Source organism: Salvelinus namaycush, chromosome 15 (assembly GCF_016432855.1).
Source record: "Salvelinus namaycush isolate Seneca chromosome 15, SaNama_1.0, whole genome shotgun sequence".
In the NCBI taxonomy this organism is placed as follows: domain Eukaryota; kingdom Metazoa; phylum Chordata; class Actinopteri; order Salmoniformes; family Salmonidae; genus Salvelinus; species Salvelinus namaycush.
Genome location: NC_052321.1, coordinates 27,961,723 through 28,105,901, shown reverse-complemented (window position 1 = coordinate 28,105,901; position 144,179 = coordinate 27,961,723). Strand labels below are relative to the sequence as shown.

The following is a 144,179-nucleotide window of genomic DNA, read 5'->3' as shown; positions in this document are numbered from 1 at the left end:
GCCTGCCATCCCTCCATCCATCCCTGCCTGCCATACCTCTATCCCTGCCTGCCATCCCTCCATCCCTGCCTGCTTGCCATCCATCCCTGCCTGCCATCCCTCCATCCCTGCCTGCCATCCCTCCATCCCTGCCTGCCACACCTCTATCCCTGCCTGCCATCCCTCCATCCTTGCCTGCCATACCTCTATCCCTGCCTGCCATCCCTCCATCCCTGCCTGCTTGCCATCCATCCCTGCCTGCCATCCCTCCATCCCTGCCTGCCATCCCTCCATCCCTGCCTGCCATACCTCTATCCCTGCCTGCCATACCTCTATCCCTGCCTGCCATACCTCTATCCCTGCCTGCCATCCCTCCATCCCTGCCTGCCATCCCTCCATCCCTGCCTGCCATACCTCCATCCCTGCCTGCCATACCTCTATCCCTGCCTGCCATCCCTCCATCCCTGCCTGCCATACCTCTATCCCTGCCTGCCATCCCTCCATCCCTGCCTGCCATCCCTCCATCCCTGCCTGCCATACCTCTATCCCTGCCTGCCATCCCTCCATCCCTGCCTGCCATACCTCTATCCCTGCCTGCCATCCCTCCATCCCTGCCTGCCACCCATCCATCCCTGCCTGCCTGCCATCCATCCATCCCTCCATCCCTCCATGTGTGAGAAGAGAAAACAGTGTTATCAGGCCTGGCTCTGATAATCTCAATTGGCTTTACTCAAACTGATAAAAGGCGCTCTGGGGTCATAGAGGGGGCCTTGGTTGGTCAGCAACCCCCCTCCCTCCGCAACCTCGCCAATCGCGTTACTGTGGCAACTTGTTCAGAGAATAAAAACAGAGCCTGTTGTCATGTGTATGGTGGTTGGGTTGTGTGTGTGTGTGTGTGTGGCCGCCAATGGGTACAGTGTTGACTAGAAGGGAGTCAATCTCGGCAGCAACCGTGAGGGAAAATATTTGAATATCCATATATGTTTGTGTATGCTGCTGTAAAGAGCTGTTTTTCCTACTCAAATGACCATGTCAGAACAGCATGACATTTGAGTGTGGACAGCAAACCAACCCTGATATGAAAATATTTTCAGGTAAACTTACACAATAAATGTCCTAAGTAGTAGATACTGAGCAGCAGTTGAGTTGAATAAGATCAAAACAGGTTCTAACTAAATAGATCAATACTACAAACACACTGTTTCGTGTGCACTTTGTTATTCCTGGGGCTCTCTCTTCCCATCACTGGTCGGGTATTGGAATATTTATCACCTGCAAGGAACATTCCTGATTTGATGTGTTTATGGTTATGTCCCAGAATAGGTAAGAATCCACATGGTTATAATTTCCAATCCTTTGTGCCGTCTTGGGAGAAAAAAGAAAAAGCAGGGTGTATATTTCTGGCAGGCCTTGCTCTGTGAGCCTGCCCAGAGAGGGAGCACGATAGTGGGACATTCTGCTGTGTTTACTTGCTCAGCTGGTTTTGATGCTGGAAGCCTGTCTCTCTCCTAAGCACTGCAGGCGTAGTGACGTAGTGAAGGTAGACAATAAACGATAGACAGCTAAAGATGCTCTTTTATATCCCTCTTACTCATAATGCGTGAGAGCCACAAACAGTTTAAAACAGTTTAAACCAGTATTTATGATATAGGCCAAACAAAACCACGACCTTCAATAGATCACAAATCACAGCCCCAAATCAACATTGATACAGTGTACCTACCCTTTACCCTGTCCTTTCCCATGTACATGTTAGTGTGTCTGCCTGTCCTCTCTCTGGGGCCAGCGGTGTACCCTATACCCTACCTGTACTCTGGGTGCACCCTATACCCTACCTGTACTCTGGGTGAACCCTCGCAAATGAGCACAGCTCCATCTCTTTTCCCAACCGTGCATTTTGTCCATTTAACTATGGCACTTTGAGCGGGCAGATTACAGGCGTTTACGTTAACAGGAGACGGTAAGGGCAGGTATCAGGGGTTCACGGGGGATTAGGAACTGAAATTAGTTCCAGAACCTTCCCTTTTTCCATCTAATGACCAGTCCTGTAGCGTTGCCCTCTCCACGTTCCCAGAAACGTTTCTCAAGAGGGCTCCATGCTGGAATACCCCACGATGATTTGAAACATCTCTCTAATATCAACCACATGTGGGTACCTGTAGTGCTAGCGATCTCACTCCTCTCTGACTTCTTAGAGAGAGAGAGGTACTAGATGGAGATGGAAAGATGCTCAGTCTGTAAAGGTAAAGCCGGTCCGGGGCAGTGTAGGCGGCTTGTCTTTGACACGGCCCTGGGTCCCTGCGTCCCATTTGAGACTTTAAGAGGTTGCCCCTGGCTGGCAGTCACCTCCAGATGACCCCTCTGTCTTTACAGTGGAAAGCGGTGGGAGCAGAGGGGAGAGTCGGGGAGGGAAGGCTTTGTGGAACTGCACTTATTCGCCGCTGTGGCGGTGATAAAACTTCACACAGCCTAATTGATGGGCTTGGTGACATAACAATACCTTGTGAAAGCACCGAGTGGCCATGCCTGGTCCTCATTTATAGACAGCTGGACGGGGAGCAGAACCCCCTGCAATGAAGGGCCAGAGTGAGAGTGAGTGAGAGAGAGAGAGAGAGAGAGAGAGAGAGAGAGAGAGAGAGAGAGAGAGAGAGAGAGAGAGAGAGAGAGAGAGAGAGAGAGAGAGAGAGAGAGAGAGAGAGAGAGAGAGAGAGAGAGAGAGAGAGAGAGAGAGAGAGAGAGAGAGAGAGAGAGAGAGAGAGAGAGAGAGAGAGAGAGAGAGAGAGAGAGAGGGGGTGGGTGGGTGGGTGGGTGGACAAATGAAAGGAACCGATTGTATGTTGCCCCTTGCGAACTTGCACATTATTTTGAATTTCTAATGAGCAATAACACGCTAGGAATAACATGTTTATAGGGTCTATGTGAGTGTGTGCGCGCGTGTGTGTGTATGAGAGAGAGATGTGACACACTGAGCGGTCTAGCTCCTCAGTTGCACCGCCGCCTCACCACAGCACACACACTTAATGCCTGTGGAATGGCTCCTCGGTCTCCATAGCAACCAAATGTAATCAAAAGCTTTATTAAACAAGGGGAATAGATCATAAGGACATTAAAAGAAAACCTTGTCGGGTTCCCAAGTCTGCTCACAATTGCCCTTTTGTTACTGCCGTGTCTCTGTTGTGATTAGCCAGTGGCTAATGTTGTTACTAAGTCATACAAAACAGTGTTGGTTTGGTTGCGTTTAAAAAAGAAATGAATACTGCTACTTGTATCGTGTGAATGCTGTGTGATTTAAAGTGTGTTTCTCTCTCCTCTCCTCTCTCCCAGGTTCATTAACGCCAGGAGAAGAATAGTACAGCCCATGATTGACCAGTCAAATCGAGCAGGTAAAGAAACGACTATATATCTACATATCTCTTCCCCTCTTCCCGGAAACACCCACTCCTTACAAATCCACTCCCTTATTACCACACACACACACACACACACACACACACACACACACACACACACACACACACACACACACACACACACACACACACACACACACACGAGTCGTTAGGTGATTAACTGTAATTGGCGATATCCCAATCTAACCCTGAGAGGTGCTTTAGCTACACGTTCCCTTTCTGTGAGTTACTAATTGGGCACAAGAGAAGCTCCAGGAAGGCTTGGAGCATTTTCATTTATATCTTTTTTTTAAGGCTGTTGTGTATTTTTTTCAGTCTTTTTTTTTCTTCTATCCTTCACAGCTTTTGGGGGGATAGGTAGGGGAAAAGAAGAGAGGAGGGTTTCAATTGGTATCTACTTTGTGTTTTTTAATTCACTCAATTCCCTCCAGTGTCAGTCCTCTGGATGTTGCTCTGTATTCACTTAGCCCAGATTTGAAATATCAAGGGTCCTATATATGCGATTGTATTGAACTTCATCATTTCAATTGAGTAATTATGGGCGATTAATTCATTCCGGTCATGAAAAACAACCTAACGGATGAGAATGAGTTTTATATGATCCATTGATCTCTGATTTCTGGCTGGCCGCCCTACGTAGGGAGAGACGTCCATTCCTCTGAAAAGGATTAAGGATGGGTTCATATTGTAAATTGATCAGGCATTGATTTTCCATATCTACCATGGTCAGACGACAAAAACGACTGAAAGATTGAGTCATAAACATGCCACTGAAACTGAGCAAATAATCTGTACAGGAATTTATGTAGCCACCCTATGCCGCATCGACTGTGACATTACTATGCAAAAACGGCAAGTAATATGTCTCTGAGGGGGAAAGCTTTTTGTTGATTAGCTAGCTCCGAGTCTAGAGAGAGCCCCACAAATTGGGGAGGAGATTTGTGCAAATTAAGTTAAGCAATTATTGAAATGAGTCGTGCCTTTCCAAATCGCACTGACTCCCAGTACAATTACTGCGGTTTGTTGGGAATATTTGAAAGAGAGGAGAGAGATAGACAGAGAAGGGAGAGCGTGTGTTTAGGGTGTGTCAATCAGCAATCTCTCCAAAAACAGCATGATTTACAGCTTCCCCTAATCTTCAGGGTTTACAGATTACTCCGGATTAGGCTGTTTAGTCCGGGAATATGCTGTTCGCTAGACTCCACAATACTCTTACTCAATAGGTCTAATAATAGGACAGTATGGTGTAATTTGATTTCTACTGTACACAGTATTATAATGTTATAATAATATTATGATATGAATCTAATTTGTAAATAATCATCATAATCAGTCCTTTCACCTTCTGTAATTTGGATATTTTAAGTCATTTAAATTTGCAGGGATAAATAATGACAGTTGCAGGTGGATAAATAGTGATATTTGTGCAAATTGTGTCCCATATTGTGTACCTGTCCAATGATGTCCCATATTGTGTCCCTGTCCAATGATGTCCCATATTATGTTCCTGTCCAATGATGTCCCATATTATGTTCCTGTCCAATGATGTCCCATATTGTGTCCCTGTCCAATGATGTCCCATATTGTGTCCCTGTCCAATGATGTCCCATATTGTGTCCCTGTCCAGTGATGTTCCATATTGTGTCCCTGTCCAGTGATGTCCCATATTGTGTCCCTGTCCAGTGATGTTCTATATTGTGTCCCTGTCCAGTGATGTTCCATATTGTGTCCCTGTCCAGTGATGTTCCATATTGTGTCCCTGTCCAATGATGTCCCATATTGTGTCCCTGTCCAATGATGTCCCATATTGTGTCCCTGTCCAGTGATGTTCCATATTGTGTCCCTGTCCAGTGATGTCCCATATTGTGTCCCTGTCCAGTGATGTTCTATATTGTGTCCCTGTCTAGTGATGTTCCATATTGTGTCCCTGTCCAGTGATGTTCCATATTGTGTCCCTGTCCAGTGATGTCCCATATTGTGTCCCTGTCCAGTGATGTTCTATATTGTGTCCCTGTCCAGTGATGTTCCATATTGTGTCCCTGTCCAGTGATGTTCCATATTGTGTCCCTGTCCAGTGATGTTCCATATTGTGTCCCTGTCCAATGATGTCCCATATTGTGTCCCTGTCCAGTGATGTTCCATATTGTGTCCCTGTCCAGTGATGTTCCATATTGTGTCCCTGTCCAGTGATGTTCCATATTGTGTCCCTGTCCAGTGATGTCCCATATTGTGTCCCTGTCCAATGATGTTCCATATTGTGTCCCTGTCCAATGATGTCCCATATTGTGTCCCTGTCCAGTGATGTTCCATATTGTGTCCCTGTCCAGTGATGTTCCATATTGTGTCCCTGTCCAGTGATGTCCCATATTGTGTCCCTGTCCAGTGATGTTCCATATTGTGTCCCTGTCCAGTGATGTTCCATATTGTGTCCCTGTCCAGTGATGTTCCATATTGTGTCCCTGTCTAGTGATGTTCCATATTGTGTCCCTGTCTAGTGATGTTCTATATTGTGTCCCTGTCCAGTGATGTTCCATATTGTGTCCCTGTCTAGTGATGTTCTATATTGTGTCCCTGTCCAGTGATGTCCCATATTGTGTCCCTGTCCAGTGATGTTCCATATTGTGTCCCTGTCCAGTGATGTTCCATATTGTGTCCCTGTCCAGTGATGTTCCATATTGTGTCCCTGTCTAGTGATGTTCTATATTGTGTCCCTGTCCAGTGATGTCCCATATTGTGTCCCTGTCCAGTGATGTTCCATATTGTGTCCCTGTCCAGTGATGTTCCATATTGTGTCCCTGTCCAGTGATGTCCCATATTGTGTCCCTGTCCAGTGATGTCCCATATTGTGTCCCTGTCCAGTGATGTCCCATATTGTGTCCCTGTCTAGTGATGTTCTATATTGTGTCCCTGTCCAGTGATGTCCCATATTGTGTCCCTGTCCAGTGATGTTCCATATTGTGTCCCTGTCCAGTGATGTTCCATATTGTGTCCCTGTCCAGTGATGTTCCATATTGTGTCCCTGTCTAGTGATGTTCTATATTGTGTCCCTGTCCAGTGATGTCCCATATTGTGTCCCTGTCCAGTGATGTTCCATATTGTGTCCCTGTCCAGTGATGTTCCATATTGTGTCCCTGTCCAGTGATGTCCCATATTGTGTCCCTGTCCAGTGATGTCCCATATTGTGTCCCTGTCCAGTGATGTCCCATATTGTGTCCCTGTCCATAACATCCCTGTTGCTTGGGGAATGGCTGGTGATGGTCTTGACAGAACGCTCTGATCTCGTCAAACTGCATGCTTTCTTTTCTCTGTTAGAGAACAATGCTTCATCTCTTCTGTTCTCTAGTGCTAAAGTGTGTGTGTGTCTCTGGTGTGTGTGTGTGTACTCACACTGTATGTGTTTGCATGTCATGCATCAGTCATCGGGGACACAATGTGTTGCAGTATGTTTGGGCCAGAGCTGGGACAATAAGCTGATTGTGTGGTGTGTCTTCTCTTTCTTTCCCTTCCTTTGTGTCCACGTTTTGACTACAATCAGGTTTTCTTCTTGATCCTTCAGTGAGTCAAGGAGCAGCGTACAGTCCGGAGGGCCAGCCCATGGGCAGCTTCGTGCTGGATGGCCAACAGCACATGGGGATCCGGCCAGCTGGTAAGCCCTCCTCCTCCTATCCTGCAAACTGTATACCAGTCACTGGACTGTGTATGTGTACAGGCACCAATGCAACCCATTTTACTTTGTGACTACTGTAGACTGACAGGGACACCCACCAACAACTCTAGCCATGGAAATATCACCCCAGCACTGACTATTGTACTGTACATGACAGCCTCATCAACCCAAAACTAACCAATGTCACAACACTACTGATGATATCACTGCACCCTAGTAAAGTCATTCCACTCCACCCTCCAACTCCCCTGGGTATCACCCTTTGCCTGCTGCCTGCCTTGCTTGCTTGTCTCTCTTTTCACCCATCTGACTTTGTAACAAATGGAGAGATTTGTGGGGACTTAAACTATCTAACGGTTTTAGACTCTTTACTACGGAACCTTCTCTTCCTCCATTCTCTCCGCTGTTTTCTCTCCAGACTTAACCAATCATTACTTCTACCAGGGTGTCTGTCTGCTCTGACCCATCTGTGATTCGACCTTTGACCTTCTGCTGATCTTTTCTCTGGCGTGTTTCCCCTCTTCTAGGGCCTATGAGTGGAATGGGGATGAATATGGGCATGGATGGGCAATGGCACTACATGTAACCTCCATCTTGTAAAGTAAAACGCAAAGAAAAAGGGGGAAGTAAGTACAACTGGGCTCTTTTTTCCTTGGATGTATTTTTCAAACCTCTGGGCTTATGGTTTGTACCCACAATCCCCCTTACTCCACCACAATCCCTCTCCCATCCGCACCCTAATTTTACAACAACCTCCCCCACAGCAACCCCCACGACAACCAGTGAGTGTGATTGGTGTAGCATGGTGCTTTAAGGGGAGAAAGGGGGGTAAGCAAGGGGGGTTAGCTAGCTACTGAAGGATGAATGGAAGGACTGGGAATAGTCGCCATGTCGTGAGGCTTTCTCCTGTCGGTCCTTGGGAGAAAGGGGGGGACTTGTGGCGCCAGCCAAGACAACAGGAAAACATTCACCCCCAACAACAACCCTGGCCTAGCATGGCATGTACCGATGCCACACATTTATTTATCACAACAGGGCCATCGCTCTCCCCATCTCTGACAGCCAATGCAAATGTTGGACATTTAAGGAAAAAATAACATCTCCAGAGGCAGGGTCTGGCGGGGAGAAATTAAGCAGGCTCCAGTGAAGCAATAAAGAAGGAGACGTGAAACTGTCCTCCGAGTGACATAAATCTGTCTGGGGAACGATTGATGCCCAAATTATCTTATATGCAAAGACGGAGCGCAGCAGTACATTACGGTCCCCGGGTGAGATATACGGGCCGTGGGTGACATGGCCTATCCTTCAATGTGGGGTGGGGGTGGCGAGTAGGGGGGTGATGGGGGGGAGGGCGTGTGTTTGGATGTTTTCTACTCGAGGGGGCATTGACTAGCCCCGACATGAGACACACACAGATCCATTTAAAGGACCAGAGACATTAAAGAATGGCTGTGTTATAAAGGAAGGAATCTCTCGCTCACTCGCTCACACACACACACACACACACACACACACACACACACACACACACACACACACACACACACACACACACACACACACACACACACACACACACACACACACACACACACACAGACTCTAAATGGCTGCCGTCTGATTAAGCCTGGCCATTCTGCCTCCCGCTAGCACCACATCGCTGACATTTGAGATATCAAGACATATCACATCCCAAAGGCAGCGGTGCAGAAGAGATTTTATTGAACACCCAAACTCCTTTGCCCAATGAGGCACAATATAATAACACTTACCTTGATTAAAAGAACCCTTTATATGTAAATTGGGCCTGGATTTTCCATAGGGTCACCATAGCCAATTCTATCGACAGAGCCCATTTCACCCCTCTTTTTTTCCTCCCTCTCTCATCTCCTCTTCTCCTGTCTTTGTTAATGGCATCAGGGATAAAAACCCTTCAGGAAGCAATGTTCCCTAAAACAGGCAGATAGAGACAACATTTGCTCAGCTTGGCTAATTCTTAATATAGGCTATATAATTTTTGGACTATTTAATTACATAACATATTTTATGCTTCATGACCAATAACATTAATAGCTTAATACAGAGGAATATTATCCTCTCTTGATATGATTAAGCTGCCACACAATATGGTATATTTGGTACTTAATTATCGCAAGCCATTGAGCAGGCCTGCTCTGCCAGAACAGGACAGAACAGAACAGGTAGAGAGAGAGAAAGAGGGAGAAAGAGGGAGAGAGGGAGAGAGACTGGTCACCATTATTGTCTTCAGATGGTTGTACCACTCCTGTTAATAAAGGGGGGCCCACAGATCTACTTAACAGAATGACTGCAGCTTACAAGACTGGAGATTACCAGCTTACAGTGTCAAAAACATCTGTTGGGCCTTTTAACAGGAGCCGCTCCAGGTTATATAGAGGTGAGAGCACCCCTCACATACCCCTCGCCTCACACCCCAGCCCGGCCCAGCCCAGCCCAACACAGCATGCCCAGATTGATTGACCTATTTTATGACCCCGATAGTGAGGTTTTAAGAGAGCGTTCTGACAAACATGTGCATTTCCAATGAACTGATGTGGATAGCGAGTATTAGAAAATGGCTGCCCGGCTTTCAGCCAATGAGATTGGTCATTAATCTCTGCCTCTGCTGTCCTTTTTCCTCTCCCTTCCCTCCCCACCTTCTCCCCCTCCCCTCACCAGGCCCTCTTGTGTAATTTCTTAATTGCGGTGTATTAAGGTGGAGGAATGTGGAGAGTGAGCATGCCTGGTGACCTTGCTGCTACCCCTCCCCCACCCCTTCTCCTCAGCAGGGTTAATTCCCCAGGGGTTCACATTACAAAGCAGGCCGGGTTGGTCCAGGACCCACTGGCTCGAGCTCCAGAAGTACCCAACCTCAGGCCCAGGCCTGCGCTTCCCTGTCTGTTCCCTCCCGAGCGTCCAGGCCTCTGGACCAGGCCTGTTCCCATACTCCAGTCCCAGGCCCCAGGGCCCCCCTCCACCTCCTCCACCACCACTACTTCCCCTCTGGTCTGTTGACAACAAACCCCCCCTGAATACCCAAACAGAGGTAACACTGAGCAGGTTCTGTCTCCACCACCCAGGCACAGTGTGAGGGAATGCCAACAGGCTGGGGTCTCCACACACATCAACACAGGGTCCTACTCTCCATACCAAGGGGTATCGCATCAGCATATTCCTTCCTCCCTCCCTCTTTCCTCCTCCTCCTCCCTCCCTCTGTCTTTCGCTCTACATTTCTCTCTCTCCCTCCTTTTATCTCTCTGTGCCTCCATCTCTTGCTGTCTCTGTGCTTTAGCAGTTGTTGTCATTATACTCCTAAACCCACACTCCCTCTATTTCAAGAGCAGCACTTTGTTTTGTTTAAAAGTGCCTCTTATTGGAGGGGAAAACGCAAAGCCTTGAACGCTATTCTTAGACTGGCATGTTGTGATAGTTAACTGAGCTCTAAATTATTTAATAACTTCTTTAAGGGGTTTTAAATCAAATATGTTCCCAGTAGCGCGTCCCCCTGAGAAAATGCCTCTTATTCGATTTGTCACTACATTCAGCGGGGGAATTGACTGTTCTGCCTGTAAAAGTATTAGTGCTGGTAACATCAATACGGCTGCTAGCTTCTCCATACGTAATCCAAAACGACAGTGTCTGGATGGTTGGAGATCACTTTCCAACCTGCGAACTGACCATGATTCTATTGACATTGTGAAGGACTCTGCATCACCTAAAATAGAGTGATACAATCGCTTGTTTAGCTCCTTGAATCCAAATCTCTGAAGTAGCTTTTGGGATACGTGTAATCCTAAATGTAGCTAGTATGGTTTTTAAAACTTTATTTCTACACCGCAAGATGAGCTCACTTTACACAAAGTATAAATGAATGTATTGTTTTATGTCAAAGTCACGCTAATGGAATTTAGTATTAAGAAATGGTGAGTGCTTGTTTCTAAACCTCTCACTCTCTCTCAGGTCTGCAAGGCATGCCAGGGGAGTACGTACCTCAGACTGGCCCTATGGGCATGAGCATGGCCCCACCAAGTTACAACCCTACTCATCAGATGACCCCTCACCCCTCCCAGCTTCGACATGGACACCCCCTCCATCCCTACCTGCCCGGCCCCCACCACCCTCATCACCCCGCCATGCTGATGCACGGAGGACCCCCCTCTCACCCAGGAATCACCATGTCTGCAGAGAGTCCCCCCCCCTGCTGACCCCCATTGACCCCAGCGCTGGAGGACAAGGCTTGGACATCCATGCCCAATAGTATAAGCAAACTTTACTACCACAACATCAACAACAACAGTAGCTTCTAAGAGAAGAAAACAAACATCAACAACCCTAAAACAAAGATATCTTCAGACAATTTTTCTGAATAAAGCAGAACCCTTTTGACCATTATTAGACAGTAAAAACAGAATTCCAGATGAGCTGTGATGATTCTTCTTCTTTTCTTTTTTTAAACTTTTCAATCTTGTTACTTTCATCCAAATGGAGGACCAAGCTGACAAGAACACTTTGTAAAGTCTTGGGCTTTTGTTAAAGATCAACAGAAGATGTTTTGAGGACAGACACGTACGTGCGCAAACACGGACACACGCACACACTTAAGACACACGCATTCGCACACACACAGTGCACACTCTCTCCAGTGACACGTTCAACTCATTTTTCTAAACGGAATCACTCTGGAAGATTGAGAGAAAAAAGAAAAAGACAAAAAGACTCCAAGAGTTATAACTACTGTAGTATAAAAAGTATAGCAACTAAGTTAAAATGTTTGCATTTTTTGTTGATCACTCAATTTCCTGAGCTAGTTCTAGAATAAAAGGTGAACCCTTTCTCTCACACTGTGTGTGCTCCTTCCTGGAGGAGAAACTGTCTCGGCGGCGCAGCAGCCCTATTAAAAAGAAAAGATGGAACATCTCAACAACGGACGCCCACTTGCTCCCAACCACAGCGACAGGCAGAATAGGCCCTGTCCCCCATAAAGAACAGGGCATGATGGGAAAAGGTTGCTAAATGACACCTGATCTCTCCAGAAGATTCAGTTTGAACATGTTTAATGCCCCTCTTTTTTTGGTTCATGAATGAATGTTACCCTGTAGGTATATACAAAAAAAGTTCTTAGTTTGAATTGCCCAAGCACTGGATTGTGTTGGTTTTATACATTTTTATTTGACTATTATTTTATGTTTTTGTATCCTGGACTCTCATTGACAGAGCCTATTGAAGGAAACGTAATAGTGGAAAAGCAGCATCCTACTCTGCTTCTTTGCCTCTGGATCAACATACTTGCCATATGGACAATACTGACACAATGGTGAATTCTTTGGCACTGGGAGAAGCAATTGATGGTAGATGCACCCAAAAACCTAAAACTTCAAAAAAGAAGAAAAAAAAGAACTTAAATTATGAACTCAAAGCTTTGGGAAAAAGCTAAGAGAATATTGTAACAAACTTCGTACAGAGTTCAGTCTATTAATTGTTTCATGTTAGATATTCTATGTGTTTACCTCAATTGAAAAAGAATGTTTTTGCTAGTTTCAGATCTGCTGTGGCATTGATATTGTATGTCCATGAATTCCTTCCTTTTTCAGCACGTGTTCCTCACTAGATGATAAAATGCCGTCTCCCTTAAGCTTTGTCAAAAATACCTTAAATACTTGTATGAGGACTGTGACGTAATGTTTAAAAGGTGTTCAGTCACAAATGCTGTAATAAATATTTCATTTTTGATTTTTGTTAGATTTTTGTGTGCTGTGTGTTAAACATAACTTTAAGAGTAGGCTAATAGTAATTACGTAGTAGTGGGTTTACTTTTTATTATAGGTTGTATATTATTATTATTATTATTGCAAAGTTGTCATGGTGCTGACAGAAAATGTTTAACAATGTTTGGCTAAATAGCTAGGCAATATTAAGGTAATCCTACTAAGCTCAATTGTGCATTCAAAGACAGAGCATTTCCGCACCCTTTGGTTTCCTAACCTGTCAAGGCTTATAGTTGCAAAACCCCCAAGGGAGTTGCGCCACTTTAGTCGAATGAAGCATAATGTCATTTTATGATTTTCACAATGCAACCTGTTGCAACCAAACAAATTAATAAGTTAATATTCATTTTAAATGTGTGTTTAAATTATATTTGCAATGGTTTGTTTTCTTTTCCCTTTTTTCAGTGGAAATTAGGAGGCGCAAAGACTTGTGGAGATGATTTGCATGCCTTTATGGTAGAGTTTTAAACAGATCATCGATTTAGATCAAGTTTAACATAGGCCTATTTACAGTCACCTGAGTGTTATCACAGACAAATAATTGCATTAGCTCCAAACAATAGAACATTCATTTGTCCCTTCCCTTGTGCTGCAGCCGTTTCCAACTGAGAACAGATCCTCAGTAAACTATATGTGCTGCAAGTGGATATTTCCGCCGCTTTACAGCGACCCCTGGCGGCATAATCCGATTTGCTCACGGGTTCACTCACATTCTTTTGAGATCTCTTTGCCAGTGTTTGCCCGCGGCCATAGAAGTCATAGCCTTAAACTAGAAATGACAATCTCCCTGTCTCGCAGGAAGAAATCTTTCTGCACTTCAGATAGCGGCTTTAACTCCAACAGTGTTGTAATGGACTGGGCTTATTTTTACACTCCTGTCCATTATGCTATTGTAAAACATAGTGGATTGTGTTATTATTTTCCACACAGCGAAAGCAGTTGATAATAGGCATATAATACAAAATAATAATACATATGTTTTTAATTACAGGAAATATATTTAATACTTTCTGTCATATTTGAATGTCCCACTGTCACTACACCATACACGTGGTGTTACAGTAGGAGAGAACCGTTAGGGCTACAGGGCTTCCCTTTTATTTACCGCTCACCCGTTATTGTAGCCTAGGTGACTTCAAGACTATATAGGATATTGGGTTGTTGCGCCAGAACAAGCACAGGGCTGGTGGAAAAGGGAAATATTGCTGTTAATTATGTTCACTTCCATTGCAACTTACAAACTTCGAAATGCCTTATGATCTTAAACATTAAGCAAAAACACAAATTAGTTCATGTGATTATCGATATTTTGTATCAGTTTTCCAATCCGCTGAATAATCATCGCTTGATAGTAATGTATTTCATTTCTAATCATTCAACATCCTCGGGAAAAAAAATAATAATAATCAAAAATGATTTTGATAAGGTATATTATTATTTTGTTTTCAAATTGTTTGGTCAATCTATTTTATTCCACCAATTGTGCAGCATCCAAGAGTTTCAGTTGAAAACGTGAAAATAAAAAAGCATTTACAAATGTAAGATTGCATTGGTAATAGAATACAAATAATTTCATGAGTATTTCAATATTACAGGAATAAAATATGCAGGCCTATATATTGAAACATAAACCAAATAAAATAATGAAGTAAACATGCAAAAATATTCTACACATCAATGTTTAAAAACTGCGTAAAATTAAGATACAAAACACTTTTCTGGGCCTTCCTTCGACAGGTTGGGAAAACTGTTTATTTTTCATCCACGTTCACAACGCATTTGATGATGTATCATTTGAATTGTTTAAAAGCTTATAGGATGTTTTATCATCCTCTATGTGGATAAAACGGAAGAAGCCCCCCGTTTTGTGTGGAGATGATCTGATATAAAAGAGAGAAAACGCCTGGATTATTGTGGATGGTGGTAGTGGCTGTGGCGGTGGCGTGGGGTGGAGGAGGGATTTTAATATTAATAGTTTTTTTCTCCCTTTTTCCCTTTCTCCCTTTTCGAGGAGACAGAAGGTAGATTGCCTCTGCTGCTTCCCTTTGCCGATTCGGTGTGACAGGAATGATGGATGATCCAGCCGAGCTAAACAACTCCGCCCCTTCATCTCCTCCCTGTCAAAACTAGTTCGGGTACTGCTGCAGGAATAAAATAAGGAATAGTCCCGCTGCACTGCTTTCTCTGCACAACACACCACCACCCGGCCTCCATTGCACCTTCCATCTCCTCTCCCATTCTCAGACGATGATATTAAATGTCCACAATACCCTGCAGAACACGACGCCGTGGCTGGGTGCAGCCTATGTGTACATACGCAACATGATAATAAAGCCCTAACCTTATGATAATATGGGCTCTTCTTCACCTGGAAAAGCACAGTAGGTTATTCGATCTGCAACACTGGCTCAGACTTTGGGGGGGTGGGGGGGGGGGGGGGGGGGGGGGGCAGAGTTTGAGGCGCTTTGGAGTGAGTCAAGAAAAAGACAAATAATGAGGTATTTTAGAATCACAGTTGTGTGTCAAGTTAAACCCTCATTGCTCGAAGTTTGTAGCTTTCTTCTTTCGAAATGCTGCATTTGAAGTGGTGGGGCTTCGCGCGTCCTTCACTTTGCATCTGGCCTCCCAAAAATGCCTTGCTTTGGGAACAGTTTTTATTTAGGGCGGGTTTCTATCGCTCTGTTTTCGTTTTTTTGTTGCCCTCCTTTTTGGACATTTCAGCAGTTTTCTCTATTTTTGCCATAAGGTGTTTCTATGACTACGTTGTGTATGTGAGCGGGCCAGAGGCGGGGGTCCCCGGGAGAAAAGGCCGCATTTCGGTGATCATTTATCAATGTCAACCGCATAATGATTCTCCCTGCAGTCCCCTATTGATGAGGATAATTACATTAGCTCGGACTGACTGATCAATAAAGCACGGGGAAAATGGTTTATTATAGCACACCAAAAAGGATTGTGGAGGCTAGGGGAGGTTTGTTGTTTTGTTTGATAAAACTGGGTTAGAGGGGAATAGGGAAGGATCTCGAGTTGGAGGAGGATTGGAAACAAACTTCACTTTGACAGAGGGAGCGTTTGAGATGTAGAGACGATATTGTTTGATTGCTTTGCTGTTCCTTGACTAGACTATGTGGAGATATTTTAATCGGCTCTGCTATTGGTTTGTTCCATGAGGATGGAAAAATGTCGATTTATCAATAATTGTCTCTAAAAATGAGATGCATACATTTTCAGTGGGTCTATTTCTCATACTAAACATTTCCCAACTGAATATAACATAGCACACATAGGTCTATCATTTTATTTGGATGACAAACAGAAGCCTTCAGTGGCCTCAGAAATGCAGTTTTACAGCGTAGTGCAGGTTAGTGTATGTTAACTTTAATATGGACCAACCCATATTTCACACAGTGTTAGGATATGAAGGAAGAAAGGGATGTGTTTAAATACACGTGTGTTTATCAGCATACATACAATGCATCTCTCTACTCTCTCTCTCTCTCTCTCTCTGTGTGTGTGTGTGTGTGTGTGTGTGTGTGTGTGTGTGTGTGTGTGTGTGTGTGTGTGTGTGTGTGTGTGTGTGTGTGTGTGTGTGTGTGTGTGTTATAAAATTGTCAACAACTTATCCCCTGCAGGAATGTTGCTGACTCTTTCTCCTAATTCTCCGTAGTGCTCTGCCAACTTCCATTTACCCTTGATGAACGCGTCTACTGAAGACAGCTCCATAGGCTACAACCTATTTATCATTAATTATATTTTCACACAACTACTGTATCCGAATAGAAGCGTTTCTTTTTATTCAAACATTGCCTGCAGCAACCAAAAGAAAACTGCCCGCACATTTACTGGCCATTTTTACTTGAAAGAAATAGAGCTATAGCCCAAAGCTCAAATACAGCAATGTAGGCCAAACAATAATAACACTAACCTATAATACAATTGAAATAAAACATTTATTAAAACGTTGATCATAATACCTCATGATAATGATATGGCTAATAATAGGCCTACTAGTTTTGTTAATAATAGGCCTTTCTTTAGAAATGTGCTTAAAACCATTAAATTACTCTACAATAAATAAATAAAAGTCACAAATCGTGCATTGAAATTCAGAAGCATGATTGTGATTGACCAGATGGACTAGTGAGATGCGTCAGACAGTCAAGTCTTCACCACTGCCACAATATCGCAACCTGCATCCCACTGCACGCAGCCTAAATAGTAAATACTTACATATAAGGCCATTAATAATCTATGGGCGAGTGGAAACATGCATTCAAATTATGTTGTGGGAAAGGAGAGAAAACGAACGATGGGAATTCTGTTTCAGGGGGAAATCACATGAATAACTAGCAGGCTAATGTTGAGGACTTTTTGCGGTTGGTCGCTTTTTTGAATTAGAGACGATTTTTTTACACTCCAGTGGTACTTGTCTATTTAAAAATGAATGACATATTTTGCTCTCCCCCTCTTCCTCCTCTCCCCTAAAACTCAATGATGTAAAATGTATAATTAGTTAAATCACATAGCTAAAGGGGGAAGAATTGGCAATCGGAACTGCAGTGCAATGGTCAGTCGGTGCGTTGGGAAAATAGAAGGGACTTGCACGTGTGAGTGGAGAATAAATAAAGCGCAATAAAATGAAATAGCTGGGAGTTTCAAGCCGCTAGGTGCAGCTCGAGCCTTTATATTTGAATGAGTTAAGATTTAATTAAGGCAGCCTCGGGCAGGACGATCTGATATTTCCTCATTAGGTTGCCTTCCGTAATGCTGAGTGTTACATGGGCTTAAAGGTTTTCAACATTTGAACAGTTTTCCACTGAAATAATCGTGGTTCATAGCTCGAGGACTTCAAGATTCTGCAAATAAATCTTGCCTCATTCGGCGGAACTAACAGGCGGAAAAATATTGATAATTCGTCGTTGTGTACCTAACATGGATTTATGTATAATTATTACACCTATTTGAACAAAAACAAGGTTAAAAATATATTGCGGGGAGTTTAGGGCAGCAAAGTGAGACATTTCACGACAACTGTAAACAACAGAAGGGCTCTGGCAATGGAATGGCGCTTGTAGAGGAAGGAGAGACGGAGATACGGGGAGAGAGGGAGTGAGAGCAGAGACAAGCAGCAAGAGAGAGAAAGAGAGAGATTCTTTCCCCCATCTTTACCGAGTACAAGCGGACCCCTGGGCACTGTGCAACATCATGGCGACCCCTTCTGGAAGAGAGAATAATGTGTTCATACTGCACTGAGCTGCGTTTCTCCTTCCTCCCCATACACGCATGTTATTATAATGTTTCCAATTAGGTTATCTTGATTCATTTAAATATTGTGTATCGAAAATTTGACAACATTTTGGAAAGTTATTTCCTCCAATGCTTGTGTATAGCTTATAAGCCTATTGAGAGTGCATACTTTGCTATAGCCTAGTATATTTTTGAAATCAGGTGCTTGCTTTCATATTTAGCATTTACTAGGAAAGTCAAATACCGTAGCCTACATATCAATCACATACCTCCCCGTGATTGATGATTGATCATTAATTTGCAAAGCATTTCGATGCATTTTTGTTGCACAATCCTTACCACATAGTATTTCTTGGTGGCCATGACGTTTTATGAAAACGTAAACAAAATTGTCCAAAACAATGGTCAATAGGCCTATAGGTTTATCTGAAGTCTCAGCGTCCACAGCCACGATGATCCTGTTTATATAGATGACCCCTAAAGACTCTTAACATCTATTTACTCACAGGTATAGACCTCCTTATGCGAGGCTTCTCATTCCGGTGTGTAGTAGGCCAACCCTTTCCTTCGTGTATTCTAGTGAGGTTTCAAACACCATAACCAAACCAGGCAAGGAGCCATCTCTACTCAGGACTGTCAGGCTCAAGAGTAAACAGCATGGCTAAAGTCACACAGCAGTGAACCAGAAGCACCCTGCGCCGAGTAGCTAACGCGACGACCATTAATCTTAGCCCACTTTAAGATTATGACTGAAAGAATGGAATCAGTAACCATTATCTTCTCGGATGGCAGTACAAACCGCTCCTTATTTTCCAAAACATAGTAATGATGTACCCGAACAAGGCGAAAGATAAAGGGGGAGAGAGAAACCAGATAGGAAGAGGTAGAGTCGATGCCACTTGAACGTGGACATGCCCAATCTGATTTATACATTTCCTCTCCCCTTGAGGAACATGTTGAAGAGGGAAATGTTAAAGGATATAGAGGGAATATATTGATTTCATTACTTTGTTAAATACACAATATTCCAAGGGAAATAATAACACGTTTTTTTATTATTATTAACCATATTATTATTCGTTATTATTATTTTCAAATATAGCAACATTTTAGGGTAAAGATGAATGAATACGGTTATTGTGCACTTGGCTACTGAATGAATTTATTAAAGCCACTGAAATTTGTTTGAAAATAAAAACAATTCTAAAGATAAACAGTGTAAACGCATATTACAATATTATTTTGGGGCTACTTTCATATCCAACATTTCTGCCTGCTCACTCGGAGGAAAAAAACGGTTATACTCAGAAAATGTAAAATCAGCGGTGAACTCCATAACGAGATTAAGCACACATTTTCGAGACAAATCTGGTCAAATTAGGAATGGCCATTTAGTTAACGACCGCACACAACCCCGGAAAATATTTAAGAAGATAATGCTTAAATAATCGAATGTCCAGTAAAAGGAATGCATATTTAAAAAACACTGAGCAGAAAATGTAAGATAGGCCAAAATTAGAAAGAAATTAAGATAACATTAAAATAGATGCATATAACACACTATATAAATTAGCCTCAATGTCTTAGAACTTCTTGCAGCCAAGCAATCTTAATGAGATTTGATTTAATATGTTTTATCATTTCGTTAAAATAAATGCTATGTCAATCAATTTATTTCTTGACATTTCCCACCCTAAATCAAAATGTCGACGCTGTCATTCGACTTGGGTGAGCTGGTCGCTAATTTAGGACATCCACGTTCGTGCGTGTGAGACATGTCCACTCAAAACAATCCGTGATTGAATCGAAAATGCATTATGCCAGGGCAAGCATCCCCCCAGCCTGCCGGACTTTCTAATCTCAACGGAAATACTGTTACTTTGGGAGGTGGAAGAAGATACCAGCAGTAACCAGCAAAACCTCGGTGTATTTAAAAAAAATCCTGGCCTGCCCATTTTCATTAATTGAATCGACTTCTTTATAAATGTGCCATTATACTTCAGTCATTAATGATGAGTAGTTTATTTAGGCCAAATCCATTCAGCAGCAGGTTCTCTCAACTCAGTAGCCTACAAAGCACCTGAATAAAAAAATCAGATAGTGCATTTTTCCTGTTATGACTAGTACTGTTAGGTCTAATTACATCCTGTATGTATCTAGTCACTGAAACACTGTTGTAGAGGTGTGTTATCCTGCATGGCTAATGCTGCATAGACAGAAGAAGAAAAACTAAATCTGCAACATCCATCCTGTGTGTGTGTGTGTGTGTGTGCGTGCGTGCGTGCGTGGACCCGAGTAGAGTGGGGTCCGAGGGAGGCAGGGAGGCCGAGGGCACAGATAGCAGGAGCCTGTTAGCAGTCGGAAGCTCCAGCGCTGAAAAGCAATGGCTGGTGTCAATAACTTTTTTTTAGCCCATCACCACAGCTGGTGGCAATAAATAGCAACGGGGGATGTCCAAACTATGACTTAAGGCTATTTGGGTCTCCAGCCACTCCACAGGGGCGCAGCGGTTTGAACACACAGTCTTCCACAATGATAAAAAGCTGGATGAATGGCAAACAAGTCCGGCTTGTTTCTCAACAAGAGTATCAACTGCTGTCAATATCCAGATAGCCTTTCTTTGCCAATAATATGAGCTATCTTATCTGTGTCTAGGTAGAGCAATACCCGGGGGACTGGGCCATTGTGATAAAGAGTGGCTGGGCCAATAGAAAGCCTGTTGTCTGACTGTGGGGGAGGAAACGGAGGATGCCACTGGAGACAGGAAGTCTTCAGAAAGTGAAAAGCACTTTATTGCAGCACACCTGAATGGCCCGGCTAGGGTTTCTCTCTAACCCACTGGGAACAGACCATTACAACTCCTTTACAACAGGGCCATGGGGTTTAAGTGAGCTGTGACATCTGAATAAGATGCATCACATCTCATTATTCGTCCATTGTTTACGTTATCTGCATATGCAAACAAAACAAGATGTAGACAACAGTAATGGTGATTATTTTTAAGCGCAGCAACAAGTCTTTTTAGGCCCATAAACCTCCAACGCAATGTGACATCATTGCATCTCTAAAAATGAATGGCACAATTGATCCCTGTGCAAGGTGACCTCCCATAAGTCAACTGTAGTAGATACAGGATGTGTTGGTGTGGTGTTTTTTTACCTGTCACGGGGAACTCAAGGATATGGTGGCGAGGTTGGATCCAGCCCCAGAGTGGTGGTGGAGTGTTTTGGGTGAAAATGAGTTGTAAAAGTGACAAACTGCCCCCATTTCTCAGACGGAGAGCACAGGAGCCGACACGACGCTCGCAGCCAAACAGTTAATTGTTCGCTACAGCCAGACCCAACAAAATGCTCATAAAACATCACAAAAAGACAAGTCCAACCCCTCACCCCTCCCTCCATGTCTCCACTCCTCCGGCTAGCCTCCTGTCTAGCTCCATCGCTCCTCCATCCCTCCACCCTTGCCCTTCCACAATTTTCCAGCACAAAAATATTATGTTGCCACTGGCAACAATTTAATAAAATAACCAATCACATCTGCCTTTTCAAACAGTTCCAAAACGAAGCAGGGGCAGTACATAATGTCTCATCTCAGTGTTAGGATCTCAGGCCAGGATTTATCACACACTGATAAATGATCACTGGGCTGGTTTTGACAAAAGCTAGGCTATGTATTTATGAATGAGGGTGAGTGGGGTGAGTGGGGTGGTGCAGTACGCAGAGAGGCAGGCCCTGCTATCAACAGTATTAGCGGGTTCTGATTGGGCTCTGTCTCGGGTCCGAGGCTCGGCTCCCTGCTATCGTCACTAATCACAGCCTGTGGTTGAGACAGCCCATAATACTACTACCCACCCCCCCCCCCCCCCCCATCTCCATGGCCACCATCGGCGTCAGCATCACTCCCCCACCCCTCCGCCAGCTCCTAAGTATATTTATTTCATAATAACAAGCCAGTGACAGCTCTCATCAGGCTCTGGCGCTCACAATCGGAGGGCTAGTGGGAGGGTCTGCCCGCGTTTGTTTTTCCTGTATCAGATTCCACCGTCACCTCTTCACCCCCCTCCCTCCACCTCCCAGAATCCCATTTTCCTACCTCAATTTTTTTTACTTTTAAAATGTCAGAAAGACCTATAGCCCCCCACCCCCTAGTCGTCTTCCCTTCCCCCATGCATTGGTGTGGGCCGGTAGATGTCACCGGGTCTGGGCTGGACCCACACTGGGAAGGAGAGATGACACACTATCTGGGTCACCTCTGTCAGAGTCCAAATGCCACTCAGGGGGTCTGACCTTTCAGATGGGCAATGCTACTGCTGCAGCCTCCATGCAGGCTTTCTCTCTCTACCCCCCTTACCCTCTTTTCTCCACCACCACAGTAAACCAACCCTCACTCCTTCCACCTCTCCAATCAAAGGTCTCTTTCTCTCCTTCTCCTCCTCTTTATTCCTCCACGTCAATACAATTTACAGCAAAAGGAACAAATCAAAGCCGACAAACAAATACAGCCACTGTAAATATGGCGATGTACGGCTTATCAGCTTCAGCCTGAAAGAAACATCATGGCCCTTAACGATGCATACAGACACACAGTGTATGACACCGCACAAGGAGGAACTCCAAATATGTGCCTTGGATTTATTTGAAGTCATGGCTACACCTCAAGCTCACTGTTTTTACAAATGGTCACTCGAGTTAAAACTCAATACCTCACTTAGCAAGAAGCCCCAGTCAACACCTTTCAACGTTCTAACATAGTATCCCTATCCCAGATATTTGGGTTTCCACTAACTGGCAGTCACTTTTAACAGGAAGTGACTTGTGTTACCAGAAGGGCTTAAACCGATACTCCATGCTGCTCATTTAAGGCCATCACAGAAATGGGGATATTTTAGTGGCCAAGCGTTGGCTAGTGTTGAGGTGCATGTGATCTCCTATCACGTCTGGTCTCTCCCAAAGCTGAGGACTGTGTCCCTACTTGTCCCACATTGTCAGTGAGTCATTCTACCCCCTTTCATCCACTTGACCTGGATGTGTAACAGTTGTCCAGCTTCCCTTCGAACACACATGGAACCCCCTACCCTGTCAATAAGGCCTCCGCCAAACTGTCAATCAAACTGTCAATCTTGAAATCTCACTTTTCCCATGAGTCATTCTTGTTCTATGAATAATAAACTTTGATTAGTGGCACTGTTAACAAACAAAAATGTGAAATTTAAAAAATATTCCACTGGAGGCCTGTATAGAGAGTACCGATTCCCCTTGATGTTACTTGACTCATCTCCAAAACGTGCTTTTATTCTGGACCTGGCTTGGGCCAATCTGAAAGCTTATTTATTTCCAGCAGTGGATCTCTTCCTGGTGGGGAGAGGCTGAGCAGGCAGGGAAACTCCAATGGAAGAGCATCTCGAAGCCTGGGGCAGATAGAGGCCAGAGCTCCTTCACCATAAATAACCAAGGACCGCTGAGGACGTCTGTTTGGTGGTCCGAATGTCTGCTCTGCTGGAAGGATGGAACATAGGACTCTCTCTCTCTTTTTTGCCTGCTCCCTCTTTCTGTCTCAGCAGTCTATCTGGCAGCTTGGTTGGAGAGAGATAAAACAGCGGGAACGGCGGGGAGATTGGGCCAAGACGAGACGCAGCTCAGAGCGGATTGTAGACTTCCTTTGGCCTGCGGGCCCAAACTAAACAGACTGGGCAGCGGTGAGGGAAACCACACTGATCTGACACATGGGATTCTCAGTACAGGTTAATAAGGCTTGGAATTTGTGTTTTAATATCCAATAAAAAGTAAGCTTTTCACTATATACAGTAATGCAGAGCTAATGCAGAATTGGATATAATGTAAGGATCACTGCAGCCACCAAGTTGAAACCTTTTACAAAAAAGTCCCTGAACCTCGACTCTTTAGTTTTATAGATCACCAGTGTCAATGGATTGTATTTATAAACTGGATTGTATTGACATAGAGGCTTGTAATTACTTGTTTCAAAGTTCTTTACATTGTAAGAGGGGGGAACTCATCTCATCCACCAACAATACTACTTACCAAGAGACTTTATCTATATTTTTTGGTAGCTGTTTAGTCACAACCACAAACCAATGCTGGCACTAAGAACGCACTCAACGAGCTGTGTAAGTCCATAAACAAACAAGAAAATTCTCACCCAGCAGGGCGCTCCTAGTGGCCAGGGATTTTAATACAGGGAAATTGAAATCCGTATTATCTCATTTCTACCAGCATGTCACCAGTGCAACTAGAGGCTAAAAAAACTACATCACCTTTACTCCACACACAGAAACACATACAAAGCTCTACCTCACCCTCAATTTGACAAATCTGATCATAACTCTATCCTTCTGATTCCTGCTTACAAGAAAAAACTAAAACAGGAAGTACCAGTGATGCGCCCAAAACAGAAGTGGTCCAATGAAGTGGATGCTAAGCTACAGGACTGTTTCGCACAGATTGTAATATGTTCCAGGATTCCTCTGATGGCATTGAGGAGTTGACCACATGCATCGACGACGTCGTCCTCACAGTGACTGTACATACAGTTGAAGTCGGAAGTTTACGTACACCTAAGCCAAATACATTTAAACTCAGTTTTTCACAATTCCTGACATTTAATCCCAGTAACAAATCCCTGTTTTAGGTCAGTTAGGATCACCACTTGATTTTAAGAATGTGAAATGTCAAAATAATAGTAGAGAGAATGATTTATTTCAGCTTTTATTTATTTCATCACATTCCCAGTGGGTGAGAAGTTTACATACACTCAATTAGTATTTGGTAGCATTGCCTTTAAATTGTTTAACTTGGGTCAAACATTTCGGGTAGCCTTCCACAAGCTTTCCACAGTAAGTTGGGTGAATTTTGTCCCATTCCTCCTGACAGAGCTGGTGTAATTGATTCAGGTTTGTAGGCCTCCTTGCTCGCACACACTTTTTCAGTTCTGCCCACAAATGTTCTATAGGATTGAGGTCAGGGCTTTGTGACGGCCACTCCAATACCTTGACTTTGTTGTCCTTAAGCCATTTTGCCACAACTTTGGAAGTATGCTTGGGGTCATTGTCCATTTGGAAGACCCATTTCCGACAAAGCTTTAACTTCCTGACTGATGTCTTGAGATGTTGCTTCAATATATCCACATAATTTTTCCATCCTCATGATACCATCTATTTTGTGAAGAGCACCAGTCCCTCCTGCAGCAAAGCACCCCCACAACATGATGCTGCTACTCCCGTGCTTCATGGTTGGGATGGTGTTCTTTGGCTTGCAAGCCTCCCCTTTCTTCCTCCAAACATAACAATGGTCATTATGGCCAAATAGTTCTATTTTTGTTTCATCAGACCAGAGGACATTTATCCAAAAAGTACGATCTTTGTCCCCATGTGCAGCTGCAAACCGTAGGTTTTGGAGCAGTGGCTTCTTCCTTGCTGAGCAGCTTTTCAGGTTATGTTGATTTAGGACTCGTTTTACTGTGGATATAGATACTTTTGTACCTGTTTCCTCCAGCATCTTCACAAGGTCCTTTGCTGTTGTTCTGCACTTTTCACACCAAAGTACGTTCATCTCTAGGAGACAGAACGCGTCTCCTTCCTGAGCGGCACGACAGCTGCGTGGTCGCATGGTGTTTATACTTGCATACTATTGTTTGTACAGATGAACGTGGTACCTTCAGGCGTTTACAATTCGTTTTCTGAGGTCTTGGCTGATTTCTTTTGATTTTCCCATGATGTCAAGCAAAGAGGCACTGAGTTTGAAGGTAGGCCTTGAAATACATCCACAGGTACACCTCCAATTGACTCAAATTATGTCAATTAGCCTATCAGAAGCTTCTAAAGCCATGATATCATTTTCTGGAATTTTCCAAGCTGTTTAAAGGCACAGTCAACTTAGTGTACATAAACTTCTGACCCACTGGAATTGTGATAGAGTGAATTATAAGTGAAATAATCTGTCTGTAAACAATTGTTGGAAAAATTACTTGTGTCATGCACACAGTAGATGTCCTAACCAACTTGCCAAAACTATTGTTTGTTAACAAGACATTTGTGGGGTGGTTGAAAAACAAGTTTTAATGACTCCAACCTTAGTGTATGTAAACTTCCGACTTCAATTGTACATATCCCAACCAGAAGCCATGGATTACAGGAAACATCCGCACCGAGCTAAAGGCTAGAGCTGCCGCTTTCAAGGAGTGGGACACTAATCCGTCCTCTTATAAGAAATCCTGCTGCGACCTCCGACAAGCCATCAATCAGGCAAAGCGTCAATACAGGACGAAGATCGAATTCTACTACACCAACTCTGACACTCGTCGGATGTGGCAGGGCTTGTAAACAATCGCGGATTACAAAAGGAAACCCAAAGGGAACCATGAATGAGAGCACCAGCTGTTCCGGACGACTGTGTACCCACGCTTTCCATAGCCGATGTGAGTAAGACCTTTAAACAAGTTAACATTCACAAGGCCGCAGGTCCAGACGGATTACCAGGATGCATACACAGAGCATGCGCTGACCAGGTGGGAAGTGTCTTCTCTCACATTTTCAACCTCTCCCTGACCCAGTCTGTAATTCCTATATGTTTCAAGCTCACAGAACGGGACCACCGAGTGCTGAAGTGCATAAAAATCATCTGCCCTTGTTTGCAACACTCACTACCGAGTTCCAAACTGCCTCTGGAAGCAACATCAGCACAAGAACTGTTCATTGGGAGCTTCATGAAATGGGTTTCCATGGCCGAGCAGCCGCACACAAGACCTAAGATCAACATGCCCAATGCCAAGCGTCGGCTGGAGGGTTGTAAAGCTCGCCGTCATTTGAGTCTGGAGCAGTGGAAACGCGTTCTCTGGAGTGATGAATCACGCATCACCATCTGGAAGCCCGACTGAAAAATCTGGGTTTGGTGTTTGACAGGAGAATACTACCTGCCCGAATGCATAGTGCCAACTGTAAAGTTTGGTGGAGGAGGAATAATGGTCTGGGGCTGTTTTTCATGGTTTGGGCTAGGCCCCTGACATCAACCACATCAAATACCTTTGGGATGAATTGGAACGCCGACTGCGAGCCAGGCCTAATCGCCAAACATCAGTGCCCGATCTCACTAATGCTCTTGTGGCTGAATGGAAGTAAGCCCTCCAAGCTCATCACTAGGCTAAGGACCCTGGCACTGAGCACTTCCCTCTGAAACTGAATCCTGGACTTCCTGATGGGCTGCCCCTAGGTGGTGTGGGTAGGCAACAATACATCCGCCACCCTGACCCTCAACAAGGGGGCCCCTCAGGGCTGCGTGCTTAGTCCCCTCCTGTACTCCCTGTTTACCCACAACTGCGTGGCCACACACGACTCAAACACCATTATTACGTTTGCTTATGACACAGCTGTGGTAGGCCTGATCACTGACAATGATGAGGCAGCCTATAGAACCCCACAGCGGAGGTTCCATAATACCCATGAAACCTAGCGGTCAAACGGGGAAATGGTTCCAATAATTTTTCCCATAGGTGATTTTGTAAACGCTTAAAATAAGGACTGTATTTCATGTAGGCTTACCCTGGCGTGATGTTCTGATAACCAAGTGAATCTCTCTCGGACAAGGTGACTTTTATCAATATCGCCCGGGCTGTAGTGGAGCGGGTTGAGAGCTTCAAGTTTCTCGGTGTCCACTTCATTAAGGATCTATCATGGTCCACACACAACAAAGCCTCTTCCCCCTCAGGAGGCTGAAAAGATTTGGCATGGGCCCTCAGATCCTCAAAAATTTCTACTGCTGCACCATTGAGAGCATCTTGACTGGCTGCATCACCGCTTGGTATGGCAACTGCTTGGAATCTGACCTCAAGGAGCTACAGAGGGTAGTGCATATGGCCCAGTACATCACTGGGGCCGAGCTCCCTGTGTAACAGTATAACTTTAAACCGTCCCCTCGCCCCGACCTCGGCGCGAACCAGGGACCTTCTGCACACATCAACAACGGTCGCCCACGAAGCATCGTTACCCATCGCTCCACAAAGGCCACGGCCCTTGCAGAGTAAGGGGCAACACTACTAATAGGTTTCAGAGTAAGTGACGTAACTGATTGAAACGCTACTAGCGCGTACCCGCTAACTAGCTAGCCATTTCACATCCGTTACACTCACCCCCCTTTCAACCTCCTCCTTTTCCGCAGCAACCAGTGATCCGGGTCAACAGCATCAATGTAACAGTATAACTTTAAACCGTCCCCTCGCCCCGACCTCGGGCGCGAACCAGGGACCCTCTGCACACATCAACAACAGTCACCCACGAAGCATCGTTACCCATCGCTCCACAAAGGCCACGGCCCTTGCAGAGCAAGGGGCAACACTACTAATAGGTTTCAGAGTAAGTGACGTAACTGATTGAAACGCTACTGGCGCGTACCCGCTAACTAGCTAGCCATTTCACATCCGTTACACCTGCCATCCAGGACCTCTATACCAGGCGGTGCCCTAAAAATTACCAAAGACTCCAGCCACCCAAGTCATAGACTGTTCTCTCTGCTACCGCACGGAAAGAGGTACCGATGCACCAAGTATGGAAACAACAGGAGCCTGAACAGCTTCTACCCCCAAGCCATAAGACTGCTAAATAGTTAGTTAAATAGTTAACCAAATAGCTACCCGGACTATCTGCATTGACCCTTTTTGCACAAATATTTTTTGACTCATCACATATGCTGCTGCTACTGTTTCTTATCTATCTTGTTGCCTAGTCACTTTATTCCTAGTTATAATAGATATGTAGATGTGTAAATAGTATTTACTGTACATATCTACAGTGCCTTCAGAAAGTATTCACACCCCCTGACTTTTTCCACATGAGTAAATTGAGATTGTGTGTCACTGGCTTACACACAGTACCCCATAATGTCAAAGTGGAATTGTTTTAGGAAATTTTTTGAAATTTATGAAAAGCTGAAATGTTTTCAGTCAATAAGTATTCAACTCCTTTGTTATGGCAAGCCTAAATAAGTTCAGGAGTATACATTTGCTTAACAAGTAAAATAATAAGTTGCATGGACTCGCTCTGTGTTCATTAATAGAGTTTAACATGATTTTTGAATGACTACCTAATCTATGTACCCCACACATACAGATAATTCTAAGGTCCCTCAGTCGAGCAGTGAATTTTAAACACAGATTCAACCACAAAGACCAGGAAGGCTTTTCAATGTCTCGCAAAGGGCACCTATTGTTAGATGAGTAAAACACTTTAAAAGCAGACATTGAATATCCCTTTGAGCATGGTGAAGTTACTAATTACACTGGATGATGTATCAATACACCCAGTCACTACAAAGATACAGACGTCCTTCCTAACTCAGTCGCCGGACAGGAAGGAAACCGCACAGGGATTTAATCGAGGCCAATGGCGACTTTAAAACAGTTACATAGTTTAATGGTTGTGATAGGAGAAAACTGAGGATGAATCAACAACATTGTAGTTACTCCACAATACTAACCTAAATGACAGAGTGAAAAGGAAGCCTGTACAGAATAAAAATATTCCAAAACATTCCTCCTGTTTGCAACAAGGCACTTAAGTAATACTGCAAATAATGTGGCAAAGAAACAAACTTTTTGTCCTGAAAACAAAACTTTATTTTTGGGGCAAATCCAACACAACACATCACTGAGTACCACTGTTCATATTTTCAAGCATGGTGGTTGCTGCATCATGTTATGGGTATACTTGTCATCGGCAAGTACTAAGGTTTTTTAAGATAAAAAGAAACGGAATACAGCTAAGTACAGGCAAAATTGTAGAGGAAAACCATGTTCAGTCTGCTTTCCAACAGATACTGGGAGACAAATTGACCTTTCACTAGGACAATAATCTAAAACACAAGGCCAAATATTGCTTACCAAGACGACGTTGAAGGTTCCTGAATGGCCTAGTTGCAGTTTTGACTTAAATCAGCTTGAACATCTATGCAATGACCAATAAATAACTTGACAAGAATAAAAAATAATATGCAAATATTGTACAATCCAGGTGTACAAAGCTCTTAGAGACTTACCCAGAAAAACTCACAGCTATAATCGCTGCCAAAGGTGATTCTAACATGTATTGACTCAGGGGGTTGAATACTTATGTAATGAAGATGTATTAGTGCTTTATTTTCAGGATTTTTTTTTTTATTTTTTTTTTTACAAATGTTAGAATTCTTCTTCCACTTTGACATTAGAGTACTTTTTGTAGATCATTGACAAAAAATGACAATTAAATCCATTTTAATCCCACCTTGTAACAACTAAAAGTGGAAAAAGTCAAGGGTGTGAATACTTTCTGAAGACACTGTCCTCAGTTACCTCGTACTCCTGTACATGAACTCGGTACTGGTACCCTGCGTACATAGCCAAGTTATCCTTACTCGTGTATTTATTATTATGTGTTATTACTTTTCTATCATTTCTCCATTTTCTTTCTCTCTGCATTGTTGGGAAAGGCTCGTAAGTAAGCATTTCACTGTTAGTCTACACATGTTTACAAAGCATGTGACAAATAAAATTTGATTTGAACAAGACAGTTCTCGCTCCTCCATCCAGGCTTATAGAATGGAGCCAGGTGGTGTGATTCTGTTTCTCCAGGTTATCTGAGAGCCAGGATCACATTACCAACAGAGCAGAGCACAGGGAGTCCTGGTCCCCCTTGGCCCCAGGAAGCCCTCCACTCCAGACCATCCATATTTGGGGAGGTTTCACTGTCCCATTGTTGTGACAAGAACAATGAATCTAAAAAGAGACAGCAGTCAAGGAAAACACAAAATAAAGAATTGAACTTTCACAAAATCACCTGATGGAACCTTTTTCTAAATTTGCACTCACATCATGGAAATCTCTCTGGGTCGACCCAGAGCCTTAGAAGCAGGTTTAAAAAAAGCCCTATTTGGTTTAGCATTGTGTGCAAAAACAAATTTATTGGGGTTGACCCCGGCTCCCCTTTTGTGTGACAGCCATCTTGGAAAACAATGGCAGGAAGGCTTGAAACCTGAGAGGAACTGAATCTGCCATTTAAAAAATATATATATAAATATATTACTATTCTTTGCTCGCTGAAATGTTCCCTCCTCTGTTTATAAAAACCTTGTTTTTGTGTCCGAGAGAAGCCGTAAAGTGATGTCTAAGCATTCCACGGCCCCGGCAATAAGGCTGTGTTTAACTGGACACTTGGGGACAGTTGTTTTGTACCGGGGCTGGAGCAGGGGGCTTGCTGCTGGGGGCCTGACTGAGGAAGCCATGGCCGCCCAGCAAAACAGCCACGAACCTCCCGGCCTCCTCATGGCGGGACCTAGCCCTAAATGGAAGCCGGCTAAAGGTTAGAGGTTTAAGGCTAACAAATCATGCAACACTTTACTGTTATTTAAGCCCCCCCCCCTCCCCTTTTGCCTCCACACACATAGATGGATACACAGACATACACTATACTACCATGCTGTAGCCCCTGCAAGGCTATGTACGAGCATGCACACATACACACACAAGTATAGGAGTACAGGAGTGGGTGACTGCCCCACTGCTATACTGGGTGTGTGTATGTGTGCATAGTATAGTATATGTGCATGGTGCTTCTACATCTGCATTGCTTGCTGTTTGGGGTTTTAGGCTGGGTTTCTATATAGCACTTTGTGTCATCGGCTGATGTAAAAAGGGCTTTATAAATACATTGGATTGAAATTTGATTGATATCTGTGTCGAGGATGTCCCCTAGTACTCTTCCCGAGTGGTTTGTGGTGTTTGATTTTAACTCTGTGTTTGGTATTAAAATCTCCCATGATGATGGTATGGCCGTTGTCTGTCAGAGCAGTGACCAATTTTTCAGAGGGTGTTGTTGAGGGTGGACAGTATATAGTGGGTATCAGGTCAGGACTGGTCTGGGGGTGATTAGAAGGGGAGAAGAGAAAGAGAGCTTGATCTCAAGCTTACCCTGCTCCTCTGGGGCCTCATCTATAACCATTGTGTAGATTTTACACCAAATATCTGCTTGTGCCATTTCTGAAAAGACTGTGCACACACAAAAATAGAGATTTATAAACTTGGCGCACACCATACATACGCATATTTCCAGCTATAAATCAGACCTGTCGTAAAACTGTGCGTGCGTGAACAAGCAACCGCCTGAAAAACATCCACCATTAATGGTGACAGTAACACCCTTATTTGCTGTATACTATGGAAGTATTGGAATTAGGCCAAGACAGTAGGCTATCTAAAGGAAATAGCATTGGCGAACTTGATCAAATATCTTTGGAGGTGTTGGCAGAATGTTTTCTTTTGCAGTGACATTTGCTGTACTCTATCTGACCGTTTCTGAAAGACAAAAACAATAGCAAGTTGTTGTGGACCTGCACTGTAAACAGATTGAATTCATTTTGCATTTACTTTTTTCCTAACCTAAATATCCTGCACCGCCTGCGAATTCTACTCTGATTTTTTTTTTTTTACTACAGTAGGCTATACTTACAGTGGTAGCTTACACACATCCATGTAAAATATCTACTGTCTGTTCACCTGTTAAATTCTACTGTATGTTAGAAACCGCGTTTCCTTTCAGAGAGCGAAAGTTTGAAATTATAATAGCATATCTAATAGGCCCAATTAATGAGAGATGAGCATGGTAATTTCTTGTATGGCTACTTAGGGAATATTTTCTCATCATGGCCATAAAAAGTGAAGAATTTATGATATATGTATTATGTTTCTAAATGAAATAGTCTTCTTGAGAAATTTGACATTGACAATATACAGATGTAGCCTACAAACGTCAATGGAAAAGGTGAACCGTCTGTTCTACCTTTAAACTACGCTTCGGACCGGATAGGGCAAAATACTTGAAATAGCTTATCCATTTACTAGGCTGCTGTGAATTGGGTCCAGTTAAATGAGCGATGGGACAAATGGTAGCCTATCCTAACAGTGTCACCGCCTAAGGAGCTTCTACAAAGTATTGACTCAGGGGTGTGAATACTTACGTAAATGAGATATTTATTTGATTTTTAATACATTTGCAAAAAAAAATTTAAAACCTTTTCACTTTGCCATTTATGAGTATTTTGTGTAGATGGGTGGGAAAAAAACATTTAATACATTTTTCATTCAGGCTGTAACAACAAAATGTGGAATAAGTCAAGGGGTATAAATGCTTTCTGAAAGCACTGTATATGCCTTTAAAAACATCATTCAACTTCACGCTGCTCATGCCACTGCTCCAGGCTCAGCTGTGTTTCTTCCATTAAGAGCTGCTCATAAAAGGATCTATCTAAGGATGGAAAGATGAGCAACAGACGACTGCTGGGGAGACCACATGGACATCAGGTATGTACATAGAAGTCTACACTACGCTGCTGTGGCTCTAAGACCATCTGTGAACTTGTACTTGTGTCTCGCACAGGACATATCGTACTGTGCTTTGTGCGAGTGCCTGTTCGTAAACTTGGATAATAACATTTCATAATTCATCTTAAATAATTACAGTGATGAGTGCATTCCATATGGTTGCAATTACAAACAGGACTGAACCTAAAGTCCATAAGTCAATAGCTAAATATTTAAGACAGATAGACATAAAAGACACAGATACAAATGTTTAGATTTATAAACCTGTTTGACCAGGACAATGTTTTCCTATTAACGTGACATATCATAACAAAGACAACATCCTCAATACCAGAGGGCATGAGGTCAGAGAAAAGTCCCAAGCCAATCAGAAGGGATCTGTTTGCCCCCTACAGAGTGACAGAGGGCAGTGAGTGATGTAGAAGGTAGATAGACATCCTCCCTCACCCCCATTTCCACCAAACCCCACCTCCCTTATCTGCCTATGGAGAGCAGAGGAACGAGTGACGAGGGCCAGGGCCCACTGTGTGATAAGGGCATGTCCTGTTCTCATGTCCTGTTCTGTTCTTCCAGGGGCCTCCGGGGCCACGGTGGGGGCCACAGGCTGACCAGCACCAGGACAAACCAGCCTTGTTTTCGCACCAAGGTATGAGCCTGACCCTGGCTGGCTGGCTGACAAAGAGAGAGAATGGGAGAGGAGGGGATGGAGGGAGGTTCATCTAGAGTTCAGAGCAGATATTTGCCAGTAGTCTCGCGCCGCAGGAAAGCTAAATTGCTTCCGGATCCACGTATCCACCTCTGCGATACCCTTCCTTAACCCCACCACTCCCCCTGCCCTCTCCTCTCCCTCCCCTTGCTCAGGCCAGTGTCAGCCAGTCAGTGAGTCAGTCGTGGCGGGGCTGGTCCCGTGGCAGAGGGTCACAATGTCAGACGGGAAGCAGTCTTTGAGCAGTATGCCTCTGTCTCTCTGGCTGTCCAGCTCACCAATGAAACCATGCCAGTAGATGACCAGTCCTGGACCAAACCTATGCAGTGGGAGAAGACAGAAAGACATTAACGTTGATGTCATCAAACTGTCGAGCAAGGCATTCATCAACAGAACAGAGACAACATAGTGAGATACTGAAGAAGCTTCCAGATAGTTTCCCACATGCTTATGGCTGTTTACTTTGGATTTTGGGAGGATGACAGTGACAGTGAATTAGAGAGTGAGCGAGAGAGAAGGAGAGAAAGAAAGATTGATTGAGATATACAGAGATAAGCTCTTTGAGGTGCACTCCTTTGATCCCTGTCCAGGAAACTTGTGCTGAATCAAACAAAAAGCTGCCGGTGCGATAAGATCCCACTGACACAGTGATATACACACCGGATCACCTTACAATGGCACTGAAATAACAATAATCATAGTAGCAACAAAGCCCCAGCCAGCCCTAGAAACCTCTCTGTCATCAGAAGGCTCCTATACGGTGCACAGTGCCCAGAGAGAGTTCAACTAAGAGGCTAAGTGAACTGCCCCACTAAAACAGTGCATCGGTCTGTGATAGCTAGGCTAACTGGCTAAGCTAGTCCAGCAGCGTCCAGCTGTTTCATTCACATGCTTCACTTTCCAGGCCGACAGACAGACAGCCACTTTGCCTAGGCTCACAGTGCTGTTCCAAAGCACAACGAATAATGACTCGCCAAGCAGCCGAGGAAAAGTCAAGTTCAGACAATATTCAAATGTACATTCCCCCCAACCCACCTCTTTCTGTCTAGCTCTCGTCGCAGCTTTGTGTTTTATTGGCCCCATCACATATCCTGAGCCCCATTGAAAAGGCTCGGAAGCAATTAAAATGGCAGTGTGGCTGGAGAAGCATTGCACTATTTCACTGCTTCTCCCTGACATGTGATAAATCATCTTCCAAGCTATTTATTACACCCCAAAGATCTGCCAGTGGCCTCCTATGTGTAGTGCAGATCATACCTATTCTTTGAACTCTAGCTGCCATGCATAAAGTCATGTCACAGTTGAACTTTCAGGTTCGGGAGAGCAGCCCCCTTTGCGCACTTAAACAGATTGGGAGCGAACAGTGAAGTAAGGCAATCTGGTTCCTGACACTCTATCCTCAGACAGTAAAGGGTGTTTTGGGGTCTCTGAAGACGTCTCTGAAGAGCCAGACAGGAAGCTGCCCAAAGGGGCTGCAGAGAGTGAAGCGGGAAGTTCAGCCCAAAGGCAGAGTTCATAAAACCTTCATAACCTTGGAAGGTTCCACGATCAATCATCAAATCACAGCCTATTAAAAGTAACAACCCCAACCAACACCACAGAAGGATAGGAACACTAATGCTCAGAATAGTAGCGACTAAGTTATGTGCTTGGTGATACTGCATAGGTGTGATTATAAATAATCGTCTCGTTGACCTCTGACCTGTGTGTGACAAGACATCGTCGCGATGTAAATAACCACAACAGAGCTCTCCAGTGTGAACATTTTACACGCACATGTGCCTAAATATTTTTGCCGTGCGACCTGGACTTCACATTTTCATTGTGGTCCTAAATTTCTTTACGTGCTCCTACATTTTTCAACTTAGGCTCCTTGTAAAAAAGGTCAGCGTAAAGCCCTGCACAACCTGCAGAGGTAGTCAGGTGTCATGACATCAGCCTTTACATCACACTATAGTTACATTTACACTTTCAAGGAATGCATGTAAGATGTATTCCTGGTCAACCAACTGACACACATAAAGCATGTACACACATGTACATAGACACATACATGTACACACATGTAGGCCTACACACCCCCTCTTCCTGTACCAGACCCTAAAAGCAGTACACTCCTGCACCCCCGTCCTGCATTCCCTGTTTTACAGTGTGTGATTTACGGCCCTGTATCTGTGAGCAAACCAACGGGCCAAAGCTAACAGCCCCAGAGAAAGCCCACAGATGTAAACGGCAAGTTCACCGCAAAGTCACACACATAGCTCAGCCTATTCACTCTACACTCTGTCTGCACAGGGCAGGCTCAGACCTCCTTTCCCCCTCATATTCCAACCAGCCACGGCACGGGCAGCACCACAACTCTCTTTATTGAATTGTTATGGAATCAAAACCTAAACATTTACATTAGATTACTCTGAAGAAGGGGTTACGCTCCTCTTTCCTGTACTGTATGTACTCATCACTTGGGGAGGGGGCCAGGGAGAAGAGGAGAGGGGGGAACGGTTCATAGAGAGGGGAGAGGCAACCTTCTGAAAAGGTTAAAACTGTACGTCAACAGATAACGCGTACAGCGGTTATCTGATATATCACAGCCATGGTTTGTCAGGGGAGGCCAGGCACAAATTGAAACAAGTTCAATTATAAGCACAGGGGAACAAAATGGGTTTTTGACTCCTACTCGGAATTAATAAGAGTCAATACTAGTGGAGGACGTTAAAGTAAAATCCCAGAGCAAGGCCTAGCTCTAGAACAATAATACTGGTGCTGACGGAGGATAGGTGGTGAGGTAAGCAAAGGGTCAAGGGTCGTAACATGGGGTCGAGGTTAAGCAAGTAAGGTTGGAGACCACAAACGATGGGGCCCAGGTATTTTCAATGGACAAAGTAAAAAGAAACAGAAACTCTTATAAAACTCAACGTATAAACTTCCTCTAAAAGGAGCATGGTAATGAATTATAAACCTCCTCTAAAGGAGCATGGTAATGAATTATAAACCTCCTCTAAAGGAGCATGGTAATGAATTATAAACCTCTAAAGGAGCATGGTAATGAATTATAAGCCTCCTCTAAAGGAGCATGGTAATGAATTATAAACCTCCTCTAAAGGAGTATGGTAATGAATTATAAGCCTCCTCTAAAGGAGTATGGTAATGAATTATAAGCCTCCTCTAAAGGAGCATGGTAATGAATTATAAACCTCCTCTAAAGGAGTATGGTAATGAATTATAAACCTCCTCTAAAGGAGTATGGTAATGAATTATAAACCTCTAAAGGAGCATGGTAATGATTTATAAACCTCCTCTAAAGGAGTATGGTAATGAATTATAAACCTCCTCTAAAGGAGCATGGTAATGAATTATAAGCCTCCTCTAAAGGAGCATGGTAATGAATTATAAACCTCCTCTAAAGGAGTATGGTAATGAATTATAAGCCTCCTCTAAAGGAGTATGGTAATGAATTATAAGCCTCCTCTAAAGGAGCATGGTAATGAATTATAAACCTCCTCTAAAGGAGTATGGTAATGAATTATAAACCTCCTCTAAAGGAGTATGGTAATGAATTATAAACCTCTAAAGGAGCATGGTAATGATTTATAAACCTCCTCTAAAGGAGCATGGTAATGATTTATAAACCTCCTCTAAAGGAGCATGGTAATGAATTATAAACCTCCTCTAAAGGAGCATGGTGATGAATTATAAACCTCCTCTAAAGGAGCATGGTAATGAATTATAAACCTCCTCTAAAGGAGCATGGTAATGAATTATAAACCTCCTCTAAAGGAGCATGGTAATGAATTATAAGCCTCCTCTAAAGGAGCATGGTAATGAATTATAAACCTCCTCTAAAGGAGCATGGTAATGATTTATAAACCTCCTCTAAAGGAGCATGGTAATGAATTATAAACCTCCTCTAAAGGAGCATGGTAATGAATTATAAACCTCCTCTAAAGGAGCATGGTAATGATTTATAAACCTCCTCTAAAAGAGTATGGTAATGAATTATAAACCTCTAAAGGAGCATGGTAATGATTTATAAACCTCCTCTAAAGGAGCATGGTAATGAATTATAAACCTCCTCTAAAGGAGCATGGTAATGAATTATAAACCGATTCGAGGCTCCAGTTTCTGTAATTGTGGCTTATTATGGGGGCTGCCTCTCTCCTTAACCTAGCGGGTGCGTATTATCCGCCGCTCAGGGGAAAGTCGGCGATCTACCAATAAACACCTAACTGCATAACGAGTTTGTGAAATTGTTTGTGAAATGTAGCTAATTTCAGCGAGTGGGGACACTTGGCTTGACAAGTCAGGATGGGCGGAGATTGGGACTGCCAGGCGCACTGTCTGTCGTTAGCGCTAACGAGCGGGTGGTGTTGGTTCTCTCTGAAAGCAGGTGCCATGCTGCTTAGAACGGCAGCTTAATGAGAGCACAGCACTTAGGAACAAAAAAGATGCAAATAGAGGTGTACAGAGAGTAGTATTAGTGCTGCTGCTGCCACACACACACACACACACACACACACACACACACACTAGCATGTGCGCATATACAATTGTAGCGTAATTAATTGACTAATTGCAGTCCTCCACATGTCAGTTTCAACCTCTCCACAGTAGTTCTATTGGAAAGTTATAAAAAATGTTTTATTTTATTTCTTAGTAGCACCACAGTACACTCTGTGAATGTCCCTGGATGTCAGAGAGCAAGGCCTATATTTCAGCCTTTAACATTCCAAAAAGAAACAAAGATCAAGGTTCATTTGACGTGTCAAGAATAGTGAGGCGGTTCTCTGATAAATCTGCACAAGAAAACACGTTTATTCGACACTATTTGGCTTATAAATTACCACCGCAATGTAACTGAAGACAAAATTACCCCCGACTTTACCATACTTTCCCCTCATTCTACATTACCAACCAAACCGTTTCAACAAATGGCCCTGAAATGATTCAGATAGCATAAGTCCCTACATGACGGTGAACCTTACAGGTTTGAGGTCTCCACACAAAGACGTCTTTGTTGGCCGGTCCATACATCAGGTCGCAAGGTAAACTGGTAAAGTCCCAGCCAAACATGAGCTAAGTCAGGGGATTCTTCTCTTTTTCTCTCTCCCTTGAAATACAGGTCTGGAACCTGCTCAACCCCTTTAGGGAAGAAGTTGGAGAGTGACTAAGTAAAAGACAGAGAGAATGGGATGAATAGAGGTAGAGAAAGAGGGGGGGGGAAAGAGAAGGGATGGGAGACAGACCGAGAGAGAGAGAGAGACGGAGAGAGTGTATGTGTGAGAGATGACCAAACTAGCTTTTACAGCCATGGTCAGTTGTTGCTGTGGGTGGCTGATTAATAGGTGTTTATTTATAGGGCTTGAATTGGGCGGTGGTGGTGGAGGGGGAACTCTAGGTCTGTAACCCAGCCGATATGGCCTCATTGAGAACCCTGCATTTGTCTGTACATACTGCCTGCACATTTCAATACCCCAGTCTGGAGGCCTGCCTGTGTCAGTCAGCCCAATGATAACAGCACAGCGCTGATAATAAAGGCTCTTTCGCCAGCCTATCCACAAACAGGATATTTAAATGGCTGATTCGGCCCAAAGAGGTGGCCTCCAACGAAGCAGCCAGTAAATAAGCAACCCCCCCATGTGTTGCTGCCCGACTGTTCATAAATAACACAAGGTGAACAGAACAGTCAGCCAACCAACAGAACCCACATCACCACCTCTTCTCTCCTCCTCCTCCCTCCTTCATGGTTCTGGAAACATTCAATTCTGCTCAGGTATGTCAAATAAAAATATCAGAGGGCCAGAGCCAACGATCAGCCTCCAAATCTCCGTAATTAAGGTGGAATAGAGGGCAATACACAGTTTTTATGCCTTTCTCCCCTCCTGTCGATGGGGTTTGGACATGGGACGTGACGTCAGGGATTTTTGTTGTTGTTGGGATGCTTAAGTACAAACTGTAAAAAATGAATACAAAAAAACTCATAAAGTATGTGAAATGCTAATGGACCTATATCTTTATTTATAATATTATCTTGATAACTAACAATCACCAAAATAAAAGCTAGACAGTCAGTGGAATTGAAAACAATCAATTTAATATGATTTATTTTGTTATTAAGTTTGAGCAAAAGAACACAGCATTAGAATTGCATAGAATTGCAGGAAATTATCTTTAAAACAGCAACAGTTTCTCTCAGCTCCATGGCTAAATGTATAGAATTGCAGTACATTTACTTTAAAACTGCAAAAATGTATAATCTCGGCTCCATGGAGAACATCTGAGAATTGCAAAAAATTGGCCTGAAAATGCTCAAATTATTATATATAAAAAAAATGCAAACACACCAAGACTGGGGCGCCACACCCACCACCTAAGCCTCTTTTTGGTTCTTATTCCTCTATAACTGTTCGTGGTGGAGAGGGGGATGGAGGGAAGGGGAGTTTATGCCCACCGGCGTAGGATGCCAATAGGAGCGAGGGAGATTAGAGGCGATTATGGAGTTTTATCAGGAAACCTCTGTGACCCTGAGAGTAGGACTTGCCCTGGGCCCTCTGACCTTGCCGGTCATTGGTCAAGGCTCTGCTCATGTTGTATAGCCTGAAACACAAGAAACTGGCCAAGAAACAGTCGACCCAACCCCATAAGCAACCATGTACTGTTAAGCATGCTAATCATATGACCTTAGAACCCCAAATCCCTTCCCATAATCCCATGCTCCGACAGCAAGGATCCCACTTCTGACAGCAAAAACAGTCATGACCTTATATTGCCCTACACAAATCTAGACCCACTATCTGCTTCAACTTTAGAACCCTTCTTTATCCTCTCACACCTCTACCACACTATCACCCTTCACAACCCTAACGCCTTCCAAAAACTACCACTTACAGCCCCCATATCACCCCTCACAACCCTAACGCCTTCCTAAAAGGATCCCACTTCTGACACCAACTAGCGTCTTTTAATCTTATCACCCTCTACAACCCTATAAAGCCTATCAAGCAGCTGTACTGATAACCTGGTTAATACATGGAGGGTAGCGAGGCTCGTCTCCAGCCGAATCTGGATGTTATAATTGTATCAAACTACTAAAGCTCATTACCCTGCTCTGGTGTACTAATCACTTGGCCTCTATGGGTGAGAGTGGGACTGAGACATGTAATAAGCAGCAGGCCTGGCCTGTCTGTGATAACTGAGATGGAGGGCCAGATTTAGACTCATCTAATAAGGCTGACACGGTGCTAGCTGGGGAGAAGTGGACGATCATAATGATGATGATTCTATCAGGTTCATTAATGGATACAACAGGATATACGTCTGCCTGTGGATGAGAGCTTGAATGAACACTGTATGAAATATGGGCAAAACGAACACATATACAGTTGAAGTCGGAAGCTTACATACACTTAGGTCGGAGTCATTAAAACTCATTTTCAACCACTCCACAAATGTCTTGTTAACAAACAATAGTTTTGGCAAGTCGGTTAGGACATCTACTGTGTACATAACACAAGTAATTTTTCCAACAATTGTTTACAGACTGATTATTTCACTGTATCACAATTCCTGTGGGTCAGAAGTTTACGTACACTAAGTTGACTGTGCCTTTAAACAGCTTGGAAAATTCCAGAAAATTATGTCATGGCTTTAGAAGCTTCGTAAAGTCTAATTTACATAATTTGAGTCAATTGGAGGTGTACCTGTGGATGTATTTCAAGGCCTACCTCCAAACTCAGTGCCTCTTTGCTTGACATCACAGGAAAATCAAAAGAAATCAGCCAAGACCTCAGAAAAGAAATTGTAGACCTCCACAAGTCTGGTTCATCCTTGGGAGCAATTTCCAAACGCCTGAAGGTACCACGTTCATCTGTACAAACAATAGTACGCAAGTATAAACACCATGTGACCACGTAGCCGTCATACCGCTCAGGAAGGAGATGCGTTCTGTCTCCTAGAGATGAACGTACTTTGGTGCGTTAAGTGCAAATCAATCCCAGAACAACAGCAAAGGACCTTGTGAAGATGCTGGAGGAAACAGGTACAAATGTATCTATATCCACAGTAAAACGAGTCCTATATCAACATAACCTGAAAGGCCGCTCAGCAAGGACGAAGCCACTGCTCCAAAACCACCATAAAAAAGGCACACTACGGTTTGCAACTGCACATGGGGACAAAGATCCTACTTTTTGGAGAAATGTCCTCTGGTCTGATGAAACAAAAAGATAACTGTTTTGTCATAATGACCATCGTTATGTTTGCAGGAAAAAGGGGGAGGCTTGCAAGCCAAAGAACACCATCCCAACCGTGAAGCACGAGGGTGGCAGCATCATGTTGTGGGGGTGCTTTGTTGCAGGAGGGACTGGTGCACTTCACAAAATAGATGGCATCATGAGGATGGAAAAATATGTGGATATATTGAAGCAACTCCAGACATCAGTCAGGAAGTTAACCTCTTTAAGCTATGGGGCACTATTTTTATGTTTAGAAAAATAACGTTCCCAAGGTAAACGGACTATTTCTCAGGCCCAGATGCTAGAATATGCATATAATTGACAGATTAGGATAGAAAACACTCTAAAGTTTCCAAAACTGTCAAAATATTGTCTGTGAGTATAACAGAACTGATTTTGCAGGCGAAAACCTGAGGAAATCCAACCCGGAAGTGCCTTTTATTTGGAAAAATCCCTGTTCCATTGCCTGCCCATCCTCCATTTAAAGGGGTATCAACCAGATTCCTTTTTCAATGGCTTCCTCAGGATATGACCAGGCTTTAGACATAGTTTCAAGCTTTTATTTTGAAAAATTAGCGAGATTTATCAAAACGCGTCAGGTGTCCTTTGATTAGTTCATACGCACGAGAGTTGTAGCTCGACATTTTCTTTCTCTGTAGTATTGAATAGTTTACCGTCCGGTTGAAATATTATCGATTATGTATGTTAAAAACAACCTGAGGATTGAGTATAAAAAACGTTTGACATGTTTCTACGAACATTACGGATACTTTTTGGAATTTTCGTCTGCCCTTCAGGACCGGCACGAGCCTGTGGTTTTCTGAACATAACGCGCAAACCAAATGGAGGTTTTTGGTTATAAAAATAATCTTTATCGAACAAAAAGAACATTTCTTGTGTAACTGGGAGTCTCGTGAGTGCAAACATCCGAAGATCATCAAAGGTAAGCGATTAATTTTATTGCTTTTCTGACTTTCGTGACCAAGCTAATTTGCGGCTAGCTGTTCTTACTGTTTTGTCTAGTGATTGATAAACTCACAAACGCTTGGATTGCTTTCGCTGTAAAGCATATTTTCAAAATCTGACACGATAGGTAGATTAACAACAAGCTAAGCTGTGTTTTGGTATATTTCACTTGTGATTTCATGAAAATAAATATTTTTCGTTTTTTATTTTTATTTGGCGCTCTGCAATTCAGCGGATGTTTACGAAAATGATCGCGTAAAAGGGATCCGTGCACCAAGAGGTTAAAGCTTGGTTGCAAATGGGTCTTCCAAATGGACAATGACCCCAAGCATACTTCCAAAGTTGTTGCAAAATGGCTTAAGGACAACAAAGTCAAGGTATTGGAGTGGTCATCACAAAGCCCTGACCTCAATCGCATAGAAAATTTGTGGGCAGAACTGAAAAAGCATGTGCGAGCAAGGAGGCCTACAAACCTGAAATCAATTACACCAGCTCTGTCAGGAGGAATGGGACAAAATTCACCCAACTTATTGTGGGAAGCTTGTGGAACGCTACCCGAAACATTTGACCCAAGTTAAACAATTTAAAGGCAATGACACCAAATACTATTTTGAGTGTATGTGACAAAAGAAATAAAAGCTGAAATAAATCACTCTACTATTATTCTGACATTTCACATTCTTAAAATAAAGTGGTGATCCTAACTAACCTAAGACAGGGAATTTTTACTAGGATTAAATATCAGGAATTGTGAAAAACTGAGTTTAAATGTATTTGGCTAAGGTGTATGTAAACTTACGACTTCAACTGTACCTACAGACACATATTCCGCAGTGGAAAATCAAGCTACACTGTAGCTTCACTTTCCTGCCATTTGGTCTTTGTTAGGCACCAAACACAGTCAACCCTTTGAAGAAGAAGTCTCAATGCATTGTTAATGCTTAGTGAGACCACTAACTCATCTTGTACCCAAGCAGAATCGCATATCAGGGTGACCTGTGTGTGTGCGCGTGTGTCGGGTTCCTTTCAGATCTGCTGCGTTATGGTCTGACGTGCTCTGACACACACTCCCCTGTTTTGGCTGCGGAGAAAAACCAAACAACCGGCGGTCTGGCCTTGGTCCTGTCTGCTTTGTGTTCGGAGCAGAGGGGCCGGCACTAAAAACACTGTCATACAACAAGCTAACCTACCATGATGTCCTCATCAGAACATACCTGAGAGCGCACAGTACACAAGCTGGTGGTCTATGGCTACAGCACAGATCTTCATCCATCCACTGCGGACGCATTGAACTCTTCTTCCTCTTTCCATCTCTCTCTATTTCTCTCTCTCACCCTCCATCTTTCAAGCTCCTCTTTCTCTCTGTCCCTCTCTTGCCCTTTCCAACTCTCTCACTTTTTATCTCGCTCTCTCCCCCTCTACCTCACTGGATCAAGTGTCATGTTATGGGGAGTTCACCTGATCTTTCCCAGAGATGTGTTCCCCGTCACCCCGGAATGGCACTCTACATCACCAGAATGGACCAACCCCTTCCATTATGATATGCTGAGTAGGAATGTATGAGGAGATGATGCCTTTAGATTGCATTTTGTCTCTCATGTAACAAAGGAATAAAGAGTAGCACTTCCAACAACCAGGGATAGTTTTATCTTGTAACTCTGAGTCGTGTCGGAGTTGTTTTACTGAACACACACTTAAATCTTGTGTTGAGTGAAAGATCAGTATTTTACTAATTCACTAATTCTTCAAATCAAAGTTTATTGGTCGCGTACACAGTTTAGCAGATGTAGGGGGGTGCAGCAAAATGCTTACGTTACTAGCACCTAACAACGCAGTAAAATGTCAAATAGGAAATATAGTCAAGATGTTGACAAGGATATAAATACTGGTTTTTAATTGAAATAATAATTGTGTCTTTCAAACTTTGCTTTCGTCAAATAATCCTCCATTTGCAGCAATTACAGCCTTGCAGAACTTTGACATTCTAGTTGTCAATTTGTTGAGGTAATCTGAAGAGATTTCACCCCATGCTTCCTGAAGCACCTCCCACAAGTTAGAATGGCTTGATGGGCCCTTCTTACGTACCATACGGTCAAGCTGCTCCCACAACACCTCAATAGGGTTGAGATCCGGTGACTATAATGGAGTGGCCAGCACAGACAGAATTCCAGCTGACTGCTTCTTCCCTAAACAGTTATTGCATAGTTTGGAGCTGTGCTTTGGGTCATTGTCCTGTTGTAGGAGGAAATTGGCTCCAATTAAGCACCATCCACAGGGTATGGCATGGCGTTGCAAAATGGAGTGACAGCCTTCCTTCTTCAAGATCCCTTTTACCCTGTACAAATCTCCCACTTTACCACCACCAAAGCACCCACAGACCATCCCATTGCCTCCACCATGCTTGACAGATGGCATCAAGCACTCCTCCAGCATCTTTTCATTTTTTCTGCCTCTCACAAATGTTCTTCTTTGTGATCCGAACACCTCAAACTTAGATTTGTCTGTTCATAACACTTTTTCCAATCTTCCTCTGTCCAGTGTCGGGGTTATTTTGCCCATCTTAATTTTTCTTTTTATTGGCCAGTCTGAGATATGGCTTTTTTTTGCAACTCTGCCTAGAAGGCCACCATCCCAGAGTCACCTCTTCACTGTTGACGTTGAGACTGGTGTTTTGCGGGTACTATTTAATGAAGCTGCCAGTTGAGGACTTGTGAGGCATCTGTTTCTCAAACTAGACACAAATATACTTGTCCTCTTGCTCAGTTGTGCACCGGGGCCTCCCACTCCTCTTTCTTTTCTGGTTAGAGCCAGTTTGCGCTGTTCTGTGAAGGGCGTAGTACACAGCGTTGTACGAGATCGTCAATTTCTCGCATGGAATAGCCTTCACTTCTCAGAACAAGAATAGACAGACGAGTTTCAGAAGAAAGTTATTTGTTTCTGGACATTTTGAGCCTGTAAATCAAGCCCACAAATGCTGAAGCTCAACTAGTCTAAAGAAGTCCAGTTTTATTGCTTCTTTAAGCAGGACAACAGTTTTCAGCTGTGCTAACATAATTGCAAAAGTGCATTCTAATGATCAATCAGCCTTTTAAATTATAAACTTGGATTAGCTAACACAACGTGCCATTGGAACACAGGAGTGATGATTGCTGATAAATGGGCCTATGTACGCCTATGTAGATATTCCATTAAAATCAGACGTTTCCAGCTACAATAGTCATTTACAACATTAACAATGTCTACCCTGTATTTCTGATCAATTTGATGTTATGTTAATAGACAGAAAATTTGCTTAACTTTCACAAACAAGGACATTTCTAAGTGACCACAAACTTTTTTACGGTAGTGTGTGTGTATAATATATATATATATATATATATATATATATATATATATATATATATATATATATATATATATACACATATACACAGTGGGGCAAAAAAGTATTTAGTCAGCCACCAATTGTGCAAGTTCTCCCACTTAAAAAAGATGAGAGAGGCCTGTAATTTTCATCATAGGTACACTTCAACTATGACAGACAAAATGAGAAAAAAAATCCAGAAAATCACATTGTAGGATTTTTAATGAATTTATTTGCAAATTATGGTGGAAAATAAGTATAAAATAAGTAATAAGTAGTTCAAGTAACAGAAATCTCAACATCAACAGTTCAGAGGAGACTTCGTGAATCAGGTCTTCATGGTCGAATTGATGCAAAGAAACCACTACTAAAATGACGCCGAAGAAGATGGCAGACGTTTTACGTGCCCCCAGCCGATTGCGTTTTTTAAAAAACGTATTTTGTACATAATGTTGCCGCTACCGTCTCACGTCCGAAAATAACTTATAGAAATCAGGACTGCAATTACTCACCACGGACTAGCAGAATCCTCTTCTTCCTTTCACGACTCTGACGAGCCCAATGCAAAGGATACGCTGCTTCCTCGGGAACAGGCCCCGATCCCCGTGATCTGCATGAAGAGGAGGCGGAGAAAGAGGGGCCGAAGGTCCGGATGCCTTCTGAGAATTCGCAGGCGATCAAATAAACCCCTACTTCCCTCCATTCTGCTAGCAAACGTACCATCTTTGGACAATAAAATCGACAAGTTACGCAGAAGATTAAAAACTACCAACGGGACATTAAAAACTTTTACATCTTATGCTTCACGGAGTCATGGCTGAACGACGACAACATCAACATACAGCTGGCTGGTTAGACGATGTACCGGCAGGATAGAACAGTGGTGTCTGGTAAGACAAGGGGCGGTGGTCTATATATTTTTGTAAACAACAGCTGGTGCATGCTGTTCTATGCATGATATCTAAGGAAGTCTCGAGCTATTGCTCGCCTGAGGTAGAGTTTCTCATGATATGCTGTAGACCACACTACCTACCAAGAGAGTTTATCATCTGTATTCTTTGTAGCTGTTTACATACCACCACAGTCAGAGGCTGGCATTAAGACAGCATTGAATGAGCTCTATTCCTTGATAATCAAACAAGAAAACGCTCACCCAGAGGCAGTGCTCATAGTAGCTGGGGACTTTAATGCAGGGAAACTTAAATCCGTTTTACTAAATTTCTATCAGTATGTTAAATGTGCAACCAGAGGAAAAATAACTCTGGACCACCTATACTCCACACACAGAGACGCATACAAAGCTCTCCCTCGCCCTCCATTTGGCAGATCTGACCATAATTCTATCCTTCTGATTCCTGCTTACAAGTAAATATTAAAGCAGGAAGCACCAGTGACTAGATCAATAAAAAAAGTGGTCAGATGAAGCAGATGCTAAACTACAGGACTGTAGTCAGACAGACTGGAATATATTCCGGGATTCCTCAGATGGCATTGAGGACTACACCACATCAGTCATCGGCTTCATCATTAAGTGCATAGATGACATTGTCCCCACAGTGACCATATGTACATACCCCAACCAGAAGCCATGGATTACAGGCAGCATCCGCACTGAGCTAAAGCTGCCGCTTTCAAGGAGCGGGAACCCGGAAGCATATAAGAAATCCCGCTATGCCCTCCGACGAACCATCAAAACAGGCAAAGCGTCAATACAGGACTAAGATCGAATCGTACTACACCGGCTCTGACGCTCGTCGGATGTGGCAGGGCTTGCAAACCATTACAGACTACAAAGGGAAGCACAGCCGAGAGCTGCCCGGTGACACGAGCCTACCAGACAAGCTAAACTATGTTCGCGTCGAGGCAAATAACACTGAAACATGCATGAGAGCACTAGCTGTTCCGTAAGACTGTGTGATCACACTCTCCATAGCTGATGTGAGTAAGACCTTTAAACATGTCAACACTCAAGGCCGCAGGGCCAGACAGATTACCAGGATGTGTACTGCGAGCATGCGCAGACCAACTGGCAAGTGTCTTCACTGACATTTTCAACCTCTCCCTGTCCGAGTCTGTAATACCAACATATTTTAAGCAGACCACCATAGTCCCTGTGTCCAAGAACACTAAGGTAACCTGCCTAAATGACTACCGACCCGTAGCACTCACGTCTGTAGTCATGAAGTGCCTTGAAAGGCGGTCATGGCTCACATCAACACCATCATCCCAGAAACCCTAGACCCACTCCAATTTGCATATCGCCCCAACAGATCCACAGAAGATACAATCTCCATTGCACTCCACACTGCCCTTTCCCACCTGGACAAAACGAACACCTACGTGAGAATGCTATTCATTGACTACAGCTCAGCGTTCAACACCATAGTGCCCTCAAAGCTCATCAATAGGCTAAGGACCCTGGGACTAAACACCTCACTCTGCAACTGGATCCTGGACTTCCAGACGGGCCACCCCCCAGGTGGTAAGGGTAGGTAACAACACATCCGCCACGCTAATCCTCAACACAGGGGCCCCTCAGGGGTGCGTGCTCAGTCCCCTCTACTCCCTGTTCACTCATGACTGCACGGCCAGGCACGACTCCAACACCATCATTACATTTTCTGATGACACAACATTGACACAACAGCCTGATCACCGACAATTACGAAACAGCCTATAGGGAGGTCAGAGACCTGGCCGTGTGGTGCCAGGACAACAACCTCCCCCTCAACGTGATCAAGACAAAGGAGATGATTGTGGACTACAGGAAAAAGAGGGCCGAGCACGCCCTCATTCTCATCGACGGGGCTGCAGTGGAGCAGGTTGAGAGCTTCAAGTTCCTTGGTGTCCACATCACCAACAAACTAACATGGTCCAAGCACACAAAGACAGTCGTGAAGAGGGCACAACAAAACCCATTCCTCCTCGGGAGACTGACAAGATTTGGCATGGGTCCCGAGATCCTCAAAAGGTTCTACAGCTGCACCATCGAGAGCATCCTGACTGGTTGCATCACTGGCTGGTATGGCAACTGCTCGGCCTCCGACCGCAAGGCATTACATAGGGTAGTGCGTACGGCCCAGTACATCACTGGGGCCAGGCTTTCTGCCATCCAGGACCTCTATACCAGATGGTGTCAGAGGAAGGTCCTAAAAATTGTCAAAGACTCCAGCCACCGTAGTCATAGACTGTTCTCTCTGCTACCACACGGCAAGCGGTACCGGAGCCCCAAGTCTAGGTCCAAGAGGCTTCTAAACAGCTTCTACCCCCAAGCCATAAGACTCCTGAACATCTAGTCAAATGGCTACCCAGACTATTTGCAGTGCCCCCCCCCTCTTTACGCCACTGCTACTCTCAGTTGTCATCTATGCATAATAACTTTAATAACTCTACCTACATGTACATACTACCTCATATAACCGGTGCCCCCGCACATTGACTATGTATCGGTACCCCCCTGTATATAGTCTCGCTATTGTTATTTCACTGCTGCTCTTTAATTAATTGTTACTTTTATCTCTTATTCTTATCTGTATTTTTTTTAAACTGGATTGTTGGTTAGTGGCTCGTAAGTAAGCATTTCACTGTAAGGTCTACAACTGTTGTATTCGGCGCATGTGACTAATAAAATTTGATTTGATTTGATTTAAAGGACACCAATAATAAGAAGAGACTTTCTTGGGCCAAGATACACGAGCAATGGACATTAGACCGGTGGAAATCTGTCCTTTGGTCTGATGAGTCCAAATTTTAGATTTTTGGTTCCAACCGCCGTGTCTTTGTGAGACGCAGAGTAGGTGAACAGATGATCTCTGCATGTGTGGTTCCCACTGTGAAGCATTGAGGAGGTGGTGTGATGGTGTGGTGGTGCTTTGCTGGTGACACCGTCTGTGATTTATTTAGAATTCAAGGCACACTTAACCAGCATGGCTTCCACAGCATTCTGCAGCAATACGTCATCCCATCTGGTTTGCGCTTAGTGGGACTATCATTTGTTTTTCAACAGGACAATAACCCAATACACCTTCAGGCTGTGTAAGGGCTATTTGACCAAGAAGGAGAGTGATGGAAGGCAGCATCAGATGATCTGGCCTCCACAATCACCCGACCTCAACCTAATTGAGATGGTTTGGGATGAGTTGGCTGCTTTTCCTTCACTCTGCGGTCCAACAACTGTTCAGCATGTGGGAACTCCTTCAAGACTGTTGGAAAAGCATTCCAGGTGAAGCTGGTTGAGAGAATGCCAAGAGTTTACAAAGCTGTCATCAAGGCAAAGGGTGGCTACTTTGAAGAATCTCAAATATAAAATATGTTTTGATTTGTTTAACACTTTTTTGGTTTCTACATGATTCCATGTGTTAATTCATAGTTTTGATGTCTTCATTATTATTCTACAATGTAGAAAATAGTAAAAATACTGAAAAACCCTTGAAATGAGTAGGTGTGTCCAAACGTTTGACTGGTACTGTATATATATATACACACATCAAGAAATGTCAGAATGAATCCAATTAAAAAGAAAAAAAATGTTTTCATTGTGTTCATACAAGGCCTATTAAGCGCCAAAACCAAACACTGGCCCTTGTGCTAATTGTGAGATGTATACAGTCCCCCCTCGGCTCTTTAATGAATCCCCATGTCTCTAAATCCTGCTCAGAGACAGGAATTGTCCCGTGGTGCTGGGGGGGGGGCGGGGTGCAGACGACAGTGTCAGGGGGATACACGTTCCTTTAACCAGTTATTGTGAACTCCCAGAAGCCCCGGCTAATAATTACCACCAGTCTCTGGGGAAACCCAGTCAAAGAGCGTCCATTTTGTGTCCGCACTGCTCCGGCACGGCACCAGGCCCAGGCCCTAATCCTGCCCTTAACCCTGCCTGCTAATGTGTTTTCAATTTGGGATGAGCCCCCTCTACAGCCACGGCCCTAATCAACAACAGTTTGGACTGTAACCCAATCTGGCCCTGCTGGGGCAGCCAGGCCATGCTGTGTGGGGTGCAAGGAGTATATACAAGTGTGTTTCAGAGGGTGTACAGGTCGTGTGTGTCTGAGGTCATATGACTGTGTGCGAACTTGCATGTGTGTGTGTCCTCTACCTCCCACTAATCTGCAGAGATAAACATCCAGCACACACACATAGCCTCCATGGTCTAGCCCTGGTCTGGTCTCAGAAGGCCTGACCTGACCTTATGTTGCTGATAGGCTTGTAGCACACTTTAGGAACTCAAAGACAAATCACACACATGGAATGGATCTATCCGACTCAGCCTCACCACGCCACTCACTCAGCTTACTCAGTTTGCTTTGGACGTTTGCATTTCCTGCCGGTGAAACAATATGCACAATACACAGAGCTTAAGCCCTCTGTCAGAGCAGGATCAAGGTAAGCGTGACACATATTCAATCCCCCTCTACTGCTTTAATGAAGGCTGAATCAATAGCAGGGCATACAGGGAGGTGTGAATGTTTGTTGTCTGGAGGCCCCGAGGCCTTTCCATCTCAGAGAAGGCCAACCCAAATTTAGAGTGCAGCCCTCCTAGATTCTCCCTGGGAGAAACCAGGCCTGGCTTTTTTCCAAGTCAGCACCTTTGGAAGTGCACAGTCGCGTTACCACTACTAAATCAACATGTCAGCACTCAGCCATCTGAACTTCTCCTTCCAGCCCCTATTGCTTCCAGCTACACACACACCTAATGAGCTGGTGCTGCGAGCAAGCCCCTTTCTACGACAAAAAAGAGAAGATAGAGAGAAAATAAAAAGTTGACTTTCTCTTCGACTGTTTCTTCGACAGATGTAGACTAGAGTGGTATCATCCCTCCACTGCTTGACAGTAAGCTTTGGAACGTGGTCTAGTCTGGAGTTAGCGGTTAGTATGACGGCTCTGTGCAGAATCTGGGACAAGCTCGGGTTGGGGTGCCTGGGTATTTAGAGCGGACGATGCAGGGCGAAATGTCCACAGAAAGTGGTCTGCTTACTCAGCACTTTGTTTACATTCCTGTAAGGTACTTGTAGCCCCAGGGAGAGGAGGCCAAGAAGTCTACACGTCGCTGGGTCTCTCCAGCGGCAGCACCTGGACATGTGGTTGGCGCACGCACACACACACACACACAACACAAAAAGTACTCCGATATCAGTGGCTTAGCTAAATCAACTATTTACCTTGAATGATAACATGATCCATATTATCTACAGTAACAAAAGTTGAAATATTACAAAGACGACATACTCCTAGAGTACATAACTTAATTACACTGAAGAAGAAAAGTAATAACGCAACATGTAAAGTGTTGGTCCGAAGTTTCATGAGCTGAGATAAAAGATCCCAGAAAATTTCCATACACACAAAAATATTATTTCTCTAAACTTTTGTGCACACATTTGTTTACATTTTTGTTAGTGAGCATTTCTACTTTTCCAAGATAATCCATCCACCTGACAGGTGTGGCATATCAATAAACTGATTAAACAGCATGATCATTACAATCAAAAGGCCTAAAATGTGCAGTTTTGTTACACAACACAATGCCACAGATGTCTCAAGTTTTGAGGGAGCTTGCAATTGGCATGCTGACTGCAGGAATGTACACCAGAGCTGTTGCCAGAAAAGTGGTTGTTCATTTCTCTATCATAAGCCGCCTCCAACGTCATTTTAGAAAATTTAGCAGTACCTCCAACCGGCCTCACAACCACAGACTACATGTACGGCATCGTATGGGCGAGCGGCTTGCTGATGTCAACATTGTAAACAGAGTGCCCCATGGTGGTGGTGGGGTTATGGTATGGGCAGGCATAACCTACAGACAACAAACACAATTGCATTTTATCAATGGCAATTTGAATGCACAGAGATACTGTGACAACACCCTGAGGCCCATTTATTTTAAGGTATCTGTGACCAACAGATGCATATCTGTATTCCCAGTCATGTGAAATCCATAGATTAGGACCTGAATGTATGTATTCTAATTGAATGATTTCCTTACACGTATGAACTGTAACTTAGTTAAATCTTTCATGTTGCATGTTGCGTTTATAGTTTTGTTCAGTATAAATACATATATGTTCATGTCCACTTTGTAACCGGATGGTGGTCACTCCATGTGGGTTAACTTTGAGCCAGTTGGATTTGAGGTCATCAGTAGAGCAAGGAACTGCCAGGGACCTCACTATATGATATTATCACGATACTTAGGTACCAATACGATATGTATTGCATTTCTCACGATTCTATATGTATTAAGATATGATACTGTGATTTTACTACGATTTCATGTTCTAAACATGTTGCTCACCATATGTCTTCTGCAGAGGGACAAGAGAGAGACATGAGAAAACACGCTTTGAACGGTCATTTTAACAAGTCTCGAAAACAAATTTGCTCCCCATTTAAAAAGCAGATGGAGAACAAGCTATGAAGGAAAAATACTGCCGTTTTGGTGCAGGTACAGCAAACTAGCACAAAAATAATATTGCGATATTGTCAAAACACTACATCATCAAAAATAATATCTCGATAAGATTGACTTTACCCCATCACTTGTCATCAGTAGTGGTCATCAGTAGGCCTCCCAAAATGCAACACTATCCCAGAAGAGAGAGCAGGCCTGGGACTAGTCCAAGCACAACTTTCCATTAGCGATGGGCTACATGGGATACCGCCAGTGTTTTCTCTGATGATCTGGGGTGCAAATCAAATTTCATTGTAGTTTTAAACAATTTGCTAAGAAAACAAAACAAAGATCCCTGCTCAAGCTACTCCTGGGGTTTCTGTCTGTGCATCAGTGAGTGTGTGTGCGTCTGTCAGTGTGTGTGTGTGTGGGGATTTGCCCTTTTTATTATTCCCAGGCCTGTGTCCCTTCAAAGCGCCACAGAGAGAGACAGAGAGAGAGAGAGAGAGAGAGACAGAGAGAGAGAGAGAGAGAGGAAAGGAGAGAAAGAAACTCCTCGACCTGGACCCAGCGAAACTAATTAGGCGAGGGATCAGGCTGGAAGTTAAACACACCACTATATGTAATGAAAGAACTGGAGAGAGAAAGAGGGGGGACATCCAGGGGTCAGGCAGACGCCAAAACAGTGGTCCTCGGGCAATCTGGTATTGATTTTCACTGGTTTGGGGATGAAGGGGGACAGGTGGAGGGAGGGACAGAGGAGGGCAGTGGAGAGTATAGCGAGTTGTCAACCTGACAGTTTAACCCCTTTTGGAAAGAAGGAAAAACAAACAGGGGGATCTCCGGGGATGAGAGCGTTGATCTGTCGTAGCGATGACACCGCAAAGCAAATCCCCCCCACACACACATATAATGCTCACAGAGGGGGGCTAGTAGAGATATAGAGCAGCACATTCCCTGACAGGAAGAATAGAAAGCTCTCCGGCTAAGACCTGGCAACCCAAGCCTGCTGACAGTGGTGCATGTGTGGAAAGTCCCCCATTTCTATGTCAAAAAGACTAACATACCAATGCAGACCAACAAGCAGTGGTATGGGCCAAAGTTGTCATCTTGAGGAAGTATCTACAGATATAGAGCTAAATACAGGCCTTGCATTGGAGCAGTGTTTAGACATTGACATATGTTGACGATAACTTACTAGCTGCAGCAAATGACAATTGTCAGTCCTGAGACAAAGATATTGCATCCTACATACTGCTCGGTGGTCACTGTATGCTATCACACACAGACCCACACCCATCTCCCTCCTCCGTCTGTCTCTCACCCTGTTAAGGCCACTGCCCCCGAATGGCTTCTCTCTCATGTCCCTAAACACTTGAAAACACTGGAGCCCCTTTGACTTTTCCCTTCAAATTGCCTCATCGGTCTGTCAGGATGCCAAAGGGGACTCCATTAGGCCAAACTAGCCCACAGACCCCACCCCTTCCACCGGCCGCAACGCGTGGTAGAGGCTGTCCACATCAAATTAGAGTGGCCCCTATTGTCCCCATTACCGCTTGGAAAGGCGCCATCATGACGGATGCTACGGGGTCCCTCACTTGTCACTAGTTGTCAGACGGACGGGGAGTTTGGATACACAAGGCTGACAGGTAATCTTAATGTCTTCAATTAGCCCAATTAAGCCTGTCATAAACAATTCAATAAGTGCTCAACCAACACAGATAAACGCAGAGCAGCACGTGCAAGTGTGTGTGCGCGCGCCACACACACACACACACACACACACACAGATCTGGGTGGTATTAATGACAAGCTTAATGCGTATATCAGCGAGAGAGAGGACTAATGGTTAGCTTGTCTTTTGTCTCACTGCCAGTGTGTCTGTATGCCCTATCCTTTTCCTGGTTCAGCTGTGCACTGCTGGCTCCTACCTGGTCACTTCAAATTGTACCATCTCCTTTCATTAGCACATAGCCGGGTGAGAATCTGAAGGGTCGTGACAACATTCATTTAAGAGGAGTGGGAGCAGATTGCCTGAAGCAGGTGCTATGAGGGAGATAAAACAAAAGCGGTGTGTGTGTGTGTGTGTGTGTCGTGCGCTTGTGTATGCACAAGGGAGGCTTTTCTCATGGTCTTCACATACTGGGATTTCCTTAGCTGAGCTAAATGAGTAATGACAAAAAGGTGTTTTGTGAAAATAGAAAGAGAGAGAAACCCGCCCAGTGCACACTTGGAGCATTTACGAGGCTCGGGCAAAATCTAAATATTGTTTCTAGCATGACTAACCAGGCCAACACCTTTAGCCGTGGAGGACGTGTGATAGCTGACCCTGTTTATTTGGCCTGTCCTTCCTCCAGTACAGTATCTTATCACGACAACGTCAACACCATGTTTTTCCCTTCTAACTGTTTATCAATCATTTATTTGCACTTCGTATCAACTCTTTCCTATCTGTCACGTGACGTGTGGGGCACATTTAGTGAAGTGAGCAACAACGTTAAGTTTAGGACAATCAGCAGAGCCCACACAGTCCCAAGGTAAGGCCAACCTCATTATCTGAACAAGAAATCAGCAAAGACTGGTGAAGAAATGCACCAAATCAAACAAGAAATGGAAAATTCCTATACATTCCTTATACTCGTTAAAGGACGACTTTAATCGCCGTATAATTAGAACGGGGCAGAAAATACAGTATTAGTACTGGAGAATAAGAAGGAAGCTCAACCTAGAACGTGAAAATGAAAGCAGGTGAATGTATGATGAATAAATGGCTTTCCTGTCTTTAAGATCAATGATGGACGTCCGTCTCAACCTTACTGACCTCTCACCTCCAGTGACGGTTGAAACGGCAGCACAAAAAGAGAGAGAGAGGGAGAGAGAGAGGACCCGTCACCAGGAAGTTGTAATAGGAAATTGCTCTTGGCAACTATTTGTTCAAGAGCACCAGAATTATTTTTTTATGGCAACACAGTGAGCCCCCATTGGAAAACAGGGCAGGTCCCCCTAATGAGTAATCTATTTCAAAGCAGTCGTGTCTGGGCATGACAGTTTACTGAGAGGCTTGAAGAACTGGTAATTACCAGTGTTACGGGGCAATTAATGCATATTACACTGCGGCACTCATGGATGCGACTGTCAGCTCCCCAATAAAAATGAGCACTCTTCAGCTAAAGGGTGACATTAATTGGGCCTTTAATGACTATGCACAGGAACCAAGCCAAAGAGGAACAAAACAGGGGACTCGCTCTGACTTCAGGAGCGGGGTGGAAATTGGACAAAAAAATGAGATTAATTGCTGTTTAGAAAAGAAAAAAAAGAGGAGAGGGGAAGAGGGGGAGAAAAGGTTGGAATTATAGGGTGCGGAGTGCAACGGCTGGTCGTGGAGATGACAATTCAATTCATTATTTTATATCTTCTGTACATTGAGGAGGACGCTGTAGGCTCATTTAGTGCTTTGTGTGTCTTGGGTTTGGTCTGTGGTGAAGGGCAAGAACAGGCAATAAAGACATGAATATGGGTATCTCTGCTTTTAGAATCCTGCAGACACTATAGCAAAGATGGTGCACACTACCAGAACCTATACGGAACTGATCTCTTTAAATCCATAAAAAACATGGAATAACAGGAAAAGGAGACCAGGGGGTTGGAATCTTTCTTAAATCTTGTCTGAATAAATAGATCAGGTGTGACCAGAGATATCAATGGCATTCTGAGTGAACCAAGGTGATGAGCATATATCCCAAAAGCAACAGTTATCTTCTTCTCAATATAGGCCTAATGTATAGCCTAAAGTGTGGCTTTCCACTTAAAGCAGGCCATAAAAACATGAACCCTTTCATCAAAAGTAAATCTACCAAATTCTGGGCCCCCTCTCGAGAAATGTTTGTTTAGAAAGAGATCAAGCACACACAAATCACATTAACTAAATGAACGTTGTTGAAGCTTTGCACGTATTGTACACCACCTGAATATGCAAGCCTCCAAATCACCAAAATATCAGCATGCAGTCATTTGCATGCATTTTAGATTTTGTATTTCCTTGCCATTTAAATATGCGGTTAGAAATAGTATGGCTCTGCCTCTCGCGCTGTCAGGCTGCACACTCACACTGTCATTGGGCCTGATAGAACTTCCCTGCATCAAAGGGGCTCAGCGCTGGAGAGGAGAATGAGCAAATATTTGAATTGCAAAAACACATCATCTTCCGAAAGGGAGAAAATTCAAGACAACTTCCCAGAGTTAAAGACCTACATTTCCCCCCAGCCAACAAGCGAACCCTCAGCAAACTGGAGAAAAAAAGTATCCAGAAGATATTCAGCATAAGAACCCTCCTCGATAATTTAGCATATCCAAATTTGTGTAATGGGATGTGACACATTTTAGAGGGGCTTGAGGAGAGAATATAATATGAGTAGAGAACCATAAAACATTTTTAAGCTGCCCTTGTATTGAACGGAAATCCACCGTATAAATCCAGGGGTTTTCAAACTACTGGACACGGTTTTGATTAGACTGAAGTGTAATTACTTAAGGCATCTTCTGAAGGGAGAGAGTGAGTAGAGCAGCACCATAACATGTTGACTACAAAGACATTTTCCACAAAACCAACAAAGCCATTACCTTCTGCCTGGAGTACCATTCTCTAAAGCACTCAATACAGCTATTTCAAAACCTTCTAAAATCACTAAAAGTACCAAAAAAATACAATCACACTCCAGGACAGTCTTTGACAGCTTTACGACTTGTGCAGCAGTTGTGGAAAATAAAAGTGCAATAAATAACTTTCATGACAAATCAATATTACGAATCATAGCATATTTGAAAGTATGATTTCCTAAATCAACGCCAGAGTAAATACAACATTTAAGCCAAAAGTTACAAGTCTGGCCATGAACGACACTAACAGCAATAAATACCCATCTTGAGACGAGTGGGGAAAAATACCCCTGCTAAGAGAAAATACTGTTCTACAGAGTTTAAGAATAAGATTATGTATCATTGGGTACAAAATTATCATTTGCATTTAAATAGTGGAAAATCTGAACCTCTCAAATATCTCAAAAAGCAAATATCTATATGGGATAGCCTACAGCTTTGGAGCCTTGGGGAAATGGTGTGGAAAAAGCATTAGAATTTACAATTATGTCACATATCTGATAAAGAAATGCATTAGATGTAGCTTGTTGTGAGGTATGAATGATTAAGGTAATATTGGTCCACATCTGACAGGCCATTGTAGGGTGAGATAAATAGCCTATGGATCAGTCCAGTGTTTTAAATCCAACTGAACAAACAGGGCCTTCTCATGTTCAAATCCCTCTTAATCACCCATTTAAAATACACAAGTCAACCGATAACCACATGTTCCTTTAAGTGATCACTACTTGTATGTCTTAAAACAGGCTGTTTGCGTAAACTCCACATTGCGCCACCCTCCCAACCCAACCCTCCGCCCTCGTGTCAAGCAGACTGTCTACATGTAGACAACCTGGAGACAGGCCTGAACAGAAATCAAACCTGGATGATGGATAGCTTTAGTGCACAGCGACCTCTGTCACAGGGGGCTTGCCCTAAATCAATGGGAGTGATAAGGCCCTGCTCCTACAATGGTCACCTTGGTATGTTCAGCATCAGGCCTTATCTGTGGAAGTCTGACTAATAACTAAAGACAAGCCACGACAAAACCACTAAACCCACGTTGTCAAACACAATTTACAACGTATATTCCCTCTCCTCTTGTGCTGTTAAAACAGTAATTATGAGAGCCAAAGCGATAGGGGCCGCTGTGTAGTTAAAGGCTGAGCCGAGCCCGCTGGAGGGCATAGCAGGGAGTGCTCCCTCCGTGTTTAGCATGGTGTGGAGCGAGACCAGGGGTGATGTGGTGGCGAGCCAGCCAGGAGACTGACACGGACTGAGGACCGAGCCCTGAGGGACATCGTTGGTCCCCCTCCCACTCCAGTCCTGTCAGAGCAGTGTGGGAAGGGTGATACATGCAGGGAAGAGTTGGAGGTTGAAGTTGAGAAGAGGGCCGACAGGAAATAGCAGCATACACTTGGAGAAGATTACAGCGTTGAGCATGTTAAGACCTTTCAGTAGTTTTCCATTTGCTTGGCGTGTGTATATAAGAAATAGTGTGTGTGTGTGTGTATATAAGAAATAGTGTGTGTGTGTGTATATAAGAGATAGTGTGTGTGTGTGTGTGTGTGTGTGTGTGTGTGTGTGTGTGTGTGTGTGTGTGTGTGTATATATAAGAAATAGTGTGTGTGTGTGTGTATATAAGAAATAGTGTGTGTGTGTGTGTGTGTGTGTGTGTGTGTGTGTGTGTGTATATAAGAAATCGTGTGTGTGTGTGTGTGTGTGTGTGTGTGTGTGTGTGTGTGTGTGTGTGTGTGTGTGTGTGTGTGTGTGTGTGCGTGTGAGGGGCGAGAGTATAACTTTCCACGCAGTGGCATCAAAATGGGGAGGGAGACCAAACATGACATCAAACGATGCAATTAGCTGACCCCTTTCTGCCGGAGTCAACGGTTTAAAAAGCCCCGCTTCAAAAACGTTGATTAAAATATGTTTGCTTTCTCATTCAAAATGACATTTGACAAGGTTAGTAATATTTCAACTAACTACAAAAACATTCTCGTGGCCATGACGATTTTTTCCCCATCACTTTGCAAGGCCGCAGGTAACCTCGGGGCGAGTTTCCCATGAACTCTGCGCTACAATAGAAAAACGGAAGAGAGAAAATAAGAGCTGCTTAAAAGTTTTACACCAGCGTGTTTAGTTTCACCCAGGCAGCTGAGGCAAAATGTTTTGCGATCATTATTCAGAGAATTTTCCCCCTTTTCTAATTCAAACCACAACGATTACTCAAAACAGAGCTGGTAGTCTTTTCTCTGACCGCGACACCCTGCTTAGTGGGGACTCAGGAGGCTGTGGACTGTCAGCAACTCAGAGGATAGAGTTCCCCAAGCTGCTAAACCCCCTCATCGCCAAATTAGGAGAGGTGTAGTGGACTGCCCTTTCCTATGCCAATGCAATCAAGAAACCTATTTTTCAAATGTGATTCAAATTAACAGTACAAGACAGTAAGAATTGAATAATACTCTCTGTGAAGTCAATGTTGTCATGGTTGACCTATGGTTTGTTCTTCATAACGAGATTATGACATTTTTGTCGACCCACACAAAAGGAAGAAAGTATTGAGCCGGTGAACTAAAAGCTAAACTATAAGTTTCTGAAACAGTATCTGAAAATTGAGTTCATGACAAAACTACAGTATGATAAAACTCACATTGACTGAGTGAGTGGGAGTTGCTGCTGGGATCAGAAATGGACGGGCCCAACTCTGTCTGAAGTTAATAGTTTTCACATTCATTCCAGTCTGAGGAGAAGAGAACGTGAACGGCCGGGCTGGACAGCGAGCCAGCCTTGGCTTAGCCGCAGCTGCGCTCAAATTGAAGGGGCACTTTTGATCAGAGTCCTTTCACCAGACAACTCTATTCTGCCCCCTCATTTCTAACCTCCCTGACACACAGACGGCCATAATAAAAATAAGACTGGTCACCTTAAAACATACAGCCGTCATTGAAGAGACAGACCCTGGGTTTAACATGGACCAAGATTCGCAGCCTACACGCCAGCTGATAGAGATATCCCTCAAAATGAGAAATGGATTTCTTTGACGTCTCCGCAGCCGCCATTCAAAGGGAGTGGCTCAAAGCCCCAAACTCGGACAGCGTTTGTGTTTCACTTGTGTAAAAAAAAAAAAAATGTCTGCCTCTGTTCTCGGCATCGGTCCAAAGGAGAGGATGGGATATCTGCCTTGTCCGTTTCAACCTCCCGCATCTGATGAAACATTACAGTGGATCATACCATTCTGTTAACCCTTTCAAGCCCCGGCCACAAAGGTCTGCACTCTGGGCCTCATTTATGGCCCACAAAAAATAAAGAACATTACCAGGACATATCTGCAGTCAAGGACTTCTGGTTGGAGGGACCCATTTATCATAGGAGATTTAGATTAGTGCCCGACTGCCTTTCACCTAATCGTTTATATAATGTGCGAGGCTTCGGAGAGGCTAATCTGTTGACCTGATAGATATTGTACATTAGCCCTCCAGAATTGATGAGTGAAATCAGAATGTCAAAGCTTGGACGCTAGCTCCTCATGTGTCTTTGATTACACGCCACTCCCACCGATGGCTATGAGGGCAGGGATGTTAAAACTATCAGGCAATCAGGCCCGCGAGAGATGTGAAACTCAAACCAGAGACGGGAGAGGAGAGTGCTGGGAGCAGGGTCGGGGGGAAAACGTCAAGCCAGCGTAGAAATAAAGACAAGTACTAACGTGTATTACACGGGTTTATGTATTTATCTGAAAGCCCTGTTAATATCACTTTTAAGAAATAATACAGTAATATAACACAACCGCTTTTTATCAGTTTCTGAATATATTGCGTTATGGTACATCCATCAAACAATGTCAGGGTTACCGTTTAGATGTATTACTCAAGTGCAGAAAAGCTAAAAGAGCCTACGGTAGGTAAAGGAGGCAAAATAATGAAAAACTGCTCATCTTAACTGTATATGGACTCATTTTTTGAAAAGCTTTACATTTGAACACTATTCTGATTAAAGGATACTGAACAATGGAGACAATATAACATGAACTGTTAAAAAATTATTGCAAAAATCTGAAATACATTTATTCTCCTGACATTGTTGATTAGGTTGGAAATGAGGAGCGACTGGTGTTTGGTGACATTTATTTTCTCAGAGTTTTGTTTATAACCCTCCTATTAGTCAGAGAGGCTTCGCTAATTGGGATTTATTCAAGAAGACCTCTCGGCAACCATAGGTTCCGTAAAAAAAAACACTAAAAAAATACCTTTTGGTTGACCCCGACTCGCCCTTTGAGTCTCAAAAGACTCTTTTCAGGTACAAATCAGCCAAGGACCTTCATGTGTGTGACTCTCTGAGGTCAGTACACACAGAGGTCACTGTAACAGAAAAGAGATGTAGGAAAACATCACAAGCTGAATTATTACACACTGTAGTGTGTGGGCGCACACGGCAGAGTGGTACGTACGACATTGTTCCACTTTGTACTAAATTTGTTCCAGATTAGGAAAAAACTGTCTACAGCTTAATTTATCTGGTCCTTGATTACAACATCAAGATGTGGAACTGGGAAAACGTACGGCACGGGTGCCCAGAAAACCCAGAGAGGGGTGACGGGAAATACACAGCAGAAAAAGTACAGGGTTGAGCAAGGTACAGTGGGTCTAGAAAGAGGAAGCAGTTATGTGGGTTATCTATAAAGAACTAATCACCAGCTCACAGCACCACACCACACTATGAGTGATGGGTCTAGGAAGACCATGAGTGACAACTGTGTTAGAGTTGCTATTTTAAAACAACAAAAAAGGAAAAACATCTGTTCTCTAGATTATCACATTTATTCAACACATGCATTTTTTGGGGACTCAAACTACTGTAAATACTTGCATTTAATAGTCTGTCCTTATCAGATTAATATATAAATATAAGACCAAAGATGAATATATCAACAAATTATGTGAAAATTATGAACTTAACCATCACCACTTTATACTGTAAAATCAGACTTACATGCAAGTGGCTATGAATATCAAAAATACCAGGGGGAAAAGTAATCCTCCCCAAAAAGATGTTAAACACTTGAAATGTCTTGAAGCTAGCACAACCAGAACTAAAATATGCATTCCTCTTCTCTCCATTTCAACCGGAGAGAGAGAAAGAGAAGGGGGAACACCTCTCCCTCTACACCTAATGCAATTCCTCAAATGTCACGGGAATGTTTCTAGATAGAAAAACAAAAGCCCAGATTGTTTCTGTTCAATTGGGCACATTTTAGCTGTAAAGCCATGCCGTGGCAGAGAACGTGGAGCAGGCAGGGTATGGATCCCCTTCTTTCCGCCTCCTTCATTTCCTCTTGACAGCCATGAGGCTCATGGTCCAGTGCTCTCCTTAGCCCTCTGTGTACAATAGAGGGATATAGCTGATGACTTATGGGCCTTTTCTGCCCTCCTCTGCACCCTTAGCCCCACAATTAAGCCGTTTCAAAGTTTCTGACTTTGGGCTGCTATTAAAGCCCACTGTGGAGCTACATAAAATAAAACACTTATAGGGGTTTTATCTGAGGGCCCTTAGAAATACATTACATTATAACAACCCTCTCCTAACAGTATATGTGTGTATATAAAAATGTATTCAAGCCACCCTTGCCATTCCCTACAATGGCTTGAGTCAGCATGCTAGAATAGCACAGCCTTCATATGACAACACCCAGCCCACACACCCATAATTATCCTACTATCTTCAGCCATCTCTTTGTAGCTTTCTATACATGCAGACATTTCCGACAGCAACGTGTGCAATGTGTGTGTGGTGTGATATACAGTGGATTGAGTGGTCGTTCTGCTCGGCGTGCACACACCATTTTTCACAAGGCAATCTTTGTGTCAGGAAAATAACAGTGCACGTCTCCCGTCACGTCGGTTCTAACACGACCGGGCCCCAATGTCTTTGGGGGGTCAGGGGCCCGCGTCTGCTCAAAACCATTCCAGCCATCAGAATTCTCCTGTATAATTGGGTTTTACAAAAAGCCATTCTAATCCAGGCCCACTCCTCTCTGTGCTGCGCGCCCTAGACAGGATCTCACAGGGATGACAAATGCTGCTGACTTCTGCCTGAAATGAAACCCGGAAGGTCAACCATAGAAGAAAAAAAAAATATATACACTTTTTTTGTTTGTTAAATAACACACGTGGCTCTACAAGTCTTGATGACATAAATCTTGAAGGCTGACAAAAAAAATGTTTTGTTCATTTTCAGAGAGAGAGAGAAGCTCCGCAGCCAAACAGAAATCTGTTGGTGAGGCATGAGGCTCGTTGCTCATGTTGCCTCTTCCATTTACTGAAGGCTTTCTTTTCCGTCTTAAACTAACTGTCACACGGCAAGGCTGGGGATATCCCCCTAACGCTGGGGTGCCTCTTTGTGTCCCGCTCCTCATTTCTACACACCGCCCGCCGTGTCAAAGCCACTCGCAGCCGCCCTCAACGTTAAACGACAAATTTGGATAATGTGCAGGCAGCCAGAGACAAACCCAGTCAAATAAATAGGTGACATGGAGGCTTAATGCCGAGCGGTTAAATCCCGAGGCTGCTGGAGACCTGAAGTGTTGAGGATTACACCCCAGACGCCTTAAACAATGCACCCAAATGTGCATCCTTAAAAGCATGAAATCCTTAAAGCATCAAGCCTACTTGTCATTTGCCATTAGTATTTCGGAGTTGCTCGTGTTATACAGGAGTCGATGTAGCTTTCCAGCTCGGTGTGATGTGTTACAGCTGTGGCCCGAAAGACACTCTCTCTGGAAGCCCCGGGGGACCTCCATTGTGGACTTGTTTTTCTAGCTGTGGTATATTCTCCAAGAGGATGTTGTAACAAAGGAAACAATAAAATGGAGCACGTTCCAACTCCACATGGGGTATCCACAACATTATGAATGGGAGGATAAGACGATGTCGGGAGGACTACGGACACTTCTCCCCAGAAAAGCTGATGTCAACACTTTCACAGTGAATGGGTCAAATTAACTCATCCACACCTGGACTTTGTATAAAACATTGTCCTTAAAGAAGTAACACAAATCACTTCAGTATGTCCTCTTAACGTAGGACTATCGTCGGTGAAAATTACAGGAGTCCTTGTCAGAAAGGAACCACTACACTGTGAATCAACATCACTATCGCAGTCTTGGAATGGCCCAACGATGCCTATTGTTCTCTTTGCACATGTTTCTCGTGGCGAGGTGAGGAGGCGAGGTGCGGTGTGGCACGACACAGGTCTTGTCCCTGTCACACTGTCACCCCAGAGGCACGGGGCCCTGTTCCTGAGGACGGCCCTGTAATGTCTGGCCTCATCGGATCAGCGCTGGCTGCTGTGGCCCCCACTCAGGTGACAACCTCTATCTGCTCTGGCTCTATGATGGCCCCGCTTTGCTTCTGCCACTGGGCAAAAAGCACACTCCCATTTACCCATAAACTGCCTACACACACACACACACACACACACACAACATCGTGCACCATACACAGCATTACACACATGTACACACTCACACGGTACACTGTGTATTGTACACAGAAATGCACAAAGGATACTCTCCAAACCAAACATACCTTATACTGTATCTAATTCAGTGTCCAACCATAACACTTTCCTATAGAGACAAATACATAATCAACTGAACGCAACAAGGCTTGTCCACAAGAGAGCAAGTCATTACAATTTATTAATTAGACATTCCTGGCCTTGCTGCTTGAGGATGTACCACAAAATGATGGACATATCCATTAAAAATGAATACATTATAGCAATATCTTACATTAAAATTTTAATTTGATGTCAGCGCTATCAGATTGACCATGCTAAGACTATAACAGAATTACCATGCAATGTCTGCTGTAAAAACGGTAGCACACAGTTGTGTTTGAAATAATTGGAAAAAGTTCTGAAGTTAATCAAGATGTCCGATTGCAGCTGTGTCAACTAATATAAAATATATAGTCAAGGTGTCACGGAGCAGATTTACCACATTCTGTTCATTTATGGGCGAAAGATCTGTCATTCACAGTGAAAGCAAATCTAAGAAGCAGTAGGTCTGTTCTGTGTGTGCTATTTCTATGCTTTCCATTTTTAAGTTTCATTTTTTACTTTCGGTTTTGTACACCAGCTTCAAAACAGCTGAAAATACTATATTTGTGGTGATGGAAAATATATTTCTCAGTGGTTTAGATGATACAATGATTCTCTACACTATACTTGCTTGTTTTGTCAAATCAATTTAAATTAGGTGAACTATTAGAATTTTAGCAACCAGGAAACGGTGGAGACATTTCTGCATAGTGGATCTTTAAGAATGAGCATTGACATGTGCTTTGAAAATGTGGAAACTATGCGTAATCTGTAGACATGTTATGGCAATAACAATATCATAATATGAAACAGTATCACATCATTAGAACAAAGAGGGTGGAAGAAAATATTACTGGGAGAGAGTGCGTTTCATCTACGTCAACAACATGCAAGTGGTCAACGTGATGATGTATATGGCAAACCCAAAAGTCTTAACCCCTGTTTCATATGAGGGAGAAATGAGCCATATTGTCCCATTATAATGCCATAAATCATTTTTTGTGGAAGTCTGACAGCTTTTTATCAGATGTAACCTTTTCAAGCCTCCATTAGGAGCGATAACATTTTCAACTCTGACACATTTGCAGTTTACGAACTGCACAGCTGATTAACTTTGGGTAGAAGCGAGAGAGTGGGCCGGCGATCACGCTCATTTCCACAAAGGCCGTTCATCGTCCTGTATGGTGTGGTGGTGGTGGTGGAGGGGTGGTGGGGGGGGGGATGAAGCCAGAATCTAATTATTTAGTTCTACACTTGCCCTTTTAATCTGTACCAATATCATATCACAATGACTGAAAAAGGCTTTTGTTGTGGAAAATGAGATTTTGGGGGTTTGTTTAGCCGATGCATTATCATTTAGAGATAAAGTGAGATGTGTTGGTAAAACCAAGGCTACATTATGATTTACTTGAGTGTCTGGGAAATTATTGAAAAATGTGAACTTGGCGATCATGATTTCATTGTGGTCATTAAACAGACAGGCCTAAAGAATAATTGAACATCAAGCATCAGATAGATGGAGAGAGAACGTGTATCAGCACTTTGTATCCCCCCTGTCAGAAATGCTGCTTTTAAGTAACACCAATGGCCAGATCAGAGGAGAGACTCTGGCATCCCAGACGGACATTCACCACTCAGCCCAGTCCCATGTCCCCTCTCAAAGACACGATACACACATCATTCATTCAGAAGAGACCCAACAAGATGGCACAAGCCTAAATCAATGAGTCAAACAAAACCATTACAACCCGTATCATACAGCATTGTAAATCATGACAAACCGCCAGAGCACATTCAGATACACAAACAAAGGCTAATTGCCAACCAACGTCTGCATAATAAATGACTATACGTCTAGAACAAACACATTGACTACACAACAGAGACATCCCCACCACCCAGCATTTATTAGAATACCTTTGCCAACAATTGATTTACATTATCATCGAGGAACGACGGGGGCAGTTCCTTGGGAAACCTTACCCACTTCTCCTAAAACACACAGGAGGCTCATTATTTGTGTAATATTCAATGGCAGGTGAATAATTTTTATGCAACTCTGATAGTTGGGGGAGATTGATAACTCAATTACTTGCCCATTCAGTAGGCTGCCTCTGTCTCTCTCTGCCTGGCTCGGAGTCTGGAACGCCAGTAGCAAAAGATTGATGGGTAGAGGAGACCAATGGCTGCCGTGACGATGCCGTGCCATCTCATCCAGGCACTGGGCCTGAACACGCTAGTGCTTTTTTTATTCGCAGGCAGTTTCTTCCTTCGTTCGTCTCGCGGAGCCTCATAGCGAGGCTCAGCGTCATTACCCTTCACTCCGCTGAAGAGGGGTTTATTATGAGGTTAGTGTGTTGGCAACACTATTGTTTGGATGATGAATGCTGTTGGTGAGGGCTTTGGAGGGAAAATTAGTTATGTTGTGTTTTCGTTTCGAGGAAATACACAGCCGTTGCTCACTTTTTAAGGCTGGAGGGCAAACAAAGAACAATTAAAGCGAGCCCTGTGTGCTGAAGTTCGGTTAAAAGGCAGGGAGGGAAATACATGAAAAAATAAGCAAATCACTGGAAACGTCAGTCAGGAGTAGTGAAGTCATTCCACAATGTGGCGGTGGTATTACAAGGTCATGTAGAAGGGAAACCAAAGGGCTGGGACTGCCTCCACTGGAACCTGTCTTTGAAGAATGGGTGAATGAAGGAATGGACAAACACAAAGGCCCTCAGCCCTCTAGGACCCGTCACATGAAATGATACCGTTAATGAGAAGAGAAGGGAGGATGATGTCACCCCATCATTCTCTCTCCCTCCCTCGCTCCCCTTCTCTTGTTCGCTCTCTCGCTCTCTGGCTTGACATGGTTGTGACTGCAAACAATGCAGTGACCCAAAATTCATTGCCTTCCTCCCTTCGACACACACACACTAAGTGCAGGGGCAGCTCATGCCTCTCAGACTCTGCCATGCAGGCCTAACAACACGAGGGAACGCATTCAAAATGTCAGCAGTAAATGTCAATTAAAAATTACAAGGGTGCTGGGAAAGGTGGGGTCTGAAGAAACTGACATTTTTTTGACACGGCAGCGTTTATCTGACCAGGCTGTTGGCTGACATGATGCGATCTACACTGTCAGTTCCTTAACGCACCCCGACAAGGCCACTGCACTGAATACCAATGAAGACAGGAATGGACAGATATCTTAGGTTCTTAGGCTTAGAGATGCCATCTTCCAATCAGTTTATCCGTTTGTATTCCATAACTCTAGTTTAATACCAAGAGCTTCTGTTAAAGCAGGTAGACGTATCACAACCGGCCGTGATTGGGAGTCCCACAGGGCGACGCACAATTGGCCCAGCGTCGTTAGGGTTTGGCCCGGGGTAGGCCGTCATTGTAATAAAGGTTAAATAAAAAATAAATAAAAAAAGATGGATAAGTGCTATTGTCCTCTCAATATAACAGACTAGACTACATGTACTTGGGCTGGGCACAGAGTCAAAGTCTCAGTCGTCTGCTGTTACTGCTGCCGTGTCGTGCTGCCTGTGGTACTAATCATAGGACCTAATAGGAATAAAAGACCAGTCTCTCAAACTTTGACTCGTATATCATGTCAGATTTGATTGACTGAGACAGTTTTCATTCAAGTGTTTTCTCATTAAAACGCCATTCATCCCCTCATGGTCTAGGAATGTTCTGGAACCCGGGCCAAACTTTTTTCCTGGTCAACAACTTTCTTAAAGGGGCTTTAATGAGGCCCACTAAAAATGGCAGCCATCAAAGATGGTCCTTCGAGTGTCACACTCCAGTGACATTGGGTTCTTGGGGTCGCCAACATTATCAAATGCCACAGAGCTCAGAACATTTCTATCCCCCTGCCTTTGGGAAGCATGCCATTTCCAAATAAAACTATATTAGACTGAGAAAATAAAACACATTGTTGATTATGACCTTGGCATCCTGCTAGTCGCTTTCATTTCACTGCTCAGTATATTGTTGAATCATCCTCCCTGGAAGGCAGATGTTTTGTTAGATGGCATCTGTTAAGTCAATCAGGAAGTCATTTGTCTATAAACATGCTTAACGCTCTCCTGCTGTAAAACTATTCCATCTCAGTTTCCTAATTTACCTTTTAATATAAATATCTGTAATATCATCAAAAGAATCCAAGTAATTATATTTGTGACATACGAGACTGACGAATTGCTGTCAATTAGAACTGTCATTATCGCACTGCTGGAAAACGGATTAAATCATATTACTTCGCCATTATGACCTTTTAGACAAAGTGACAACTATCAGTTAACCAAACAAACTAAGGCTGTTCTCTCTGCTGCAGCCTCTTCACACAGCCTGGCTCTGCCTGGTCTCTGGACACAGCATGGGGTGGCTGGAACCTTCCGGCACTGGCCGTCATATCACTGTGTGTCAGCGGGCCGTCACAGCTGAGTGGGGCCAGGGTTGGGGCTGTAGTGGCCAAGTTGTGAGGGGGGGGGTAGGAGCGCTGGGTGTGACCTTTCAGGCTCGGTGCATTTGGAAGCCATGGTTGAGGCAAGGAGGGATAGGCCACGCGCGAGCGCTTTCGCCTCTCAATTCTATTCCGCCATGCCCTGACACAAAACACACTTGGGTTGTTGTGTCGGTCACTTGGTTACTAAACCTGTAAGGTGAGGTCTCCATGGCGCCTGGCACTATGGAAGCCGTCCACACGGTGAGTGAGTAAGAGAAGCCCTACTGGCCAGGCAGGCGGGCGGTCTGGGTGCTCAGAGGGACGATATGGGTTTATTTGAGCCACAACGGTGTGAATGATGCTCTGGTACACATCATAGATCATTTCACCAGTACAACCCAAGGACTACGGATTTCTGCTTGAGCACTATTTGTACATTTGCTGTACAGAATAAAAAATATATACTTATCTTCTGAGAAAGCAGAATTCACAAACAGCTGTTTACAACCCCTCATTCCTCACTTCCCCTCCACTGTCGCTAAAGTTTGTTTTAAAACAAAACTTTGTTAACTCCTCAAGGGAGACGTCGTGGGCCTGGCTTCCCTCTCTGAGACTCCCTGGCAGATGCCTGGAGTGTGAGTACTACTCGGAGACAATGACAAGAGGTCCTGTGTTGTATGCATGGGCCTCTACACGAGGCCGGCAGCACGCCTCCGTTCCTCCCCCGGGGTGGGACTCTCCAGCCCCCCCTCCCTCGTTCCTGTCCAGGGGTTCTCATGACAACAGAATCGAAGGGATTAATCACCCTTCCGTTTCACCGCGTTTCCCTTAAAACAATGTGTTGTGTAGTCTGGAAAACAATCTAGCACCAGAGAGATTTGATAATGGAAGTGAGTCGTGTTGTAATTTAGTCCTACTACACGTACGTCCATGCAGTGACCCTCTTCGGGAGGAAGTGGGTAATGTTACACGGTGGGGATGTTTGGAATGGATATGACCTGCATTTGAAGGAAGTTGTTTTACACACAGCTATATGACCTACGCGTGACCTACCTTCAACAGACAAAGAAAAGGTGGGAGCGGCTAATGATGTGATAAGGGGTTTGATTGGGAGATGTTAGAAAGTGTACTGCAAGCGTAGTATACTGCAGGTCTGGGTGGTTTTGCCATGCAGTGTGGAAATCAACGAGAAGACGTACCTGTTCCAGTAGCTCCAGAACTGCTCGTTCAGGTAGGTCCGATGGCTGTGGTCGTCCCCAAACGAGGCCTTGCTCTCAATCCAGTGGACAATATGGCCTTCCACAGCTGAACCAAGAAAACAGAAAGGTGATAGATCTGTTCATTTACCCTGGTCTAACCCTGCATTTACATTCAGGCCTAAGATGTTTTCCAAATGAGAACAGTCCTTTAGAATTCCTATCCACCCACTATAATAAAAAAAACAAGTGAATTGTTTAAACTAGAATCATATTATATGCAGCTATAGTCAGCCAGTATAATCAAGCAAGCCATAGAACTAGCATTTGGAGGGGGACATGTGACATTTTCTTGCTAAATAGACCTTGAAGCTTTTCAGTGACATCAACTAGAATGGAAGGGGAATGTGTATTGTTATTACAAAGGCTTGACACTTGTAATCATATCCAAAAGAGCTGTAAAGGCTAGCTATTTTAGCTAACTGACCATAGCAGTTACAAGTGAAAATGAAATAAAACCGCTGACATTTATCGTGTAAATAAATACGTACCGATTGGCACCTCCAGAATAATGTCAGGCGTCTTGTCATAACCTTTGGTTCGCAGTTGGTTTTCATCTGCAGAAATCACAGTAATTTTAGCATTTTGACATTTCCCCATATTATAGTCCTGAAAGACCTAAAGAAAAGCTGACACTTATTTGGTGACAGCATGCAGTGATACAGTGCAACATTCATAATGTTGTATCCACTCAAAAGCATTGGCTTGGTTTCTATCTTCCCTAGATTGACCTTTCACAAATCCAGTAGGTCTTTCACACCAACCAGCATATTTTACCCAAGATGCCTTTCTTTACCACCGCAGCACACTGATAACAAAAGCTCAGTGTTGGAAAAGCACCAAGACACAGCCGAGGACAGCAGAAAACAGGGAAACCATTAGCTACATCTGACACTTGTACTGCCACTGCACAAAATGTATAAAGCCTGGTAGTTACTCCACTCTCCACAGCTCCACTAGCAGCAGCAGTAGATGGGATGGTGGAGCGTCATAAAGCATAAAGAAAGGGACAGAGACTTGGCATTATAGCCGCTGTGAGCCTGACCCCTTCCTGCACGGGCCGCAGCCATTGTCCTTGACTCCTGGCGCGCTTCGCCTATTATCTGCCCAACACCTGATTTAAAACTCAGTCTGACCAGGTCATTCAATTCCGGGGGCCTGCCTCTTCGTCACCAGCCAAGCTCGACTAATGGGCCAGAAAGGGGGACAGAGCGGAGAGTGGTGTCGAGGTGGAGGGTTGAGAGAGGAGAGGCGAAGGTCTGTGGCAGGCAGCCTACTGCCAGAGGCCCATAGTGGTGGTGGAGGGGCGGTGTGGTCTCTCTCCTAACACCTACAGGGCTGTTGACATTGTCATGCAGCGCCAATCCCCTTTTTACATCACCTTTGATTAAAATGAATGGCCCGTCCCTACTGTAGGGGAGCTTATTTCCAATCCATTTATCAGGCTAGGTGTCGTGAGGCAGAACTGCCTCTGTGGCCCCTAACGCCATGCTGAGGCCCCTAAACTCGTGACAGTTTTAGAACAGTCATCCACGCAGGCCTGGAGGAAGGTCAACACTCCAGGCCCAAATAAATGATATCGTCTTAATGACAGAGGGAATTACTTTTTCCCCCTTCATCACTCATCTGACCGAGGGGAGTGGATGGGGGAAATTTCCCTCTAACAATTTCACACCTGGACACTCACTAACCTAGACTCTCTGGACAAGACAATAGTGGATGGGAGGGAAGGCCACAATAAAGTAGAAAACACATTTGAAAAGCGTTGCTTGAGGGGAAATTACCAATTGTTATGGTCAACCGTGTGATTATGGCTAAATACGGACTGAGCTTGATAGCTATTACAACATTAAAACCAGGGCATTTGTTTGGTTACTTGCATTACATGAGTATTTCGTCCGGACTCAGAAACATGTTACTCAACATGAATTCAGCTATGTGAGTTGTGTTGTATAAGCAAAACACTTTCCTAGAATAATCTATTCATGAGACTACAACACTGAAGATGAACACTTAAACAGCATTAATATTAAAGGAACAGATACTACTTCATGTCTCTCCACCGCATTCAGGAGGATGTGTAAAATAAATCTGGGCAGAAACGGACCATTTTGTAAAATGTTCTAAATGAAACCATTTGAGTGGGGAAACCTGAGTATCAAACATTAGGTCAGTATCTTTGAAGCTCTTATTTCATCAAATATTCATACTGGGCTAGCGCATGAATTAAACATACAGGGTATTAGATAACACAGCTCCTGGTTGTTAGTAAATCAATGGGAGATAACACCCACTACATCAATCATGTCCACGTTTCCTTTTTTAACTCTCCTCCTGTGAAAAAACAGAACGCATGGCCAGATTACTTTAGCTAACTGTTGTGGTGTGTGAGAGAGAGCTGTAGTCTTACCTAAGAAGGACAGGTTTCTCTCCTTCAGTTTGTCACGTAGGAGCACCTCGGCCTCCTGGCCAATAGCACTAGGGGTGAATGGTTAAGGACATACACCCACCAGTCACTTTTACTCACTTTTCAAAGGATAAACACTGATGTCTCTCGAGAGTCTAGATCAAATCTAGCACATACTGGTTGTGACTCATAGCCTGAAAACACATTGTAATGGCACAGCATTTACCACTCATTAATGATAAGTCCAACTGCATTCGAGAGTGAATAACAGTTTCCCTACAAATCCATCAAATTAAATTCCACTGCAAAAAAATACTTATTTTTTCCCCCTGGGAGGTGGGTTGCCATGGAAATGGCAAGCCTCCCTTAAAAGGGTTGCTGTGGCAACAACGTGAGAGTGTGCGTGAATTAAGAGTATGTAAGGGTGTGCGTATGTGTTAGTACAGGGACTGAAGTTACCCATCAACCTGACATCAGATGAGACAGCTACTAAGCTCTCATGCTAAGCTATGTGCTGTATATGCGTATCATATGCCCCTACCCAACATAATCTGAGCAGGGGTTTTATGGCCATCCTTCAAAATTCAACTTGAACAACAAATCTGCAGATTACAAAAACTCACTTTTCTGAGGAAACAAAATGTTGAGCAAGTGCCAATTTGACCGTACTGCTAATAAAAAATAAATAATAAAAAACAAACAATAAATGTGCCTTTAGAATAAATGCCATTGTGAATGAAGGGAAACTGTGCATTCTGCATTCATGAAGGGGCAGATATATGCATAATTAGCTTTTTTGGCAAAATGCTAAAACTCCTTCAGGCATTACACCGCCCCACACACACACACACATCACTCAGACACTGGCGATTAATACATGCATGCCCTGAGTGACACACGCAGCAGAGCCAATCTTCTGATGTCCACATGGAGCCGTTCCAAAAGCACATAGGAGTGGGGCGGTTATCATGAACTGGCCATGGTGGAGTGAGTGAATGTGAGTTGACGCTGGAGGGAGGAGGGTGAATGGAAGGTGAAGAGGGGGGGATGAGGACAGAGGGCAGGATGGGACAGGGTTGACCGCCCCTGAACAGAGAACAATCCCCCGCCACACCGCACCCAGATCCTTGCCCCACGCAAACATAGCAGTCCCCAGCTGCTTGCCCCTAAATATTCAAATAGACCCCCCCATTGCGCCCTCTTGCTGCCCCAACCCACGCCTTCCTATCTGGGAGAGGGAAAGAGAGAGGAGGTAGTGGTGGTGGTGACCTGGCATTGACAGCCCATGACTGCCCATCTCCCACTCTCTGATCACTGGGCCTGCACTGCTGCACTGATAGGGAGGGAGGGAGAGACAATGATCAAGTGAGAAAAAGAGAGAGAATGAACAAGAGTGTGATAGAATAAGACAGAGAGAGAGAGAGAGACACCGAGAGACAGAGAGAGAGAGGTAGTAACTAGGAGGGCTATATTTCATGTGGCAGTGACATGCCAAGAACTCTCCATGGTGCTGATAACTCGGACTGCTCTCTTTACTGAGCAGGCAGGTGAACAGGCAAACAGGGAAAAGGTCAATGTAGCATAACGGCAGTAGAAGAAAGTCATATTTGCCTAAACCACATTCAATGTACTCTATTGCTGATAAGTCATACAATTATTTTCAGGGGCCCAAAATAACTCCAACTTTGCTTAATTTCTTGACTTGACAGTATCCCCCTTCCTGGTCCATTTGTTCTACTGGACTTGTCACATTTCAAGAGCCACTTCACCCACAGGAAGTAAATAGAAAATGGCTGTATACGCATGCCTACCTCCTTCCTGTGGCATAGAACATTGGGCCTGATTCACTCTGTGAACAAGAGAGATGCATTTACATCAGCCGCCTCCTCCTCTCCTCCACCCCTGCAACGGGGAAGGTGGGGAGTCAGGATGAAACACTTCCCCTCTGAAGCAGAACTTTTATGTCAGGTGAAGCCAGACACATCTCATCCCCTTCAATAGCTCCTCGTCAATTTCAGGCTTAACATTTATGGGTAAGGATACTGTTTGATGCAGTCTACCAGTGGTCCATAACAGCAGTCATTTATTGTGCACTGAAAAGAGGGGGAAGAAATATTACAGCATCCAGGCAGGGGGAAGGAAGAAGGAGCCAATACACCCGTTAAAAAGGGTTGGGAATCATGTTTAATATTTCTGCATTTTTAGTCACACACGCAAGACTTGCTACAGGAAATTAAACATGAGGTAGATACAGTACGGATTCATTTAGAACAAATAACACACATTCACTATTAAATTACAGTGTGAGATTATGTTATTTGCTACAGTATAAAAGTATAATTCAAATACCTGGTAGACGTGATTGGCTAAAGCCTCGTCTGGAATCAAAGATGGCTCCCGTAGCATGTTGTTGACAACTTGCTTGGAGGCTGCGAGTAGGACAGAGAGAAAGCCAGCACACAAACTATCGTTAGTCATCCCAGTCCCAACAATGCCCCAATCCAAATATCACAAACCTTTTAGAAATGTAACAGTGACTGAGGAGATAGAAAGGTGGAGGATCAACAGAGTATATCAACACCAAGGTCAGGTTTACCATAATGTACCCTGCTGCTGCCAGTGTTACTGCAGTATTTCTAGCCTAGTCCATCGACCTGCCTGGCTGCTTGGAGCCTATTGAGATTTTCCATAGATAAAAGTTTCACTCCAGAGCACAGGAGCCCCATGTAGTTTATCTACGTTATGAATGATGACTATTTTGCCTCTCTCATCCCCATTCAAGCTCTACTAACATTATAAATCAGTGCGCTGCAAGCCGTTGGATTGATTCCCTATTACTGCAACAGCAAAAATTCCTTAAATCATTTTTTAAAAGATTGGGATTAAATGGATTGTATCATTGTGTGACGAAATGGTTGAGGCGCGCCATTCTAATGATATATACATATGGTCGTGACAGACTCACTGCATTACTGACAATATCAGGAATGTTTCTATTCATATTTCAGACGTGAATGGTTCCTGTCCAAAAACACAGCTAGCTAGGGAATCTCTACCTGAGATGTGTAGGTAGATAGGTAGATAGGGCTGAAGACAGGAAGGCTAATTTGAGGGGTTTATAGAAAGGGGAGGAAGAGGAGTGAACAGCATCCAGTGAAATAAAATCGACTTAAAAAGGACTGTGGTTTATAAGACCTGACATACTATATAAGCCTCTATTAAACCAGAACCTTCATTATGACGAGATCTTTGCTAGAACACATAAAACGCTCAGAACCTCACTTCTCCTCCTCTCTCTCTTTCCTTCATAGATGTTAGTCTTCTTGTGTACTAGCACACCCCCGGCAGAGGAAGAACAAATATGATCCCTCGTCTGCTCTTCCCAGCTGAAAGAGAAACGAGTGGAGGGAGAACAAAGCCCAGTCAGCACTCCCCTCTCTCTCAGGGCTGTGCTTTATTTCTCTGCTCATTTTTCTCAGAGATTGGTACCTTCACACGCAGATCCATACCATGCTCCTGCGCAGGCAGCGCCGGCAATGAAGAAAGAGGGTTATATTTTCCCCTCGAGTTAGGACACCTCATGACAAATGATAATGGATAATCAATACAGTGGGAAATATGAGGCAGCAAACTTTATGAAGCCGAGAGACATATTACTCGCCAGCAACACTCGTTTCTCTTAACAAAGTCACTACTCGACTGTGCCTAATAATCTGAAGGAAAATCAAAGGACCCACAACCACATCAGCAATATTGGCAACTTATTCCACTTTAATGGCATTTTGATTGATCCCCCCTCCCGCTAATGGTAGTTTTATAGATTTGACGCTGCTTCTGCGAAACAGTCATGTGTAATAAACGTTCCCGAAGGCAAACAGCCACCACTAAAGCTCTTCTTACTAGCACTCATAATAGGAGGTTGACCATCACCACATTCTAGTCTCTCACATACAGTAATACGACACTAACACGTACACAGTTTAGCAATGCGCTAACATGCTCCCTTTCCCTCCATCTTGTTATTCATTCGCAATTTTTTCGAGTAACCATGATAAGTGTTTGTTTCTTTTCGTGGTCTTTTGGTTGTTGTTGAGAGATAGGGTTATAAATAGCCATAAAGAGGGTGACCTTGGAGCTGACATTGTGGAGTTTCAAGCCAAGCAATGACCTGATGAAAATGGAAGACCAGGCCGCTAATAAATCAGGCTGCCTTTAAAATGACTTTACCCTAATGCTCATTCATCACAGGCCGGCCTTAATGCCATTTGCAGGCCGGGAATCGCCCGCCATGCGCCGTGCGCAAACACGGCAGTAAATAACAACAGGGCCCAGCCCAGCATCCCCGTCTCCCTCGCATCGCTGCAGCCTCCGTCGAATATCAGCATACATTTATTCAAAGACACCCCCGCCTCGCACAGCACTGCACACCACGCTGCCGTGAGCTGCACCACCACACAGAAAGAGACACATACACAAAGAGAGAGACGCACAGACATGCACACATAAATACATACACTAGATCATCACAAACAACACACACACAAAATGTTCCAGCCACACATGCAGAGAACAAAGCCTGCAGCATGACTTTACACCTTGTAAATATACACAGAATTTATTGTAATTGTCCCATGTTGGCATCAATTCTGACTGAGGTATCATATCATAAACATCTAAGGAGCAGGAGTGGGGAGGAGAACATTAGAAAGAACCACTTCACCTCCCAGTGGGGTTTGCTAAAGAAAACAGCTAGCGTAAAAGAAACACACCACAACATCCCGTTTAGTAGAGCTTCCAACGCACAAAACAAAAAGCTCAATGCTACAAGGTAGGTAGCTCAGTACTGTAACCACAAGAACATAACTAGTAACCTTGCTTGATTTCTCTTTCCTTACTCATTTAATTTGTATCATCTCTCCCCCTTGTTTCCAGTAGGGTGAAAAAGTCATTATGCGAATGAAAAAAAAAAAAAAGCTCATTAGAAGGCAACATTTGTTGAGGGAGGACCGTTATAAACAATAATGGATGGCGGTCGTTATTGCCCTCGACACTGATGAGCTCCTCGGCAAGTTTGTTTATTAATTAAAAAACAGAGTTCTTTTTTTTTTCCCTCATAGGGGACCAAGCCCTGCATATCCCCCCACCCGAACCCAACCACCCCCTCATCGTTCCCATGCACAAGCCATTGAGCTGCGGAAGGACACTCGTTCATCAAACGTCTCGGAGCAGGAAAGAGACGGCTCCTGATAATGCGCGCTGTTAAAGCTGATTTTCCATGATGAATCTCGGAGCATATAAATTGGCTAATATCTGAAAACATTTACAGATACTGGAGGAATTGACTACTTGTGGGACATGATAGATGAACCCCAGACACCGGCGGACAGCTCGGCAAATCTCCACGGCTACCTAAAGCCCTCATTTGATTTTCCAATTTACTCCTTTTAAATGTATCCTCCCGCTTTAAAAAAAAGAAGACGAGAGAGAAAAAGTGCGTTGTTCCTCCTGCTATGTGTATGATGGTGCTGGGTGGTATCGACAGCGCAGGAGGAGCACCAGAAGGGGTTGCTGGGGCAGAACTGATCTACTTCCACCTGATTTTCCCTGATAGCACTGACATGAAAGTGTGCGTGGGGTTGGGCTGGGGTGGCTCTACCATACAGAGCTCTTCCTGGGTCAGGCCATAAGACTGCAGCAGGGGATGACTTCAGTTCCTCTGATGAAAAGGAGTAATTAGTATACTTGTCAAGTGAGGTGCCACACGCCTGCTTACCTTGCCCACAACCCCCTCCTCCTTTACCTCCTACTCTTTTTCTTGCTTCCTCCTTGCTAATGAAGTGCCCTGGCTCTCATTATTCAAAACAAAACGGATGTATGAATGATTCTTGCTCCAGCACCAATCTTGGTCCTATCTTGTGCAAACAGGAGGGAGAGAGAAGCCCTTAGTGACAAATAGGGGAGAAACCATAAAAGTCATAACAGTGGGTCTAAAGCTACATCCATTTTGTGATCAACAAATTAAATCAATGAAACATGAAATATGTTGAAAACCATGGACATTTTTCAGAAATGTTAACATCTAATGTAGGCGACATAACCTTGCCTACATGGTTCTCTGGTACATGGTTATCTGGTGAGCGAACATGACAATAAATCTTGCAGCGGTCCAATTGCATAGTTAGAAAACATGGAGCAGGAATTTAATCTGCTGGAAGGCCTTGGGAAAAAGGAAAAGGTCAAATAGCTAGCAAAATTGCCTCCTCAAAAAAGTGTATCTAAATCTAGAGGCAGTTCAACTCACGTCAGTGGGGAGAATGGAGAGAGGGATGGAGGGAGAGAAGGGATGACAAGATGGAGGGGGGGTGAGATCCCTCAGTGTCCCTCTCTAATCTCCTAGTTAGTGACTGCTAAGAGTATCATCATCATCATCATCATTATCCATTGGCAAGCCTCAATACATTTAAGTCATGAGGTCAACTAAGAGGCGGCAGGTAGCCTAGTGGTTAGAGCGTTGGGACAGTACCAGAAAGGTTGCTGGTTCGAATCCCTGAGCTGACAAGGTAAAAATCTGTCGTTCTGCCCCTGAACAAGGCAGTTAACCCACTGTTCCCCGGTAGGCCGTCATTGAAAATAAGAATTGACTTGCCTAACTAAAGACAAAAAATAAGAACATTTTAAAAAGTGACCATTTAACTTCAAACACTGTCTAGTCTTCATCATATAATGGATTAGAGTGCATGGATGTAGGTTTATATATTCTACCTAAATACACAAAGCATCCCGATAGTATGAAGAAAATTCTTGAGAACAATTGTAGATTACGTGGACCTAGAATGGCAATAGTGTCCTCTCTGTATAGTGCCGTTGTCTCTCTAGGAGTAAAGGAGAGTTTTCCTCAGTACTACCTGCCCCTCCCCTCTAGCCAGTCTGTCTTCATGAGACGAGGAACATTATGGATGTTGATATCATATTCAATACGTGACGAAACTGCTTTGAATCTATTGATTTATTTACATGCGCCACCAAATAGCCGCGCTATCGTCCTGCCTGAGTGATGCTCCCTTTAATCCTTTAGCAGGAAGAGGAGGAGGAGAGAGGGGAGACAAACCACCAGCAAAACAAAACAAGGAAAAGACAGAAAACAATTTAAAAGTCTGTATTGATCTGGCTGTAGTGATTGTACATATATTCCACAGTCCCAAAGGCCCCATTTCTGTGTCTCTTAAATGCAAAGGAAAGAGGAGAATAAAAAAGGATGGCGCTAGTCCAAGGAGTCGCTCACCCAGTTGGGGGTAGATCCCTTATATAGGAGAAGTCTATTGATCTCTGCAGACTGCTCGCTCTCCTGCGACACACACACCACACAGTGTGTCCGGCGGGGGGGGCGGCAAATGATTGATACGCCTGCCAATAGCCCTGAACAAACCTGTTAGCTAATTGCCAGCAAATACAATTATCCTAGCATTGTTTCATAATGGAAACACATTACATAAGTCTAATATACACACAGGGAGGTTCCAGATTTGACCGCGGAGCCTGTGTGTGCAGCGCTTGATTGTCAAAGGCCAGGCAGGTCACCACTGCGAGGGGAGGCGATAGAGAGAGGCTGTGTCAATTTCTAAGTCACACTCACACAGGCTGGCTAGCAGCAGAGAGCCAGCTCTCCGCATGGGAAAGCTGCATGGATGACACAGACTGACTATGTCATGTTTGAAGACGGGCTATATTTGTATTCATGAATGTATCTATTTTGTACAGCCTATACATCATTTGGCATTTTATTGTCAAGAGATTGAGAATATAGACATTTTTCATTTTCAAATGATTTGTCTTAGTCATTACAATTTGGATGCTTGTCGTCACCACAAAGCTACATGTTGCATTACAGAAACCTTACTAATAAGTATGCAAGCACATACGTGTGCAAATAAATATTGAAAGTCTGTTTTTACATCAAATGCATATCCCTCGTCGCAAAGGTTCCTTTCACCTTCGTGTGTGATCCCAACATCTATACTGTACTGTAGGGATGGGCACTCTTATTTAAACAGTCCAATATCCCATCACTTGTCTGAGTATAGAACTTGGACTATGCGGATATCTGAAAAAAATGTCATGATACTATTTGAATAGAGAAATCATTTCAAATGCCCATCCCTACCGTACAGCCTTCAAGAAGCTAATCTCACCTAGTTCCAGTGTTTGGGTTCTGTGTGGGCTGCAGGTTGACTCTCCCAGGCAGCGTCTCAGACAGAGAATGCCTCGGTTTGCCTTGTTCTACACACTACTCCGACTACTATTTTGACAGGCAGTGGATAACGGTGGTCCAAAGCAATCACAGACTTGACTTTGACAAATGGCTGTGCTGTGGAGAAGTTGAAAATAACACACATCCACTTTAATCTCTTTCTTGATTAAATCGAAGGCGCTGTGTTTTGACACCATGTGAGTCACTCATAAAGCACCCACTGGCACACACTTTCCAGGATGTGTCTGTTGAAATGATGTGGGATCTTTGTGTGTGTGTGGGATGTGTATGAGTGACAGAGAGGAAGAGAGCGACAGTGAATGAGAGGAATTAGAAGGAAATGAACACAGAACACTCATCTGAATGAATTAGGTGAGGTAAAGGATCACAGAATCAAATGGTGACGACGTGAAGTCTCAGGGCTGAAAAATACCAACAAACCACACAAGAAAGTAGAGATACTTAAGAAAAAGAACCCTGCCAAACAAGCAGGCTACAGTATGTCCTCCTGAATGTTTTGCATATCAGGTCGTGTTTTCCACTGCATCAACGAAGGGGAGAATTTATGCTGCAACCGAGAATAGTCCAGAGACCTAGACTGTCAGCCAGCAAAGGCAAACATTACACAGAGGGTGAAGTGGTGAAGGACTATGAAATACCAAAAGCCAATATTCTGTCCTTTCCCCTCCTCTCTTCTCCTCAGAATAAGCAACAAGACAAATATACAGAGGCCCGACCGGTTGGGTTGATGTGCTGCGCTTGGTGGAGCAGAGATGGACAGAGAGCAATTACCCTGGTGTTCACGGCTCACTTTGAATATGGCTGTGAATATTACTCATAAACCTTTTACAGGCAAGTCCCCCGAGCTCACTTAACAGCCCGTTTTAATCATCCAGTTGACACTTGGAAAATAACTAAATGTTTTTTCTTCGCCCAGTGGCAAATTAACTCCTGGTTCACCATCCTGTTGCTCTTTGTAATGTTAGCATGTTATTGTGGGTTTACAAGGTATGTGGTAACTGTGACTGTATGGATGGGCGAAGGAGGAGTATTGTTGACTGTGATAATCAAAATAATCACAGTTTGCTATTATGTATATTGGTGTGATGATTTGTGCAACTTTTCATAGAATATTTGTTTAATTGGTATATATACACTTTAGTAATAATAATATATTTTCTTGAAGTCTTCAAGACTATCAAAAGGTTTAAAGGTGTTGAATATTTCATGAATATTAAGGTTTTAAATATGAATAACATTAGATATCAAAAAGACATGAACGGTTTAAAATAAAAAAAATCTACAATATCTATACACATTCCATGACTCCAGTAATGTCAAGCCATGAAAGAAAACAGACTAACCAGGATGCACCGTGACTGGTTTTCAAACGGTCTATCTTTGGGACACTTTCAAGAAAGATAGTGTCTGGATTTTCACTCTCGCCTCATGTGTCCATCAGCGCAATGTAGCAACCGTTTGCTTTTTCTGCCACACTTTCCCCTCAATTCCATTTCCTTAGTGGAGCCCAATTGGGATGGAGGGAGGAAGAAAAGGAGGGAGGGTGGGGGGAGTAGGAGGGGGAGATCAGGGGGGTTATAAATAACACTGATGAAATGAACTAGCATTGATCTAAACAGCAGTTAAGTGGTGGGTGGTCTTCCGAGTGCTTAATTGTCAGTCATCTGCCCCAGGTAGTAGCAGTGGCCTGTCTCTCATTAAGACTGTGTGGGCTGAACATCAGCAGCAGCACTGCTGCTACAGCTTCCCTTTGGAAGGGAATTAAGACAGAGAGAACCAATGAAAGAACCAGAGAGAGAAGCAGAGAGAGAGAGAAGCAGAGAGAGAGAGAAGCAGAGAGAGAGAGAAGCAGAGAGAACGAGAGAGAAGCAGAGAGAGAGAAGCAGAGAGAACGAGAGAGAGAGAGAACGAGAGAGAGAGAGAACGAGAGAGAGAGAGAACGAGAGAGAACGAACGAGAGAGATAATGAGAGAACGAGAGAGAACGAGAGAGAGAGAAAAAATGAGAGAAAGAGAGAACGAGAGAACGAGAGAGAGTGAACCAGAGTGAACCAGAGAGAGTGAACCAGAGAGAGTGAACCAGAGAGAGTGAACCAGAGAGAGTGAACCAGAGAGAGTGAACCAGAGAGAGTGAACCAGAGAGAGTGAACCAGAGAGAGAGGGAGAGAGGGAGAACCAGAGAGCGAGGGAGAACCAGAGAGAGAACCAGAGAGAGAGAGAGAAAGACCCTACTCACACACACCGCCCTCCTGATCCTGAAGGAACCTGTCCACAATGACGCGAGCCATGAGCGCAGGGGAGAGGTCCACCTGTGATGGGGTTAAAACAACAACGGGGAAGAGTGGGTGAGTATTATGTTGTTAAGGGATCTAGATAGTTCAAATCAAAACAGAGCAGGGGAGGGACTTTGCTTTTCTCCCTCCACAGAGAATGGCACAATTGTGAGACATTCAAGGACATTCCCACAATTTTGGATCATTTGGGTGCGAGTTTTTTTTTTAAGAAGTAAGAATGACTCCATTGGAAAAACATTGGCTGTCCGTGTTGGGTTGACATCACAGACATAATGACATTTCTAATGGGGCCAAATTACAGTAGGCCTATATTGTGCTGTTTTACAACCTTGACCCAACTGTCGACAGCAGCCCTAACTTAAATTTCGTTTTTGGGAGTCTTCCTTCGCACTAATGTTTCCTTCTGGAACAAAAGGGCTCTTAATATAGCCAAGCTACCAGCTTGAAATGCCTTCACCTCTATCGAGAGAGACATGGAAGGTGCAAGTCACATCATCTGAAATGAAAAGGCCAACAACAAACCCATCCAACCTAGAGACACAATCAGAGCTTTAACCATATGAAGATTACTAAGGCAGAAACACAGGACAGACCAGAGGGACGGGAGCTGGTAACTACAGTACAATGCCTAATATCACAGGCCCTGGAAGAGGAAGAGGAGAGGACCTATGGCAGAGCCAGTCTTTGAAGGGAAGGAAGGCAAGACACCTTGAGAAGTGAGAGGGCTGCAGTCAGATGGAGATCAAGGGTAAGCCTGACAGGTAGAGGAACACTAATGACTGATTTGGGGGCCTGATTAGCAGTGTGAATCTGACAACAAGGTATCTGGTATACAACCTCCCAGCCCACTCCCATTTCATTTCTCTACTCATTCTGCACTGTTGCCCCATATACTGTACAGCTCAGAGTGTCAAGACAGGCAAGACATAATGATATGTACACCAATTGTGGAGGCTAAAAACAAAACATCTATAAACAAGAACTCTGAAGAGCAACAATTTGAGCAAAAAAGTTTCTTTGGAAACAAATTTGATAGCTTCCGAAATGTAACAAACCGTTTGGGAAATAACACAAAAACATGCCATTTGGACAGAGTTAATATAGCACAATATAAAAATGGAAAACACATGAAATGACAAATGACCTAATAACACCATTGCCTTAGTAATACACAAGCGTGACTAGTAAAATGTGTGCAATTTCCAGCGACTTTAAGAAACCGACTGTTCTAACAGCCAGGGAACATTTTTCTCTTGTTAGCATAATTGGGCCCCAAAGTGAATTTGCTCTTAGCTTGTTTAGAGATTGTAGTGTTTCATCTCCTCTGTGATCCTTCCTGCTGGTGCTGGAAGCAGAGCTCTCCACTCCACACAAAGACTTTAAGACAACGCCGGTAGTATTTGTTAACCATCTCCATAATTCTGAATACAGAAGGCAGCTAGCTAAATACCAAACATGTCTATAATTATTACAGAGGTTAGGAGACAATCTTCATCTTCATTAGAGAGGGAGCTCAGACAGCGTCTGTGTAGCCTACAGGGCTCTACCTCTCTCCATCTCTCCCCCTCATCCAAGACGCATCTCCCTCTTCTATTCACATCAACCCTTTAGATAACGAGAGAGCATCCCATCCCGAGTAACCCACATCAGCTCTGACACATGAGAAATGGCGACATTACCCACGCTGGCCCAGCCTGCATAAGGACCACCTGATTAGTTCAGGTACTTGCGTCTCCCTAATTTTCATATTAATCATCAGTCCATCTCATAGCTTCTCAAATCGCAGCACTTCATGAGTTTAACATGTGACTAAGATTCACAGGCCCTTGAATGCCTGCTGAAAATAATTACCGTTAAAAAGAAAAACTCTGCAGCTTTGGTTTTATCAGCCCCTGATGCTAAAAGGTGTCACACTCACAGACAGTCTAATGCCGTCTAATGCCTGTTGCCTTAAGCATATGTGTTTAACTGACCTTCACGAAGCACCATAAAAAAGGGTATGAAAATCAAAAACTTTTAAAAACATATAAGCATAGCAGAATATTTCAGGGGGAAAAAAGATGATTAACATTGATGAAAACTATTTCCCCCTGTTGGAGATAGTGTATATTGTCACATAAAGGGCTGAAACTAGATCAATTAGCTGTCTGCGAGAGCGTGAGTGCTTGGTTTAAATGTTAAGTAGCGTATTAAAATGACAGTTAAATGGTTCATAGACAGTTATCTCCGACCTGAGTTTAATCCTTTGAAAAAAAATCATATGTCTATTAAATGGAGAATGAATAATGACAGTTAGCTTTGAGGTGCCACTGATGCATGTGAACTATTCAGATTTAGAAAGGGAAGCATGGAATCTCATTGCTTGGTTTGAAGCATCTGCAATAAAAATGTTGATTGCCATTTAAAAGAAGGTTTAAGGGGACAGACAAATATGCTTTGAAATTGCAAGTCATGAACTGAGCAATATTGTTGATGTTTTTTGATCGAGAGGTGACTACATTTCATGTTTTTCTCCATTACCTAGATACCTGTGGCAGAAGCAACACATGTGAACAAACATGATCATTATTGGAAGGGGATATTAAATCCTCATCTCTGCTATTATCTGGGTAAACATCTAATTCCAGGCTTCTTGTTTCATCAAGCCTTTCGCTACATTTTCCCATGGTACTGAGGATGTGGCGGGTGTGAGAAGAGCTACCATAATAGCATGGCATCTTAGGGCTCCTGTACCAAACACCTTCTCACTACCCATTAAACCGTGAGACTAACGCAATGTTAATTGTTCATTTGCTGACTGGCTGCAATGCACAGGAGACACCAGATAGCGCAGAGCACATTCATTCTTGTGATATGTTGGAGCTTGGCCGTGTGTAACCCTTTAATACTCACAGCACCAAGACTGTTTTTAAAACAAACACCAAGCGCTTTCACACACCATTTCTGAAGTGAATAAATCCCTCATTGTAACCTATGATCGCCCAAAACATAATTCATACTCTGACGTTCGACCTAACTGGTACATGTTCAATTAGCATTACATATTTTGAGTTGTAAGAAAATGTATATTATTGCAAACCCCAAACATGTAGGCTTAAGTGGGGTTGTATCTTTCTTGGGTATCTTTCTTTCTTTGGTGTGATTGGAAAATGTGCTGCCCGATTAAAACAATATTGTGATGACGGTGACCTGCCTGCACCTCACCTGTCTGCAGTTTGAAGCAACTGTGGCAGTTTTGAATGTCAATTATAAAAATGACATAATAAAGCACAAACTATTTTCACATCTGCGTTAAAGGGGATAAAGGACTAATTACATTAAATAATTGGTTAATAGACCGGACCATTTGTCCAATTTTCATAATCGCTAACAGACAGGGAAAAACGATTATTTGAAACGCATTCAGGGGTATTCAGGGGATAATTATGTTTGTACCAAGATTTGCTTGTGTGCACTTCAAATGGAAAATAAAATAGTAGAACATCAAGTGTGATGGGGGGAGGGGGGGAGACATATAGGTTATATGACATTACCTCATTGGCCAGCTCCAAAAGGACAGGGACAGAGGGACGTGCCTTGGCTTCGCTCAGGTACCTTCATTATAAAAAAGAGACAACAGACAGCGGTGAAAAGAATAACAGCCCACAAAGGCAGACAGAAGGGGAGAGGTGACGAGACCAGGCCAACCAAAACATGTCAATGTCCCTGATGACTCCGGCCTCAGTGGCATTTGGCAGGCTTGCTGTGGTTAAAACGGCAGTGCTTAGAAGACTCAGACTTCCTTTAAGCCAGCCAAGCATGATAGTTAGTTAGTCAACTCCCCTCTCTTTGCCCGCCCAAAACTGCTTTTTCCCCCCTCGCTAACTGAAACCACCAAAGCTCCCTCAGATCTTTCCCAGATCATCTCTGAGGTTTGTTGTTATATAAGTGGATTAGAAGTGCATTATCCAGGCCTCGTTTCCAACAGAACAATGGCTTAATAAGCTAGAAAAAAGGCTGATTGTGATATGCGAAGACGCTTTCTCAGACTTCCCCTTTAGCCTGTACAAAAAACCAACGGATTTATTAGTTTAACAGTTAACAGAATTAGGGATAATCAGCCCATCACAAGCCTGTGTAAGCCAAATGTCCAACTGCTGTTCTCTCTTTTCAGCAGGTGCATGTGGAGGTCTGGAATGAATCCTAAAGGTGGTGATTTGTTTGGAGGAGATTATATCTGTCATGGAGGCCCACCTACTCTCAGCCCTGTCCACTTCCTATCATGCAACATGAATGATTCCCTTCCTGGGCGGGGGTGGGGGGGGAGACCGTACCTTTGGTAGTAGCTTTCAATGCAATCTGGGGCTTGAAGCCTTGACATGGTTCTTTTGGTCCTTTTCTGGAACAAAGAGTACATATAGTGTTACTAAAACGAAACGCATTTAATTTTAACACAAAATACAACATATTATAATGGTGTAATTATTAATAGCAAATTATAAATAAATACGCTTGCTAGACATTATACACATGCTATAGCTGATATCCATATGGTAAACTTGCTATCCATGCAATACAGTACAAAGACAAAGCTTTTCTTTCCCCTGAATCACTCCGCCTTGGGTGCTCTATGATATCGTGTATGAACAGGCTGTGAGAGAGGGGTCATAGTAATTGAATCTCAATAAGTTTGCCCAGGGTCTCACAGCGAGTCAAGGCAACCTTGTTCAACCCCCTACTCAAAACCGTGTATTCATTTCCCGCCTCGCTCAAACAGCGACCTATTCCGCCGCCTGCCACCCCAACGTAACGTATTTCCATCATGCAATTCAATTTGAACCCATCTTAACCAGAGGGATAGGAGAGAAAGAGCATTGCTTAAAAAACGACTTATTTAAAAACTACTACACAAAAAAATGTAATTCCGTGGAGACGTGCGGTGTGACTGACACCTGTCAGGGGGATGATAAATTACTCCATTTTCTGCCTGTGCTGCCTTCTGCCACTCGCGGCAGCGGTCATTTATCATCATCCGCTGTCAGACGTGGAAAGCGGCAGTGACAGTGCGAGTCAGCAAACATTTAGCACACGCAGCCGCACTACACGGGGAAATGATTATTGTCAGAATAATAATGGTTTAGCATAATTTATTACAGGTCCACCAAATAAGCAGCGGCTAGATGTTATTAGACAGATGGATGGGAAGGCTTGGCAGACATCCACATAGACTCATGCAAGCAGGGCCCTCCACGTGAAAGAGAGGAGGGGGGGGGGGGCATCCTCCAAACCAATCAGAGAGCTGGCAGTTCAATTACAAAGAAATAAAAGGACATTCATCATTCAATTAGGCACCTGTCAGGGATCACAAAGGAAGAAAAATTCTAACCTGGTACTCCAGGGAGAAGATGCTCAGAAGAGTGGACTGCGAGTGACTGGAACAAATAAAAGAAGGACAAAGTTAATTACCAGAGTGCATTGCACAGAGACAAAGGGAGAGAGAGAACAGCTTCAAAGCCAGGGCCGGCTCGGCTGCCCTGTAATCTAAAAGAACATGAAAACAAGTGTGGCAAAGTTGTTCCAGATGAACACCTCGGACAAAGGATTCCTGCCGCGATGGTCCGGCAGCAGGGGGACTGGAGAAGGGGGAGGTTGGTGTGAGTGCTATGAGAATAGAGAAAATATAGTCTAGCTGGAGATTTCTTTCTTCTCTTGCTCACACCAAATACCCCCCCCCCAAACACAGTAGAACAGAACATCGTCAATTCATTGTCGTTATTTTGAGTGCATCCTGGTGTAGAAAACCACAGAGACGATATCGTTACCTTGTAGCCGGGCTAAAAGGCACAAACATGAGGGAGAAACAAAGCAAATCCATGTAAATAATTGATGGGGTTCATTTCCATTAGCAGTACAGGGAACACAGTGCTCAGTGGCAACATATTGAAATACATTTTGTTAGCGATGAGTGAGCCTTCTAGAAAGAAGGCTCACTCATCACTAACAAAATGTATTTCTAGGAGTGTGTGTATGTGGGGGGGGGGGGGGGGGGGGGGGTTGCCTCACTATCAGTGCTGGCCTATGGGACGCTCTAGAACATTCCCAGTGCATCTGATGGGCTTTGAAAATATTAACTTTCACGGCAGGAAGCTGAGACTCCCAGGAGTCGGTCAATTCCACTGGTTGCCATAAGCTACATTCATCTCCAGCTCTAGTCAATGTTAAACACCTGGCAGTGGGGGGAAACAGGCAGCTCCGTCAGGGATTCTCCCCCCCCACCCACCTAAATCTCCCTCCTTTCAATCAAAAATATTTAAAAGCAGTGACAGATTTTTTTCTCTCTAATTGGACAGTACAAACATTCGCCCACACATCAACACATCGTGCACGTATAGTACAAACAAAACCACACACACACACACACACAGAGAGAACGATGGTCTCCTGTGGTTTTGTGTCTCCATATACCACTCTCAGTACATTTGATTGTTAAATTTAATAGACTTTTCTTTACAAGTCACCTGAGAATGGTATGTAAATACTGACTAGAAGCCCTAGCTTCCTATAAGCATTGAAATATTGAGTCCATATAGGCCATCACTGCAAACCATGAAATGACCATGTGACATGTAAACAACGCCAGAGTAATCTGAAGCATTGACTTGTGTCTATATCTTAATAAAAAAGGACTACAGCACTGGAATAGTTTAGTAGTTTATAATGACTATAGGCCTAAACCCCGCAAAAACCTCAATGTTAACTTCTCCAGATGTCAGTGGTAAACAGTTTTACTGCTGTGACTGTGGAAGGACTAGGAGTAATGCTCAACAATGCAAGTCTCTAGCGCTGGTCCCCGTCATGTGGACAACCATCAAAACCACAAACTACTACTTTTCAAAAAGTTAAGACAAGGAGAAAAAAAAAAGTTACATATGACAAAATTAAAAAGGGTCTCAGAGAACAAAAACATGGAGGCTGCCCCAGCCTTAATTTACAACGATACGTAGGGACCACTGCAAATAAATGAGCTATTAAAATCAGTCAACATGTGGACACTTAGGGGAGAGAAAAAATATATATATAAAATCTTCACCACTTCAACCTTGCACCTGAGCATTTGAACAACATTACAGCACTATTCTCTGAGTGGGACCACCTCCTTCCCTCTGCTGAAACAGACATCTGTTAGGTTTTAAATGGATTACTCTGTATAATGAGCGTGATTACTCCCTAATTGCTAAATCTTTACCCTGTTAAGTTTAAAGGGACACAAACTGCTTTTAATATCTGTGAAAACATATCGGTTTCAAACAGCACGGTTACCATTTTTTTGGAAACAGGGTTATGTTTTTCTTTTTCGCTTCTGTCTGCGATGCTTTTCTCCCACCTGGAAACCGAGTGAAAACACTGAATCGAAAGAATGAAAACATCTTGTTCCAACTTCCAAGTTTACAAAAGATAGACATGGAGAGCCAAATTACGAGACGAGGGAGGTGGAAGGGCAGGGCTCTCGATAACTGGACACAAACCAAGGCTTGTCCTGAGTTTATAGAATCTGCCAAGGTGTTACAATGAGGCAATATTCTATGTTGCCTTTCCACATGAATAATAAAGTTATTGCAGGCTTTACATTAATGTTTAGGCCTATTCAACCTGTGCTCTCCTGGTGAACTACGCTCACTTCATGGTAAAGAAATGGAGCCACGCGCAGAGCCTTACAATAGTGGTCTGATCTCCCAGCCTGCTCAACAGCAGAATTACATTTACCCACACTCACCGCTCGCTCTGCTTCATAAGAGGATTTTTGACCCTTCGGTGGCAGCGATAACACACACATTGATGTAAAAACAGAGGCATTTCACGACAAAGGAGGAGCTCAACCAGATTCTATTACCTTGTCGTTAGCTATGACTCCAAAATGTGTGTGTACCCATTCAATGTATCCTAACAAGAAGGACCCTATTGCAGAGAAGGGGTGTATGGCGACGGGAGATAACAGTAACAAGGCACATTGGTTTATTATACTATCTAATTTCATGCATCAGTATGTATCTAGTAAACAAACCAACAAAAGCCAACAAACAGGATAAGGTAAATAAGAGGAGGAGGAGGAGGGGGCGAGCAGCTTCATTACCGGCACCATCTTTCTTTCTGAGTTTCTTTCCCATGGAAAGCTGGGGTCAATAACAATGTCCAGTGTCTAGGCTGACCTACAAAACCCGACCCCTGATTACATCTGTAAATACGCAGGCTCATGAAGCCGTGTTTCTTAATAGAGATTGAAGTGGACTCGCCATTGCCTCTTCTCAGTTGACCATGTCATGTTGAACCACTGGAGTGAATACAGCGACGGTTTTGACATCACCAACACAGTCTGCCTAACAGATACTATGGACTGGTATATCACTCTGATGCTGATGATATGTCAATCTGAAGAGGTAACGATTGCATTGTGTGAGGGAGGCAGTGACCCAGACACTGACCCACTGGGAGTCAACATTTGGTCAGACTAGCTGCAGCTATATTATGACTGTAGTGTTGTTTAGCCAATAGGATAACACTCATTAAATAGATCATGCATAGTGTATATATTAAGGCGTGGCTGTAATTGGATGAGTTATATGGTATAGTTGGCCTATTCAGAACCATCTAAATCATCATCAGCAACTTGAGTGTCGAAGAAAAACATTTAATTAAGAAGTTGCAAGGGTCAAAAACATAATTGGAGACTGACGCAATGACCTCTCCGGAAAAATAGGAAAACAGAATCCATCCCAGCGGCCTTGAATTGTGAACATAGAAAGACAGAAGGTTAGGAAACAGAAGAGTGGTTAGGGAATCATTGTCTCTCTGTGTAATTACCCTTCCCCAGCCCCACAACCCTAGACAGCCACATTAATATGCACAGAGCCCAAAATAGTAGGGCTCCGGATTTGATTAAAACAATTAGGACGTTCACTTTGTTACTACGCTGCTAGGACTGTCTGTTCACGTCTAGAATTCACCATGGGATATATATTATTCATCCCCATGTGTTGAACACTTAAGGCCTATACGTTGTAGGACACTGAAGAGTGTATTAGATTGTAAATAACAAAATTGGGTCTGCGTATGCTGGTTGGGATATGTTGTCAATGCTTCAGGGTCCCCCAATGCCCTCGAGGATGAAACTAGTCTGGGATTCCTTTTTTACGCCATTATTTTTCTCTAGTATGACATCACACATAGTTCTGAAAAGAATGCACCATCATAATACAACCATTGAAGAGGCAAACTGCTTTTAATCAAAAACAATCAAAAACGTTTAACAAAAAAACCAGCGGTGAAGAGATTACCACCAGATTGCCTCGCTAGCTAATTAATTGAGGGCATATACTACAAGCTATCAATTATTTTCAGAATCTTCCTATTTACAAATAATTAATTATAAACGATAGCAGTCATTCCCCTAATGAAAGCCACCTGGCTAATGGCGTGGGTATCATATGCTGTGACAGTACTTAGCATTTGGAGCATCTAGCCTATATGTAGAGAGCGGTGCGTGTCGTGACTCTTCAGGGCATGAAGCTCACCGAGGCAGGGCACATTTTTTACTAATGACTCCAAGGACATTGGGGGGGGGGGTGATAATGAAAAGGAAAGTCTGTATGAGTGTCGGGTGTCAGCGTTTCAATGGTTGACAGTAGTCTGATTAAGCCCCTGTACCTTCATGGTGTTGATATTATGAACTATTCTCAGTGACATGGCCGACAGTGGAATGGCTAGAAACAATTAAAGATGCATTATCTGATACATGGATATTATATTTTGTTATGATCTCTGTGAAAAGATCTCACACATACATTCTCTTTCCCTTAAATTATACATTGTGTAGTGAAAGAAATATAGCTGGATGTGCTTTTTGTTAAATACTCTGCATATGCAAATCCCTCTAATTACACATGCTGATAAGAGGGGCCAACATCTGTTTGTCACCAAAGTCTACCATCATCAGCAAGACGGAATCAAGAGGGAAAATCCTTAACGTACAACTGTGATACATTTCCACAAACCACATAAACAAACAGGCATCTCAGAGTCATGGCGTTCCAAACAAATACTTGTTTATGAACAAAAATGTTTACCATTAAAGTTGTTTTCCTTCATTACAATTGCCTATCTAGAATGGAAAATGTTCATGTCAAAACTCATGACATCAAATTTAGCAAAATGTCATCTTGATGTTAAACAGAAATGTTTTCATTTTCTTGTGAAGATATCTTTAAATGTTACCACATACAAACATAAATCACCACTGTGGTTACATTATGACAAATGCTCCTTAAAAGAAATGAAGAGATGTGATGAACACCAACCAGACGCATATTGAAAACCAACCTAGAGACAAGTCAAATATTTCATTGACAGGAGAACAATCCAATTCTACTCTGTGGCTTCAGAGTGATTGGAACCCCCAGGAATGAACCACAACTCCCATCAGCACCAGGGAGCATCAATACTACAGACAGGATGGGAACTCTCCTTCTCACTCAGAGGAAGCCCTAGCCTACTGGAGCTCCCTGTGGGGGAGTTTCACTGTGTGGACAGAGCCAGAGACTGATTTAACAGAAGCTCACAAACATGGTGTCTCGCTAGAGCTGTCCTGAGTGTCCAGGATCTCAGGACTTTCATGTAAATGTGGTTAAAATATTGTGGCCCATAACACCATCACAGACCTAATTATGATTTGTCATGAAAGGTAGTGGCCTCTCCATATGTGATTCGTGACAAACTAAGTTCTAGCTATTAAAAAAGGCACGTTACTATTGTTATAGCGCAACTATTGTCATCATGGCAGTCTCTGCAAACTCTTGTGGAAAATTGAAAATGAGGCCTTGGTTATCCATCATGCAGCAAGTCTGGTCTGGCAAGAAAACACATAACGCTGACCAACAGCCTGCCTACTCTCTCAAGCACAACTACACCACTTGTACCATTCTGGGCAATTTGTTCCATTCTTCTCTTTGCAATTGATCCCAGTATGCAAACAGATCCCGGGGCTACAGTCTCCAGCATAGCTGCGTGTGTGTGTTGTTTATCATTTTTGAAAAGGCACATTTTTTATTGGAGTAGTTTGTCAGTCTGCTATGGAAAACAGTGAATGTTGTCCACTTTCATTTAGTTTTCCTCTCCTGATGTTGCCGTCAAAAAAGTTACTTATACATGCACTAAATTACAGAAAATGAAGTAGCCTCCTGCCATCATTGACAACACTGTCTGGCGATTGGCAGCAGTTTATTGGAGTACTTTTTAGCACAATGAGCCAATGCATTACAATTTGGGAAGCTTCCCGAGGCCAGAGCAACACATCCCAGAGAGGAAGCATATTACTTCTCCGCTTCCTAATCAACTAATTGATCACATCTATTATTCATGAGTTCCTCAACCTGACATCAAACTGTAAACTCAGCATAGTCTCACTCCTCCTCTCTCTCTCTCTCTATCCCCTCTCTTCCTCCAATCTCAGCAGTCTCACTATTTCCTCATCTCTCTCCTCCCTCCATTCTTCCTGACCACATAAACCCGTTCAGTTCTGTGATTAGTCTCCCCGGCCAGCGGCCGCATCCCAGCCTGCTCCAGACAGCACTCCTATTGGCTAGGGGGTTTTCACCCACAAGCCCCAGCTGCCAGCTTGTGTTTTGGTCTGAGCCGAGAGCCAGAGGCGTGTGCTGTGGTCATCCAGACCAGGGGAAGCGGAGGCTGCTGCTGAAGCGCTAGGTGGGCTGCTAGGCAAAACCTCACTACTGGCCCATCTGGCAGCCTCAGAGACAGACCCAGACCAAGCCCTGGCTAATGTCATCACCACATCCAGGTTGAGACACCCTCAGTTAAAATGGCCATGCTAGGACACATTCTTAGGATAGAATGAAAAGACTATACAGAGAAACAAAATAATGGAACAATGAAATCTAGCCAAAATATACTATATTTTACAGTAAAAAATGTAAAGTTATTATGTGATTCTACACTGAGCAGAAATATAAAAACGCAACACGTAAAGTGTTGGTCTCATGTTTCATGAGCTGAAATAAAAGATCACCGAATTTTTCCCTACGCACAAAAAGCTTATTTCTCTCAACTTTTGTGCACAAATTAGTTTACATCCCTTTTAGTGAGCATTTCTCCTTTGCCTAGATAATCCATCCACCTGACAGGTGTGGGAAATCAAAAAGCTGATTAAACAGCATGGTCATTACACAGGTGCACCTTGTGCTGGGGACAATAAAGGGCCACTAAAATGTGCAGTTTTGTCACACAACGCCACAAATATCTCAAGTTTTAAGGGAGCATGGAAATGGCCTGCTGACTGCAGGAAGTTCCACCAGAGCTGTTGCCAAAGAATTGAAGGTGCCTCCAACGTCATTTTATAGAATTTGGCAGTAGGTTCAACCGGCCTCACAACCACATGTAACCACGCCAGCCCAGGACCTCCACATACGGCTTCTTCACCTGCGGGATCATCTGAGACCAGCCACCCAGACTACTGATGAAACTGAGGAGTATTTGTCTGTAATACTGCCCTTATGTGGGGAAAAACTCATTCTGATTGGCTGGGCCTGGCTCCGAAGTGGGTGGGCCTATGCCCTCCCAGGGCCAACCATAGCTGTGCCCCTGCCCAGTCATGCGAAATCAATAGATCAGGGCCTAAAGAATTTATTTCAATTGACTGATTTCCTTATATGAACTGTAACTCAGTAAAATCCTTGCATGTTGCGTTTATATTTTTGTTCAGTATACGATCACCCAAGTGTTAGAGTTTTCAGAGCTATTTAGCAAGGAATGTTTTCATTGTGTGTTGCCATGTGTGAACAATCCTCTTCCAAGATATGCAGTAGTTTAATTAGCTAGCCTCGTCTCAAGAGTCTCAAAGTTTGAAGTAAAAATCTCCCACAGAGCTCTCAACAATGTCTTCAAAAACAGTATAAGGACAAAGTATTTATTTAGCAAAATATGTGCCAACTGAAAATAGGGCAAAACACGGAAACTAGAAATAAAGAGGACAGCGTTTGTCAACAATGTGACCAAAATCAACATGATTTTCTATCCTCTTTGTGTAAAGCTGAGCATGTTAAAGCAGAGCGAGCGCAGAAGTTAATTAATGAATAATACCACATCCTTTATTAACTGGCATGTAATAGAGAAACCATAGACCTAATAAATAATCAATGAGCAAAGTCCTCCCCAGCCTGAATACTACCATCAAAAACAAAGTGACTCTAGCCAAGAAATCACCATATCAATGACACATGCCACAACAACGCTGGCCTCTGATTCCTCCCCAGATCACGCTAGATAAACCCCAAATAACAGAGAAATTAACAAATGCTTGACATTTGCTCAACATCCATTATTCTGACACGTTTTCAGAATTTCAAAAGGCTGAACGCATGTTTAATCAACATTCATATTCCCCCAGCGAGCCCCCGGCACCATATTGCAGCCCGCCTCACTGCTGATGAAAACGGCACATTAGGGCCCGATTCGAAAACGTTCAGGGACTCCACACTAGGGAACTGCTGTGTGTGGGTGTGTGTGTGTGTTAGTCCCATTATTTTCCCCCACTTCCACACCCTTTCTCTCTAACTCAGAAGAGCCATATGCAGAATAAGCTGAAAGGTGTTTTAAAGAGGGGAGTAACATTAAATCCAAATTCATTCATAAAGTAGTGCAGAAGGCCAGAAAAGTCTCTCTCTCGACAAAGAGAGCGGAGGGACTGTGGTCCCCTCTGGACCGGGGGAAGCCAGGCGAGGCCTCAGAGCAGCAGCCCATCATTTCCAATTCTAATACGTGGTCGAAAGAAAGGCCTGATGGGACTGTTGTCACATTGGCCGTGTTGAGCAATTTCCCGCCCCCACGCTGCTGCTACACTGCCTCCCTGGTTCTCATTGTAGCCGGGGCCCAGGCAGCCAGACACTAGGCAGGAACAGGGACATCCCCGGCCGGGCAGGAGGAGGGGGGGAAGGGGGGGGGACTATTTGCATGTCCCTCCATTGTGAGCGGGGGTAAGAAGTGACAGCACCGTGTCCAATTCTTTTCCCCTCAGAACAGCCCGGGCTCGGTAGGAGAGGCCAGGCTGACAGATGACTCCCAACATCTGTGTTATGCAGGCGACACAGCCGAGGGACCACGGCCGGCACATCCCTCCCTTTCTCCATCTTTTCTCCCTCCCCCTTTTCTCCCGCTATCCCTACTCATATCCCAGCAGAAAGACTGACAGACACCCCGTGGAAATGACCTTGAAATGGCCTATCACAATCATTATCGTTTGGGATTTTGATCCTCTTCCTATTGACTCTCCTATCAAAAGCAGTGAATGCTAAATGCTATTATGAAATATAATTTCCAATTAGTTGATGTATTACAACTCAAATTCAGGGCAAACAACGTGCATATTCTGCATTTATTTTTGTGACATAGGCCTACATCACCAGTTCCATATTAAGAGTAAAGAACAGGCCTATAAGAATTCACAGTCAACAGATCCTGCATCTAGCTTGTCATCCATCTGCAGTGAGACAGTTGTTATTAACATGACAGCCATGAAAGCACTGACTAGAAAGGAGCCAGGTCATTATACTACTTCTATCTCCATAGTGACCAGAACCGTGCAGTATTGTGATACGGGTTTGACAGTGATACCTCTCCCTGCCTGCCTGTCCCCTCTCCCTGGCACACCCCCATGTGGGTCAGTCCACTCCTTTACCCCCCTGCCCACAGTCAGGCTGGCCAGTATTTACACAGTGGCAGGGCTCCCACACAGTCAGACTGGGGGGGGGGGGATTGCCTGCCTGCCTGCCGTGCCTGAGCGCATGCTAAGAGATGATGGATGGCCTAGTCGATATGTTATGTCTTATAAGCCTGATTTCCTGCCAGTCCAATCACTAACCCTCCAGAGCCCGGCTCAGCTGATTGGACAAGCAGAATAATTTTGCAGGCTGTGAAAACACTGCTGCCGTGCCTGTCTGTCAGGCCCGATGACAAGACTCAGGGTTTTTAAAGAGCAGGGGCCTCTCCGAGAAAGAAATAATAACAATAACGGCTAAGACTAAACAAAAGAGTCGGCACCGCTGAGAGGAGCGCTATACAGTTATCACCCCCGAAAAACAGTTCTTACTGGAAGGATAGTGGTAGTTAGAGGTTTTGGTTGAGAAACAGAAACACTGTGGGGTAAAAGATCACATTCAGAACCTAAACAAACATTACAATGATGTATACTAATATGGACAAAAAGGTGGTACATATGTAGCTGAAACGCACTTTTCACATATCACATTCTGTAAAATGCTGACACTAAGAACAAAGGCCTGCTCAAAGTAGGCTGTGTCCCCCTTGGGGACCCCAGTGCCTTCTTCTATCGGTGATTAGGGCACAATGCTAGTAGGAAGCTCCAAATCCATTCGACTTTGTAAGTGACCTCGGCAGGATCTAGCGGTGTCCTGGTGGCCTTGGGGGATTACACGTGTTACATTCAATAAAGAGCGGCCCCTCAGTGTCATGGAGAAACGCAACACAGCCATTAACCCCCGCTTATATTTCTGAACATGCAGCCAGCTACATAGTGGACCAGAGGAGAGGCTGGCTCGCTAATGTAATGAAATTCAATGCAGAGACATTGAAAAGTACTGTCTATGGATTATTTCTTAAAGAGGCTGAATTTAGTAGGACATTATGAACAAAGTATATTGAAATAAATGCACACATTTTTGCCCTTAATATAACAGCCTACATAACTGAAGATGTATCTATTGCTAATTAATTACAACAACCAGTGCAATAAATATTAATTTAAACTTACTGACACGTAACACAATGAATGCATGAAAATGTGCAGTTTTCATTGTATTGATATTTTCTTTAATAAAATATTGGCTATTGACCTTGACTGGACAGACAGTGCGCTGCCTACTGGTGTGGGAGTCAACAGCATGCTATGTTGCAGAGGCAGAACCTCTACTGTAATTTAAAGGCCCAGTGCAGTCAAAAACGTAATTCCCTATGTTTTCTATTGCCACACTATGAAGTTGGAATAATACTGTGAAATTGTACAAATTATTCCCTTTTAGTGTAAGAGCTGTTTGAAAAGACCGCCTGAAATTTCAGCCTGTTTTGGTGGGAGGAGTTTTGGCCTGCCTGGTGACAGCACCAGGTGTTAAATTAGTTAATAGACCAATAAAACAATTTTTTTGAAGAGAGTTACAAACCTCTCTGCCAATAACAGCTAGTTCAGGTTTCCCCTTCCCACTCAGACAGGGCTCCAGACTAACATTTTCCCCTGGTGGCACTAGTGCCACAACGTTTTTCAGTTCGTGGCGCCAGCCCATGATTTGGTCGCACAATCTTTGTTTCTCTCGCTGCGTCACGCAACATAAAATTTTTGTATTGTCTTAAATCATTTAATAAAGTGCTTTATTAAAAAGTATAATAAACTACTGAGATGGTATTCAACAAATAAGTTGTTTTATCTTTTGATATTGTGATTAAAAATATTTTTATTTGCAACCTAATACAGTGATTTCATGCATTTTCAGTTGACAATCAGCCTGTGTTTATTATTATTTATTTTTTTAATGTCTCCAGAATGGTCTGATTTAATTCAATAGAGATTAATTTGCCCACATCTTTATGTGCACTAATATCATAGGCTAATTTATTAGGGGCTAATTAACCACCTAAGTGAAAACTCAAAACCCATTAACTAGATTACTAACTATAAATATAACAATGAATGTAATGTCATAAAAAAATATAGATATTTTTCTTTCTCACAAATTTCTAAAAACCAATTTTTGCTTTGTCATTATGGGGTATTGTGTGTGGATTGATGTCACTCAGATTTTTTTTACCAGCCTAAATATTTACACCAAAAACCCAGACGGGCATGCTTTGTAATGTTTCTAAAACCATAAATGTATTACTACACTGAACAAAAATATAAACGCAACATGTAAAGTGTTGGTCCCATGTTTCATGAGCTGAAATAAAAGATCCCAGAAATGTTCCATACGCACAAAAAGCTTATTTCTCTCAAATTTTGGGCACACATTTGTTTACATACCTGTTAGTGAGCATTTCTCCTTTGCCTAGATAATCCATCCTCCTGACAGGTGTGGTAAAACAAGAAGCTGATTAAACAGCATGATCATTACACAGGTGCACCTTATGCTGGGAATATTAAAAGGCCACTCTAAAATGTGCAGTTGTCACAACACAATGCCACAAATGTAACAAGTTGAGGGACCGTGCAATTGACATGCTGACTGCAGGAATGTACACCAGAGCTGTTGCAAGAGCGTTGAATATTCAATTCCCTACCATAAGCTGCCTTAAATGTTGTTTTAGAGAATTTGGCAGTACATCCAACCAGCCTCACCACCACAGACCACATGTAAGGCGTTGTGTGGGCGAGCGGTTTGCTGATGTCAACATTGTTAACAGAGTGCCCCATGGTGGCGGTGGGGTTATGGTATGGGCAGGCATAAGCTACGGACAACAAACACAACTTCATTTTTTCAATGGCAATTTGGATGCACAAAGATACCGTGAACGAGATCCTGAGGCCCATTGTCGTGCCATTTATCTGCCGCCATCACTTCATGTTTCAGCATGATAATGCACAGCCCCATGTCACAAGGATATGTACACAATTCCTGGAAGCTGGAAATGTCCCAGTTCTTCCATGGCCTGCATACTCAACAGACATGTCACCTACTGAGCATGTTTGGGATCCTCTGGATGAACGTGTACGACAGCATGTTCCAGTTCCCGCCCATATCCAGGAACTTCACACAGCCATTGAAGAGGAGTGGGACAACATTCTACAGGCCACAATCAACAGCCTGATCAACTCTATGTGAAGGAGATGTGTCACGCTGCATGAGGCAAATGGTGATCACACTAGATACTAACTGGTTTTCTGATTCATGCCCCCACCTTTTTTTTAAGGTATCTGTGACCAACAGATGCATATCTATATTTCAAGTCCTGAGAAATCCATAGATTAGGCCCAAAGAATTTATTTCAATTCACTGATTTCCTTATTTGAACTGTAACTCAGTAAAATATTTAAAATTGTTGCATTTATATTTTTGTTCAGTGTAGTAAGGTATGTTACATTTTGTATAGTATGTATTAACTGTTGGATGTTCAGCATCCATTTCATATGATATGTTAATTACAATTTGTTTTAATGTTATGAATTTCCAAAACGTATGATATGTCACAAATTCCAATTTATTGTGGGTAATGTTAGCTAGGTGGCTAACGTTAGCTACCACTAGGGGTTAAGGTTAGGGTGCAGGCCTGGGCAACTCCAGTCCTCAGGGGCCTGATAGGTGTCCCACTTTCCCCAGCCCCAACTAACACCCCCCCCCCCCCCCCCCCCCCCCCAACTAACACACCTGACTCCAATAATCAACTAATCATGATCTTCAGTTAAAAATGCAATTAGTTTAAATCAGGTGTATTTGCTAGGGATGGGGGGAAAATGTGACACCAATCAGGCCCCCAAGGACTGGAATTGTCCAGGCCTGGTTAACTAAAAAGGTTAAGGTTAGGGGAAGGGTTAGTTAACATGCTACTGTAAGTAGTTGCAATGTAGCAAGTAGTTGCTAATTAACTATAATTGTATCATTATCAGTGATGGGATTTGAACACACAACCTTTGGGGTGGCTAGACGTTCGCGTTATACGCTCACCCAAACACCCTCTTTCTTTTGTCTTAAGTAACTCTTCTTATGTAAACATACCAAACGTAACATATAATTAATTTGAGGTTCCTGTTTTACTATGTTACGTCCAGTCTATGAGACCCGTCTGTAGCACTACCTAGCCTGCTTGCTAACACTCACATGAGGGCGAAGCTAGCACGGCTATCCGAATTATCGTGTTATGTGGAAATCCCGTTAGCTATGGAATGTGCCGAAAAGCTCGTAACAGCTTCGAGCTACAAAATTATGCAGGGATAGGCTCATACAGCAGGACAACAAGCATCAAGGACATAGCAAGAGTTTATGACAATATCAATAGGGTAAACTATATTGAAACATGCATCACTTACTTTGGAAATCTTTGCCTCAGTATCGTCATACACTGACGCGTGGGTCTCAAATGTTCGGTGCATTTCACTATCTCCTTGTATTCAGCTCGAGACAGCTTCATTTTTAATCATCTGCGTGGCTAAACAAATAGAAGACAAGACAACAATCAAAAACGTGCAAGTTCTGATATCAGCTCGCAATGGCAAAATCAGCTATGAAATTGCTTGCTAACTAACGTTAGCTGTTTAGCTACCAATGTTGTTCAGCGTATCAAACTCTTTCAAATCGGTCACATAAACGATAGTAAATAGTCCGCTAGTTTAATAATAGCTACTGCATGCAATGCTAAGTCAATATAATACAGGAAAAAACAATGCTATTTTCCAGTAAAACAATGTTATTACAATAAATGCAAGGAGCACAATACACTTCCTGGTTTCTTACCGCGAGAAAGTTAAAACATACACGTCAGTATGAAAAGCCCTCCTATTGGTCTATATTGCAGGAGCTGAGTATACCGGCAAGGGATAGGCTCGCTACGGTCTTCGCTTCAGTGATTCAATACCAACAACAGCACTATCAAACCTAAAAGACCTGGTTAACTTTCTTTGACAGATTTGGAAAATATCACCTGTAATATCATAGCAATACATTCGCATAGGTAGGAAATGCATACAGTGGGACAAATTATGCTCCATTCAAGACCAATGCATGGTACTCTTTCATTATAATGAATTATATATAGTAGTAGCCTAAACAATAAATGGAACCCTACAGCAAAATAAAAAACACATTTTTATAATTCTGATAGCCTAAAATAGCTGAATTGAAAGGGAAAGCATACTTTAAAAAATTTTTTTTGAATAAAATACATTCACTTGGAACGTTTTTCACAATGACAACCTGAATTTTTTAAATATTTTTATGATTATCTGGAAATTAAACTATCGATTACAAAACTGCCTATTATAAACTGATGTCCTCTAAGTAGTAGAGTTGTACACCCACCTCGAGCATAGCCATGTATCAACACCTTCCAAAACCCTGTAATCCTCTTTTTCTGCCAAAGGGTGATTTAAAGGGATTTGGAATTAAAGACAGGAGATCTGGATTTTTAGACATGAATACAAAGTGGATTCCTTTTAACTCCAAAACCCCAGCGACATCTCAAGCTGTCCTTCCCCACTGACTCCAGATCAGGTTCCATATGGAGTAGTTTAGAAAACTTTAGTCTTTAAAAGTAGTCTTTGGTTGGGGCACACTTTGGCTCTTATGAAGTCTGGAGGGAAAGTGTAACAAGTTAGAGTAGGTGCTGTGGGGCAGGCAGGCATCATTTATTGATGTGTTATATCTTCTTTCATTTGAGCTCTTCATAGTTTATACTCCGAGTGTCCGTGACAGGAACACTTAGCTGGGATTGTGAATAATGATATACTAGACAACACTAAGAAGATTTGTAAAAGCAGGGTATTGAGCTTAGTGCAGAAGTGTGTGCCTGAAGTGAATTGCCCTCTTTATTTTGGGACACAAGCCTACACAAATAATAAAGTATTCAGCCTATTATTATACTGCAAATATCATTCTCAAAATGTAATATCATATGAGTACAGACATGATCTATGGCTAAAATATTATATAAGTATTTAAAACCAGTGGTACTCTGGTTTTAGGGAAGTTGTGGGTAGGCCTAATTGTATTTGACTATGTTATATAATGCAGGTATTGAGTGCTCTCTTTTTAAGGTCTACTTTGTCAGATCAATATCTTATTTATTTTTTTACAATGGTCTTATTGTGTAATTAATCTCTGAGCAGCACACTTCATTTACAGGTACCTGATAGAAGGAAAGCTGGCTACAGCAATATAACCGAGTCATTTCTATGGTGACTATTTATTACATTTTGTACAATAGGCAAACGCTAGATTTCTTTTGTTACCCTAGAATGGTCTGGAGCTTAAATTATTATAAAACATTTCATAACTTGAATTACATCTCTAAATCACAACAAATGATAAAAGAAAAACAAATTGATCCACCTATTTTTCTTTCAAATTTTATTGTGTCCCGAGTCATAGGATTATATCAATACTTTTGTCATGATATGTCACATTTTATCATAACATCACTACACCTCCAGCACATGGCATTAGTACATTGTATGAATGAACGTGGTTTTCCCTTTATGGCGAACACAAAGGTGTCACGGGCCAGCCAGACTCACTCTGACCTGACCTGTGGTGTATCAAAATAAAGCTGTATTGTTGTGGGGCAGTGTAGTATGATGGCTGTGATGAGCCCCGTTCTGGGGGTTGTGTGAACCAGCCTGGACTCGGGGACAAAAAGGGCTCAGTGCACCGTGATGTGCTACAAAAGGGAGCAGTGTACTGGGATTAGTATGAGGAGATAAAATCAGGGCCTCTGAGGCAGTCTCGTCTGATTGCCATAAAAGGCTGAGGTCAGGGGCGGCTGGAGCAGTTTACCCGTCTAGGTATCAAAGGATCAGGGGTTTTTGGTGGGGAGCAGCATGTGTAATAGGTAGTATAAAAGAGCAATGTAATGTGATGGTATAAAAAGATCCAAATCTGGAAGAGGTTGGGAAGGCAGTGTACTGTAATGGCTCCAAAGGCTGGGATCAGAGCAGTTCTGTGTTCTTGGATGTACCGTATGTACAGTGTGTGTGTGTGCGTGTGTTAGTTTGTGTGCTCGTGTGTGTGTATGTCTCACACAGTGAGAGCCACAGCAGGCTGTGACGGGAGCTGGAAGTGGAGCAAGATAGAGGAGCGAGGGATAGAGAGAAGAGCGAGGGGATGCAGGGAAGAGAGGAGAGGAGTGCTTTGGAGGCAGTGTGTAAACAGGGCAGCGGTACACACAGTGCCGTTAACCAGCTGTGAAGCCTGCTCACAGTGGGAGATGAATTTATAAAGGATGTTTCCCTCTGATATCCAGGAGACGCTGCACTGATCTCTGCTCCACAGCTCTCGGCACACCATTGTAGTGCTAGTAATGGCAATTAGCTATACACCGTAATGCCTGGGAAACATTTACATTCTGCTAGCAGCGGACAGAGAGCTTGTTTCTGTGTGTGTGTGTGTGTGTGTGTGTGTGTGTGTGTGTGTGTGTGTGTGTGTGTGTGTGTGTGTGTGTGTGTGTGTGTGTGTGTGTGTGTGTGTGTGTGTGTGTGCGTGCGTGCGTGCGTGCGTGTGTGTACGTGTGTACGTGTTCGTGTGAGATAAAGATCATGCTTCTTTATTGATTTTATCAATGCATAACTGTTTAATGCTGAGGAGGATTTGTGAGCTTCTTTAATTTCCCTTACACATCATGCTATGTTTAAGGAAATTGCACTCTCCCCCTGTCTCCTCACACATTGGACCTTACCATCTTCAATGATATTATATCATTCGCCATACGAGGTACAATTTCGTAATAGAACACCAGCAGCCATATTGTTATAATCTTTCATTTTTTCCCACTGTTTGCACAGTCAGTGACTTCACCTCTCCACCACAGAAATTCTCTCCAATCATCAGGAAGTCTAGGTTTCTTAGCTCTAAAAAAATCACAGTTTAAACGTGAGGCAAGCCATAACCAGGAAATGCCTGTAGTATTAGCAAGGTATCATATTCGTGCGTTTGGAAAAAACATCCCCCCTAACAGCATGACTGCCCCTGAAAATCCCATATCCATATTTTACATCAAGGAAGACAAGACATGTGTTTTGCTGGTGCTTTCAAAACTGTTTCTTTCATTTGTTTTATTATCCTTTAATGAATTTAATTAGGGTGCAAGTAATTAAATGCAATTGTGCTCACAACACTCTCCCCCTCAGTCTCCTTGTAAATTGCTCTAAACAACATGTGCGGTTTGAACACATTTAGTGCATTAATAGGGGATAGATAATATTTGGGGATTGTATTTCACACTAAACGGCTGCACTAGGACACAAAGGTTCTTGTAGCTCAGGCTCATTAATCATAGTCAACGGGCTGCCCGGGTGCAATTTGCATGACGGAGGTGGCGGCACATGCTGTAGTTGCGCCCAGGTTGCTGGATCTGCCTTGATTTGGCCAAACCGTTAAAGTCACGTCAATCACGGATAACCCAGTAATACCCTGTCTGAGGAAAGGGAGAGTGGACCCTGAAACAAACACACACAAACACACACAAGCACACACACAACATACACAAACACACACACAACATACACACCCCGGCCCCCCAACTACTGATTTCAGCTAAACTCTAATTAAACTGACACCAATAAGTTTAGAGATGAAAGCAAGTATGGATTTATTATCAGCTGAGAAACCAAAATATATATGGCTACTGAGTCTTTTTATATAAGGAATAATGGTCTCTGTTCTAGACGTCAACTAACAGCACAGTGAGATTTTAAGTATATTGAAATGGGAGTTTATTTGTACAAATATCTACGCCGATTTGTGGGTGTATTGTGTTCAATAGATACCCTCCTGTATGTATAGTCAGCTCAGTAAAATACGAATACAACTCAAGCCTGTAGCCATGCATATACCATAGAAAAATAAGAAATATTATGTTTTTTACTCTGGGAAAATAAATCTTATTTTTTACTCTTTTGTCAATAAAAACTTCCTATTTTATCTACCTTGGATTTTTGTCAGTGTGAGTTTTATTGTTCTGGCCCTCACAAAGCCATTTTAACTGTAGATAATTGGGTTCAATTGTGATGCAGTGAGGTTCAAAATGAAGCACATTTCCACAAAGCTCTAATCTCACCACTGGCTCCACTCGCTGAATTCTAATTATCTCGTCATGAACTTAAAAAAAGAGACAATGTTTTAATGGCTTTTTAACTCCATGAGAATCGTAGGTGTGTGTGTGTGTGTGTGCTTTTTGTCCCCGCTTAGAGAAAGTGTGTGTGGGGTGGGTGGGGTGGGAGTGGGGGGTGTGATGGGTTTGCGAATGCGGCTTGTGTCTGTGTGGCTGGTGTGCCTCTCTACCTCTGCAGCTGAGCGAGGCTCATGCTGTGTTCTCTCTCCCCCATTCCTAATATCCTGGAGGCATTTTTCTCATTATCAAGTATTGTTTGATGTCTTTGTTTCTTGATGATTAACCGTGGTCACCACACTGGTCTGGATTGTTTAAAATGCAATTTTCGGCTCTGAAGTGTCCGCAGAGCGGCTGACTAGTGGGGACACCTATATTTTATGGAGGCTATTTTTCATTGCTAAAATGCAAAAGGACACATTTTAAACACTGTGATTTCTCCTGTGGTGCTAATATGTTTTTACTAGCGGCATTACTATGTACAGTTGCATGGTGGTGGTGTGGTAAATGAGTATATCACTGTGTTGTATACCATTAAAGATAGATGCAAGACGATTCTTCAACGCTAATTATTTTTTCTCATAAAAGGTTTTCTACTGCATACAATGCCATGCAAATGTTATTCATACTACCGATGGACTATAAAAATATACAATTATTCCTTGTAGTTTGATTATGGTGAGTTATGTCCCCTGTTTTGTGTCAAAATATGCTATTAGACCTTGAACATGTCCACAGTAGAATTTGAATGAATACATACACATACAGTGGTAATTTGAAAATGCGAGGGGGACAGATAGCTTGCTTAAAGGAATATACGATTTATGATATTGTTTACATTGTAACCAAACAAATAGGGAAACAACACTCTGCTCTAATGTCAGCATGTCAAAACTATATTGAATAGTTGAAATATCTCTGTATCCGGGGCTGAATAGCGGCTATTGTATCTGTCTAATGACATTAGCCTCTGAAATTTGGAATGAAAGAGAAATGGCAGAAATGAACAGTACCATTGTCTGCCATCTTATTTAAACAAATCGCAAGAGCAAGAAGAGAAAAGAGAGAGAGACAGAGAGAAGGAGGAGAGAGGCAGAGAGAGAGAGAGAAAGAGAGGGCTCTGTAAATTAAAGGTTATGCTTTGCCCCGTGTGTTTGTATTGTCAATAACTGAAGAAGGCTGTCAAGAAAGTGGAGAGATAAAGGTCAATAACTCTGACAAATGTGTTTGTATTTGTACACTCCCGCTGATAGCACGCTAGGCAAACGTCTGGGGCCGCTGCTGACACTCCAGAACAATAACACAAATACTCCGTCTAACACAAGAATAGTCATTATTCCTGCTGAAAAGGAGAGGGAATGAGAGGGAACCCGAGCACATGGTTCAAACACCAGCCACAATGTCAGTCAAACTTGTCACATGAAAATTAAACACCATAGGAGGATATTTGAAAAGGCGACAATGAAGTGCAAGCAGCAGAAGTATTATGCTGCTGGATGATTCTCATATTTGTATTTCCATCCTTGAATAAATATGGTTGTTAATGTGTTCCTCTGAGAGGAAATGTAAATGTTCTGATGGTTTTTAAACTCTCATTTAGGTAGAAATGATGGACTAAATCTATACACTTTTTTTCATGGACTGTTTTCTCTGTATTTTCATGCGTACACAGTAGTTGAATGCTATATTTCCTGTAGCCGAAGTTTCCTATTTATGAGTCTAATAACAAATACCTTAAATGGTCAGGTGGGGGGAGATGATACTTTCTTGGTGCTAAGAAGTGAAAGTACACACTGTATAAAGCATATTTATTAGCTTAATTTTTGCTTTGCCAAAGGTTAAGTTCAAATGTGTTAATTTATTCATAACTCTCTTATTGGAGTTAAAGGTTTTTTTCTTCTCAGCCATTTAGTGCATCTCTCCGTGGTCTTGAGTGCAATAAATGTGCAATTAACAGACGTTACTAATTCATGAGGAGCGTTGTGGAAGTAACGAAGGCTATAACTATGGACGTCACCGGTGAATATTGCTCTGTGTTTAATTGTTGGAGGAGGAGGTATGTTTAGAGTATGTGCTTGGTTGCCATAGCAAAGGCGAAACACTGGCCCTTTCTTGACAGTTTTATCTGGTGATGGAGGTAAACGTAGGTGTTAACGCTCGTAGTTAACCCAGTTACAAACAGGACAACTTTTCCTTTTTAAGACACACAAAAAATGGAGAACACAGACAGTGTGTTTTCTGCCTGTAGCTTGTCTGCTTGTGAGACTGTGTGTACAGTATAAATGTGGAGGATTGTATGGGGTGCATTTATAATAGTCCATTTATATAGTGCAGGAGTATGTATTTCAGTGTCACGTTCACTTTCCTTCCTATGCCAGTCACGAGTTTGCACCATAAGTTAGAAGGATACTTTTTTACATTATAGAATTAAATGGAAATCTTTGTGGGATATGTGTATTACATCAAGATGGATCTGTTTCTAGAGGAAGTTGTATTAATTAAAGTTATAAATCATTCCTGTAGCAAGTTTCTCATCTACACTACAGTGTAACATAAGGCTTGTATAGAGTATTCATTACAGCAAGCTAAGAAGCTGTTTTCTGGGGAATAACAGACAGAGCAAATGTTTTCCCTATTGTTGTGAGCAGGTACATAATGTAAAAATGTACTTTTAGTGGGTATATTAATTCCACGGGGGAAAGTGGATCATTTTCCCTCTCTCTCGTCTGTTTGTTTGTTGGCCATAGTGCTGTGGTTTACATTTCATGTGATTATGCAAATGTGGAGCTGTTCCTGTGCATTACGGGCCAACGCATTGTCAAGATCTTTTGTAAAGCAGTCAAGTAGCTATTTCTGAATTCTTTTATTATCTGAGAGTGCAACAAAGAAAGTCTTTTGTTCATGGTGTTGCCTGCTGCACACACCACTCCTCCCGTTCGTGACTTACTAGTGTCCCCTAGTGGTGGTGGACTCCTTCTCTCCTTCTTCCTCTCCCTCTCTCCTTCTTCCTCTCCCTCTCTCGCCCTCCAGTTCTTTTAGCTCTCCACTCTCTGTTCACCTGCTTCTCTCTCTCCCTGTGTGTGTATTCTCCATGGCTTATCATACTCAAACATTTAAAGCGCTTACTTGTTGTATTGTATGACAGAGGGCTCCAATTATGCATGGCTGTGTCCACAATGGTTTGGTTTTCAATGGCAGGCTTAAACAGTGTCAACAAAAACAGGAACCTGATGTTTTGTGGCCATTGTGAGGCTGGAACTCGTGTCAATACGGCATTGTTTCCCCTGAGTGCCACACCGAAACTGCGGTGAGAATGTTATCAGACCTGTGGAATAGGGTGTGCTGATAATTGTGCTAAAATGTATGTATGATTGTTTGGACAAGCCCAGTGCAAATGTATACATGGGGAACGGCCCAAGAAACCACCTCGCTCACCTCCTTAGGTGGAAACATACAAGAGTTTAAAAAAGAATGAATCAATTGCGCAATGTTATTGCAGTTGTATAGTGTTTGCTTTAGTAAGGCTTCTCTGATTATTGTGATTATTTGGAAAATCCAAAATAGCCATTTCTTTATTAAGTATATGTGTGGTTGTACTCTATTCTCCCTATCAGAAATGTCGGCTAACATACCCCCACTGTCTACACTAATAGTATGCATTATTATACTCTTTGTTTTGTTTCTTTGATCACTGTTATTTTACCCTTAATTGGAGTGATTACCTGGGATTGGTGTAGTAAATGGTGGGGTTAAAGGGTCAATCTCCACTGTCAGGACGGCATGGCCACGGTCCCACAGAGTGAAGTCGCTCATGTCAAATGACCAATTATACAGGTTATAGTGGATGGCATCCTTGTCTCCAGTGCCCCGTGCCTCCAGGGACGGCCCTCCAACCAGAGGCCTATCACTCAAACCCCAACCACATTCATTCATTAGCTAGCTAAGACGCCGTTCAATTATTCATTACGGTGGGCGCTGGATTATTTCTCTTAGTATTTTGGATTTATGTATCAAAGTGTAATTATGTTCTCTGTGATCTGGTGTGTTTTATTGATAAAGTGTAAATTGTGGCGCAGGTAAACAAAAACTATTTATAGCTGAAAATATTAGGAGATTTTATTTGTATTTACAGTACTTGACTTGGATTTAATTAAATTAGTAAGGAAGATATTAGTAGTTTTATTACTCAAAGTATATTAGCTAGATTTTAATAGAAACAATTTCAAGAGGATACTTTTTGAAAAGTGTTGTTTTCGCTCACCCTCTATTTCTAAACCACATCTGAAGTACAGTAGAGGCTGAGGCTGTATACTGTATCTCAGGGATTTATGGGTAAAATATGCTCATCACCTTTACTGTATTTTCCCTGCTACTCATTCACACTCAGGCCTGTGTTTGTAACAATGTTGTACTCACCTCTTTTCTCTCGCCTGGCCAGCAACACCTCCGAAATCCACAAACACCACTCTGTAAAATCCTTTTATTGGAATGTTAAAAATCCCTCAAGGGATTTTTTGAGAAACTTTTTGTATCACGGCTAAACGGAGGGACTGGCTGGCTACCCTTTGCTGAGGTAGTGAACACAAACCCATACCAACCTGTTGGAAGCTACACAAACCCATACCAACCTGGTGGTAGCTACACAAACCCATACCAACCTGGTGGTAGCTACACAAACCCATACCAACCTGGTGGTAGCTACACAAACCCATACCAACCTGGTGGTAGCAACACAAACCCATACCAAGCTGGTGGTAGCAACACAAACCCATACCAACCTGGTGGTAGCAACACAAACCCATACCAACCTGGTGGTAGCTACACAAACCCATACCAACCTGGTGGTAGCAACACAAACCCATACCAACCTGGTGGTAGCAACACAAACCCATACCAAGCTGGTGGTAGCTACACAAACCCATACCAACCTGGTGGTAGCTACACAAACCCATACCAACCTGGTGGTAGCAACACAAACCCATACCAACCTGGTGGTAGCTACACAAACCCATACCAAGCTGGTGGTAGCAACACAAACCCATACCAAGCTGGTGGTAGCTACACAAACCCATACCAACCTGGTGGTAGCAACACAAACCCATACCAACCTGGTGGTAGCAACACAAACCCATACCAACCTGGTGGTAGCTACACAAACCCATACCAACCTGGTGGTAGCTACACAAACCCATACCAACCTGGTGGTAGCAACACAAACCCATACCAAGCTGGTGGTAGCTACACAAACCCATACCAACCTGGTGGTAGCTACACAAACCCATACCAAGCTGGTGGTAGCAACACAAACCCATACCAAGCTGGTGGTAGTTACACAAACCCATACCAACCTGGTGGTAGCAACACAAACCCATACCAACCTGGTGGTAGCTACACAAACCCATACCAACCTGGTGGTAGTTACACAAACCCATACCAACCTGGTGGTAGCTACACAAACCCATACCAAGCTGGTGGTAGCTACACAAACCCATACCAACCTGGTGGTAGCTACACAAACCCATACCAACCTGGTGGTAGCTACACAAACCCATACCAACCTGGTGGTAGCTACACAAACCCATACCAACCTGGTGGTAGCTACACAAACCCATACCAACCTGGTGGTAGCTACACAAACCCATACCAACCTGGTGGTAGCTACACAAACCCATACCAACCTGGTGGTAGTTACACAAACCCATACCAAGCTGTTATTTTTCTCACCTATTGGATCTCTACATACGCAATTTTTCTAGAATTTTAGGCAATTAACACCTGCTACACCTTTGTGATGCCTTTGATTGATAAACTTGATGTAATGATGTAATTGTATTTCCTGTTTTCTGAATTTGTGGAGCTTTCAGGGTCATATGTGCATTGGTGTTTACCTAGCTAAACTCTTGTCATTATTCAGATTAAATAAAAAAGATTGTGTGTAGTGTCCAGGACTTGTCATCTGGCAGACACCATAATATCTGACGACAGCTACCTAGGAAAGAAACAAAAAAGTATATCATTGAATTTGTGTGAAGCTCAGAAATGTAGATATAAGCCTTATTGTCATGAATAGCTGGAGGTGATGGTACTGACCTATTTAATATGTTGATAGGCTCTTCATAGAAAGAGGATATCCAGCAATTATATAAATAATGATTACTACATAATGCATCAGATCTGACCCCCGTGTCAGTCACCTGTTACTGTCTGAAGGGCTGGGGGAGTCTGAGAGGACTAAGGCTATGCATTAGCAAATACAGATTGATTGTTGTTAAGGAGATTAGCACTCTATTTCAACGCACACCCAGACACACATACACGGAGAGAGAGCTCACCTTCAACCTCAAAGTGCTGTTCAAAGCCACATGTATCATTCAGCCACGGAGATAGGCTGCGTAAATACCTCCAGTAAACAAGAACATTTGAAGTACTTTAAAATGCATAAAAGTGTGTGTGAGTGAGTGTGTGTGTGTGTGTGTGTGTGTGTGTGTGTGTTGTGAGTGTGTGTGTGTGTGTGTGTGTGTGTGTGTGTGTGTGTGTGTGTGTGTGTGTGTGTGTGTGTGTGTGTGTGTGTGGTGTGAGTGTGTGTGTGCGTGTGTGTGTGCGTGTGTGTGTGTGTGTGTGTGTGTGTGTGTGTGTGTGTGTGTGTGTGTGTGTGTGTGTGTATGCGTGTGTGTGTGTGTGTGTGTGTGTGTGTGTGTGTGTGTGTGTGTGTGTGTGTGTGTGTGTGTGTGTGTGTGTGTGCACGTGCATGCATTTATCACAGGACCCCTTATTTTATACTTCTATTTACATGTATTTTTATTTCCATCATACAAGCCTCTGCAAGATGTTTTTTACATCTATATATTCTATAGCTCTGCTGTGTTTAAAATGCTGCCCTTCACAAGGAAGTATCACACATCCCTATAGGATGCACATAACACAGTAATCAGAGATCTGATTGGCGCAAACCTTACCATCTCCCTCTTTATGTAAACCAACACCTGCAGGTGTAAGAGCAATATGCAAGTGTCGCCAAGTGTTGTCACACATCGTCACCCGTTCGCAGGTTATAGAGTTTCATTGAAAATATTGACACGCCCATAACTTTTTTTCTCCAAAGTCATATTGGATAAATATTATGACGGGTTGGCAGAAACCAGGCCTTAGTCAAGCACTTCACCTTTGAGTCAAAGCAGGCAGTCACACATGATGCAATGACAGCTTTCAGAGATGCTGAGGGGAAAATGTATAAATTCAACATGTGAAGGGTCTATTCATTCGGTAACATGTTTGTATTGGAAAATCCTCACATATTTGTTTTGGATCAAAGTAACCTACGTCTAGTCAAATCCTCCAATAGTAATTCATGGAAACAGTCTGTACTCTTCATTTCACAATTCTGCACACACCTTGTTAATTATAACAGATTACATTTATTTTGTGAATCCCTCTTTTTTTCCCTCGGGTGTATGATGCATTTGCAGAGCAAACTCTACCAAGAATGTGCCTAATTTATTAGAGTAAGGAGGAGATTCATATCTGTGCTAGTTATGGAGATGTCGGGTCCTTTGGGAGGCCAAAATTACTGTTTATGGTCGGCCTGAGAATGCCTGAGCAGATGATGAAGGACCTGCCCCAATGTTTCCCCCTGTCTGTTACATTCTGTTCTGTCTGTCTGCTCTCCTCCCTTTGTTCTCTCTCTCTCTCTCTCTCTCTCTCCTTTCTCCCTCTCCTCTCTCTGCTCCCTCTCACCAGTGTCACATCTCCAGTCACCGTGATGCTCAGCGTTTAACAACCATTCCAACTCCTCTCCCCCGAGTGTATCTATCTACTTATTCTATCTACCACTGAGCGCCATGGTTTTTCTGCAGGCCGGATAGACGAGCATACGGTGCACTGGAGAACAGAACTGTGGTCAGGTTTTGTTTATGATCGGGAAAGGCAATATCGAGATTGTTTCGGAGTAGTGTTATCACATGAAATGTATTGCTGTCACTGGAATATTTTATGTCTGGGCCCTGAGCTGAAGCCATATTAGGAAACAGAAAATATCATATCGTATGACCTCTACTGATATAAAAGTAAACTATGGGTTGTAAATCCAATGCACAGCCACCTCTCAGTGTACTGCTGGGAGATAGAAGACACCATCAGGCAGGATTCGAGCAGCAGGACCAGTAAAATCCAGAAACACTGATTCTTACACTTTAGTCGTTACTGTCTGACACTGCTTTTAGAAAATATAAATGCAGTGTAGGCCATAATGCAAGTGTTCTTGTAATTAGTTGTGATCCTACATTTTTGTGTGAAAATTAAGGCAAATTACTAAACATGAAATGTTGGTAGAGCAACATCTAATGTATCTGATATGTGTTATCATATACTGTCTATATTAATGTCAGCAGCTGATCCTGTTTTCAGATGCTGGCATTATGAGATAGTTCCCAACATGGCTGACCTGGAAAAAGGAAGGCACCTGGCACCTGGCACCTGGCACCTGGCACCTGACTGAAAAAGATTTTAGAGAGGACAACCTAAGCATCGTCCAAAAAATATGTGAACTTAGTCTAACTTTACTTTGAACAAAACCATTTTAACCATATTCTCTTCTGCATAGTGTGTGTAGTTTAGTGTAGGTGTAAGGCAAACTACAAATATTTCATTTTTTTTCTTAAGGTAGTTGGGCTACAAGTTAAGAACAAGTCCACCACTGAGAGCTGGTGCGTATGGAAAGAAAGGAGCAGCTACTACTAACTTCAGCCAGTTCCTGTATTTCAACTTTCAAAGGCTAGAATTTCATTTATCTGCGCAACAGGAAGCACATCTAAATTTGGGGGGGACTTGTGATTTATTTTTCCGACTGTAAAACATTGCAAAAAAAGTTAGATAAATCTCCTGTGACACTGGTTATTATTTGTTATGACGTTTGATATTTAAATCAAATGCTGACTGATCCTTCGTCCCATGCACTATTTCCACTCCACAATCTCTCATATTACTAACAGAGCTGATGTGCTCTCTAGTCAATGGGACGCATGTCCTATCATTTTGAATCTCCCATGAATCTGCACCTGTTACTAAATGTCAGTTGATAAACACACAAACACTAATAACACCAAGAACAGAGTTTTTCCGGGTGAGCCTAGTTGTGGCACCACCTAATCCATCAATGTTCCTAATGAGAGTTAGCACTGACAAGTCAGCTGAGGTATCCTGGCTGGCATTGTCTTATTTCTCATGCTCACCATGCTAACCAAGAACAGTGGTCTCAGTTAAAGTGGGAGGGACATTAGTGTGTGTGTGCTGGTGTGTGTGTGTGTGTGAGGGGTCCCGTTCAATGTCCCCATTAGCCTAACGGAACATGCATAGCATTACTGTCATTTTAGTGTTGGAGGCGTTAATCAAAACCAACACCATTAAGTGGAGGGTTGGTTAATCTGTGTGCTGTTTTCAATGTCCTCATTAATAATGTGACGAACAGACCAGGGAAAGTTGACAAACTAATGAGGTGTCACAGGTCATTTAGACCAATCAGACTCCACCACAGGACATTAACCAAACAATGACTGCACAGCCACTACACTAGAGCACCATTGCTTCAGCATGTGTCAGACAACAACAACGGCAACGACAACACTTACATGAACTAAACACCAGGCACTGACAGTAACAGTACCAGGGAGGTCCTGCTCTTTAGGATCCCTCTCCATAGCCCTCGGAGCACATGTTTATTTACTCTCTTAACCAAGTAACAATCCCAGCTGAAATCCTCTGTGTCTTGAAAATAACTTAATCCTCCTGTTTATTTGAATTATAGATGATTCCCCCTCTCTCTCTCTCTCTCTCTCTCTCTCTCTCTCTCTCTCTCTCTCTCTCTCTCTCTCTCTCTCTCTCTCTCTCTCTCTCTCTCTGTGTCTCTCTCTGTGTCTCTCTCTCTCTCTCTGTGTCTCTCTCTGTCTCTCTCGCTCTCTCTCGCTCTCTGTCTCTCTCTCTCTCTCTCTCTCTCTCTCTCTCTCTCTCTCTCTCTCTCTCTCTCTCTCTCTCTCTCTCTCTCTCTCTGTCTCTCTCTCTCTCTCTCTCTCTCTCTCTCTCTCTCTCTCTGTGTCTCTCTCTCTCTGTGTCTCTCTCTGTGTCTCTCTCTCTCTCTCTCTCTGTGTCTCTCTCTGTCTCTCTCGCTCTCTCTCGCTCTCTCTCTCTCTCTCTCTCTCTCTCTCTCTCTCTCTCTCTCTCTCTCTCTCTCTCTCTCTCTCTCTCTCTCTCTCTCTCTGTCTCTCTCTCTCTCTCTCTCTCTCTCTCTCTCTCTCTCTGTCTCTCTCTGTCTCTCTCGCTCTCTCTCGCTCTCTGTCTCTCTGTCTCTCTCTCTCTCTCTCTCTCTTTCTCTTTCGCTCTCTCAAACAGTTGCAGACTCTCTTGTTGGTCTAGTCTCTTTTGGACTGGAGTACTAACAGAGAGAGTGAGAGAGAGAGAGAGAGTAAAAAGAGAAACAGTGGATGTGTTTAGCTGACAGATAGATCTACAGTTTCAGAAGCCGGGGCCTCTGCGCTGTGGGACAGATTTCATGCTCCGGACCGACGTCCCGCTATTCCCGCCAGGGATGAGCCAGAGTTTGGATTGGGCCCGGGAATCCCGGGGTGCCTGAGGGGATTTTTCAACACAGCATTAATGATGTCATCGGAATTTCTGCCGACATGTTTGAGGGATTTATGAAGGCATAAGCCAGCCTCCCTGGTGACAGAGAGACAAAAGAGAGAGAGCTGCTCTGTGACTGTATATCTCTCTGGCTGGGCCTGGGGGCTGGTGGCTGGGCCTGGTGGCTGGGCCTGGTGTCTGGGCCGGGTGTCTGGGCCTGGGCTCTGTGTAAGCCTTGTTTGGGTGTCTATGGTGTGGGTAGTGGATGGACCAGCCCTGGGCTTATTCAGTGGGGTGCAATATTTTGAGCTTTGTAGATAGAAATGCAAAGAACAGAACCGATATTAGTCCTTATTCTGTCCATTCTACGCAGAAAATACACATCTGAATGTTCTGTGTGATATTTTTGGAATAATCTTTCAGTCACTGAATACAATACCATTTATGTGATTTACGTGTAGGTCTATGTTTACCTTGTGTGAATGAACTGTGTATTGCTCTCATAGACTGTACTGGGTTAGGAAAAGTATTGTTTTCACATAAAGAGAACACAGATGACCCAACTCTAATAATATCTGGGGTTATGAAGTCATCATCCATTTGACAGACAAGATGAATGATCTCAGAATATTGCAGATAACCATCTGTTTCCCCTCTGTGTGGGTATTATGTTGTGGTGATAGCACAGATACTAGACCTCCTAGGACACGGTCTTCATTTATTCATTTGTTATCCTATTTGAGATGTACACTTACTGACTTGGTAAAGAGGCCGGGTGGCAGTTTTAGAACTCATGTCTGTGTTTTCCGATGTGTCAAAAATCAGAGAGACAAGCATTGGTGGATAATGACACAGGATTTGACTCTGTGACATCGGTGGCCTGGTGCTTTATAGAGCAGAGCAGAAGGGGTGGTGACCATGTCTCAACTATCACAGGAAAGGTGAAAATGGCCGTCTCACTCCTGTCAGTGTGTTACATTTTAAACACAGACAGTTGTTGCCTCTCTCTCAGAGCTATAATTCCATGGCATTAAAAGTACTGGGAGAAGGAGGTGTCTGTGGGCTCTGAGGCAGTTGGCGTTTTTCTACCTCTTGTTGCCCAGGCCCTAATACTCCCCCACCCACCCCACACCCCCACTACACACAGACTTTTCACAGGAAACTTTTGGCATGGGTTGAAAGCATAACGACTAGTTGCGGCCCTAAAACGATCATAAAGTCAATCATGTGCCGGGAATTACCCAGCAATCTTCCTCAGTCGCTCCTTATTGCACTTCCATGACAGAGGTTCTGTATGTGTGTGTGTGTACCCACTTACACACCCATACTGTATTAAGGCCCCCAAAAAAAGAAGACAGAACAGAACGATGACTTAAAAACAGGTTGTGAGGCCAAATTAGGTAATGTAGTACGAATCCAAGTACTTTTGACACTTCTTTGTGAATAGCACAAGCCTTTTTCATCTCAAAGAATACAAGACCCCACAAGGCCTTTAGATTACAGTACGTGCAAACATTTGCAATTATGATGAACTCTATACTGCTTATCTCTAAAGGAACAGGTTCTTACTGATGGACAAGTAGACGTTTTAATGAAATAAACTGCTCTGAGCTGATGAAATAAAGATTGCTCCACCCCGGGGCACACTCAAATTAAATGATCAAGATGACTGCGTGCATGCTGCTTCCATTAGCTCAGGTATGGTAATGGTTGGCCTAATCACACTGCACACATTTCATCTGCCTACCGCTCAAAAGATGACAATATGAAGGGCCCATGGGTAAAAACAATAGTATTACATCATAATGGAGCCCCAGATCTCTAAAATGCTACTGATTTATCAGAGCCTGGTCCGTGGAGTTTCTGTCTTTCTGGTCTGAGGTCTGAGGAGATTGGAATGATGTGAAAACCATGTGCTCTCCCTAGGGACTAGGGGAGTAGACGGTGCAATGCTACGCAGTTTTATGCATCCAGATAAACATGGTGCTCTGCTCGGCTCGTTGGCCAGGCTGTCAGGAGCTTCTGGAAGGAGCCCAGAGTCATTTGCCTTAAAACAATGTTGGTCTTGGGCAAGAGGGGACTGGGACTGGCAATGGGAAACACCTGTGTCGGGGTGAGGAGGCGGGAACGGCGCGGCGGGGGAGAATTCCCAGTGTTCCATAGAAAGGGGCTGGCTGGCGGGCGACGGGAGGTAGAAGTAGCCGGAGGGGCCATTAGGTGTTGAAAGGTGGAAGTGTGAGGAATTTGGTCACAGTTCTGTCTCATTTGTTGCCCTGTAAACACACTGGGGTTGGAGCCACGAGCCAACGTTTTAGTCATTTCCCTGGCCTGGAAGGATGTGCACAGTCAAGAATATGATGGGGGTGAGGAATGGGAATGTCATGGAAAGAAATGTAGTTCACCGCCAGACTAGACTGCCTCCCTCTTTCCCTGTGTGTTGGTCTTCCTTAAGCAGAGCATGTATAACTTTTAAGGCAGTTAGGCTGAGTTGTTCAGTACTGTACCTCATCCAATATGACGATCATCATTTAAAAAATGTAATCTATCTGGATTTTTCCTATCTGATGGGATTTAATGCATAGAAGTAGAATGAATAGAATGGAGGTCCATTCTATTCTATTCATTCTATGTCTATGCATGTAATCCTATCCGATAGGCAAAATCCAGATACACAGATTTTGAAACTGGGCCATAATGATCTGAGTGAGAGCTTGGCTCTGAAATGACAATAATGGACCAGAATGAGTCTATATCTGCATGTGGGGATCACTTTATTCAAGTCAGCTCAGCCAAGACAAGTTACAATGCTCTGGTTTTCATATTATGATACTGTAGCTGTATTTCACTGCTATTTTAAGTACAGCTCTGAGGAAAAGGGCACTTTTTTATCTCCGGCTGATTTGTATTCTGAGATTTGGAAGAAGGGCTGTGTGGCTCAAAGATATTTTGATTAGAAACATTTGACGTGGTAGCGAGCCTCTAGCTTCAAAAGCTGCAGCATTTGATGTGAAAGTTAAATGAACATTTAAAAAAAAAAATGTATCTTTCTTGGAAAACGTATCTTTCATTTTAAATGGTGAGATGGAAGGGATTGAGGCTTTACCCCTGCACTAAAAATCTGCTGAATACCATCCATGTATTACTGCACACTAAGCATGTTGATATGTCCTCTGTTGATATGTCCTCTGTTGATATGTCCTCTGTTGATATGTCCTCTGTTGATATGTCCTCTGTTGATATGTCCTCTGTTGATATGTCCTCTGTTGATATGTCCTCTGTTGATATGTCCTCTGTTGATATGTCCGCTTGGGAAACAGATGCAATATAGTTGTTTTGAAAACAGAAATAAATAACCTAACAATTCTTCTTCTATATTAATCTGATGATATACTGTCACTACATTGACGTATCACACATCTCCTCTAAATATTTGTCACGAAAAGTAGCTCAGAATGACTACCAGCACATATTCATCCATCTCCACCACCACCCAGCCCAGCCTCCCACCTCTTCATTCATGTGTCAGCACTATCCTGTCTGCTGTTCCTATATCCTCAGGTACCTCCTGTCAATTACCCTGACACCGGCTTTTAATTCCACCATTTTCTACAGTGTAAGCATCCATCTCCACTGTCTCCAGCACAGTTAGACTGTACAGTGTTGGCCCACAACTGTAATATGAGAATAGAAGGCTCTACTGAACCAGATGCTGTTTATTTTCAGTAATGTAGTGTAGCCAAAATAATGCTTTACATTAATCTGATTTCTTCATTATATTTAGTACAATTCCAACTCTTTGAATTCACATCAAAATCAGCCATTAAAATATTGCTTTATCTCCATAGCGTAGTGCACGCTAGTGGTCTTCTCGGGTCCGGACCCAAACAGACCCAAGGACAATCAGACCCAGACCTGAATGAACCCAATAATTTTTTTTAAAAGGCGGAGCCGGAGCCGGACCCGAAATGACCCAAGAACAATCACACCCAAACCCGAATGGACCCGACAACAACCTAGAGCCGACCCGTACCCTAACAGGTCTGTGTCTAGACCAGACCTGATTGGACCGAGTGACAAAAAAACTCCTATTTATCAGCTACGTTGCTCTTCTGGCTAGCAAATAGATATTTATATGTTGGATAGGCCTTCTATAAGTCAATAAATTCACCTTATTAGCATAAATAAATATGCTGTAGGCTATGTAGACCCAAGGGAAAAGTTAGAATTTTGTACCTGGACACGCTCGTGTACCAGGCCTCCCGTGAAGTCCTCTAGTGAACACAAAATTTAGCAATTCACGCAAAAGCACGCTAATTCTATATTTTTCTGATAAGATTACATAATACTCAGTATTTTCTTTAGATAGAGATGCAGAGTACTGGGGAATCTACATATGCAATATATTAGGTGCCACTGAATGGCAACTAAGCTAATCTATGTGGGACCATAGCAGAGGATACCCAGTCAGGAGCATAAATTGAACACTGTGGTTGTTATGTTATTTTCTTCATCGTGAAACGGTGACATCTCCAGATAGGCCTATCTTTTTGGCGTGTGTCTGTGCTATCAGTGTGCTATTGAGGAATACAGCTGTTGGAGGCCACATATTAAATCTCATCTCCCTATCTGTGGATCAAGTCTGTGTAGAACTGCTATTGCTTTACAATACCTCTCTTCTTGGACTCATTTGTCATTTGGAAATCATTTTGGGATCAGATGTCGGTTCTGCAGATAACATGCCCAAACTTTTTGGACAGAGTAATAATAATATTTTCTCTTTTTTTCTTCCAATGCATTCCAACCATCTTCCTACCTGTCTCTGTTTCTCTCTCTCCTCCTCACCTTCTCTCCTCTCCCACGTTGTCTCTCTCTGTATCTAACTAAATTAATTACTGTATGTTTTAGTTTATGAACATGTCAGGCTGAGATGATGAATGGCTTGTAATATCAGAGGATTATAGATGTGGTGGAAGACAGTAGAGGACACGCATTGACGCGCGTGCGCACACACACACACACACACACACACACACACACACACACACACACACACACACACACACACACACACACACACACACACACACACACACACACACACACACACCACACACAGGAGAAACACACACCAGCCACTGGAGACATTAATCTATGGTTTCATATTTGATATTAACTTACTGGAGAAACGATCGTAGCCACAATGTCATTACTAGCGGTCCAGGGCCATAATGGAAGTGAACTTTACAAAGGTCTTTATAATTGCAGCATGGCTCAGCCTCCTCTGATAAGATGACATATTGGTTTGTACACTGGTCCCCTCATTACGCTGGCAGATGAAAAAGTAGCATTTCAGCGTAGTTTAATGAGCAGCATTGGAGTGAAGGTCATCTTAATAGGATTCAAGTCTGTGGCAGAGCAGAGCCAGAGGTAACATTCTAATGAGAAAGTAGCCTGATGCTGCCTGACCAACACTCTGTCTCTCTCTTTCTCTCTCTCTCTCCCTCGTAGCCCGATGCTGCCTGACCAACACTCTCCCTCTCTCTCTCCCGCCCTCTATCTCTCTCTAGTAGCCTGACGCTGCCTGACCAACTCTCTTTCTGGTGATTCATTAATTTAGCCCTGGTGCCATTTTATTGTTGTCACAGATTAAAGTCTCATTGTTGCTATTTGTAATGTTCTCTGCTGTTCTCTTTGAGGTCTAGACGTGCATTCTCTGTGCTGTGTTGTTGTTATTGCTCTGCCTCTGTGGCCTGAGACACACACACACACACACACACACATACACACACAAACACACACACACACACACACACACACACACACACACACACACACACACACACACACACACACACACACACACACACACACACACATACACACATACACACAAACATGTAGAGGGTGGAGATGCATGCCATTACCATATTTCAGCTCTACTTCTCAGGCTAGAGAGTATTTATTGAAAGCTACAGTTTATTCATTGCTTACTTATGGGTGGAGGGACATCAGAACCAGCAAGCACAAATAATGAATGTTAAGTATCACACACACCAGCATAGCAGCATAGCAAGGACAGTGTGCGTGTCCACAAGCTCCATCTACCTTGGGCTGTAGCCCCGGCATGTAGGTCCTTACACATCCCTGACCATATATAACCACTCTATGGTCTGCTATTTGAACTGAGCTATATTGATGGACAGTGTTCAGTATCTAACTTTGCCCTGGAGTTGACTATTTTCTATTAAAATAACCCTTAACAATAATAACACAATTACAGTACGTACCATGGTTCAGTGTAGAAATACAACTTATATGACCAACTGTTTCTTTTCCAGTTTGACCATGGAGTCCAGTCTCGCTGTGACCCTCCCATTGGGCCATGTTGACAAGATGGATTGACGGACGGACGGCACGTGGCAGCCATCTGTGTGTGGTGGGTAGGTGGCCTGAGCACCGAGCAGCAACACTCGCTTTAAACATTAGTTGTGACTGTGATGAGAAACAGAGCTGCCTACTAACCTCTATCACCACCCATCTGTATCCATACACCACCAAACCACTGGTTACAGGACTAATGGCTAATCTGTTTAGTAGTGTTCATAGAAGAGTTAAGTGTTTTCTGATTGGTCGATATAGGAATCACCATGTGAATGTGATGTTTATGCATCACACCTGGCATATCTTAGCATGTTAATGTTGTGAGATACAGCATAGTGGAACTTATGACACATTTTGTTGCTGTTTGGGAGATTCTAAAGGAGGGTGAATGAGACTGTAATTTATGTTAGACAACCCCAAAGCCTACAAATCATACTGCTTCGTCTGGGTCTGTGTAGAACAATGTGGTCAGCCAAGCTAACTGACTGACATTTTGATTGGGCAACGAAAACATTGGCTAAAAACAAACCGTTTTTTACTTTTCTGCCTGTTTTTCTCAGAATGTTCCTCAGTAAAGCCTGTGTTAGTGTGTTGGGATCAAATGGTCATATATCTATCTGTGAAATGACAGAATGGATTCTATGGAAATGAGGAATGTGAGGGGAGTTAAGCTCAGTGCAGAGTAGGCTCAGAGATCAACGGAAAGGCCTCCTTCCTCCCTGACTCTCTCTCTCTTTCTCCCTCTCTCCCTCGCTCCCTTGCTCCCTCGCACTCTCTCGCCAGCGCAGTAGAGCCATATTTCCTCAACTGGAGGTCATGTCAGCTTTCACAGGATCCTCCAAAATATTTTCACCATGACTCTGCGTCACATGGGAGCTGCACCGCAGAACATAGGTCAAAGGTTGCGTAGAAGAAAAAAAATCAAGATTCATCAACATTTATCTCCCCGCGGGTCTTTAACAACAACAGTAAAGTTTGTGATGTGAGAAATGAAAGAAAAGCATGAGAACTACATGTAAGATAATGACAAGTAGAAGCGAAACAGAAGACCTCTGGGAGAGGAGTAGCATCCTATGGTTCGAGTCGCTATTCATGTCATAAACAAGTACAACTGTTGTGCTGCAGAATGAGGACCCAAAAGCGACGTAATAGTAACAGAGTCTTTATTCCAGAATAAAACAAATAATGATTCTCCTGGATACTATCCTCTCGTCAACAGAGAGGAACGACTGGAGACGCGACCACAGACTGCAGGTCGCTTCAGGAAGGCACTGGCCGTAGCTGACATTGACACCTGCTCACACGCAGCATCTGAAGAAGGCAAAGAACACGACAGGGCGGAACAAGGACACAGGAACAGCAAACGTCAAACAAGAATCCGACAAGGACAGAAGCGGAAAACAGAGGGAGAAATAGGGACTCTAATCAGAGGGCAAAATAGGGGACAGGTGTGAAAGAGTAAATGAGGTCGTTAGGAGAATGAGAAACAGCTGGGAGCAGGAACGGAACGATAGAGAGAGAGAAAGAGGGAAAGAACCTAATAAGACCAGCAGAGGGAAGCACAGGGACAAGACATGATGAAAGACAAAACATGACAACAACGGCCACCGTGGGGAGAACAAATGCTGTTCGCCATCTGCGCACATTCGATTTAGCCTAGATTTACGGAGTTATTACTTTTTAAACAAAAACACTTTTGGGGGGTTTCATATGCTTAAAATGATGTTTTGATTATTTCTTGAATGGTAGCTAAGATTATATTTGGTTGCGATTGTTGCAAAATACCTATTTTCAATGCAGAAGTTGTTAGCTAGAATGCAAACACTCATTGACATAGACCAGTGGTCACCAACCAGTTGATCACCAAAAATTCCTGTAGAAAAGCCAACGATAGGCCTCCTATCGGTGCAACGGTCTAAGGCACAGCATCGCAGTGTTGCGGGGTCACTACAGCCTGGGGTTCGATCCCAGGCTGTGTCACAACCGACCGTGACCGGGAGTCGCATAGGGTGGTGCACAATTGGCATCGTCCAGGTTAGAGGAGGGTTTGGCTGGGGGGGATTTGCTTGGCTCAACGTGCTCTAGCGACTCCTTGTGGCGGGCCGGGCGCCTGCAGGCTGACCTCAGTCGTCAGTCGAACGGTGTTTCCTCTGAAACATTCGTGCAGCTGCCTTTCGGGTTAAGCGAGCAGGTGTTAAGAAGTGCAGCTTGGCGGGTAATGTTTCGGAGGACGCATGACTCGACCTTCGCCTCTCCCTAGCCTGTTGGGGAGTTGAGACAAGATCGTAATCATGAAATTGGAAAACGATAACGATGAAGGCTGTGATAAAAGGCTTGCGCTCTTGTTGTGCTGTTGTCGGTAAGTGCACTTGATTCAGAAGCCCTGCGCACTGGGTCAGCAAAGTGTTCCCATTTTGAACCATTTCATTTGTATGAAAAGACAAACTCCGCCTACCCGATGGACCGGGAGATCTGTGGCTAAATCAAGAGCGCCTACTGGCCAGTCGGATAGCTCAAATCACTGTGCCTACAGCTCTTCCACAACCCCGGCCACAGCAAAGTTTGATACTAGCCTATGTAAGATGCAATCCCTTTTAAAACCATGACCACAGAGAGACCATGAAAGAATACATAAAGAGCTGCTGTTTTTATAAATGAGTTCACGTGACATTTTCTATTCAGCACAGTCAACACTGTTTTTATTCAACACTATTACAAAACATAAAATGCGCTTCTCCCTACTTCCACTCGCGCTGCAGCTGCAATGAATGAGTAGCCAACTGTATCGATAGGCCTGCGTTTGTATTATTATTAGCAGCGCATCGTGTTTATTTTAATATCGAGGAATATTTCACTTTCTCTGGTCATAGGAACAACATGAATTTGTGCATGAGGCAGATGCGGTGAGATTCGCCATCAGGTGGAAGACGGTGTTCCTTCTCTCTGGTCAGTCTCACCGGAGGAAAGGAAGGAGAGAGCAGGGACCGTGAGAGTCGAACCCTCTGCTGCTCACTCCCTCCCTCAGCTGAGACTAATGGTGCTGACCATCAGATGCAGGTACCATCATTCCAGTAAAATAAAAAAGCTAAACAGTGACTCGCAAGTGCTACACCAACTGATCTATTTTGTTATCAAAGCTTGAGTTTTGAAGAACAGTATTGCCAGGCCAGGCATATAGCCAATATGCTGTGATAATGTATTCGGCCTGCTGCACAACCCTTATTCCTACAGACCTGTTTTTGTTAGGTTAATGTTATATTTTACGTATTGTTTAAAAAAAAATCAGAGTGATAGATCTCGGCTTGCTTTTTGACTGTGAAAGTGATCTTGACTCAGAAAAGGTTGGTGACTACTGACATAGACTGTAGCAAAGCTAGCCAAAGAGCTATTTTACTGGTTGAAGTTGAAGTGTTTTTTAAGTATAATGCAGTTGATTTGCGACGATGACAGAAACATTATATTAAGCAGGATTCAAACGAGCTTTTACAATCCAATTAAAATCCAAAAGTAGTGTGAAATGCACTCATAAGCAACATATAAATGGTGGCTTTTTTTACAGGCAGTCTATAAGAACTCCCCCATTTCTTCCCCCAACATGGGGAAATTGTGACTACTGACTCAGATTATTGGGAAATTAGAAGAATGAGGTAAAGAACACCTACATTTGTCCAAATGTATCAAATACACAGTCTTCAGAAATTGGGTGAATTTCACACTGACAACTCACACACCGCACAAAACACAGTCCATCTCCTGCTTTGACTGACTGAAATAGGAAACTGAGGAAGATAGAGAACCAGCTCCATAAGAGTAAGCCAGGTGCTTTAAAGTACGAGAGGGTTTTAAAGGTGATAAAAAGGGCTAGGCAGAGAATATCATTATGTTGATAAGACAGTGGGCCAATTTTCCACAGGCTACATACCTTTTATTGCATCCGGCATCAAATTAAGGCACATATGAAAATAAAAAACCTGGTGAGAATGAAACCGTGGCCTAATAATAATAATAATAATAATAATAATAATAATAATAATAATAGATTCAGCCTGACTGACTAGCTTCTTCCTCAATGCTGACATTAGTCTGTCTCAGATGAGCTCCTCTGATGTTGACGATAAACCTTAAAAAAATGATATAGTTCCGTAAAAGTAGAAAAAGGCATATGTTCACAAAGGGGACCTGGGAGGGGCGTGTTAAGTTTGGTCCATGGTGGTTGGATTTTAGAGTTTTCAATTTCAAGTTTTAATGTCACGTGCACAAGTACAGTGAAATGCCTTTCTTGCAATGATGATTAACATTAACATAGTTTTTTATGGAGGAAACTATTTGATTTGGTGAATGTGGTGTATGGACGTCTGGATGGGTGGGTTGAAGTTTTGCCTGGGCCTAGTTCAGTGGTAGTGCTTCGCCACATCGAGTGAGAGAGATCCCAAGCTAGATCCATCTGTTGTTGCATGTACTATTCATGGACGCTGGTAACTCGGAGAATCCAATCCAGTTGTCATGGACCATGTGTGGCTAGACACAGCAGATAACAGTGGAAAAATATGGTGGCACATTATAGGTTACAGGGTAGGAAAACCAATCAGTATTGACCACATTGATCATTGAGACAAATTAGATGATTGCTTGAGTTCTGGTCACCTTGACGATCTGTCTTTGAGGTCAATTCAATCAAACTCCAAAACATACAAAATGATTCCACCTTCATCCATCATCGTAGGGGATCGCTAATACATTGAGTTGAATCTCAATAGTACACACAACTCTCCTCTCCATGCTGTCATGTGAATGGGCTCAGAAGAGCAGGAGGAGCAGGCACCAGTACATGCCAGCCCCAGCACTCCAGGCAGCGTGTGTGATGTGACATGAGCTGTGTGATCTCCACCAGAGAAAACCCTGATGCATACAGGAACTAATCAGGGCAACACCAGCAACGTTCAGAGGAATGCAAATATTTTCAGAGTGCTTAAAAAACAATATGCCACACACACATACAAGGACACACACACACATGCTTGCACACACGAACACACACACGCACACACAAGTGTGTACACGCACATATGCACGAACATGCATACACACACACACATAGACCCCCCAACATCACACAAATCCTCTTTCTCACACACACACACAGACACACAGATACACAGACACACACACACACACACATTCACACAACAACAAAAAACAACCCCCTGACAAGACTCTCCCTGAGTGCATTTGCATTAAACATTAAGCCGAACAAAATGATTACACCTGACAAGTTGAGTTGGAAGGAGAACAACGCCAGTGGCAGGCAGTTACTTGCAGATCATGCAATCATTCTCTCGTCAAGCAACTGTTTCACGGCTGCCTTTGTAGACTCTGTCATAGTTGAATCCTCCCTTTTGTTTTTCTTTTCTCCCCCTCCACCCCTCTCCGTCCCTCCCATAAATCCAATAAGTTGCCCTTAATCAAGTTACCCTGCACCTTGCAGATAGGGGCATTGTGATGGATATATCAGAATGGATGCCAGGCGCTGTGTTTTTGTGTGGAAGCGCTATGAAATTGTACTGCTGTGATTCTACATTATGCTGTTAAATGTTTGTCTTGTAATGCAATTAAACGTTCATGTAAGCCCCCCCCCGCGAGCCCCCACACTATTGTGTGTAGCTTTTAATCATTTTATTTACGCTCTTTTGTGACATTGCCATTCAACCTGGGGTAAAACAGAATCATTTTCAGGAATATTAAAAGAATAACTTAAGTGTGTTTGTCATCGAGAACACAAGCCGGTTTCATATTCCAAAAAGCTGCGAATCGAAACATTAATATCCTTCTCTCTCATATAAGTGACTGCTGAAGAATTCCTAATGTCGAGCACTTCGCTGAAGGATAGCTCGCAGATAAAGTCAAAAGAGAGAGAGAGATTATTGCCTTCTTTCATTTCTCCCCCCCTGGCATGAAGCTACTGTAGCGGTATGCTAATATAGATTTGGAATATTTGCATGCAGAAACTTAAGGAATGAGGGGTGATAAGACTTGACAGCAACAGAGGCTGGAGTGATCTCCAGCATGACAGGCCGTGTCACAAACCCCAGTGACGCTGTCACAGCGACAAACTTTTGAAAAGAACAATGCACAGACATACAGTTATTGAAGTGAGCTGCAAGCCCCACCGCACCGCCGACAACGTTGTCCCTGCAGTTATGAGATGGAAGCAGAACTTAATTATGCATACCACACATCCTTTGCATACTTATCCCAACAAAATTTCAACATATGTCAATATAATACTGTTTGAATGTACAGTGAGTGGGAAAGAAGTGAAATGTTTTGCTATGACAGAATCACAAGGCTACTTTTTGACATCTAGATGTTAATTTGTATCATATATTAATTTGACATTACAATAACTAATGTATCCTCGGATTTCGACTGATAAAACAAGGGCATGACATTGAACAGTTTTATTGATGAAGCTCTCAAAGCTTATTGTTCTTTCAAATATAACAGCAAAGGTTCAAAACATATCATTCATTGTAAATTTGAGGACACGTCACTTGTTATAAAAAAAATATATACACATTCAATATTTAAAGTACATGATTAAATCAAACTTATAAAACAGGTATACAACGTTAGTGGTAAAAACAAAAACAATCGTCAAGGACAATCTTTTCTTGTCAATGCATTGCCCTAAATAGCGATGCTGTCCTAAGCCATATTCTGAATATAGCCTACCCTCACACATGACCCTGAGCAGCAGAGTTTGTGCCCTGAAACGCCAACTTAACCTCTGTGAAAGCAGGTGTCGGTTTGACCGTGGTCACCCTCAGTCTGTTATTGACTTCTCCCCCTCTCTCTTTTAATCTGGTCTGTACTTTTATTACAGCACTAAGTCCACTGACCTCTTCGGTCGTTCACGTCTGCTCTGCGGGTCTGAGGATCATTACTTCCACTAAGAACCAGCTGGGCCATTGTTTGGGCTCTGCCAGCTGTGTCTATTTTCATAACCCATTTTCCTTTTGTTCCACTGCACCTCCCTATAAAAGTACAGAGAGAGGAAGAAAGAGTTATATTCCACCATCTCGTGAACTCGCTCTCCCCCCTTAGTCTATGGCCTGATGGTTGACTATGTGGCTGGCAGGGATGGGTGGAGGGGGTGGGAGGATGGCGGTGGGGAGGGTCAGGGTGGAGTGGTGGAGGGGGGGGGGGGTTGTAGAGGGGTCTGTAATCACCTAATTCAAACATACACTGGGGGAATCTCATTATTGGACCTAACAGTTCCATTTTAGCCTTATCTGGTTTCAATCAGACCGCCTCTCATTTGGAACAGGGAGCGAGGAGGGAAACTTGATTCCTTTTGTCTAGATGTCTCTGGCGTCTCTGCAGCAGCAGCTATCAAGGGTTCGCTGTTTGTCTTGTCCGTCACCCGCTCTGAAAAGCACCAAGGTTTTTGAAGCGTCGGTCAACAGTAGAGAGAGAGAGGAACTTCAGTGGCAGTCACTTAGAATGCTGCTTCCCATCAACAATGACAGACGAGAGAGAGAGGTTTGGGTGTGTGATATCAGAGTGAGTTGCATGTCTGTTAAAATGGATGGCTGCCATGGGGGAAATCCCCCCCCCCCCCCCCGTTCTCCCCCCCTGCACCCCCCACCCACATGTAAACGGACATTAAGACGAAACCCGACCTTGGCCCTGGAATCTGTAAGGTGTAATTTCTTTTTTGTTCCAAAAGGAGAGAGTGGGAGGGGGGTAGTATGGGGGGGTTAAATACAGGGGGGTCAGGGAAAGGTGAGCAGAAAGCAGCAGCGGCAGCCGCCCTGGCTGAACCGTACTCAGGAATCCCTTTCAGATTAAAAAACTCCAGAAGTTGGAGTTGGAGATAATCACAGGATCTGGAATTCACAATAACAAACTGGCCATATATCTACCTGTCTCCGGCCTTCCTCCCAGGGAGGGCCAGGGGGTCAAACCAATGGCTGCATTCCATCAACAGCTCTTTTTTCCCTCTGCAAGAGCTCCCAATGAGGTGTCTGGAAGGATCAAATATGGGCCCTCAAAAGCAAACCATCATGGGGCTTATTTTAACTATTTTTCGACCTGCCAGCTTCTCAAACGTTTTTTCTCTGAGACGAGACGAGGTTTGATTTGGAGTGTGTTTATTTTTTCCTTTCACATGGCGACAGTGGATGTTCAAATGGTCTCTGTCGCCCGTCTCTGCTCCATTTCCTGACTGGGGCTGAGGACTGGGACTGCATGGGGCTGGGGCTGAGTGCCTGCTGGGTTGAATTAAGGGTTGAGGAGCAGGGGAGCAGGGGAGCAGGGCAGGGGAGCTGGGGGTCTTGAGAAGGTCTGGTGTGGCGGGGCAGTCGGGGCATCCAGGTATGATTTACATAGCACTGAGAAAGGCTGAGGATTTCACTGAGGACTTCAGACTCCTCTCTAGGGAGCCATGTTGGAGGAGGCGCTGCTTTGTGATACTGGCTCTGATTTATGTGTTACCGTCAGACACTCCTCTCCCCATCCACAGCCTGACTAAAGAGCTTCACTCTTTATTTCTGTTGTGATTATTTGCTTTAGCGCGGCTAGGTATGCTAGACTTTGTGCAAACCTTAGCTGCTGCCAGAAACTTAGCTGTACCTGGTTGTTATTAATCCGATGCTTGCTCTGTGGAGGGTAAGGCAGGGAACTATTTGTTGTCCTTACTTGTCTTTGGCTCTGAGAGTAATTAGTCCCTTTGGTTCAACTGTTTGTAGCTGGGTTCTCAGCATGGGAAATAATCTCACAAAGGGGGCAGGCAGGGGTTGCCAATTTGGAAGTAAGTTATTTTGTCAGTCTTAAGTGTTGCAAATAGCCCGACGTTAGACAAGAATAATGATATTCAGGGATGTCCAGAGAGAGACTCATGTTGAAGACACAAGAAGCAACTGCATAAAGAACCGTCATAAACACTTAAACTGGATGTATTTCATCCCATAAGTTGACTATAACAGATAGTGGATTTTAACAGAAAGCACTGTATGTTTATAACCTATTGCTGCTTTTCTAAGTACAGTGTTTCATGCATTGTGTATCCCCCTCTCTTCCAGAGTACACTATATAGTGCTAAGAACTGTAGAACAGTAGGACATGTCTCTATTTCCTTATTGATTAACTCCTGCAGCAAAAAGAGAGAAAATGTAAAGACACCAGTGTGTGCAGCCACACTGACGACTTTCTAATTCCCCCCCACGACCACATTCAAATGATTTGCTTGCCCAGTCGAAAATCGAAGGGCTGTAAAAATGGACTTCCTGTAGCGGTGGGAGAAATACATTTCATTCGTATTGACAGCAGCCAAACAGAAAAGCTATCGGGCAGCATTTAATTATTGAAGACATTGATCTGCAAAGTGATTTATTCACAGCCGCTCCGCTTAGGGGTCTAATTGAGTCCCACTATGGTACAGTAAAGGCCTCTTATTGGTCCGTTTTGTCTGACTCAAGGTACATGAATATAATATTTACCAGTATATTCACCATACTGTACACAGCCAGTTATGGTGCTGACTGATGTCAACCAGTCCATTGTTTAATCAAGTGATAGACCTCTTGTTACCCATGGCATACAGTAAATCATAGGAGTGATCCAAAAGACTTATCCTTAGATGTCCTCTGTTATGTCTCAATGGTTGAATTGTGTAGCATTTCACGTAGCAATTAAACTATACTGTATCTAAGTGAGTGTTGGAGTACCAAGGTCAACCCAATAGCTAACTGAAATGATTGGATTGATACATTGATAATCACCTCGGGTGTATAGAGCTCCTCAGTATGAGAGAGCAGTGCAGAGCTACACTGATGAAGACATCAGGCTGAGGACATTTACAGTCCCCAAGCACATCTCCACAGCCTAGACTGCCCATATCTCCCTCCAATGAATCTGTGTACAATCAACCTTCCCCAGAAAATCATTCTCATCTGTCCTCCAGACCAGGAATGACGACAGCGGAGCAAATTTGGAATTCCATTTTAACAGCAAGAATGAGCTTAAGAGTAAATCTCCAGCTATTGAACTGCAACAACCCCCCAATCTCATTAATAACCAGTGAGCCTGACCTGACATTCACATGTGCTACGTTATGCCCTCTCTCTGGCTGTGTGAATCCAAGTAATCTCGCTGTCAGTCGTTCCACTATTTGGCCCAGACAGACAGTACACCCCTCCCATTCCCTCTTTCTCTCTCTAGTCTCTCTAGTCCCTACTCCCCAGCCTTTTTGTATTCAAGCCTCAGATGATGAGGAAACTGTGATATTGTCTTTGACTCTGACACTAGCAGCCCACTCACAGTAAGCTGATCTGAGGCCTAGACTGCTTTTTCCCTATGTTGACGCAATTCCCTAAGCAGTAGATTTGAGCTTTGCTTCGGGGAGGTATTCAGACTAAACATTATGTTCACTGTAGTTGTGATGCGCCAAATACTGCAACTAATATCCCCAGTGAGAGTTTGTACTACGAATGCAACTCAGATTTACAGCATTTCTGTCCAGAATTCTCAGGGAGAGCCCATTTGTTTAAGAACAAATCACTGTACAGCCGCTATCATGTTGCTGCATGATGCAATGAGGCTGAGAATCATGCCAAAAAAGAATAACGTCAGTGAAAACTCAACGCTCTTTACTTTACTCTCACCTTTCACAGGATTATGGAAAAAAGACAAGCTGAGTTTGGCAAAGCCACCTTCCCTCCATCGCTCTCCCCAACCCCTCTATCATTCATACAGAGGGAGGTGGAAGAACGAGGGGAAATATGGAGAGTAGGGGGGGAATCTCATCAGAATAAGTATCCTTATACTCTGCAGGCCAACTAGCCAGCCAACCAGTGATCTGATGATGCTGAGATGAATGGCGTTCCGACGGGAAGGCTGAGGCTCCAGGTTGTGTCCCCGGCACAGTTTGAGACTGGAGGGAAGAGACAGACACCAGGAGTGGAAGGAAGTATATGATAGAGAGAGAGGGCAAGAGCATAGATTCCCCCACCAGCGTCAGATAGAGGGAGAGAGATGGGACAGGGTGAAAGAGAGAGAAGGAGATCAGGATGCCACAGGAAAAAGGGGGGACTCATTTTCTGGGTAGATAAATCTGATGGAATGAACAATGTGTGAAGAAAAAAAGCCATTCCTGAAAAGGCCATATTAAGCACACGCACGCACGCACGCGCGCACGCGCACGCACGCACACGCACACGCGCACGCGCACGCGCACACACACACACACACACACACACACACACACACACACACACACACACACACACACACACACACACACACACACACACACACACACACACACACACACACACACACACACACACACACGCGCACACACGCACGCACACAGGGAGCTGTGGATCTCGGTGGGCAGGCCAGGGTTAGGTCTTGTATTAACCTGCGCTGCAGGCCTGGAGTTTCTCCAGGTAGTTTCTCCTTTATTCTGGTCTCCTGGGCTTGATACAGGGGGATGGTGTTTAGCAGGCCCTCTAGGCACAGTGCTGTTTAAGCAGAGTAAAGACCTGGCTCACCTCCAGATTACCTGCCTCTTTCCAGCCAAGGGTAGGAGAGACTGGGGTTCTGTGTGTGTGGGAAAAGAGTTGAGTAAAAAATTATATCTTCGTTTTCAATGCACTCTCTGAAATCCACAATGGAGACTTAAGTCGGATAAGATTCTCTGATTGTAATGCTCATCATGTGGTTTATCTAGGCCTATGGGTACGTTTGGTAATGTACCCTGCATACAAGCACCATGCTGGAAATGGCTTATGCAACTGCACATTAAATCACTGTCATTATTTCTCCTGAAATGAAAACGATGGAATAATTAAGTGTTTTAGTGAAAACCCAACTATTGTAGGATCTTTATTGTGTTAAGACGCACACACATTTATCATAAAGTCATCAATCATACTGAGCGAAGGTTGTTAATGACATACAGAGACAATGGTGGAAGTGCTCCAGTAAGTCCAGGAGTGGCTGTTCCGCAGCTCTGGCTGGGATAGTACTTTACGTGGGCCTGGCCTCCCCTGAGCTCTCTATAATGGTATGGTCTACAGACCTGGGCCTGGCGTCCCCTGGGCTTTCTATAATGGTATGGTCTACAGGCCTGGGCCTGGCCTCCCCTGAGCTCTCTATAATGGTATGGTCTACAGGCCTGGGCCTGGCCTCCCCTGAGCTCTCTATAATGGTATGGTCTACAGACCTGGGCCTGGCCTCCCCTGGGCTCTCTATAATGGTATGGTCTACAGACCTGGGCCTGGCGTCCCCTGGGATTTCTATAATGGTATGGTCTACAGGCCTGGGCCTGGCCTCCCCTGAGCTCTCTATAATGGTATGGTCTACAGACCTGGGCCTGGCCTCCCCTGGGCTCTCTATAATGGTATGGTCTACAGACCTGGGCCTGGCCTCCCCTGGGCTCTCTATAATGGTACGGTCTACAGACCTGGAGCTCAGGCCTCACGCTGGGCCTGTCTGCATCCAGCAGTTTATGGAGACACAGCGGATGGACTTACGCGCCCTCTTGATGTCTGCAGACAACAGTTTTTCTTTTCTCTCTCTCTTTAGTCTGGACTCTCTCTCTTTCTCTGTCTCTTTCTGTCTCTCGTTCTCTCTCTCAATTCAATTCAATTCAATTCAAGGGGCTTTATTGGCATGGGAAACATGTGTTAACATTGCCAAAGCAAGTGAGGTAGACAATACACAAAAGTGAAACAAACAATACAAATTAACAGTAAACATTACACATACAGAAGTTTCAAAACAATGAAGACATTACAAATGTCATATTATATATATACAGTGTTGTAACAATGTACAAATGGTTAAAGCACTCTCTCTCTCTCTCTCTCTCTCTCTCTCTCTCTCTCTCTCTCTCACTGTGTGTATGGTTTGAAGATGCACGCATGAGGACTGTGGTTGGCTTTCCTTCTGAACGCTGCTCTGGGACTAGCAGGGTTAGGAAAGGAAAGCGGTCCAAAAATCAGCTCGAAATCTTGATGTGTTGTGGGGCTTTTTTTCCCCGCTCCCTAAATTTAGGCATGAGGGAAATGTCCCTCTCGTGGGATCCTGACCCCGTAGGAGCCATTTATATATCAGACAGAACTCAAACAATGACGTTTTGTGCGGATGGGGGAGTATTTTTAGTGCCGGGCCACTTCTAAAGCACAGGCAGTATTTCAGGGGCCACAGGCCCTAGTCCATTTATAGTGAAGAGGGCAGCGAAAATAAGCATCGCCTTCAATTTGTCTTTTTCCAGCCTTGCACCATTTCCTTTGCCCCTTGATCCCCCCATCCACCTCCCTCCGTTCATCAGCCCCTCTCACCGCACCACCCCTCCATCTTTCCTTTGGCCCTGTAGCCCTAATGACTCTTTCAGCTGAACGATGATAGATGTATATTTATTATCTAGGCCGATAGGCTTTTGGCGTGTTACTCCACAGAGTGTACCATATATGCATTACACATCACAAGTCCATGGGGCCAGTCATATGCCAGTGACACGTCAGCCCCAGGCTGGAGGGTGGTAAACCTACAAAACCTACGCATACAGTACCAGTCAAAAGTTTGGACACACCTAGTCATTCAAGGGTTTTTCTTTATTTTTACTATGTTCTACCTTTTAAAATAATATTGAAGACATCAAAACTATGAAATAACACATCATGTAGTACACAAAAAAGGGTTAAACAAATCCAAGTATATTTGAGATTTGAGATTCTTCAAAAAGCCACCCTTTGCCTTGATGACAGCACACTCTTGGCATTCTCTCAACCAGCTTCACTTGGAATGCATTTCCAACAGTCTTGAAGGAGTTCCCACATAAGCTGAGCACTTGTTGTCTGCTTTTCTTTCACTCTGCAGTCCAACTCATCCTAAACCATGTCAATTGGGTTGAGGTCGGGTGATTGTGGAGGCCAGGTCATCTGATGCAGCACTCCATCACTCTCCTTCTTGGTCAAATAGCCCTTACACCGCCTGGAGGTGTGTTGGGTCATTGTACTGTTGAAAAACAAATGATAGTCCCAAACCAGATGGAATGGCATATCACTGCTGAATGCTGTGGTAGCCATGCTGGTAAAGTGTGCCTTGAATTCTAAATAAATCATGACAGTGTCACCAGCAAAACAGCCCCACACCATCACACCTCCTCCTCCATGCTTCCCGGTGGGAACCGTGAAGACACGACAGAAAAATTTTGGACTCATCAGGCCAAAGGACAGATTTACACCGGTCTAATGTTCATTTTTTGTGTTTCTTGGCCCAAGCAAGTCTCTTCTTCTTATTGGTGTCCTTTAGTAGGGGTTTCTTTTCAGAACTTCGACCATGAAGTCTTGATTCACGCAGTCTCCTCTGAATAGTTGATGCTGAGATGTGTCTGTTACTAGAACTCTGTGAAGCTGTAACGCTCTGGGTGTCGGGGGTGTGAAGTCAGGCGCAGGAACAACAGAGAGTTCAATACAGTGCTTTTAATGCACAACCGGCAAACAATGTCCACGCGGAAATACTGGGTGTAACAAACAAATGTCCCATACACGGAGGACAAAAACCCAGTCCAAAATACAATCGATGAACGAAACAAACAATACGTTCATCTACTCCCGAATCCAAAATTACAACTGAACAATCCCGCACAAAGAAACGTACGGGCTGGCTGACTAATAAAGCCCAACTAATTATAATCACCTAAACACAGGTGTAACAAATAAACACATAAGGAGGGGGAGGAAAAAGAGTCAGTGGCAGCTAGTAGGCCGGTGACGACGACCGCCGAGCGCCACCCGAACGGGAAGGGGAGTCACCTTCGGTCGGAGTCGTGACAGAAGCATTTATTTGGGCAGCAATTTCTGAGGCTGGTAACTCTAAAGAACTTATCAAATCAAATTGTATTTGTCACATGAGCCGAATACAACAGGTGTAGTAGACCTTACAGTGAAATGCTTACTTACTTACAAGCCCTTAACCAACAATGCTTTAGGAAGTTTTAAGATAAAAAAAATGTTTAAGTAAAAAATAGATAAAAGGAACAAATAATTCAACAGCAGAAGTAAAATAACAATAGCGAGGCTATATACAGGGGGTACCGGTACAGAGTCAATGTGCGGGGGCACCGGTTAGTCGAGGTAATTGAGGTAATATGTACATGTAGGTAGAGTTAAAGTGACTATGCATAGATAATAAACAGAGAGTAGCAGCAGCGTAAAAGAGGGGTCTGGGTAGCCCTTTGATTAGCTGTTCATAAGTCTTATGGCTTGGGGGTAGAAGCTGTTAAGAAGCTTTTTGGACCTAGACTTGGTGCTCCGGTACCGCTTGCCGTGCTGTAACAGAGAGAAAAGTCTATGACTAGGATGGCTGGAGTCTGACAGTTTTTAGGGCCTTCCTCTGACATCGCATGATATAGAGGTCCTAGATGTCAGGAATCTTGGGCCCAGTGATGTACTGGGCCGAACGCATTATCCTCTGTAGTGCATTGCGGTCAGAGGCTGAGCAGTTGCCATACCAGGCAGTGATGCAACCAGTCAGGATGCTCTCGATGGTGCAGCTGTAGAACCTTTTGGGGATCTGAGGACCCATGCCAAATCTTTTCAGTCTCCTGAAAGGGAATAGGTTTTATCGTGCCCTCTTCACAACTGCCTTAGTGTGTTTGGACCATGATAGTTTGTTGGTGATGTGGACACCAAGGAACTTGAAGCTCTCAACCTGCTCCACTGCAGCCCCATCGATGAGAATGGGGGCGTGCTCGGTCCTCCTTTTCCTGTAGTCCACAATCATCTCTTTTGTCTTGATCACGTTGAGGGAGAGGTTGTTGTCCTGGCATCATATGGCCAAGTCTCTGACCTCCTCCCTATAAGTTGTCTCATCGTTGTTGGTGATCAGGCCTACCACTGTTGTGTCATCGGCAAACTTGATGATGGTGTTGGAGTCATGCCTGGCCATGCAGTCATGAGTGAACAAGGGGTACAGGAGGACACTGAGCATGCACCCCTGAGGGGCCCCCGTGTTGAGGATCAGCGTGGCGGATGTGTTGTTAACCTGTCTAGGACTGGGGTTCCGCCAACAGCCAATGAAATTGCAGGGCGCCAAATTCAATCAACAGAAATCTCATAATTAAATTTTCTCAAACATACAAGTATTAGACACCATTTTAAAGATAAAATTCTCGTTAATCCAACCACAGTGTCCGATTTCAAAAAAGCTTTTCGGCAAAAGCAGAACGTATCATTATGTTAGGTCAGCAACTAGTCACAGAAAGCATACAGCGATTTTCCAACCAAAGAGAGGAGTCACAAAAAGCAGAAATATTGATAAAATGATTCACTAACCTTTGATATTCTTCATCAGATGACACTCCCGGGTCAACATGTTACACAATACATGTATGTTTTGTTCGATCAAGTTCATATTTATATCCAAAAACCTCAGTTTACATTTGGCTTTGCCTCTAAAACATCCCGTGAATTTGCACAGAGCCACATCAAATCACAGAAATACTCATAATAAACATTGATAAAAGATACAAGTGTTATTCACAGATATAAAGATATACTTCTCCTTAATGCAACCGCTTTGTCAGATTTCAAAAAAACTTTACGGAAAAAGCAAACCATGCAATAATCTGAGTACGGCGCTCAGACGACAAATCAACCCAAAGAGATATCCGCCATGTTGGAGTCAACAAAAGTCAGAAATAGCATTATAAATATTCACTTACCTTTGATGATCTTCATCAGAATGCACTCCCAGGAACCCCAGTTCCACAATAAATGTTTGATTTGTTCCATAAAGTCCATAATTTATGTCCAAATTACTCCTTTTGGTTTGCGCGTTCATTGCACAATCTAAACTCACGACGCGCGGGCAGGTCCAGGCAAATGTTCAGACGAAAAGTCATATTACAGCCCGTAGAAACATGTCAAACGAAGTATAGAATCAATCTTTAGGATGTTTTTAACATAAATCTTCAATAATGTTCCAACCGGAGAATTCCTTTGTCTTCAGAAAAGCAATGGAACAGAGTTCGCTCTCACGTGAGCGAGCGTCACGAGCTCCTGGCACTCTGCCAGAGTCCTGACTCATTCCCCTCTCATTCGGCCCCACTTCACAGTAGAAGCATCAAACAAGGTTCCAAAGACTGTTGACATCTAGTGGAAGCCGTAGGAAGTGCAACATGACCAATATCCCACTGTATCTTCAATAGGGAATGAGTTGAAAAACAACCAACCTCAGATTTCCCACTTCCTGGTTGGATTTTTCTCAGGTTTTCGCCTGCCATATGAGTTCTGTTATACTCACAGACATCATTCAAACAGTTTTAGAAACTTCAGAGTGGTTTCTATCCAAATCTACTAATAATATGCATATATTAGCAACTGGGACTGAGTAGCAGGCAGTTTACTCTGGGCACGCTTTTCATCCAAACGTGAAAATGCTGCCCCCTATCCATAACAAGTTAACTACCCTTACAACTTGGGGGCGGCCCGTCAGGAAATCCAGGATCCAGTTGCAGAAGGAGGTGTTTAGTCCCAGGGTCCTTAGCTTAGGGATGAACTATGAGGGCACTATGGTGTTGAACACTGAGCTGTAGTCAATGAATAGCATTCTCACATAGGTGTTCCTTTTGTCCAGGTGGGAAAGGGCAGTGTTGAGTGCAATAGAGATTGCATCATCTGTGGATCTTTTGGGGCGGTATGCAAATTGGAGTGGGTCTAGGGTTTCTGGGATAATGGTGTTGATGTGATCCATTACCAGCCTTTCAAAGCACTTCATGGCTACAGATGTGAGTGCTACGGGTCGGTAGTCATTTAGGTAGGTTACCTTGGTGTTCTTGGACACAGGGACTATGGAGTTAACTCTGGATCTTTCTTTCCTGTGGCGGTCCTCATGAGAGCCAGTTTCATCATAGCGCTTGATGGTTTTTGCGACTGCACTTGAAGAAACTTTGAAAGTTCTTGAAATTTTCAGGATTGACTGACCTTCATGTCTTAAAGTAATGATGGACTGTCATTTCTCTTTGCTTATTTGAGCTATTCTTGCCATAATATGGACTTTGTCTTTTACCAAATAGGGCTATCTCTGCATTCCAAGTGACTACCTCATGAAGCTGGTTGAAAGAATGCCAAGAGTGTGCAAAGCTGTCATCAAGGCAAAGGGTGGCTACTTTAAAGAATCTACATGATTCCATATGTTATTTTATACTTTTGTTATCTTCACTATTATTCTACAATGTAGAGAATAGCAAAAATAAAGAAAATCCCTTGAATGAGTAGGTGTGTCCAAACTTTTGACTGGTACTGTATACACACAT

At 43.4% G+C, this 144,179-nt stretch overlaps 2 protein-coding genes across 5 annotated transcripts in view; one reads left to right on the top strand and one right to left on the bottom strand.

Annotated features, from left to right (window-relative positions):
• Nucleotides 1-12,804, top strand: part of meis2a (Meis homeobox 2a) — a 102,092-nt gene extending 89,288 nt beyond the window's left edge. The window contains exons 10-13 of one of the 4 annotated variants that reach the window (XM_039009695.1): nt 3,304-3,362; nt 6,925-7,035; nt 7,584-7,682; nt 11,035-11,143. In XM_039009695.1, the coding sequence (XP_038865623.1) occupies nt 3,304-3,362; nt 6,925-7,035; nt 7,584-7,642 (229 nt within the window). In that variant the 3' untranslated portion in view covers nt 7,643-7,682; nt 11,035-11,143. Of the gene's footprint in view, nt 1-3,303; nt 3,363-6,924; nt 7,036-7,583; nt 7,683-11,034 lie in introns of all 4 variants that reach the window. The other 3 variants (XM_039009696.1, XM_039009693.1, XM_039009694.1) reach the window with 3 other exon arrangements.
• Nucleotides 12,805-33,075: 20,271 nt separating this feature from the next.
• Nucleotides 33,076-104,400, bottom strand: cdin1 (CDAN1 interacting nuclease 1). The gene is made up of 11 exons (XM_039008993.1): nt 104,070-104,400; nt 90,363-90,408; nt 89,311-89,375; nt 88,531-88,591; nt 84,940-85,012; nt 76,785-76,864; nt 76,479-76,528; nt 74,439-74,506; nt 72,520-72,585; nt 71,972-72,077; nt 33,076-34,468 (listed from the first exon to the last, which is right to left on the bottom strand). Exons 1-11 carry the CDS (start codon nt 104,168-104,170, stop codon nt 34,312-34,314), a joined length of 873 nt encoding a protein of 290 aa, XP_038864921.1. The 5' UTR covers nt 104,171-104,400; the 3' UTR covers nt 33,076-34,311.
• Between the last annotated feature and the right edge of the window lie 39,779 nt (nt 104,401-144,179).

Excerpts from the sequence above, each read along its gene's own strand:
- cdin1 (XM_039008993.1), bottom strand. The coding sequence starts at position 104,170 with ATGAAGCTGTCTCGAGCTGAATACAAGGAGATAGTGAAATGCACCGAA. Across the intron at positions 88,592-89,310 it reads ATTGAAAGCTACTACCAAAG|GTACCTGAGCGAAGCCAAGG; the intron begins GTACGGTCTCCC and ends TTTATAATGAAG. Across the intron at positions 34,469-71,971 it reads TTCTGGAGCTACTGGAACAG|GTTTGGTCCAGGACTGGTCA; the intron begins GTACGTCTTCTC and ends CCCACTGCATAG.